Below are 144,179 nucleotides of genomic sequence, written 5' to 3' on the forward strand. Positions count from 1 at the left end.
AACAACTACACATGTAAGTAACATTAGTCTAATACTACTTTTATGTCATTAAATATTACAGTAATACTGATAATGTATTCATACTTGTATAGAAGAATAAACACTTTTTTTTGTTGAAAATGCATTTACGGATCCGATTTCTAGCCTATTAGCTTACTACCATAATTCCCCATGGAGGTTAATGAGTTAGCTAACATTAGCTTGCAGTTTACTGCATACAGCCTGTGGTAGCTCATTAGACGCCAGCATCTAGCTTTCCAACAAATGCTGTTCTAATAAACTTATGACGTGTGATCAGCAACTCACTATATAACTAAAATGCCATACAGTTTCCTTTTTCATTTCTCTGATTATTATCATTATTATTATTATTATTATTATTATTACATACTATTAGATATCTTGCAAGTTAGTATGACCATGCTCATTTAGTTATGCTATAGTTGGTCATGCTGGTGCATGTATTGCTATATCATATTCAGATATTAATGAATGAGAGATTTGTTTTTGTTTCATTCCACAGATGAGGTCTATCTCACATGGGATTACAAGACATTGTTAATATGCTGTATTTTGGAAATGTTACGAAGATGGAAAAAATATTAACCTGTTATGTAATGGTAGAATAAAGTTGTTTGGAACCAATAGCCTACCTACTGTGTTGTGAATGTTTTATCTTTTTCAAGGTGTGCTTGGACCCCTACAATCACTGCCTGCAGCTACACTGGAATTTGTAATATTTTAATCTGGGGTTTTATGTAACTTGAGTGACAATTATCAATGTAATGGAAGTTTGTGGAGCTTCAGAGTTCACACTTATCCCCTGTAGTCTGGAATAATTGAAAAGTCACTCATACATATTAATATATCAATGATATGAATACATAGGTATTTTGTTTTTGCGCGTCATTAATCGTTTAAATGACAAATATTGACGTGTTTTAATATTTTTAATATATATTACAGTATATATGGTCTTCATATATTCATAATTAGATTTCTAATATATAGTTTTCATTTAAACCTGTCAATTGACTTCTGTAAGAAAATACAATACATCCTCTGACCAGCAGGGGACTGTAATACCAGCAGGGGGTGATAATACCCACATGAGAGGAGCCTGAGGAGAGCGGTATGAGGGGCCTGAGGAGGTCTGAGGAAGGAGGTGCTGCAGTTGAACCCAAGCCCTCAGGAAAAGCACCAAGCTTTGAAGCCAATTTGACATAGTGACCACCATGATATTATGCGCATGGTGCCCATAGAGCGTGTGAAGTATGTTTTCATCCGGGTAATTTCTTTACAGGGGGAAGTGGCTTTTTTGGCTTCATGCGCCACTGAGCAACTTTCATAGGAATGAATAGGGCCCCACCTCCAACACTGTATCCAGTTCTCTTTATACATCCATGGTTGGACCCTCTTGGTCCTCTCTGCCATCTCTCTAGCTGAGCTACACATGTGCACTGAAACAACCACAGGATTAGATACCTTCCACTAGTACACAGCTACCTGCCAAGAAGTGAGAATAGGTGCATAAACAGAACAGAAACAGAGTAAATGTGTCAGGGATTTTCTTTGTGTGCATCCGTGTGTGTGCGGGAAATATGGTAATATTGTAGTGTGTTGGGGGTAGGTGGGCGGGACTTCCCAGCATCCTCTGAGGCAATGTGTTATGAACATAAGTTTAAGTTAAATTGTGTTCTAAATCATCACAGATGTTATTTGGTACACGGTCATTAGTGTTACTGAAAGAGTGCAGTTTACCATGAGTGAAGTTATGTGCACGGTTCGTACCTTCCCTTCAGTATGGTTGTGAGATCTAGCACCAACCATGATGCTATGTTACCAATAAAATCATGCTGTTTCTCATAAGATCATCTCTATGCTTATTCTTGCCATGGCCCCCAGCCTGCTATTATACTACAGTAACAGTAACGGATTGCTTATTTGAAAATATAACTAAATAACTGATTTATTGAATTGCAAAACTAATGTGTTATGTTACTCGTCACAACAAAAAAGTCATCTGAGTACTCTAAGCCCTGACACTGCATATTACACATTCAGTGAGGCTTCCATGGAAAGTAACAAGCCGTGTGCGGCCTCAAACTGCACCGTTGGGTATGATACTTAACACCTCAGAATCACAGATGAGGGAGGGAGGAGTACAGCAGTTTACATTGTAATTTAATCATTGCATTTAGATAGGAAATTACTTGAATATCATGGGAATATGTGATCTATTATGATTATTAGGGAGTATATCATTCCACAGTTATTGTAGAGGATGAGCTCATTACCATTACAAATAACATTTCCTCTTACAAGGCAGGTATCTTTTGGCCTGGAAAGACTTGCTAGACATCACATCAGCTTCACAACTGTTATTCACAATAAACACACTGGCTCCCTGTGGTGTGTGAAGTTGGTTAGGTGAGAATTTCAGTTTGCTTTGCTCTATATCCAGCGCAATAGGGACCTCTGTTGGATAATATCATCATTACATGTTAACTGTGCGTCAGTGCAACACATTGAGATGCAGTATGTAACATCTTTGTTGATTTTACACATGAAAATTCTGCTATTTTTATTTCCATTCAAATTTGAGAAGAAGAATGTTTTTACTCTTTTTGTTTGACTACTTTTCTTTGCAGCTATCTGGTTAAAAAGCTTCAGAAATACACGTTATGTTTGTTCCTGTTGCAATAGTTAAACCTTGTTGAAAACAATGAATTTTCTGATGTCTTGAAACATTACCAATTATTGCAAAAATCTCCTGCTGAAAGCTTTTTTTAGCGCCTGCTACTGAAAGATAAAGTTTTAAATCTTCATCTTCCCAAACATTTTTCTGGCAGAGGTCAAATATCATAGTGATCCTAAATTATGAAGCTCATTTTCTTGGTTAAAATAATATCTTCCTTTATTCCTACCAAACATTTCCTTTTAAAGACTAACATATGTTTTACAATTTTTTATGCTTTTCTTTTTACAGAATCTACATACGCTCTTGATATAATGAACATTCATCTTGACAATAAATCTGTGGCTTTTGGAAACAGCAGTTGACAAGAAATCTCAACTCAAGCTCCAGTAACTCACTTGACTTGGAGTTTTTGACCTTGCAGTCATTGTCAGCTGTTTAAATTTTCTCCATTGCCATGGAAATGTGCTCAAACTCTCAAGCTGTTTACGAGGTTAAGAGTGAATTGTCAAACTCAACTTTTACGTTAATGCGGAAAAGACTTATAGAGATGCTCAGAGTCATAGAAACACTGAAGAGCTACATTTCCATGGCAACTGGGCCAGCTCGATACACTAAGGAGGACCAAGGACACAGTTAAAAACCCCAGATTAAGTAAGTGGTCCCTGAGATGAGATTGTTTTATCAGTTGTCAGTAGAGGTAATGAATGAGCCATTTTGGAACTTTTTCCTTCACCTGTACATTACTTTTACCTGTTTTTTCCATTCCACACACATAAAACAACTCAACAACTCAAAGTTTGACTCTGTAGTTGGACTCTCAAGTTGATGTGGTGTCCCCTAAAATATGAAATTCTCTTGAATTGAACAGATTCATTGCCACAGCCTCATGCTGTCGCCCCTACATGCCCTTGCCCTCTCACCAGTGCACTTGCATATATATTATACACAGTCACACACACATATATAAAATTATCTACACACACAAATCCACAAACATTTTGGCAACCCTCCTCCATCCTGCCCATCTGAAGTGGCAGGGTCAGGAGGTCGGGGATGACAACATGGCAGCTGTGATAGCTTCCACGCACTCCCTCAGTCCAGAGCGGCATGAAGCAGAGGCTGTTTCCAAGGAGGAAGTGACCCGTGTCTGAAGGGGTTCTCTGTTGTCCAATCCAAGGACTGCTGAAGCCTGGCGGCGCTACCTGCTCGGGCCACGCTGTTCCTCTCCTCTGACAGACAACAGAGGAGGAAGGAGGCGTGACCACCCAACTCATCATCTGCATCTGAACGTGGAGTGTGTGAGGGAGAGAAACCCAGAGAGAGAGAGGAAGAGACAAATACAAAACAGAAAGGTAATGAATGAGAAAATCAATCTAGATTGGAAAAACAAACAGTGAAAAAATCAAAAGAACAAGAAATAAAGGAAGGATTCTTTATTAAAAACACTCTGACGGCAAGATGAAAACATTGGAAGGTAAAAAAAGATATATGGAAAAGGAAACCAAAGTGAACCTGTTTCTGTCTGTCTACGTGTTGTGTTAATTAGGCCTGTAGTCACCACTGGAATGTCTCTTCGGACTCACAGATGCCATTCCCCTCATTCCTGATCTCTGAGCCGTCCCTTTACATAGCAAAGCATCCCCACAGTGTTTCCTGTGGCTAATTACACTGTACTCAGGGTATCGCTACAGAAAATAGCTCTGCATCCTTTTGAAGCTCTGTAAATGCCTCTGTCTCATTTGAATCTCTCATTTGTTCCCTGACATTCCTCCCTTTGAATGACACCAATAACCAAGTGATAACAAATTCTGCGCCTTTTCACAAATCCACTCCTTATTCTGTTTCTTTGACACTTCTTTTACACATACACACACACGCACGTTATGTCTGTATAATGAAACACACTCAAACAATGTAAGAAAGATGTGTTTCCTATTAATGTTGTGAGAATAGCTGATGGAAAGAGGCACACGTGTGTCAGGTTTGATCATATAAATAACCTTATAACCTTGGATAGAAAGATGGGAGCTTAGGTAACTAAGTCTGCTACATTTGTGACTTATTCACATGTGTAGATAGACAAAAGGAAAATACATTCTGTCTTCTTCCTCTTAAGTATCTTCCTTCCTTAGACACTAGTTTGTGACTTGTTGACAGAATACTTTTACAACAGGCAAATGAGAGACATAGTGATCAAGCTGAAAAGACAAATATAAATGTGGTGTCTCTTCATGGCAATACAAATAAAATAATGCTTGTCTATGCAATGAATTCAAAAGTAAGTGTCAGAAAAGTGATAACGCTTAAATTCTCATTTTACATTTACAGTAGAATGCCAATTGTCAAAAAAAAGACTGTGGCTACAAAGATGCCTGAATGCCCAGTGAAACTATCTGGGGTTTTTTTACATTACATCAGGGCACATTTTCAGCAGAAAGCAACATTATTTTCCTAAATTCCCAGCTTACTTTTTATTGCAACTACTTTATATACTCAACAAACATGTTCATAAAAATCTGTAAGGCAAAACTGAAAAACCAGAGCTCCTAAAACTAAAGCAAGTCCTTTATTATTAAAAAAAGTAGTAAAACTAACTTGCAGTAATAAAGTAGGACTACATCAGAGATGCAAAATGTGCCAAATAATAAAATCAGTGTATGTAACCTGCTTACAAAACACCTGTATGAACAGAAAAAATGTCTGCACCTGTTCATTTTACATAAACTATTTGGTGTATTTTGCTATTATTTATATTCAGTTATTTAATTCCCTTTGCATATTAAGTAAATTCATCGCAATGCATTCTGTACACAGGCTTTGTAAGGTGACGTGAAGTTTACAAATGAACAATACCAGCATGTGTTAAAATTAAAATTCAAGTAAAGGTGTTATTGCTGCTTTGGATGACAAACAGTCATGTGAGCTGCAGCAGGTGATGAAACTGGGATGGGAGCAGCTTCGACCAGATGTCTCCCCTCAGATCTCCTGCAGCAGGTTGGCGGGGAAGAAGCCGAGTTTCCGTCCTGTACTGACCTTCAGGTAGCCATTAACTTCCTCACCCTTCTTCACCACAATCTGAGGACACACACAACACACACACACCTTTATCGGATAGTGGGCAGTAAAGAGGCAGACAGGAAACAAGAGGAGGGATGGGTTTGACATGCAACAAAGGTCTCTGGCTGTAATCAAACCAGTGACATTGCAGTTATGTGGTATGCGTAAACCATTCGGCTTCCGGGGCGCTTCCAAAAAACAACATTTTTGAGCAGAAACTAATCTGCAATTCAGCATTTGAGCGAATCCAGAGACAAATTGAGAATGCAGAACAACCTGGAATAGCAAGAAAGAACAGAAATGTGAGTGTAAAACATGTGAGATGAATTGCCCCCACTTTCTGAGTCACTTCATGATACTTGAAATGTGGCCCATTAGCGTTTGTATCTGTCTAAATGTGTCAAGTTGAGGTATTTTATGACTGTCTTTTCACAGTCTCATTGCTCAAAATCTGGAAAAAAAAACAACTGGAGAACATATGTGAGCAGATTTTAAAGAGTGTTTGTGAATGTCTTAAATTTTGATTTCAAGATTTATTAAATCCACTTATTTGAAAATTTCTATCTTTGGCACTAGTCAGTGGAAATGCACGCTGCTTTAGAGTCAGTGATCAACTTAATTTACAGAGAGAGTTACATCTAAACAGTCATATAGCTTCAGAATTTAACAGCAGGGTTTGATGTTAGTGAATGAATGTAAATCACTGATATTGCAAATGTAATTAGTCTCATCTTGTCAACATGATGTATACTTACATACTGTGTGCTTCGGTGTGTTTATGTGGTTGTGTCTATTTATGCGTATTCATGCACATAATGACTGTATTCATGTGTTCCACATTTAGTTTACTGCACTTTGACTTGACTTACTGAAACTTTATCAACATGTGGAAGCCAACGGATTAATTAAGACTTTAATTAAGCAAACAATCTAGAGATGTAACGTCAAACGCGATAGGTCGTAATTGCTTAAGGCTACATGTTTGTGTGTACTTTTCTTCCTTCTAATGGGTTGGTGATATAATCATGTGTGTGTACCTGGTCTTTCTTCAGAGTGATTTGGCCCATCTCTCTGTTGCCGACAAAGGAGCGCGTCACCTTGTAGACCCTCTCTCCTGATCGCACACGGATGATGTAGTTGGCAGGGATGAAGCCTGTTCTCTCTCTGATCTTCCCCTGGTGATTGAAAAGTTTTAACAGTGAAATGTTGGAGCCCCCAGCTTCTAATTTAGATTTCTTAGGCTTGATTTAAACATGAACGTATTGTCCAGTGTGGCTTTGAAACCTGAGTGACTGACAGAAATAGCTGTGTGGATGATGAGGATCAGGCAGCTATACAGTACATTAATCATTCACAGTAGAGAAACAATGCATCTGAAATGTTTTCATTCAGTCTCACAAAGCTAAACCACATCACATCAGCCCAGTTTTTTACTGCAAATCAAGGCTTAAGACTTACTTTTATTAAAGTAAAGTTGGGACTATTTACTCATATCTTGCACTGCACTGTAATTTTGTTATCTGATTCTATTTTAGCTTTTTTATTTTCCATTTTATTTAACTCTTTTAAATGTGTATTTTTATAATGCCTTGTGTTTCTTTTGTTAATGCCTTTTATGTTTTATGTAAAGCACTTTGGATTGCCTTTGTTGAAAGGTGCTGTACAAGTAAACCTGCCTTGCTTTGCAAGATTTACAAACCATTCAGTGAGATTTGATTAAACTCCACTAGATACATACCAGACAATTCAGCCAAAGATGGGGTTAGATACAGTAATTGCATGACATGCTCCCTATTAAAACATAAAAACATGAACTTCATACAAAACTGTTCGAGAAAACTGTACATATAAAATAAAGGAGGATTCTGTGACCACACAGGTCTTTTTCTTGTGTTAAATCTATTCAGAAACTGTTTTCTGGACTGTAGATAGTTTGGTTGAAATATGACAGAGTTTCCAAACAGCTACTATGTTTTTCCAGATTGAAAATTGCACAAACCGGCCAACAACCAAACATGAAATGGCATGTTCATTTAATCTTAAGTAGGAAGCACTTGTGAACTGAGAACTGTCAGTCATGGATTGTACCATGCCTATGGAGCGTTAGCAGACCACAATGAGAGAGAGAAGTTATTTTGTAGGCTGGTATTGCGATGCTATAAATGATTTATTTATTTTCTTAACCTGGAACTCATCACTGTGAACTACAAGCTCAACTCTGAACAATTATGCAACTTGCAAAGCAGCTGCTCATAGTCAGTAATAATTTATATTTGTTTATCATTTGTTCTCTGAGATTTAATTTTACAACAAAATAAATATTGGCCACGATGCTGATAAGCAGCAGACTTGGATGATACAGGAGTTGAACCTTGCCTCCAGCCTGAACGCACCGTAATTGTTCTGGCTGGAAAAAAGATCATCATCTCCTGAATGATAGTCATCGACTGACCAAAATCTAATTAATTAATTCAGGCCATCTGGCTGCCTGTCCGTAAAATTTCATAACTTCTGGAGAGCAGACAGGGTTGAAAACATCACCTTAATCATGGATACACAGACGAATATGGTGTGATATGAGAAAAATAGATAAAAATCTAGGACTCACCCTCCACCACTCCTCATTGGAGTCATCTATCACTGTGATGCGGTCACCAGGACTGAGTAACAAACAGGAAATGGGTATTTAAATATTTAGATAAGAAACAATGACACAAGCACAGTATGTTGAACGCAGGTGAGACAGTCAGGAAGAGAGACTGACAGAGAGATGTAATGACACGCTGAGAGAGAGATCAGGCAAAGTGGGGGGAGAGTTGCTTACTGCACATCCAGGTCATCTTTCTCTATGGCCTTGAAGCGGTAGAGAGCCAGATAATAGTGAGACTGGCTGAACACACCGATCTTCCCTGGCTGGAGCTTTTTACTCTGAAGAACACACAGCACACACATCATCATCAATAATTCATGACAGCCTTTAAAAAGTATCTTCATCATAGTTAGTCTTTCACGTATATTCAACATTTTATCATCACTCATTATCATCCCAGTTATCTTTACATCAGCACCATTATTGTCTTATTTTCTCTTATCATCATCATCATCATCATCATCATGACACCTTCATCTCCACATTCTCTGACCTTGTCATCTGCAGGAGTCTTGTCTCCCCTCTTGTCTCCTTCTGGGTTTGCTAGTTCACAAAACAAGAAACAGAGGAAAACACACTAAATTATTTACTTTACTAGCATGAAAACCGAACTTTCACATGCTGTTCAGCAGGGACTCACCTCCTTCACCTCCTTCCTCCTCCTGTTTGGGCTGAGACTCTTCTTCTTCCATCATCATCATCTGAACAAATTAGGAATTGAGAGTTAAGAGTCTGGTAATACCAAACACAAAAATAGATTTGAAGGCTAATAAAAACAACTCAATAGCAAAATAATTTGATTTTTTCAGTAAAATAAAGAAAATACTGATTCTTTTAACCAACCTAAAGACCTAAAGTCCATTACCAAACTTCAAAATCTGCGCTCTGGCTCATAGGGGCTGAAATAGTTCAACATGTATATAACAGGCCACTGCAGAGATTAACAATGCTTTAAAATGTTAAATGATTTTCCTGCGTGCACAAGTGGCTATATGCTGTGCTGTGTGGCAGCTGGAGCTACAAATCTTATCGGTTCATCCAAACTCACATTCTTCTTGTCCTCTGACCCTTTTTTACGCTCCTTGTTGGCCATGATCACACCAATACGCAGTGTCTCAAACACAGGGTCAGTGCGGTTTGACTGTGCTGCCAATCAAACATCATCAGTCAGTACAGAGAGAAAACATGAGCGCAGGAAAGAAAAAACTTTCTAACAACAGTTCTAACAACAGGTATTTAAAATTTAACTGTACAAAAACAGAAATGAAGGAGTCCAAAGCAGAATTACTATTGGTTATTCCTACATTTTTGGATGGCTACATTTAGATTTGATTTAATAAACCACTTTTTCTTGAGATTAAACAAGTTTTTTTATTTGTGACTGTTCTATTACTAATGAAAAGCACACTGGAGACTTTTTTTTACTGCAGGACCAGTCATCCGCTTACAGCTTTTAACTCTGACATTAAATAAGGTTAGAGCTTTGGTAGATGTCTAGGTGAGTTTATAAAGTGAAAATAGGCAAAAAAATTCTTTTGACCAACATTACTACAAAAAAAAAAGCTTACCTGAGTTTCTATGATGCTAAAATTACATGCTGACAAACTGAAATGTTACATTATTCTTGATTTATTAAGGTGGAATTGCTCTTTATGTAGAAATGTTCATAAGTTGGACTCACAAAAGGGCAGCAGCTGTGAGACTGTGGCATTCTGCTGACTGCTGTACAGAGGAGAGCTGTAGGCTCTTCTGAATCCAGGAGGCTAAAAGAGGAGAGGAGAGGAGAGGAGAGGAGAGGAGAGGAGAGGAGAGGAGAGGAGATCAATGTACACAAGACATCTAAAAAGAAAAGATCTGCGGTGTATTTTTGAATTACAGTCAAAGTACTAAGAAGAACATGAAACTCACAATTTTGCCAAAACACCTCTGGAACTCTACGTAGGACTGACACTGGTGGTGGATGCTGGTTTTGCAGTTCTTACATCGCAATGCAAACTTATTGTTCACTAAAGAGAAAAACAAAACAAAACCAAATCACATCAAGAAAAATGTAAAAACTGCGACGCACTAACATCCACTTGTTTTGACCTGCAGGAGACAAAAACAGGACATACAAACTATCATGCGTGCGCAGACGTCACAAAACTTTGGTTTCTTGCAGTAATGGTCCTTGAACTTGTGAGGTCTGTCGTTGACTGGTTTGACTGGTTCCGGAGGAGGTGGTTCGTCTTTCTCTTCTTCTTCAACCTCCTCATCGTAGATGAAATACACCTGGAGATGGACAGTTCAAAATCACAACAGAGAAGAATAAATACGGCTCATACACCCAACCCCTAGAAGACAAAACTCATGAAATTAATTCAACATGAAATATGATGGTTTTAGATTACAGACATATAAAAGTTTTAATTGAATCCAACAGTTTTATTTCCCTATATATCTCCTTATTTAACCCAAGCAATCCTAATATCCTACACCACCCACAGCCTGACAGATTCATATGAGAAATTTTCTATTAATACAGATTCCCCATGCGGTCGGAGTCATATTGAGTCTGTCCGCTCTTCATGTAAACTGTATCATATCAGCCACAGCCAGATCCATAAATAATGACTTAAAATGTCAAAGAATCTTGAGTCAAGATTCTTTGATATTTGAAGTCATTAGTAAAATAAAAATGTGAAAAGACATGGTGTATGTTACTGGGAGACTTCTTTGGGGATCTTTTTGTAACACACACACACATACGCTCAGACACACACATATGCAAACCACAGGTGTGACAGATTGAAAAGGCTTAGATCTCAAAATAGCCTTCAGGGGCGATCGACAGAATTCCCAACTGAATGTAACGAAGCTGGACGTCGCTGCTCCTAAATATACTACAGTCTAGTCAAACCAGAGCCATAAAGATGACACAGAGACACACACATGCACACTCAGAGGGACGCCTGACAGACTGAACTGGCTCCAACTCTCCATCACTGGCAGGATTAGAGGTGTCCTGTGGTCGTCGGGCTCTGGATTTACGCCACAATAACTGATAATACCGGAGACAGTTCACACATTACAGCATCATCACTCTGCAACTCTATTTAGCTGTCAGGATTCCTAAACAAACCAACCACAATTCCTTGGTACATTTGTTGGCTTAGAAGTGACTTATTCAAATCTGCTTTGGCAATCTTTTACAAGTCAAGAGAGCAGAAAAACAGGTGATGTGATATCTGTACATACTGTATCAAGTATTAAAATGAAATTAGGCTTGAGGAATGCAAATCAATATGTGTTAAAGGGTACATTCATTTATTCCAAAAATAGATATTTCCTCCAGTTATTTCTAGTGTTATCTGGCCATTCAAATATATATAATATATAATTTGTTTGTGGCACTCACAGTGTTTAAAAAATGACTCCACAGAACATACTGACACCAGTTTTTAGTGGAGTTACTACTGGGGATTATCCAGAGTATCAGGGGACACTGTTTTAGAGAGACAAATTGCTGCAGACTTCTTAAAAGCCCCCCTCCACTCAAAAATGTGTTTTGCTTCTTGTTCCTGCAGTTGGATCTTTAGCTTCACTGCAGAATGATGTATGTGCAGAGTTTGACACTAAGAGGCTGTTTTCACATTCATCTGCTGAAAGAGGAAAGTTTGTCTTTGGTTACTGAAAATCAGAGTTTTAACCTGCAGTGTGGAACTTTTACATATAAATGAATGTCTATTACGTTCAAGCCCTTGCCAAACGAGTTCACACAATGCTGATGAAGCCTATCACAGCCAGATAAATCTCTCAGTATCTCACAGTATACAGAGTTTTTAAATCTCATGTCACAAGGGACAGCTAACTTCAGGTTAGCCCTCTGCTAACTTGAATTGGGATAAAATAATTGAATCATGCGGCTCTTCTCAACTTTCCAAATGTTATCAGACTGAATCGATCAAATTCTGATAGTGAAACAAGTCGTTTCACAGGCGTTGTGTGACGCTCACAGCAATTCATCCACCGCTTTACAGCCGCAAAAGTAGCAACGGAGTAGGCTACAGCATGGCCTATGATGTAAGCATGTGTTGACAGTGTTTTTGTAATTACTCTCACTGCAACAAGGGGGAGACAAAAATCCCACACTCCAGCTTTAAGCTGTGTATCTGTAAACATGATTTATGACACATCAACTAGTTTGGAGCCAATCGTGGTCCAGTATTCATCTTACTTTATATTTAAAATTGAAGCCTCATTAGACAGAAATGATTACTCAAAGTAGAGTATTTTATGGACATCTTAAAACATGTCTGGAGGGGATCTTTAAATTATATTTTTCTTTGGTGGGAGGGGGGCACCACAAATGAAATTGGGAGCAGAAATTTCAGAGATGAAAACTCAAACCTTCTGCATGGCTAGATACCACTAGGGATACAAAAATATGTTTTTTGTTATTTGGGTGAACCAAGCCTTTAAGTGATTGATTCATGTGATCTTTATTATACCTATAATATGATACAATGTTGATCACAGTCAGACATAAATAATTCCTTGTGCCACGTAACATTTTTTTCATGCCAGTTATTTGGTATGAATAAATCTTTTTTTCTGGATGTCTGGCTCTTGATGCATGTGTAGCCACGTGGTAAGTGTTGGATATTGGATGTCTCACCGTGTTGTCCTCCTCTTTCACCACGTTATCAGGGAGAGGGGGGTTGTCATGAATATCCACAGAGTCCTTGTCATCCAACCTGTCATCATTGGGTAGCAAATGTCACATTGAGCAGCAAATGTTGCAACGCAAAACACAAACTGTGAATGAGATTTGCTTGTGGTGGTCTTACTGTGTCAGTGCCTGCCTCAGACACAGACTGTCATTTTAAATTTTCATAGTATGTGTTTTTTCTGTCTTCCTCTGGTATATGATATCAAAAGATTATTTTCTTTTTTTCCTTTATGTGGCAAATCAATAATTTCTGTGTGTTGCTGTTCAGTTTTGTTCCTTTGTTTGATATTAAGACCTCTCACACACAGGCAACCTGACCTAAAACTCAATCTCACAATTACTTTTTAATCTGTGCATCAGTTATCTACATATGTGGAAATTCTATGAATAAATAAGAGTCAAGATACAATTATTCCTTTGCTGCCCCCATCTGCAGACTGAACTCACGAGTCATAATTAGCCATGGTGTAGTTTGGTCAGTCGAGGTTTAGTCCCTCCAGATTTTTAGCATTTGGACCAGAAGATGGTGCTGTAAACAGAAAACACATCAGCATCATTGCCGTTGCTGCAAAGGGAATCCCATAAAGTGTCCTCGGAAGTCCCTGTACATGCATAATGATCTGTTTGGCTTCTGGTCACAATTAATGATCAACCTATAACCTGAGAATTGTCAGAAATTCACACGTTCTCCCTCACCATGTTTGGTATTACTGTAGTTATCGGAGAACAAAGTGGTTATTTTCAAGATGCAGTGGACACTGAAGTCTCTTCTGCTGAGGCAACGTGATCTTAGCGAAGTTAAAACAGGACTCACTTGTAACCTGGTACAAGACATTATGGCCAACACATCTACAGAGGGTTTCCCCCCCCTCCTCAAGTTGCTCTAGATGTTGAAATACATGTTAAGGACATGAACAAGAAAACATTCAGCAATGCGACACTTTAGAAGGGCCTGGAACGTATTAAAAAGGGGTTAAAAATGATGAGTGGAGGTCAGATTATTCTTCTGGTTGCACAAACATACATAAATAATCTCAACTGACCGTGAAATTTGAATTCCACTTCTTCCCAAAGTGATGTGGTTCTCTCACATTCGGTGTCGTCAGAAGGGGTCCCTGATGTTTAAACCTTCTCGGGACTCTTTCTAGCTTTTTCTTCCAGCCCCTGTGGTTCTGTCTTTTACATGCTCAGCTTTCCAAATGAGGCTCCAACAGGTGGGAGATTCGGATGAGTAATGCCAGCAGGCCAGCCCGGCCCAGCCCTAACTCTGTATGTAACTGTGTGTGTGTTTACGGTTGTGTGTGTGGCTCCATGTGACTGTTTGGGACAGCTGAGCACTTTAAAAGCTGAGAAGCTCTCTCTCAGCTGGGTGGTTAAAAACTAGAGTGCTCTGCTTCTGGTTGCTCACTCGGTATAGAGTAATGTTACGATATAATTACACTCAGAAAATTTGTGGAATCTTTGCCACAAGAAGAGGAAAATTAATTTCAACCAATCAACATTAATAACATATTTAGCAACATCAACCTGTATGAATCAAAAAAAGTTCAGTGTTTTGTATGCAACAGTTTTATCTATTGAATATAATAGATAGAGAGTAATAATTACTGTCATGTTCAAAAAAAATCTACATGCTCAGAGTCTGGCCAATAAAATGATCATCACTGATTGGCTTAAACACAATCCATCAATAAAGGCCAGAGGTAAACTAAATGGAGACTATTGCTGTAATAATGTATTTAACTTTACATTTTAATATACAAGTCTGGATATAAAGTAGTTGGGTTTAATATATGTTTATGTCGAACCTTGAAATAAAGAATATATGGGTCCAACTTCTTCCAGAGTATAGCTTGATTCTTATGGGAACTGAAATGCTGAATGTAAATATTTAAAGAATAGGTTCACAATTTCGGCCCTAAAACAATTATCAGGTGCCCAAATGAACAATGATACATGTTTTTCTTGCTTTAATTGTTCCTCCTGTTCGTACTGGCCATTAAGAGACCCCTTCATCATGCATTTTCAATGTAAGTGATTGGGGACAGCATCCACAGGCCTCCTTCTGTACAAAAATGTATTTAAAGGTTTAATTGAAGCTATTACGAAACCTCAGCCATCCAAATTGGTTAAATCAAGTCAATATCTTTCAAAGTTACTGTCTTTTTAGTGCCAAATTCCCTCTTTTTGTTACTATACTTCCACTGCAGCTCCACAGGAAAACACTGTCCATCAAGACACAATGAGGATTTTTTTTTAACCAAGACTGTAAACATGAAAGATATCCACTGAAAAAAATGTGTCCCTATGGCCTGTTACTGTTAAATCCCACAGCCCAGGATATTTTGACTGGTTGTTATGTGGGTCATACAGTTTCTTTCAGCATGTGTAAAGGGCTCATTGAAAGAGATAGAGGGGTGGAAAGTAAGGTCCCTAATTTATTGTTAATACTTTTTCTTAAATGACATTATCATTGCAGAACTTTTACTTGGAGTGTTTTATAGATTGGCATTACTATTTTTACGTAAAGTCTCCTTCCACTCAAAATTGTGTTTTTCTCCTTGTTTCTACAGTTGAATGTTTGAGCTTCACGGTGCAGAAGGATGTATGTGCGGAGTTTGACACTGGAAGGTTTTTTACACATTCATCTGCTGAAAGTGGAAAGTTTCCATATGCTCATTGAAGCTGGCCCTGGTCCAATATTCAATTTATATAAGTGTGATGTGGAAACTTGAAACTCCAGTGCACAAACACCAAGAATGGACTTTACACTGAAGTAGGAGACATCTTGTGTCCAGCAGTTAAACTTATGAAATGAAATATATTTTCATATTTATAGATTCCAGCATTTTTATGAGGGACAAGGAGTAGATGCCATTTTAAGGATTTAAACAAGATAATTGAACTTTTTTTGTGGAAAAAAAACATATCAGACACACATTATTCAAAGTAGTCTTTTATATGCATGTTAAAACATGTCTGGCGAGGATCTTTAAGTAAATGATCTGAATACTCCCCCAGATGTAAGATTATTTTTGAATCTAAGATAGGACTGGAAGATTTTACTTCACTTAGTCAAACAAGTTACTGACATATGTGAGCAGGTGGAGGTATAATGACTGCGAGATGAAGATGTCACATCAGAGGAGACTGGAAACGTCTCATCTCCACACTGCACTGGCTGCTTTCCACCTATTTATCTGGTGGATGAGGTCCCCGCTGATGAAGAGAGCCCATCCCTGACCGAGGTAAGAAGTTCTTTTTGTCATCAGTGCAGTGTCTCTGGTGGACGGAGGAGGTTTTCATAGCTGCTGTGGACACAGATGTCAATGAGACTCACAAAGAAATTGAAAATGATCAGGTCAGACTGAAACAAAAAAAAACAAACAAACAAAAAATAGAGTAATAAGACAAGATAAGAAACAATAAAATCTCAGGGTTTACAGTTCAGTTACACCGAATAGACTTTACTTGTCTCTCTTTAACTTGTCTTTTTCTTTAACTTAATATTTTTGAACACTGCATTTACCTTTTTTGAAATAGCCAAAAAGAATAAAGATAAGAAGACTTCCTCTTAAGATCAGGCTGTCTTGACTAAAAGACCTTCTCCGTTGAAGAGAATCTGGTTGTGCTGTTGTCCCAATGATGTTGAAGAATGTTTGCCCCCCTCCCCAGACTAACCCCAAACACCTCTCTATCCCCCCTTTTCTACATTTTCCTACCCATGCCTTCGCCTCTCTCTCCTCTCTATAAATTTGCTGCATATTAATAGTTTTTTTAGTAGCGTTTTTATCTGTCTAGTCATGGTAAATGAAGTCTTGCACAGTGATGATTATTTCTATGTGCTGGAAAGAAGTGTGTTTTTTTTTAAAAAACAAGACAAGCAGTCTAAACTTCATCAGCAGGTGCAGTTATCATTGAATTGTAATACCATTTCCACTCTGAGCATTTTAATGACTTCTCACTCGATAGCTTAAACAAAAAAAAAAAAAAACGAATAAAATCAGAAAAACATGTGAATTTGAACACATAGAAGTACATGACAACTGGGCAAACTCCATCTGCTGATGAAGATCATGTGTTATGATTGAAAGCTACAAACAGCTATTTAATGGACTTGAGTCTGGTTAGATTGTTTTCTCAACTGCCGTTTCCAAGGTCTGTAATGAACTTAAAACCTTAACACACTGATGATTTTTAGCTTTACCAGTAACAGTGCTAAACATGTCAAATTTGACCTGAGGGTGGCGTTGGAGGAAAGTTCATGGCATCAAAATCAGATGGGTTCTTCCTCCAGAGATGGTGAATGTGCTCAGTATATACAGACAGCTGAACAAAGGAAAACCCTGAATAAATGGGTGGAGAAACAGAGCGCAGATGCTTCCATGCAGTGTTCACAAATACCTGATCTGAACCCAACTTAACATCTCTAAGCACTGAACGGGGGAATATCTTTGTTCATCCCTCCAGCAGTGTTCAGAGACTTGGATAATCTATAACGAAAGAGCAATGAAGTTGTTCTGGAGGCCAAACATCGTACTAAAGACACATTATGATTCATATAGCCAACTTACATTCAACTATACCGCCACTAACATCAAATAATGAACCACATGACACAGAAGATGTTTTGATAGATTTTTTCTCGACTTTTATATTTTTAAAAACAAACAAAAAATAACAGATTAAATAAAATTTACAGTAGACATATGCAATCATTGTGCACTTTAACTACTTCTTCTGATACTTTCTGCACAGCTGTCAACGAAAAACGCAAACACAATGGGGGGCGTCAGGATGGAGCGAGGGAGGAGGGGGAGGATGAGGGACAGTTGTGGGAGAGAGGAGAGGACAGAAGAAGTGAGGTAGAGGGCAGTAAGGAGGAAACAAATGTGGGGAAGAGGAGAAGGGATGAAGAGGGAAGGAGTAAAGGATAAAGAAAGGCCTAAACTTTTTCACTCGGGGGAGAGGGGGGGAAGAAAGAAAAATCACTGAATATATAGATTTCTTTTATTCCTTACATCACTTATATAAATATATTGAACCCCAAAAAACAAAAAAAACTTCTGAGAAAAATAACAGCGCAATACAGAAACCCACAACAGCAGTAAGGCAAACAGAAAGCAAGAGAGGAGAGAGCAGTGAGAGCATACATGAGAGGGACAGAGGAGCAGAGAAAGATAGGAGGCAGTATGAGACATGGCAAGAAAAGGGGGTAAGAGGAGGGCTTTGGGAAAGCAGAGAGAGTGCGCAACTGTGCGTATGAAAATTTATAAATATGTGATATTAAGAGATGACTGGGTGACGGAGAGTTGAGGAAGGAGAAAAAGCGTCGGCAGAAAAAGGAGGAAGGGTTGGAGAGCGGAGGACGAAGAGGAGGAGGAAAGGTTTGACTGAGGTCGACTGTCCAGTGTGTTTTTGTTATGTGCTACGTGATCCTGTTGCCTGCGTTTGTGTGTGTGTGTGTGTGTGTGTGTTTGTCTCTCCTGGTTTGTGTGTGTGTGTGTGTGTGTGTGAGTGTTTTTGTATGACGGCAGCACACATTCCACGGCAACAGTGAAACACATGCTCGCGTGTCTTGTGTGCTCTTCTGCTATATAAATACAAAACAAAAACAATGAATAAAAACAAACAACAAAATCATATTTGCAACCAAACACCAGCCACCTCATGATTCACACCTTCTTCCCTTTTATACATTTGACACATCATTTAACTCATCAAGTTTTTTTGTTTTTTTTTTGTTTTGTTTTTAAATTGTACACTAAGAGCAGTCCCCCTCAGTCCTCCTTCCTTTTCCGCCACTCCACTAAGAGTCTCTCTTTCTTTCTGTCTCTTTCTTTCTTTCCTCCCCCTCTCTTTTCCTTTCACTGAGAACTGGCTCTCTCCAGCACGCGCAGGTCATAGTTCTTTTTTGCGGCCCTCAGTTTGAAGAGGCTGGCCGCGCTGTTGTTAAGTTTGAAGGAAGCACTCTGGGCAGCCATGGTGCTGGGGAACACTGCCACTACTGTGTAGAGGTGAGCTGGGTCGTTACCGTCACCCTTCATTCCCCCAGCTCCCATGCTGACCCCGAGCCCAGCTGTGGCTCCTGGCCCAGAAGGCCCTGCACCAGGGCAGGGGCCACAGCCTCCTGCTCCTCCTCGGCCTCCCTGGGGCTCCTTCAGCCATTGGATCTTGGCACCGCACAGTGACAGCTGGTTGAAGAGCTTTTCAGCTTCTGGACGTGAAATCCCTTCTGGCAGGTCCGTTACCTCGAGTACTCGACTCACCACTGGACAAAGAAGAAACAAGGAGAGTCAGAGACATAAGATGTTAGCAGGCTTGACTGCTCAAGCTGCATCTTTAGAGACTTGAGGCACCTGTTTCATTGACAGGCTCTGTGTGTTTGCTTGTCTGTGCAGTGCTTGGGGGGAATTATTGTTTTTACAGAATCTGATCCGAAATATGAAATATTGGAACTCTGACCTTGTTTAACATAGATATCTGACAACATAACAGTATATAAATAACAGAAAACCAGAAAAAGCGTGATAAGTCCCCTTTAAATGCGTTTATAACAGATAAAGGAGTTTGTGAAGGAAAGAAAAAATAAAAAAAATATATATAGGTGGAAAAAGACTGACTAGCCTGATAAAGTGAAGGCACGCGTTTCTGCTGCCCTTCAGTATCTATTCTTGTCACACAGCTGGGCAGCTGTGGCTCAGGAGGTAGAGCGGGTCGTCCACTAACCGCAGGGTTGGCGGTTTGATCCCCGGCTCTTCCTGTCCATGTGTTGAAGTGTCCTTGAGCAAGACACTGAATCCCAAGTTGCTCCTGATGGTCAGGCCAGAGCGCTGCATGGCAGCTCCGCCACCATCAGTGTGTGAGTGTGTGTGTGTGTGTGTGTGTGTGAACGAAAGGCAAAAAACTGTGAAACGCTTTGTCCGTTAAGGCGCTATATAAGTGCAGTCTATGTTCGTCACACTTTGCCAGCCTTGTGATTCTAAGGTGAGACAAGTAACGACCAGAAATAATAATAACAACACTGGTAGATGTCATGCAGCTCTTTGATGATGCATCTCTAACTTACCAACATCAGTGGTGCCGAGATCTGTTGATGCAGATTTGAGTGTTTGTTTCTTCCCTCGTGCCCCGTGTTTCATAACTCCTTGACCCTGAACACGACAACACAGATCATATGTGGCTTATTATTAGACTGCAACAATATGTTAGGACACTAGATGGGGGTATAAGCAGACTTTGTAGTAACTGGAAACACAAACGGTTGAAACATACTGTACAATACTGGGCACAAGAGACGTGATGACTAGTTCACTGTGTATTAATGTCTGTTACATTATCACCTTTTGGTTACACAACATACAGCAAAAAAAAGATTCCAAACATTTTCACACATCCCACATTTTATAACTGTTATATAGGAATATTATGACAAGTCCCCAACTTCACAAAATATCTTTATTCACGATACATTCTCTCAGTAAATTAAAAACAGGCTTTTCACCCATTTCAGTGCCTACTTTCATCATTAAACAACAAATAAATGTTTGGTTTTTTTTGCCATTGCTCTTCAAAAGAACAATGCAGTGTAGTTTTATGTTTTCACTTTTGAAAAACCGGTCTGTTAAGAAAACACGATTGTAAGTACATTTACTCTAGTACTGTACTTCAGTACAATTTTGAGGTACTCTGACTTTACTTGAGTATTTCCATTTTATACTGCTTTGTACTTCCACTCCACTACATTTCAGAAGGAAATATTGTACTTTCTACTCCACAATATTTATTTTACAGCTTTAGTTACTTAACAGATGATGATTTGACACAATAGATAACATAACAAGCTTTTAAAGTACAACACATTGTTAAAGATTAAACCAGTGGTTTCCAACCTTTTTGGCTTTTGACGTCTTAAAAAACCAGTGTGTAGTCAGGGTCACATTCAGATGTCTATGAGTTGTTAACAGCTCCACCAAATAGTGATTTTTCCCTTTAAACTTCTCACATGGTTTCATTTCAATAAATCTTCAAATGATCCAATATTTCACCAAAAATCAAATATTAGAGAAAGTCCAAAAACTGAAAACAGATTTGTGTATCAGAACTTTGTTTTTATGACTTTCCTCTCCCATTAATCACCTCACGACCCTTCAGGTTTATCTAGTGACCCTTTAGAGGGGCTCAACCCCTGCCAATACTACTACGTTAAGTACATTTTGCAGCTAATACTTATGTACTTTCACTTAAGTAGGATTTTTCATGCAGGACTTTTACTTGTAATGCAGTATTTTTACATTGCTGTATTGGTACTTTTACTTGAAGGGAAACTGCAGATTTTCAACCAGCATTTTATTATTACAATGTGGGTAGTATATGCAAATAACCCATGTTTAACTTCCCTCCATGTTAGAGGGAAAAGTCTTCCAGGTGACTCAAAACCTGTCATCCAGCGGACTTGGAGATCTGCATTTGATTACAAACTACGTTTCCTCATTTTCTCTCTCAAAACACTCCCATCTACCATGTTATGCTAGCAATAGGCGAAAAGCAGACACTAAAATATCCTACTACTAAATACTCTAAAATATCAATCTATTTGGAAGAAAACTAGTTTCATGATACAAGGCCGAATATCGCGCTGTTGAATCCGTCTGGAAGAGGAAGCGACCACCAGACTTGAGCAACGTTATAGCCGCAGCTAAGCTAAGCTTCAAAGTTTCACCATGATTAATCCAGAAGAGCTGAATCTAACACAAAAAACCAACTAGCTGAACAATATGTCCGAGCAGAGATGTGATGTTACTGGTGCTCATTTATGAGGCCGAATATAGTGTTGTGTAATCTGACAAAAAGTATGGAGGAGGAAGCGACCACGGGAGCTCTAACAGCATCAGCCGAGAGAGAGGCGCCTGCAGCCGGGGAAGCAGCTGCACCACCAGAGCCCGGTAATGATCATCAGAGAGAATGAAGACAGACTGAAAACTCTGCACTGCAACAAACTTTGTGGTGCTTTGGTAAACCTGACTTTGTTTTCTGATGGAATATTATATCAGACTTTGCCAGCTCTGAATATAGAACAGCATATCAGCAACTATGTTACCTCAAACTTGCGGCTGCAACCAACTTTGAGCTGGTTCGGCTCATCTTCGTCCAAAATAGGTAAAAGAAACAGCGGTTTGGGTTAGAAACACCCGTACGATATATCCAGACTCAATGAGGAAAAACGTTTAATAAATAAGCCTCAGTAAAGATATACAACGCTGTTCATTTTGTCTTTGCTAAACGGCTGGTCTTAAACACACCATAAGTAGCTCACTGGTAGCTCATTGGATGAGACACATGCAATGCATTCTGGTTGTTGTAGGATTCCTCAACAACCAGAATGCATTGAGAGCAGTATGTCGAATCTTTTTCTCAGTTTTCTCTTGTCATAGGGCACCAATTTCAAAAATAGTTGCACATTTCTACTACATAGGTGACCTAGAGTTTTAAGAAATCATCATATTCACAGTGGTGAATTTTTCCTTTATGTAAAGGATCTGAGTACCTCTTCCACCACTGGTGCCTGGTGGTATATTTCATTGAAGTCGAGTCTGGAATTCATCAGAGCTCAATTTAAGAAATTGAATTACTGAATTACAGAGGCAACACATGCTTGAAAAGCCTTGCCAATAAGACCACAATAAATGATCAAAAACTGTCAATTTCTTAATGTACTTTGCCGAACTAGAAGTTTCATATTTAAAAAATATCCAGACCAGTCAGTATGACAACCTTCATAGGTAGAAAGGTTTCAGTACTAAGGCCCACCAGTACTGACCTGATGGGAGCTGTAGGAGGACTGGCCATGCATGAGGGGAGGAGGACACAGGCTGTACTGGAGAGGCTGCCCCAACAAAGAGTAGCGACCATCACCTAAACAACATACATCATGGGTTAAAGTTAAAATTATAAATGCTGGAAATACTTGTGTGTATAATTGTCCCAGTAGTAAATAGTTGAATAAAATGTGTAAAACAGGAGATGGTTGATGATTTAATGAGATGGTGATGGAATTGAAAAAAACGTCCTGCTTGCCGTCTAGACGACTTGGGTTTAAAAAAACTGCAAAGCAACCAAAGTCATTCAGATATGGGTCAGGGGCACAATGCACCTCACTTTTTAAATATTTTGGTGTTGTGAAGAAAACCTGTGTCACACTGATCGTAGATCGTAGACTGATGCAAGACTGTATTTGTATGTGTGATCGTACATTCCAAACCGCATGTTTATTTGTCAGTAGAGGTATTGTGACTCCATGTGTAAATATAGGTCAAAGGACAGGGATGAGGTAAAGCCATGTGTTGGTGCAGAAGGTTTGACCGGGTGGCTCTGTGACAGTCATGTGAATCACGTGAATCTGCTGAGGTGAGGTGAGGTAAGGTAGGCTAAGGTGATATGATGGCCTGTTGGCTCAGGGCCAAAAAAAACACCTGACAAAGTTTAGATAGTTGCTCTAGAAAATGGGTCAAAGAGCAAGAGTCTGTGCGGGGATTTTAACATGTAGTTTTGGCCAGCATTTCTAATGACAACATTTTACTTATATTATTCTGAACTAGGTATTTGGAGGTGAAATTCAAAGTAAGCACACCTAAAAGGCTTGTTGTAATTCCTTCACTTCAAGAAAACCTGAGCTATTGTAGCTGGTTGCACACAAAAACATATCTAATGGAGAAAGAAAATCGATAAAACTAATAATAATAGAGTGTTTGTGTTCGGTTTCTCATCTAAATACAGTAAGTTTGGTAAAACTAGCAATGTGTTTATAATCTGTCTGATTGTCTGACTGTTAGTGTCCCTATTTGAAGCACAAAGGTGGTAATAATAATGTTAAATCATAAGTTTGAGGGGTGAGGGCCAAAACAATGAAAATAATTGTACTCTTTCAGCAGCAAGAGTCATCGCTAATGTTCAATGAATGAGCAAATACAGTATCTACACAAGTGTGTAGTGTATTTAACTGTGTGTATATATCTGAATGTACATGCTATATGTGCATCTCCTCCCGTGTCATTGGTTGTAAACAATTAAATGCATTTTACTCATTCTTGTCCTGTGGTGAATATCTGTACATATGTTTACTGCAAGTAACATATCTGTGTACGTACTTGCACCTTCACCCTTCTTATTTATCCATACCTTGAGCTGGTCCGCCCTGCCGGGGAAACTGGGAAATGAGGGGCAATGGTCCCAAGCCTGGACAGACACTGCTGACGCTGCCGGAGGGAGATGGGGTGGGAGACTGAGTGGGGGAGGCCAGTGGACTCGTCAGCTGGGTACTGGCCTGGACATGAGGAGAAGAGAGGAAAAAAAAAAAAGAGGAAAAATATTAAATATAAGACCCTCATGTTCCTGATCACATGATAATCTTTCCAGCCCTAGTTTACTGGACTCAAACACAGAATACCTTTTGATTCAAAGGGCAGGTCCATTATGTTTTGTTTTTTTGAGGTTTTTATATTATTCTGTTTCTCAGTAGTCTTCCATATGTATTCTAATATGAAAATTCAAATTTTGGTAGAAGTGCATATGTTTCAGCATCAAAATGCCATTTTCCCAAGCCCTTCCAAAAACTTTTTTCCACATGACCTGACGTAGGTTTCTACATGATGACAATGCTACATAAAACCAATATAAACCCCCTAGCCCGCCCAGCCAGTCGCCACAGAGACAGACTGAGCACTCACTGTTGCTGCTACTCTGCAAAACATGCTAACTGAGTAGAGACACACAGATGGAGCACTCACTGTTGCTGCTGCTCTAAGTTTTAAAAAAAAATCATCAGCACTCTAACCCACGTCACTGCTTTTCGCTAACAGTAGAGTGGGTGTCTCCATTTAAACAACTCGGAAAAAACCCAGATGTAGTCATCCTGTAACAAACACACTTCATTGCATCAGCTTAGGACATTTACATACCTCCTCATGACCACCAGAGGGTGGACAGAATGAATGAATACATGAATGAATGAATGAATGAATGTGTGAGATTCATTGGATTTCGCCCACTGATGGCAGAGACCGTCATGTGTATGTGTGTGTACCTGTGGAGTGTTGTCAGGTTTGTAGAGCTCTCCTGGCTTGTTGGGTCTCTGCTCTATGCTGTAGTACTTGCATGGGTTCCACTGGACCAGAGGAGGATTCTGTGAAGGCTGTGGTCCATTGGGGACGCTGAGTTGCATGACCATCACTCCAGGCCCAGGAGGCGGTACTCCTGAGGGAGCGCACAGACAGACAAATGTGTAGATTAACAGCGAGTTTAATTTGTCACTATGGACTCAGAACAATATCAACAGACCTCTAGAGGAGGACTGAACCAGTAAAGTCCTCTTTTCCTTTTCATGTGTTGCCAAAAAAAAAAAAAAATCTCTATATAAATATATATATATTTGATTCAGTTCAAAGGTTAATAATAATGAAAATTGTAGATTGAAACTACAGTATATGATTCCACCAAAAGTTTCTTTTAGCTCTGATGTAGAGTTATTGAGTAATCTAGAGAGTATTGTGACAATGTGTTTTTTGCACTGGGCTTTGATAATAAGTGTTAGGATTTGCTTGGATTTTACTCTGTAGGTTAAGAATGACATGCAATTGTAAAAGCAGTTGATTTATCTAGTACAACAAGAGTAGTGTACAGTAAAGCGCATAAGTGTGTTAGGTTGGCTTTGCATTTAAAAGATTAGCAAACTTTTTGCAGGTTTTCCATTTTTGCGGTTGAAGCAACTGACTATTCTAACAAAAACACATTCAAATTCAAAACATTTTAATGATTTTCAGGTCAAGACCATATTTGTCAAGTTGACATTAAGACATTTTAATGACCTGCAGACGACCTGTAATATATAACTATCATGATGTCTGGTCTCCCAGGTCAAGATTACCATCTGGTGTGTCTGCTAGTGTAACTGCTTAAGGTATCAAATGCCAAGAGATGAACTACAAGTTCTTCTATTAATTCCCAACATGCAAGACAAGCTGCTGACAACATCTTGCAAAAATCAAGCAGACGACAGCTTAAGCCTATTGTTGAATTTAGTCCGTCAAAAGTTTGAAAATAGAACTAATTACAATCATGGATGGGTATCATCCATTTTTGGGGTGAGAAACTGACCAATCAAATTACTCTTAGAACAAATAACCATGCAGCTGAGTAAATCGCACAAACGGAGCAGAGGTTGAAAGGATAAAGTGATGACTATTTTGATCAACATTTACTCAAGGTCAAAAAGGTATACAAGGGCTTTGTGGGGGTTTAAGCTTTCCGTGATTTCTTCAAACATTAACCCTTTTTAAGGACACTGATTTACAAGTTCATCATGTGAACTCAGTGTACGTCTGTGAACTTTTCCCTGGAAACCTTTCACCTGATTTTGTAAAGGAGGGTTGCAAGTTACAACACAATTCTTAGTCATTGTAGGCCTTGAATTCACAGGTCAGTGTTGGCATATACTCTGACATACAATCTACTCAGACTGATCACAATGTTTAGCTGCAGTCCTTGGCAATGAACCTGAGATAAACACAGTAAAGAAGATGATGTAACTGGTCCTGGAAGGGCACCTTTGTCTCAGTGGTGAAAACATTTGGGAACAACATTACGGTCACCTTTAAATTTGCTCATGAGGAGACTTTTAAAGAACAAAATAAAAATTGTATTGTTGATGTCAATTAAATGTAAAATACTTCAGGTATTTGTTTTGGGAGGATTATGTCAACAATTTAATTAAAACAAAAATAAAAATGATGTTAATCTAGCAGTTACAAAAATGTTTTACTGCTGGCATCCTGGTGGAGTTCCTACAAAACCTCTTGACACCAAGTCTCACCTGAATATTGCTGCTGCAACTGTTGAGGGTTGCAGGGGGACGGCGACTGTGTGATTTGATACTGCTCAGAGCTGGGGGCCTGCAGGTAACCTACTGACGGGCTGCAGCATAGACACAAACAGGGAGAAAATTATATCATGGTGACAGTGAATTCACATACAAGAGAAAAACCCTACATGTTGCCTCAAAATAAGAAAAGATAAGAAACTACATGCGTACATATGTTCCAAGAAGTCGATGTTTTAGTGTTTAGCAATAACAATACGTGCAATAAATCAGATTCATACACAACTCTGCTAAATTTAAATTACAATTTGAATGGTTTTCATCAGCAGATGTGTTGGTGAGAGGAATGAAGATGCACTCAGAGAAAGCAAAAATATTTTCCACTCATGAGCATCTTTCTCTACAACTTAATCCCAGCCAAGTTCAACCATTTACAACCTTTTCATGGAGATGATAATAACAGCAGCGCATTCAGCTCGGCTTCTTACTGGTTTTAACAGATAACATCACGTTACCCCAATCCTGGCTTCCCTCCATCGGCTCCCTGTTCGTTTTAGAATTGATTTTAAGATTTTACTGATCACTTTTAAAGCACGTCTGGGTCTGGTTCCAAGCTACATAACAAAAACGCTGACCCCGTACAAGCCAGCCGCAAGATTTAGACCCTCTGGTGGAGCCCTTCTGGCTGTTCCAAAGTCAAGGCTTAAATCTAAAGGTGACTGTGCTTTTGCAATCAGGACCCCTTGGCTTTGGAGCGACCTGCCTGAGGATATACGGCTTGGAGAATCAGTAACTTCTTAAAACTAATTTCTACAGACTTGCTTTTATGTGATGTCGTCTTTTTATCGTCTTTTAATCTATCATCTCTTTGTTTTTCATCATCTTCTACTGTCGTCTTCTTAATGTCAGCTTTGTTATTGCCATCTGTGTCATGTGTTTTTGGTTTTGTATTGTACCGCCTTTACTTTGTCTGTCAAAGCATTTTGTAAACACTGTTTTTAAAGTGCTATATAAATGAAGTTATTATCATTATTATTATTTAAGTGAAAACAACTTCAATGAAAGCTTCACTGTGGCTTCTACTTAACTTTATGGTTATCACAATGCCTGTTTCGCAATGTATTTTTAACAGTTTCAGTGATGGTATCTTTTGATACTATTAGATTTGTATGAATGTGATGAACGTATACATACCTTGTGCTATTCTGCTGTGTGGGTGTGATAACACTGTAGTAAACAGGCATAGGGCCCTGGACAGACTGGCTGACTGGCACCATCACCTGCTGCTGGTACTGCTGCTGCACCACCTGCTGATTTTCATTTCCCACTGGCACCTGGAGAAGTGTTAAGGGTCAAGAGAAAGACACTATTTAGAAAAAAGTCAAATGAATTGGTGGTTCAGGTGACTTCTGCCAAAAAGTTTGGAGGCGAGAAGACAAGACTAACTGAGAAGGACAATCTCAAGAACTGAACTGTTATGACATCAGTTTTACATTTAAAACACTTGTTGCTTTATTTCAATAAAGACTGTATGTGTCCATTTTTATCTTGTTCTCTTCATGAGCATTTGGAAAAGATTTTTAAAGATATTTTTTTTTTTCCACACAAATATCACTACTGTTACAGAACAATAAACAATAAACATAGTTCAAGACAAAACTGGGTTTTTTATTCTTTTTTCAAAACAAGGCAGAAATGAATGTTGGTTCTTGTAAATTGAGTACACTGTCCTTTAACTTTGAAACTTCCTCCATCCAGTACTGCTACGCATTATCACCACAGAGCAGTTAATTCACTGAGTCTCTGTCACAGGTTTTGTGGTGGAGGAATTTCCCGTCTGTAAACACCAAAATGTCACTGCTGAGTGGCAAACATTTTAATGGACAACAAATAAATACACATCATCCCCATGACCATGTCCATGTTTGCTGATGATTTTAATGATGATGATTTTGACATGTTTTGTGAATATAATGCTCTTCGACCGACACACAAGGTTCAGATGTAAAGAGTTTCACATTACCCATAAACACACCACACACACACACAACCACACAGGCATAAAGCATTCAACTCCAAACACAATCACCAGGAACACGGTCTCCTCTCTAGAGCAGATTTGAATCAGACTGTGACAGTTGAGACACGTCTAATTAGACTTATTAGTTTCTCGAACTTATATCTGCAGTAAAAGCATCAGAAAAAATGCATTTTGCTTAGTGTGTTTTTGTTGTTGTTTTATGACTGGTGTAGGAATGTTTACACTTACTGAGTAACAATACATTTTATTTTGGGTCATTTAACATCATCTGGCTTTTTAGCATAAAATGTTTAAACTGTGCACCAGATGGAGCTGTTTATCCTGGTGAGATTAGCCACATGTATCACAACTACAGCTCAACAGGCAAGATGAAAAGGCTCATTGTTAATATCAATCTGGGAAGTTGAAGAACTCGTTACCTGATATGATGGCATCTGTGGGTACTGAACCATTATGCTTTGCATTTGTCCTCCCATGCCTGCCCTCTGGGAATTGAGCAGACCAGGGTTTTGGGGCTGCTGCACCCCCATCATGCCCTGGTAGCTCGGCTGCTGGCTGGGCATCATGGTCTGGAGACCTGATGACAACGGGCAAGAATTGGAGGAGTGAAATTTGAGATTAGAGTCGGGTTGAAAAGGAGTAAAGTACAGAGAGGAGAAAAGAAGACGGAGGTTGTAGAGGAAGGGCAGTTGGGGCCCAATGTCCAAAATTATGACTACTTAGGTGATGAAACAAAACAAATATTTTGTACAAATATCTTACTGTTGAGATACTCAAAAGCACCAGGCTTCATACCAATTATTTTTCAAAATCTACAACTCAAATAAATGGAGTGGATAGAGGCTAATTATTTCAATCCAGAAGGGTCTCAGATCACATTTTTGATATATTTTTTAATTTTTAATTTTTAATTTTTGATATTAATATATACTTATTATAAAAGTATAAATCTTCAACATTATAAAACTCATATTTCCAGGTAGCAGCCCTGGATTGATGCAAGGTCTCACTGACCATGACGGTTCATGATCCATGTGGATTTGGCAGGCCTCCACTATGAGCCAAAGTCCATTTTGGATGTCAACAGTGTCTATCTGTCACTTACTGTATAAACACACAGCCAACCTTCATAGATTACAAATGAAAGAGATTCAAGGATAAAGTGTTCAGGTTTTTCCATGAAAAACTGCAAAGAGCTCTATTTTGGTCTGCGTATATTTGACTTGGCAGAACAATAAAGGGCCAAGGTTGTTTACAATCAATCTTTCACCTAGAATACTGAAAAATTAAGCATGATTTAGCAGTTTTCTGCTGAGAGACAGTAAAATATGGTTATACAATTAAGTGGACTGTACACGTGTATTGACTCATACTAAATATATTTTGGAAAGTGTTAAAGAATGAGTGAAAAATTAATATTTTATTTTGTCTCAACTTTGCTCTGATTCTGATTTCCAGTGATAACACTATAGGTGGACATCAACTTAAGAGTTAACCACAAATAAGAAAGAAAACCTTGATCTGCAACATGTAATCGATACAGCATGTGTTTTATTAATCATTATATACAAAAATACAACAAAGTGTATCCTTGTAAAATATACTGACCTGACTGCTGTGTGGGCTGAGGCATGGGTTGTGTGCGCTGGGCAGGATAAGACACCTGGTGGGACATAGGCTGGGGAACACGGTACTGCTGGCCTGAGCTGGGATACTGACCAGGAGGGTAGTATGACACCTGTATCTGAGGAGAAACGACAGGAAAACATGATAAGTGAGTAATGAATACACAAAAAGGAGAGAAGAATAACTGCATGAATCACAGTGATTTAGATCAGCTGTCTTCAACCTTTTTCACCTGTGGCACAGGGACAATATTGGGGATTTCCCATATTTTCATGGCACAGAGAACACATTATTACTTTTGTATGTTTTATTTATGTTGTACATGATTTTGCCACCAATTTTCCAAGACCCAAGATGAAGACCCCAGCCTTAGATGGTCAGTAAGGCAATAAAACATGATATACTGTACAAAAAACCAAAAACAAAGCATCTAGTTCTTGAACCATTTTAGTGCAAATTTCAACTGTGCATTTCCACTGTCAAATGTTTGCATGAATATGTAGCCTTGCAACTAAGAACACTTTTTAAAAATCCTTTTAAGCAACTTGAAGCAATTGAAGTTGAGCAATCAATCCGATAAGATCTCACTACTATAGCTCAGTCCAAACACATTAAACCTGTAAGAACTGACTTTTTGACCACTTGGGGGCAACAGAAACAAGCTGTGAAAACAACTCTAACATATTATCATACCTTTTAAGTTAATATAGAAAACTTGTTAACAAACATTTTCCTATTTACGCAGCCAGCAGATACAGAGCAACATTATTATTCATTTGGAGTTGTTTCGGGCCACCTGATAAATGCAAGTCCAATATTCACTCTTGGACTTTAGGACTTTCTTGCTGAATACAGCTGCCTGTGATGACTGGAAACAACACTATGAGAGTGGTGAGGGTGAATAAAAACATTGAAGTTGCGGGCCGGAAAACCAAAACAATGAGCCGAAAGTCACTATTAAGGTCTGTAAAATTGAGGGTAACTGCAGAGAGTTCATCACTACAAGCGACCCATTTCTCATACAAGTTGTCTTGTGATTGTTAATACAAAAATATCTATTATAGCAGCTTTAAGACAATGCCTAAAGAACATCACTCTGTGCTTCCTCATCAATTGTTCAATAATGATGTAAGGTACAGGAGAAAAAATGTGTAACAGTACAAGAGTTATAGAGGTGTATGTGTTAAAGTTTGAACAACTTGTGCCTTATACAACCAAGCTAAATGTAGCATACACAATTTCCAAACGAGACATCAAACGGAGAAACAGAGAGAAAGTGAATGTTAGGAGGATCGATATGTTCTGCCTCCACCTTCATCTGCATACATGACAACATTCAGCCCATCTAGAGGCTGCAGCGGTGTCAATATTTGCACTCCTGTTACACTGTCGACCGCCCACAAGTTGAAGAACACAATGCATCTTCCCTTTCCAGCCAATACTGTTTATACAACTATAGAGATCAAAGAGTGAGGACAATATAGAAAGGTGTGTAGGGCGATAAAAGACAATGTCTGTATAGGTAAGAGCAGACAAAAAACAAGACATTGCAAAACACAGCTTTTACAGTATGGTAACATGTACAAACCTATTGTAAGATTGCAAATAGTGGGTACTCATACAGATATAATTTGATCACACAGCAATTACATGTAGAACAACATATAAAAGCACTACAATTATTTGTTTGCACTACTGTCTGAGTACTGTAAATGTGATTCCAGTAAACCCTCTATCCTCCATTAGATCAACTCTAAAATAGACACCCTGGCCTTTAGATAGTGTACTTTTCTATTCTTTTGCATGCTCTAAATGACAAGGCGCTTCAAGTAAATACTATTGACCCCAAGATTCCCTATAAACACAAAACTATTGCCATTTCTTTAAAAAAAAATGTGACTTCAGCAATTAAAACTCTACTAAACAGATCTTCTTTACAGCATAGCCCAAGAGCTGCATTACAGGGCCTAATGTCTCCCCACAGGGTGTTTAATGGCCAGGTCAATTTAGTTCTCTCTCCTCAAATGAATTATAATAACTACTTTATGGATTCAAGCGAAAGCCTGAGGGAGGGGAGGAAAAGTGTGAGTGAAGGAGGGTGAGAGAACTCATTATTGACACCGCCTCTGCATTTGGAAGAATGTGACAGGCTAGCTGACTGATTGAGACCGAGCTTCAGAAGGTGACGCACAGCGTTATGAGTGCGAGGGCCGAACTCCCCACTGGGTGAATCCTGCTAGTTCACAGGAATCACATCCCTGACATGTCACAAGCTTACAAAAGAAAGTTAATGTCTGAATGTTTCCACCTTTACTAGAACTTGATATTTTAATTTGTGATATTAATGAAATTTATGCAACGCTGGATAGTTTTTACAGTAACACTTTATTTTATGGGTCTGTAATTTCCTAATTATTTCCTAGGAAGTCTCCTTTAAGGGACTATACAATCTAAATTATAAAATAGATCTAAAACATAGACATGTTACATTGGTATACTTCCAATTAATTGATAAGTTAGGGTAACCTTGAGGCTTTTTAGTCAGTGCACAGCAGGTCAGCTGAGCATGCAAAAACATTTGTCTACAGGTAAATATGCAATTCCACATAAGTGTTTCCCACTATAATAGTACAGGCCTGGCGGGCCGCCAGGACAACTAGAACCCCCACCAGACCAAAAAATATTTTTTAAATGTCAAAAATAATGCCAAATATCCATTCATTCGCAAATCAATAGCGTTTGGGAGCCTCTGGGCAGCGCTGTCTCGAAACATGAGTTAACATCTGTGTCGTTGCCTGGGAAACTGCAGGTAGCGTAACTTCTTTTAAGGAGTAGGGCAGAGCGTAAGCCAGTGAGTGGTTAAGCCAAAGAGCGAGCGGCAGAAAAATAAAATGCGAGTGGAGCAGAGGAAAAGGTTAGCAGTAAGTTGTCAGTCTGGCAGTAAATTTACAGAACAGACTACAGTTTGTCAGTTAATAAATGCTGCAGCTTGTCAAGACTATGAAAAGTCACGTCTGTTGTTTCCCCAACTGCTGGAAAAGTGAAGGGGTTAGCTCCGAAGTTAGCAACAATGGGTTAGCCTAGCCTGACGACGCTAAACCGATAAATAGAAAACGGAGAAATGTGTAGCTGCCTGTTAAGGCCAAACCACTCAACCTAGGGGAAACACTGCACATTTATGGGGAAGTTTCCAATAATAAATAAATAATGAATCAATATTTTGTTGAGTTTAAATGGAGCAGTTCTTTCATAGGAATGCATTCCAAATAACATTATTCTTTCCAGGCAACTTCCTATTAAATTACTAAGAGATATTTCAGGAATTATAGACCAGTCTTCCTGTCTCCAGAAAGACTGGAGACAGAAGGGAATGATATGACACCTATCATGCCATTTTTATTGGCCTGCATTTGAATCAAGATTCAGGGGTTTCTATTTCTGTTATTTAGTGGCACTTGGTACAAAAGTACAGACGGTGATGACACATTTTTGGAAATTTTGTAGCCAGGGGTGTGTGGCGTACCTGTGCCACAATTGGAAATGGATAGAAACAATATATTTAACTGTCAGTAGAGCTGGCTTCGGAAATTGTTGGTTAAATCAGTTATTATTTCACTGTAGAAGGAAGATTATTATTCACTGAAACGCACTATGATGTCATTAAGCTGTAACAGCTGGTACTTCTATTGTCACAGAAACAGCACCAGAAAACTTAGTTCTGATGTTTAGCTGTGATGTGTATCTCAGGTCTCTTATTACTAGGACTAACACTAGTAACTTTCCTCTACACCTTTACCATAGAGCGAGATGATTGATGGTCTGTTGTGCAACCCCTGTTTAATCCCCTTTGTAGTTCCCTGACTACAAATTGTTAAGGGATAAATTTAAGAATGACTTCTGTTGTTTTGTCAAGGTCCTGTAATGTAAAACCATCACTGTCATATCAATCACTCAGTGTTGCATAAAGGAAAGCAATCAACTTTACTCTTTCTGTATCTATACGTTAACAAGGTGCAGTAACGATCACACTGTGTACCCTTCTCTTTGATCAGCAAATCTTTATATTAAACACTCATTAATATGAGGTGTAAGGAACATGATCCTCCTCAGTGGCATTCATCTGAAGGAAGCAGGAACAGCCTGATATGAACGAGGATTGTGTCAGGGTGTTTAAAATGAATCAAAATTTAAAAATGGAAAGTTAACCCTTTAACGCAGCAGCTCTTTCCCTAAAATTATGTTTATGTGACATGTCCGTTCAGACAATAACATCAATAATGCTCAAGTCCTTCAGTGCCAGATATTAGATGCATTATTTTATCAGTACCTCCCTTGAGTTGAGTTTGACCATGGCAGTAATTTAACTCTTCTATTCACAAAATACATTGAGGAAAATGCTCTACAGCAACAGAGCTGTTTTAAGTGATCAAGCAACAAGTTCTACTTCTTCACTTACCTACAGGATTTATGTATCAGCCTAAGTGAGTGTCTACCTAACAACAATTATACACAGTAAAAGTAATACTAATCATGAGAGATGTTTGTATCTAGTCAGAATTGTGAGTAGGTAGAGGTTTAACATGCGAATGTTCACCTGAGAAGACCTGTGTAATTATTGTGCTATATATACATATAGTAAATTGAGATTGTTGTTCACAGTTGTCATCTCTGAATAAATTAGTGAAATCTACGAACAGCTGATACTGTGTAAAATCTGAAAAACCTAGGTACATTCTTTAAAATGACGGATTTCATTTTAGGAAAACACTAAAAAACAGTCTTGTATTGTCAGTATTGTTATGATACTGAACAGAGATGTTGATTTTGTCTACATGGTGTACCCCTACACCTCAGACATATACTCTAAAATGGATGAATATTGGTACATCTCTTCGCATTTAGGTACTAACATACCGAATTACATGGCATTACTGCAATAAGTGCTCATATGTGCGCGCCTGAGAGCACTTCCAGAAGTCAAGACTGTTCTACAAATTGGTTCTAAGTAGGTTTGAAGAGGTCCACAAGCATTAACATTGATAATATTTAAATGAATAAGGCTCGCTCTAATTTCCCTTTGCACAAATTTGGATTTCTTCAATAAAATCCAGCCATTTGTCATGAGTAAGTCAAGCTCCCCAGCAATCATTTTAACTCATATTTTAACTATGGTGGAAGTGAGTGTGTCAACTCTTTCCTCTGATCTGTCTGTTCTGATGTTATTCATGCGTGTCACGTGTGAATATTTGATGCTCTAAATTATTTCTTAGACTTGTTAAGCATTTGTGATGTCTTACAAAACAGGCAACCCCTCCTCTGCTCATGTAGATTACCATTTTACCCCTTGCAAATACATTTTGTTGAGTAAAATAATGAGACACTGCAGTCATTTGGTTTAGTTAATGTGTTACTTCTAATGTACTCTATTAGTCCCTGGACATGATCCCTGTGAATTGCACAAGCTTGACTTACAAAACTAGAGTACAGTTTATAGTTTTCCTAGTTGACCTGGGAGCAAATACTGTTATAGTAAATATTCAAAATACATATATTTAAGTAAACTAAATGCCAAATAGGAGGGTGCCAGACAGGTGAGGTCACAAAATTATAGTAAAATATTTCACAGTACCATCGATTCTGAGATCAATCGACAAGATTAATATATGACAAACTAATCTCGTTGAGAGGTACCCATTCTATCGAGTAATCTAAAGGGGATTCAAACAAAACCTAAAAAAACATTTGAGAACTGGATGTTAAATGTTTGACACCTTCATCTCACGACGTGTGGAGAACGGCATACCTGTTGAGGCGGAGGGGGCTGCATGTAGCCCTGTGGGGGTGGTGGCGCCTGCATGACAGGCTGGGATGGAGGCGGCGGTGGAGGTGGAGGATGAGGGTGTCCGGTGGCAGGCTGGTATCCAGACGGAGGAGGCATAGGCTGACCCGTGGTAGCCATGATGTAGCCAGTTTGAGGAGGGGGGTGCTGCGACAGCACGGTGGGAGGAGCCTGATACATAGGGGGAGGCTCAGGGTTCTCACTGGAGCCCTGCCGACTCAGCGTCATCTGGCTGAACTGGGGTGCCAGCTCTTCTCCCTGGGAGGAATAGGAATGATGTTACTGGTGGGGTTTGTGCCTGCTATGTTTGAGACAGTACCTCTTCTGTATTTTGAAGCTGTGGTGTAAGGTCTAACTGAGGGCTGAGTGACTGAGATTGATCACCAAAACCACAATGCTACATTAACAATAGTGTAAGGGCTCTGGATAAATGAGCTTTAAAGGAACACCGTGACATTTTGGAAAATACGCCTGTCTGCCGTCTTTTAAGGAGTCAGATGAGAGGATTGATGTCAATCTCATCTCTTTCCATCCAGTGCAATGATGGACCCAGGTTGTGTTTGGCCATCCTGAACAAAACCCAGGTGACTCCTAGGTGTAATGGTGGTTAAGTTGTGAGCTAAAATATACAAATTGTAGTTGCTGGATCTTTCTTTGATGAAAAAAAAAGTGTGCACTCCAAATTATCAGTGCCTCTTAAAGGTGTGGGTCTATACTAACACTTATCCAGTTGCTGCTCATGTGGAAGAGCATGCTCACTTGGTTGATTAAGATCAGAGCACTATAATTTTCATGATTTTAGTGGATTAATTTTGAGAAGTGAACTCCAGATCCAAAATTTAACCACCTCAAATCAACTCTTATATTAACTTAAGTAGGATCAGGATCACCCAGTTTCACTCTTTTGGGGGTCAGTTTTCTAAGTTAACACACTTTAACACAATTCAAAGAATGCAAAGAAACACATTTTTAATAAAATACCAAAATGAAGTACCACAAAGCACAACTGCACTGCACAACATTTGTTTCTTGTCACTTTTTTAAATTATAGCAAATCACATGTGCTTGATGACGACACTCACTACCATTAACATCTCGGAAACTGATTTTCTTGTCCCAACTTCAGTCTCTCAGGCAGCCTGAGAGAAACTACTATCTGAATGGTTCAGAGCAGCAGACATAATTCTTCCATGATTGTGGTTAAATACCTAAGTAATGTAAATGAGAGCAGGGTATGAGAGGGTAAGAGTGTCTACTAGAATATAGCATTAGCTAACTGTGAAGTGTGAGGGTGTCAGTAATGCAGTCTTTCACCAAGTTAATATAAAAGAGATGAAGCTACAAGATGTGTCAGTACCATTGTGTACTGCTGGGGAGGAGAAACTGGCAGGAGAACCTGGGGGCAGGAAGGGCTGGAGTAGGAGACAGGCTGAGAGGGCTGCAGAGATGCCACCGGCTATACACGCCACCAGAAAGAGGGAGGAAATAAAGAGGCAGAGCACAGAGAGATAGAGAGTGGAGCAAGCCAGTCAGAAGGAGGGTGTCAGATGCAGGCGGATAGAAGGACATAAAGAGAAATGAAGACATAGGAAAGATGTGGGTAAGATTTCAGAGGAAAAGTTGTTAATGAACAGATGGATAGTAATGGAAATCACATTTAGTTTCCAAATATAGTCAAAAGCAGTTAAGCACTGACATAAAACTATATATATACAGAATGAAATGCAACTGCCACTATTCAGAGAGAAAAAGAGGAAATGGCTGCTATCAGACATGTTGTCATTGACTTTTTACGTTCATTACATTGAAACTACCTCTTTTTTACAGTACATATGACCAGATTCAACCACAGGCGCATTCATTTATTAATCATGTTAGAGAAGGAATGATGACATATGATCACTGTTGTATTGACCACCAGATTCAATTAAACCTCTGTAACTTGAAAGCATGTCTTCATTTTTGGTTGACATCAATGCCGGTTAATGGAAGTTCTTACCTGAGCAATCATGTGGTTGCCCATGGGGTGTTGCTGTGGAGTAGGCAGCAGGGCAGTCTGAGGTGGCGCCTGGGGCTGTGGCTGTTGTGGCTGTTGTGATGGGCAGGGAAGCAGGCTACGGCTGGACTGGGAGGCTGCGGGTGGGGGACATACATCAGGACTGACTAGGGGCAGGCCTAGTGATACAGAAAAAGACATCATAGATACAGGAAATTGTATTTTATATTAATTTCAGCTCTGAGTAAAATGCTGAACCCACAAAAACTTTTCTAGCAAAACAAGTTGGTCATTAAAAAAGGGGGTGATATTCACGTCGCTGTAATTGTTCTTGGATCATCCTCTATTTTACAACATAATTTTACATCATTTTCCTGGACCACTGGAGGGGAAACTTAAGTCACCATTTCAGCAAGAGGTGAAGTCTGTCTGTAGTTCAAATATTTTGGGTAAACGATAGTTCCAAAAGTCTCCTCGATGGTCTTAGAGCTTGATTCCACCAGGCGCGGCTGCATCACCTTCCGGCTGCGAAGTGGCCGCTGGAGCTGATCGCGGCCACTCTAGTTAATGCTTGTGATCCCACCAGACGCGCTGCGGTGCATTTCAGAAGCGTCTCAGAAATGTCTCTCTGCTCTGCACCGCTAAAAATACGTGCCTAGTCTATTTTGACGCAAGCAGCGTCAAGCTGCACAGAGCAGATCGAGCCAGACAGGAAGTCAGACACAGGAACGGCATAGAGCATCCGGTCAAAGTAAAACACCTGTGCAGACTCTGTATATCAAATCACTACATCAACATTACATTATAACCGGTGGCACCAGGCCAGAAGTCAACCTGTCAGAGGATATTTGTCACCATGGACAACGAGAGGTTCATCTCGAAAGTGGAAAATTACAAGATTTTATGACATCACTGCTGCCATGACTGCTCCAGTCCCTGGCTTCCCCTCGTATGACACTGTACGGAGGACAGAACAAAATCGCATCACAGTCGGAGAGCGATGCAGCCGTGGACAGTGGGATCAAGGCATTAACCTGCAGGGAATATTCAACAAGTTCTCAAACAGTTCAAAAATAAGTAAGACTATAAGTCTGCAGCTATGTCAGCAACTGTTCTTTGGCACAGTGGTGCTTTGAGCTAAACGCTAAGGACAGCAGGCTAACATGCTCATCATGACAACGCTAACATGATGATATTAAGCAGTTATGATGTGTACCATGTTCACCATCTTAGTTTAGTAAGTTAGTACAATAACATTTGCTAATTAGCAAAAAACAAAAAGTGCATTTGAGGCTGATGGGAATGTCATTAGTTTAGCAGGTAATAGGTCATAAACCTAAGTATTTGACAAATTTAAATTTTGACCTGATGGTGGTGCTTGTGAAAGAAATCAAGGGATCTCCAAAGTCATGTGGAATTTATCACTGACACAGGCTAGTTGTTTTCAGTTTCCAGTTTATGTGCTAAGCTAACTGGCTGCAGGCTGTAACTTCATATCTAATGATCTTCTCTTGGCAAGAAAGCGAGAATAAGCGTATTCCCCAAAATGTCAAACCATTGCTTAAGTAGCAATAATAAATTAAATGCACTAGAAAACAACTAGTTAGACCTAAATATCTCCTTTTCACACAAATTTTCTCTTCAATCCTTACCAGAGCGAGAGCCTTTACAGCTTCCCTGTGAGCCTTTGTTGCTGCCAAGGCTATCCCCTCTAGTGAGGATGGAGATGCCAGAGAAGCTGCTGGCCTTAGTGACGGGCGGCCGGAGGGTGCGGTTGGAGCTGTCTGAATCGGTGCTGCTCCAGGGCCGAGGCTCCAGGCACTTCATGTCACTGTCTGTGCTGCTTTGACGACTGCTGGATGCCCGGCTGGAGCTCTCACGGTTCCCTCTGAGAGAAGAATGGGGAGGAAGAGAAGGGAGACAAAAGGGTGGAATGAGGCGGATAAAAGAGGGATAGAGTCATAGAGCCAGGAGGGACAGTTTAAGATAAATAGGATGGGGGGGTGGGGGTGGGAGGTGGGAGAGAGAAAAGCACAGTAAGGTCATAAACAGGTAGAAAAAAACATATAGTTTTGACAGGATTTAGGGTGGGGCATTCAACACAGATGCATATTGACTTGTTCAGTGAAACCACGATACAAATCAGGCAACAAACCACCAAACAATATTATCTCCAGTTTTAAACATACAACCACACACACATTCACACAGACAAACACACATACAAACCCATCCACAGAGGAAAACACACATGCAGGGAGAAAAGATGCTCCAAACAATCAACACCGGGGTATCAGAGGATATTACATCGACACTGGATGAGACAAAATTCAATGACGTCGACGCACAAACCATCTAAGACTGGAGACAACATTCACAGAGAATTAGATACAGATAAACAATAACACATGCGTTTCAAATTTGTTGTATTATAGACAAGAGATGACACAGAAACAGACATACATACACCTGTAAATGAATACCAGACATACATAAACACTCAGACGTTTAAGAGCAGATGTACATCAACACTCAGACTCACACACACTATCTACAAAATAACCACTTGCTACCACTGGTTCACCACTATGTTTCTTTAAACTATATTGCTGTATACACACTCATCGCCTTTGTGGTTTGTTGTTGTGATGCTGTCACCCTGGATAAGGGTAGCTGCCAAGAAAACCAATGATCACACTGTAAGCGTAACCACCACTCTGGGAAACCCCTCCATCACAAGTGAATAGCTGAGTCTGCCATTGACATGTCAGCATTAAAAATATTATTGTTCCAGTTGAAGATGCAGAGAGTGGATGGCCTTACTGTGCTTGTGCATGATACAAATAACTTCTACATTGAAGAGAAGTTTAAATAACAATTAAACGCAGAAAAGAAAAATGTGTCAGCTCCAATATATGTGGTGTAGCATTCAATTTAATGTAGCTAGCAAGCCTTGCAGGTAAAGAGAAACCTATGACTGCATTGAGCACAGCAGAGGAAAAAAAAAAACAGGCAAGTCAGCTGTAAACACTTGCTTTTTTTGTTCCTCTTAGAGAGATATGAACAGAGTATGTCCATGTAGAGATAACAAGAGTCAAATAAAGTCAAAACATGTAAGGCTGATTGTGGGAATCTCGATGACGAGAACAGGGATGTGGTGAGGGTTGTAAAACCCTTGTGATAGTGAGTGGTGTTTGAAGGTGGCTGTGGCTGATAAATATTTCAGAGACTGTAATTAATGGAGGATCTATTTTGAGTCCTCTCTCTGCACAGCCTATTTTAAGGAAGGGTGGGTGCTCTGCCGTTCTCTGTAAAAGGCAGACACACACTTGTTCGCTCTGTTCTGCAGACAAAGATGAGAGCAGGATGAGCGGGAGGAGGGAATCTGCTGCTGATCACATGATATTTCATCTACACTCTCTCCTCACGACAGCATTCCCCCATCACACGGAAGCAGGGAAGCTGAGCTGTTATCGTTCTGAGCTTCCATCGCAATCAACTAATCTTTATTGGCACGAGTGTTGGTGTTACATTATTGCCAAAGCGCAGTTACATAGTATTGAATATTAGATCACTCTTAGTCTTAATTTGACTGCTCACTTAACCCACATCTCTCTTAAGAGCTTCTTGTTTTGGTTCATTTAAGTCAGTGGTTATATGGTGTTATTAGTTAAAAGCATGCATTCTATAAAAGGTTAACATATACTTATATACTTTTTATGAATGTATTTTTGCATCTATCTATACCTATCTATATTCTCCATATTGTAATTTTACTATTTTTATTTCTGTGTACTTTGTGCAAAGTTAAGATTTTGACATTGTTTGCATGTCTGTCGGTCCTGGAGGGGGGATCTCGCCTTTTTTGTTGTTCCTGAGGGTTCCTTTTTTCACCCATTTAAAAAAAAAAAAAGGGGCGGGCAGGGGTTCCTTTTCCAGAGGGTCTAAGGATAGAGGGTGTTGTCTGCTGTGCAGGTGCCCCTTTATGAGCACTGCTTGCACGCACATCACAAATGGTGGAAGTGCTCTGTTTCATAAATAACTGTCACTCTTTCATGGGTATATGTGTGGTGTTTCTTTAGATTAGTTAGACATGTCAAAATTAACACAAGAGAAAATGATCTAATGTTGCAAATTTGTTGAAAAAGGTCTTAGATTGTAAAGCCCTTTGATGCAAATTTGTGATTTTGGGCTATATAAACAAATTTGACTTGACTGGACTGGGATATCAAGCTCATTTTTGGGTGAAATGTAAAAAGACTGTTATTTTTTGTGATAAATTCTTTAGCAGTATTTTAAAGAAAAATGCCCAAAAAATAACTGGCTGCAGCTTCTAAAATGTAAATATTTGCTTGTTTTGTTTTTCTTTCTTCTTCTTCTACTACAGTAATAAAACATCTTTGGGTTTTGAGCCAACTTGGGCTCTGGAAAATTATGATGGACATTTTTCACTAATTTCTGATACTTTATAGTCCAAAAGATTAATCAAGAAAATAATAATCAGATTAATCAATAATAAAAAATAATCGTTTGCAGTAGCCCTAATGCACTGTAAGAGAAACATAATCTTTTCTTTACAGTCTCATGTTTCTTGTCAGTTCTCCAGAACATTTGCATGTATGTACTGCTTACATTTTTACGTGCTACTATGCAACAGGTGACATGTTAACAAAAACTACAAGACTAAGTCAACCACAAAACAAACAGGTTACTGTGGAAGAGATGCAGTTACTTTATATAAAAATGTAGTTGACGGTGGATGGGTGGAAGGGTAAGTAGGTCAATCAGTCCCCAGTGAAACCACAAAGCAGCCATGCATGGGCCATGAGAAGCCCCACGGTGCAGTGCTGGAATAGCCATCAATCAGCCGACTATGCCAAGCAAAGATATAAAAACCACCACAAGTCACCACTATCATCACCAAACCACTTTCAAATATGGGCATGGCAACACACAAGTCAAAGTCAACAGCACCCCAATACCTAAAGATCTGCCTCCTCTTTTGAGAGCTAGAGCAGTAGCCCTCAGTGGAAAGTCTGTTGGGGTTAACATTAGGAGAAAATGCCGGGGTTACAGGACTGGAGTGGAGAACAGGAGAGGGTTTTGGGGATAGTGAGATAAAGAGGGGTGGGAGGTAGAGGTTGGAACAATGTAGAACTTTTACCCCTGAGAAGAAAGAGGGAATAAGGAAAAAAAAATGCACACGAGGCAGAAACTTTGACTGTTGAACGGCCCACGCCTCCTCTTTCTCTCTCTCAGCATATTATGTTCTAATCTTTCAACCTCAACGGCCAGGGTGCTTAGGGATGGAGGCTGACTTTAACTGCTGTTTGAGCTAACTACTTTCAAAGAAGCCATCTTTCCCCTACCTACAAATCTTTTTCAAAGATAGTGTGTCCCTCCTAGTCGGGCAAAAAAATAAATAAATAAATAAAAAATAAGGGAGGGGGAAAAATGCAAATTGATCATTTGGCTGGCAATGAAGATAATAAAACAAATGTGAAAAATATGTTTTGTAAATTGTCTTTTTCCAGAAAATGTTGTATGAAGTCAACTTCACTGTTAGATCTCTGTAAGGAGCTATACTATGTGGAAAATTGTCAGATTTGTACAGAGAATCAATAATTATTCTGTTAAGTTTGCTATGTTTATGGGTCTACAGCACCCTACCTTTCATAACTAAAACCTGACAAACAAACTGTAACTTTAAGGGAAGAGGTGGCAAGGATAGTCTTACAAATTACACACATTAGTCGCCAGGTGGATGCATCATCTTACCTGTTGTCGTTGATGTATCCATTCTGAGAGGACTGTAAAAAAAAGGACACCTACACATTATGAAAAGCTTCATTCATCCAGGAGTACTTAGGCAAAGCTTTAATAGCTACAGATCAGTGTTTGAGAAGTTTTTAAGACATATCACTCAGATTGTAAAGATTACCTTGTTTTACTACACTGGTAATTAAACATATAGTTCTTACTCTTTTTTGATTAAGAAATACTGAAATCTGATTTAATGTTCTTAATGTGTAATCTGTCCTTCCCAGTGTTTGCTACTCTGTCCAGGTCCAATACTTACTTCTCGGGCAAAGATCCGGTCTCGTACCCGCTGATATTCTTCCTCTCGCTCTTCAATGGACTTGCTACGCCGCCCGTCCTGCAGCGGCACACGGATCTAACATTTGGATAAAAAAAATTATTAAGTTACTGTTAATGTTAATTAACAGTAGTCAGTTAATGTGCTAATAATAGTTAATAATATTAATTAGTGTTAATATTAGTTAATGTGCTCTATTGGCAAATATCACCACACTTTGTGCTGCTGCAAAGATAAATAGCAGTAAGTCACATGACAACATCAGTAGCATGCAAGAGAGAACAACTGCCTGCTATCAAAACAACATTATGGAAAATGTGTGTGCAAAATGAACGTTTTGAAGGCGGAAGCAGCGTGGGAAGTTTTGACACCACAACAGTGACAGAACGCTTGCAGATTCATACAATGGAATATGACAAATAGCATCAAACAAACATTTTAAGGAAAAAAGAAGTGTGACAAACTTGCTCCAGACAGCAACAGAGCAAAGCTGACTAAAAAAAAAATGCAGAACTTTATTTATCCTTGTGACCACATTTTGTGGATGAAATTATGAGGTTTCAGTGCTTCATTGAAATCCTCAGAAACAACTGTTCCATGTCTGTACATGAAAGTTAATACGTTCCTTTTGAAACATATAGAAAATATTGAAGCTATGAGTTTTACAGCTGACATACAGAGTTTAAATGTGTCTTGTCTGACAGCACACTGAATAGATTCAAGTTTTACACAGCAGACAGCGGTGCTCCAGGCTTAACAGTTTTGTGGCTCAGACACAGGGAATCAGCAGCGATGAAGAAGACATTAAATGCAAAAACTGCATGAAATTTTAAGAGATGACATAAGGAACATGCAAATGACTGTACTGAATACGGTTGACCTATTAATACTTTAATAGGCCACTCTTTATGTACTGATATTGGAAATAAATAAATAAATAAAAAAGCGTTATCAAGTCATCTCTTTTGCAGTCAAAAATAAGGTGTTATTTTAATTTATCGTCAGTGGGTTTTTTTATTGGTAAAATGCTGTGTCGGAGTTTATGATTGACAGAAGTTGGCAGGCTCTGCCCTGCTGGCAGGGAAACAAGACTGACGTTAGCAGTGCACTTTTCCCTGGTGCAACAAATGTTTGGTGGCTCGTTCAGCAAGCTACAGTACAGGATAAGACGTGCTCATGTTTGTAAGTTTGATAAGGAGACTTTAGCAGGTAAAAGTAATGTAGGTTGTTGTTCAAAGTGTGCTGTTCTTGTGTTGTGTAGCAGGCTGCTATCAGGATATGACAGAACTGTAACGTTACTGCTTTATGCAACAGTGGTTTAAAATGCAGAGATTTCACTGGATATATGGAAACAAGTTCTCCATTTACATAGACAGAGAACTAACGTCATTCTGAATAATGAATGCAGAGATTGAGACACCATCATGAAACCAAAAAATATAAAATATAAATTTCTCTCTCATGGTTTCTGATTTTGTCTCAGAGGAGAACACAGGGCATGTGATTCACAGAGCAGATATGTACGCTGTAGCAGACAAAAAACATGAAATTTAAAACATTCTACATACAGGAAACCTGAGATGTCTAATCAGCATAATGTCAGAAAATATATGTGGTTGGACCAGGGGTGAACAGAGAATTTAATGGTTTGCACTTAAACCATTGCGCCTAAAAGTGGACTTAAAGGGACTAAGCCTCCTCCATTATCTGTACCACCCCTTTCAGGTTGTTGAATCTCTTCTCATGCCAATTTTCATCTCTGCTGGGATGGATGCAATTTGCCACTCGCATGCCAACTGTATAACTACAATAATGTACAGGATTCACTGTTCAAACCCTGCATGCTCTTCAAATAGCAACCATTGATATAATAAAGGAAACGTCTAAAGTCTTATAAAAGTTATAAAGTTATATACCTCTATTTGAAATAATTAAGAGTTCAATTTAATGATTAAAACACAGCTGGGTCATAGTAGTACTTCTGTACTTGAAGCCATACTGCCCCACTTCTCCTACTTCCAGATACTCAGATACTCTGGAGGTTCACCACTATTAATCTGTGAGTATTTGATTCAAAGCTTAGTTGTCATCACAAATAGACCTTGCCTCCTTTCATCTGATCTGGAAAAGATAATCAACTGTCTTATTTCATCACATCCCGACAACTGTAAGTTCCTCTACTCCTATCAAAGAAACAACTATGGGATCCATCTTTAACTGATGCAACAAGCTGCAGCAAGACTTAACCAGAATAACAGGACCACTTGTTTCAAATATGTTGACTAAAAGTGTTGATTGTGGTGTAATAATAAAAAAAAAATTTTTTCCTTCTCCTAGTGAGACTTGCCTAAAGTTAAGTGTTTTGTAACAGAGAATTTTACCACTGAACTGCTTCTGTTTACAGCTACAGTATGAAGGTGAGGGAAGAAGTAGCACATGATTGGACCATTTGTACCATTTAGATACTTTGGCATTTGAATTAAAAACACATTTAATTGTAATAATTAAAAAATGGATGGTGAAAATGACAGTCAACAAATATTATAGTATACAGTGCATCCTACCTGATTATCATCCTTGTCCATGCTGGCATCATCTCTCTTAAGGATGAATTTCTTCTGGAAGTCCATGTTACGTTCATCCTTGATGTGTTCAGAGAACCTTTGCTCCGGGCTGTAAAAACAACAGAGGACAAACGGCATGCTTAACATACTAAACAACACAAAATTCGTTAAAAATTAAACAAGACAAAACATAACATATGGCTGCATTATAGATCTGCAAAAAATTTGTTTGCCCATTTCTGAGGTACACGATTTACTACTTTATGCCTTAGCACATCCTCACACATTAATTATAATTAATAATCATTAATTAATAATAATTTGAAAACTATAACTGTTAAGGTGCAGCTGGCTGCTGTTAACACCAGCAACACTTCACCTTAAGTCTATTCTACTGGCTAGTGGCTACTGACACAGTCACTGACTTTTCAACTTTTAATTTGTTTGTCTTGTCTTCTTGTGATCTTCCTCTGGCATCTGCAAAGAGTTGTTCTGCCACTGAAAAGTTGATCACCACTAGGGAGAGTTTCCCTCTGTTGGGTATGATTTTAGCTGTTGCTCAGAACTGTACAGTTATAAAATATTTAAGAATCTACTCTTGAGAATATTTAAGCCCTTTACTGTGTAATATTTTTGTAGATTTGGGAATGCTCCTTTTTATTACATGGTTTGTATGTTACAGTTGCTATTAGGAAACCTAATATCATGAATTTGTAACCAAACAAGTGCCATTTGTGTTGGTGTCCTTCCCATCAGCCCTTAGAAATTATATCAATGCTGTTTAATTGCTTTCTCTACGGTTTATTACAAATTTAATATCTTTATTTCCTGACAGTAGTAGTTATAAATTCACTTTGCAACAAATCTGAAAGTTCCCAAATATTGAATGCTTTACAAAATAACGTTTGTTAGTTTGTGACTGATATGTCATGTATTAGTCAGAGTTGAGAGAATGACGACAGAAAGCAAGGACTATAAAAAGAATAATCCATCCATTTGGCAGGATTTTTCAACATAAAAATTCCAAGTAATTTATTCCAGGCATGGAAGAAAAACAATATATTTGTATGGATCACACACTCCTCACCAAGGACAAACAAACTGGCCTTGGTTATGGCGTGCAGTGGGCAAACGGGTAAGTTTTTCCAAAATAACTGAATTACCAGTGATACCACATTTGCTACGTACACATATTTTACTGATTAGCTGTGGTTTTGGGCAAACTTTAAAGAGCTTGCTTGCATCACTATATTGATGAGTTCCTCTCTTACTGCCTCAAGTACACACACAATGTGAAATACACACATTTTTGCCATTCATTGAGTGGTTGTGTTGAATCAATTAGGTTCATTCAGAGCCTAAGATGGTCTCATTTCTGTATTCAGCAGAAACTAACTTTCCATTCAGTTACATGCTGCTGCTCTGTTTAATTTTTGGTTCAGGTATTTCTTCATCTCGTTCAAATGTTTATGACTGTGGAATTCTTGCGTTACCTTCATGATGTATGTTGTGTTTCCTGTGTTGCCACAGCAAACTCTATATCATGGATTTTGTTATTGTGTGGTTGTTTACAGTATTTATGTAGCTTTGTGATTTAATTTGCATATAAAAACTCTACCATAACCCCTATTAACAACCTGACATCTGGATTTTTACGAGAAAATATAAAGTCTGGTGTTTCTTTAACTGTTATTTTACTGTTTTGAGCACTTCAAGTGCATTGCAGACTACAACCTATGCATACCTATATATAGATTTGCAAAACACGTAATCCTAGATCAAATTTCTTGTAGCTTCAAGACTGCAGCTGCTGAGGCCTGGACCAAAGTCGGGAACTACACTTACATGCGTGTGTTGCCCGTCTTGTTGATGATGACAGCCTTGCCTGTCTGATCTACATTGTGGTCCATGCCGAAGTAGGCGGCCACACGGTGCAGCAGCATACGGTGATAAGAAGTCATCTGAGGAAACTTCTTATACTGGTTACTGCAGGGAACATAGAATACAAAGTTGTGAGTAAAATGTTATTTCAATGCTGTATTGCAAAGAATTGCCAACTACTAATCTTTTAAGTTTTGTCTTTTTGTTGAATGCTGTAAAGTCCATTTCCATAATGTGTAGATTCTTATTGTTAGCATTTAAAATAATGTGAGAAAAAGGGGCTCATGCTTGTTCTACATACAAAGAAACTTACTTAAACATATTTTAAAAAGGACTGTCTGACACAACATTCCTTTTTAGCAAAACTGTATTCTAGATATTTTCTAAAGTATAGTGGTAAATACTGAATTATGCCATTTTGTAACCCCTGCTATACCTTCTGTTGTCTTGTTACCCTCAAGATTTTTTTTTCTAAAAAATGTGAATTCTGAGCTTTTTGATTAGCAGGATCTTCCACTTTTGGGACAATCAATTTGGCTCTATTGTGTACAAGATGATTGAATGCTCAGATCATAATACTTCTGTTTAATAAAACTATTCATGTTAAGGGGAACACAGAGTCCTAGCTGTCAAGCCTAAACTTGCCTTATAATATGAACTATAACCTGCCATATTTATCTTATTACCTCAGCAGTCTATAAATAAAAAGGAATGGATGTAGAACAGCTAAATTTAAATGCAAGTGAGTGGTTATGAAGAACGTGGCTTACTTGTCGTCATTAATGAACTCCAGGATATCTTGTTCTAGTTTGAGCAGCATCATTCGATCCCTGCTGGGCCAAAGGGGGAGAGAGAGGGAGAGAGGGAGAGAGAGAGAGAGAGAGAGAGAGAGATCAGAGAAGAGAGTGGGTCACTAAGTTGGATGCAGAAAGCATACCAATCAAAGTGCTGCAATAAATACTTCCAATAATAATTGTATCAATGTCATTACAATGGTTAGTCTTTCTAGCCTGCAATTTCATCATCAACAAACTCATGCAAAGGATGAAGGACTTGGACTTTTCGGACAAGATTGTTACTTGGCAGCAAATGCACGGTACCCCTTGCCTATTGACTGCTAATGGAATATTAGCCCTTCAACAGTTATGCAAACTTTAAATTAAAATTATTGATCATTACTCTAACATTGTGCACTACATGGTGCTTCTTTTGGTTAATTAGGCAGGTAATTTAAACAATCATCCAGCAAACAGCTGTATCCTACTTAGTTCATTTTCAATTTTTTTTATTTAGATATCAGTCATTATTTTGTGACAATCTCATACCTGGGATTGTTTTTCAGTGTGTTGACCAGAAACTCGTGAACATCGATGCCCGTGGAGTCAGTGTATTCCTGACTGGAGTCTAAAAGAGAGAGGGGGAAAGTAAATATGCAGACAAAAGAGAAAGAAAAGGCTGAGAGACTGGGAAGGCAAAGAGAGAGAGAGACTGACACTTTTGTAAGGTGCAGGAGAGACAGAAAAAGTGAAGTCAGAATGCTGCTAAGCATAACTCCTAAAATGGCACCTCACCACACCAGAAACAACATTCCAGGTTGTTCAGGGAGGATAAACATAAGGAACAGATAGCATGAGATACCAGCTAACTGTTATTCTACGTTTTAACACACAAACACACTTTTCAGGGGATAATTTTTCACTACTTTCCACTACACTAGGCAGTTGCAGAGAGACAGAGAGGTAAGTAATTCAAGAAAGAGGAGGGAGGGATCCCATTATCTTTCAGAGAAATTAGCTTGACATCATATTAGCTTGGGTATTAATAATACAAGCGGACATATTTACAAGTAACAGTCATGAAGGATGTATAATATGTTAAATGAGCCTGCTGTTTAGCATTCATTATATTTGTGTAGGGGAAAGTATTTTTATTATTATTATCACATATTTGTACAGAACTTATAATCTTGTCTTGGGCAGGACTATACAGGGTGTCTAAAGAGTTGTAATCACAGGTTTGATTAGCACCTCCTATGTAAAAACTTACCACGTGACAACATCTTTCGTGGAGTCTTGTCCTTCTTCTCCTTCTCTTCATTTTCATACTCGTCCTTTGAGGACTTCTCCTCTTCCTTGTCTGATGGACAGCTGATGTGAAGCTGGATGATATCCTGGAAAATGACATTCCATTGCTATGAGAAAAGATGGTAAGATCTTGGATTCTATTTTTGTTATATTTTGTCTACTAAGCACAGTTGATCCTACACCGACTGCTTTTGCACACGAAATGTAGCAAACTAGGCTAAGTGCCCAGGTATGGACTGAGGTTAGTGTTGGGGATTAGGGGTGAGGGTTAGAGACATGAACGGTACCGATTCTGGAGGTCCATCATTGGAGAACGGACCAGAAGACTCCTCACACACTGCCAGACTCCGTACCAACTTCAGTTTAGCATTAGACTGAAACAGAATCAAACACATGTATTATCTATTAAAAATACAAACGACACAAATAATGAGCCTTGAGATAATCTTTTATATTTCTCAATACTGGGGGTTATAATATAAAATAGCAAAACCATACAGATCCTGTGTATGATGTGTAGCTATGTGTGTGTGTGTGTCATCAAGTGTTTCTTTCACCTGATGTTTGTGATAGGAAGAGAAAATCCTCAACTAACATGTTCTGCTGTTACTTTGTACTTTAGAACCATAAACCAGCTAAAATGTGCCTAAAAAGCGTAAAATCTTACATAAAGCCCCGAATTACGACTAATAATAAGAGTTCCCTGAGGAATGGAAGAGGGGCTGAGGTGAGACATGGAGAACACACAGCTTCAATACAACATAGCTGCTTAGGATGCTGTCCCTTGACAGATTATGTACTAAAACCTAGAGGGAAACTAAATGAGGGTGATCCAACTTCAAAAATGTTATCACTGTGTAACTGTACTACATTAATGAGCAGAGAGAACATGTTCTTATCTCTTTTACAGGAAGAGAATTAGTTAGGTAAGTTTTAGGTCAATATAAGTAGACAATGAGCTTATGCTAAGGCAGTGGTTCCCAAACGTTTTTGTACCACAACGCCCCTTTAAAAGGTTATTTTTTTGTCATGGTGCCACGAGCCACCCAACCCCCAAATGTAACTTGTGTAGCCTACATGTAGACAGAAGCTCATCTGTTTTAACTATTTCTATTATATTAGACTGTACTGTATCAATATTAAGTTAGATAATATCAGCTCATTCTCAATCACTCAGAATAAAAGCCAACAAGTGCTGTGCAGATTTACAGACAAATAATTTTAAAGAAACAATGAATACAATTAAATATGTATAGCAACACTTAGTATAAAGAACAACCTTCTTATGAGAAGTTGTTGTTTATTCTATTTCTTTCCTTCTCAATTGTCATTTCATTTAATTCATAATGTCTAATTATTGAGAATAATTAATAATTGTTATTATTTTATATTGATAATTCATATTTTTATTGCATTTACGGTCATATTTCTTTGTTTTCATAGGATGTTTGCTGACTGGTGAACTCTTCTGTTCACTGTGTGCTTCTTTATTGTCATTTATTTTCTTTGTATTTTTCTAAATCATGTTACATTTATTAGTTAAGTATTTTTTTTGGTGGTTTGTTTTTTTTCCTTAAGATGAGAGGGGGTCCAATGTATAAGCCTATTGCTTCTTGACCTCTCCTGTCACATCTGTTTTATTTCAATTATCTGGATTTTACACTGCTTCATATGTGTGCAAATTAAAAATGAAAATAAATGCACCTTGGAAGTAGGTGATGATGGACCAGCAATCCCTACACGGTTTTTTGTCTGACACAGGCAAAAAAACAGACTACGGCATTAATCAAGAGGTCTAAGCAAGACACAGAATCTCTTCACGTCGTATCTGAACGCAGCTTGCTCAGCAGGATAGAGTGGTATCTTGGAGTGAGACATAACACAGACAGTCTGGCTTTTTTTAAATTAGAAAACAATCGTCTTGTTATTAAATATTACTGGTATCAACTGTCTTAACTGTCTCATAGCCTCACTTAGGTCACTCTGACAACTACATTTAACTCTCTTGAGGATTATGATTTTAAACCAATAACAATAAGAAGGTGGTCCACCTTATTAGACTGTAGTTGAGAGGATTAGAGGGTTAATAATGGAAGGTCATCTTACACAACCAACTGGCAGGGGGTTATTTCAAGGAGCAGGATTATAAAGTTACTTTGGTGACTTTCAGACAGATGAGTATCTGATTATCTTTTGTGATTTAAAAAAAAAAAAAAAAAAAAATCAGTGACCATCAGTTCTCTTACCTTGGCCCTTTTCCTGCCATGGCTGTGGTTAGGAGCCCGTTTCTGCAAAACAAATTTGTCATTTTACTAATTTTAATAAGCTGCACAGTAACTCCACAACCTCAGAATAAATTTCCTGCCATAATACAGACTAGATAAAGATAAACAAAACTGCAAATAATTGAATAAATATTTGAGACTGTTACCAGCATACAATGAATATTCAAACATTTTATTTGTTGAATGACTTTAAACTGAAAGTGTATGACAAACAATTCAATGGATTCAAATTTATTAAACCTGGTAGTGCAAATTGGTTTTTTAGTTCTTGCTTGGACAGTCAAGTAAATTTTACAAATCCATATATTCATCCATACAAATCCATATATATTCCATATATTCAGTTTGATTGGCCCATCCACAAAGCCAAGTATATAATTGGTGAGACAATAAAGGCGAGATAAATTAAAAACACTTTTTAGTCAAACACTGTGTTTACAGTACATACCCAGTAACAGATCTTTGCTGAAGAAACCTGATTTCTTGACCATATATAGGCCTAAATGGATTTGTGAAAGAATTCTTATAAGACGCAAGTGCATTTTATAGACTTCTGGCAGCAGAAATATTAATGTGATGGCAGTGTGGTGGGCTGACGGGATTTTGTTCTAGGGGTCTTGTTCTCCAAAATAATTAAATCCAAAATCTGGCTAAAACTGAAACTCAAAAAAATCTAAATAAGTATGTTTCTGGCTGAACAATAGGTTGTGTGTAAAATTCAGACACGTGCGCTAAAAGCAAAAAATGGAGTGCATTTATCACTTAAGAGCACGTCTTCTCTAAAACACTTAAAATATAGCAGTATTGGCTCAAAATATGGTAGAGAGTAGGGGAGAAATACTATAGACCAGCTGAATATAAACACTTGTCATCGCAGAGCATGGAGATGTACTGTAATTTCCTGCCTTGAATTTGTTTTATTCGATTATTCAAATCCATTGCTGTAATATACAACAAATCCATTGCTGTAATATACAACATAATGGTCTGCATAATGGTCTTACTTTGTCATTTCCTCCCACCTGTGCATCCTGTGGGGAGCTATCTTCAGCCTCCAGGCCCTCTCCTGTCCCTTCCTTGGTGCCCTGTGGTTGAGGGGAGGTCTTGCCTCGACTGCAGGGCTCGATGAGTGGCCCACTCTCTCCCTCCTGCTGGATGTCTGTTGTCAGGCTCACTGACATCTTCTTCGGGGAGGGGGAGAGGGTGGGATATGGGGAGGGGGTTGGGTGGAGGACCCAGGAGTGGCTGAGAGTAAAAAGGAGCAATAGAAAAGAAAAGAGGGGGGCATTTTAGGCTCTAACAGTTTTAAACACCAAAACTCTGCAAATATTTGATGATGAAAGAGCCAAGAGAAAGACAAACAGACAGACTGAGCACATAAAGTATGTGTGAGAGTGTACAGCGATATTACCTACCTTTAGGTGGTATCCGATCTGTGCGGGACTCTGTAGAGTGAGTCTGGATGGGAACCACCACACACAGGAAGATGAGGGGAACCCACTAAGGTAGTATACTGGGCTGGGCTGCAGCAGGGGGCGAAGCGCAGTCCATAGCAAGCCTTAGCCTTCAGGGTGGGGCTATGAGGAAGAAACACAAAAAAAAGGAAAAAATGTTTAGAATTGTCTAAAAAATTACATATTTAATGAGTTAAATAATTGCTTTTCACAGCATAGTTATTAATATCCTAAACGGGTTTGTTATTAGGGTTACATGTTCACATTAAGCTGCCTCTTACAACTCATTTTGACGCAATATCTGCCCAAAATGTGTCAATATTCAAAATCAAACAGATTCTTCTGAAAAGATACTTTAACCACATTGATAATGTAATGGCGAACATCACCACTGACAACTTTGCTGCCCCTAGTGACTATTCAACTCAACAATGAATGAAACTGAAAATGACTGGCCCTTTTCAGACAGCTTGATAAATTAAGAGCAGGTTGATGCCAGTAAGGAAATATGAACTGAAAAATGACCTGAATTGGAAAAAAAAGAATACAAATCCAACAAAACTGTTACATCACCTTTACTTTTTTTTATGTGTGAAGACGTTTCACAGAAAACCAGAATTGTTTTGTTCTATTCACAAGATTCAGTTAGGAAATAAACTTTTTACAAATCAAACAAATATTAAACGTATTTTGAGGTCTATCTTTCCCTGTATGAGTACAGATTAGCTTCAAAAAACACTTATCTAGAAAAACAATGTTACAAGCAAATCAACATGCACATGTGAAAAACAAAAAAGGCAGCAATATTTACAGCAATCAGGTGAACTGGAGGGGCAACAGTAAGCCAGCCAAGGGGGAGGGGCACACCAACAGACCAGCCACCACCTCAGCGGTCCTCTGGGGCCTCTCTCTTTTCTCTCCCTCCAGCTCAGTGTAGCAGCATGGTCTGTCTTCCAGTCAGGAGTCCTGTACACCAAGAGCAGAAGAGGAAGACACGAATGACGTCATGTTTCACACACTGAGTGACTCATCGCTGCTGCTACTGCTGCCGCTGCTGCTGCTGCTGCTGCTGCTAGAAGGGAGGGGGACAAAGCAGCTGAAAGCTCGGAGCCTACTGGCACACAGGGCTTATAATCAAGCAAGATAAGTCAGGTTTATTCTCCCCAGATTTCCTAAATTGTTCATTATTTGACTTTGTCACTACTTAAAATGCAGGAACAGTATTGGCCTCACTCTTTATGAATGGGAATGTCTGTGTCCAATCAAAAATGTGTTGCCCAAATTTCTAACGAGCAGCAGCATGTAAGACATAAAGCATTCATTTGGAAAAGCTGAAAAATGCAATGAAGGTTATTTATAGCTTGAGGTCCTGTTTGTGCCAAATGTAGTTGCATTTCTTTTCTTTAGAAAATTACTACTGGTAGCTGACAATACAATAATGTAGATTTTAGGTCCTCCGGCTTACACAAAGAATCAATGAAATGAGTTTATAAAGTAAACTTAGTCATATTTTCAGGTCAACATGCAATTAAAGAATGCAACGAAAGACTACAAGTAAAATTTACTTATATGGTCAAAAATCAAAAATCAAAAATTTGCCTAGAAAGGCTTTTCCATCAACAGTCATGGTGAACACACAACATAAACACTCAGCAGCTTTTCCAATTTGAACCCTCTAAAATAACATTTGTGATGATCGTATGATAATCTTTCCATGACTAGTATTATTTATTGCTCACTCACTTACTTCCTCTCATTTACATCATTAAACTCATTTTCCCAGCAAGGGAAAACATGACACAGAATCACAAACACCCTTGGGGTAAATTCTGGCTCAGAAGCAGTAACTCTGATGTCTTAGGCATTACACCCATAAACATACACATAAAAACAACACAGATGAATAGCAATCCATCTGTCCTACAAGCCTATTTCCTCAGCTATCACCGGGTGAACAACAGCATTAGTTATGTGTGCTTATTGAAAGAAAAATGAAAAGTATGCATATAATCCCAAACACTTACATGCATGCAACAGTGAGATGGAGTGCAAGCGAGCACAAATCCAGGCAACAGTAACACACTTACTAGTATGTATGCATGCAGCACAGATGAGTGCCATTTACGCATGTCTCTGCCTGTACCGTTTTGCTGCACTGTGCTGCAGGACAGATGAAATGAGCGAACAAATGAGGCAGGGATTCCCAGTGTGGGGAAGACTCAGGCAATGCAACAGAAAAGGCGTCATCAGCAGCAGCAGCAGTATCAGCAGCATTATACCACATCATTGACCAGGACACCCACATGCCCCAACCCCACACTGCTTATACAAGCCTACCATGCCGCAGCACAGAATACAGCCACACTATCTAGGAAGATAGAAATGCCTGACTTGGTCTCTTCAACATTACCGCCTTCTTTTTCTCCCTCACACACATACAGTGTATTGGACAAAAAAAAAAAAAGAATGGATTTGGATTAGAAATCAACGACAATGCCTCATCTCGAGTGTCAATCTCCTGGCTGAGAGGACCGTCCTCTCCCGATGGCAGGGAGGGGCTGCAGGCCAAATTGTGAATCAGAGGCAGAAATGTTGTGCTTATGAATAAACCAGCTTTACCTATTCTCTCCTCCTCCACCCATTTCCCTCAGTTTTTTCCTCCTCAACACTCCCCGCTGCTTCCTTCAACACACTCACATAAACCGGCCCACAGGGTTGCCAAGGGGATGGTAACGTCATTCTCAACTGCTGCCATTTGTGTTGAGCGAGTACCAGTAAGAAGGGCAAGGGGAAGAATGATATTAAAAATAAATACGTGGATTGCAGTGTGTACACACTAACGGGGATGGAAAGACAGAAGCAGAGAGAACAGGGCAAGGTGAACAAGAAAATGAGACCACATATGCTATTGCTGTTGTTCCAGTTTCTCCAGAGTTCAAGCAATCGTTGTCTGTGATACAAATACTAATATGGGGTCTAAGTCATTCAGATCATGGGATATCAAGTAGTAAAAAGTCAGATTAGTGCTGCTTAACTCATAAAGCCTACCAGATGAGTAGTGAAGCATCTTAAAAAACAACACAGACTCCAACTGTGTTTGACCTACTATTATTAGACAAACACCAAAGACACTATGAAACAAATATACTGTACGTGCCCTTTCATGCTGCACAGAGCAAAGATGACTGAACATCTAAACACCCAGGGGATAATATCCTGAAATGAACACAATACAGTTACTATGTGTTCAAATTGAGCCACTCCGACAATGTATTGCAAGTCTATTTGTTCTGTATCACCTGATAAATGGTTACTGCAAACAATGTTGAATGAATGCTTACCCGGCGAATCCAATAACCCTAAAGACAGGGATGTTTGGGCAAACATCAAGCCTCGTGATAAAAGCATGACAATGATTGGGTGATAGAAAGGTTTAATTGTGAAGCAGCGACAAAATGTGTTATGTTTGTGTCAACAGAAACTTAACTGCAGAGCAGAGTGGATAAGGAAACAGAATTTGCTACTGGTAATGTTGTCTTATTGCTGATGGAGAAATAGTGTCAATGGTAATTTCCTCAACACATCTCTTTATGCATTATAGTACTACAGCATTGTGGTAAACATCAAAGCCCTACAACTAATACTGCTCAGTGCTTCTCCTAGGTTGAGTGCTTTGGAGCGGTGGGGGGGGGTGTCATATGTGGAGGCATATGAAAAGCTCAAGACAGACACTCATCAGCCAGACATTTCTCCGTTCTCTGTTAAAGAGCGGCTGAGATTGACACTAAAATGAGAATTGCTGGTCCACCTTAAGTGGGCCTGGTCAAGTTAAGCTAACGCGTCGTGGCTAACTTCGGGGCTAACCCCCTTCGATAGATGAGTATTTTCGTTGTCTTGAGGAGCTGCAGCATTTATGAAATGACACACTGTAGCCTGTACTGTACATTTACTGCCAGACTGACAACTTACTGCTGACCTTTTCCTCTGCCCCGCTTGCATTCACGTCATGTGTCTGCCCCTCGCTCTCTGCTCTCGCGCAACTACACACACACACATTTACACACACACGCACTGCCTTATTCCTTAACGGAGCTACGCTACTCTTGTACCTTTCACGTAGATGTCCTTTGAAGAACGAAGAGAGGGAGGATGATTAAAAAAATACACAATAACGTAGGATGTTACTGTGCTCACACAGTGTGTGAGTGAAAATCCTTATTAACTCATTGATATCAATGATTGTCTGAAATTTTAGCAGTGGTGCTCATAATTTTGTAGCTGCGGTGCGATGCTGCTGAATGAATACAGGGGAAACACTGCTGCTACAGTGCTCCTACTAATACTGCTACTACTTGTATTTGAACAACCTTATTTTTATGCTATCGCAACACATTAAAAGGCATCACTATGCTCCAATCAAAGTGCTTGTTGAATGGTTGAACAGCATCTGAAACCCCTGAACACCAACGTCAGAATGCAGGGGCTGCTTCCAACAATTACTGTCATTTCCTAAAAGTGACAAACCCACCCCCCCACCCACCTATAATGGAAGACTTTTCAGTCTGACATCGAGTGTGGCTGCTCAGAACAGCTGTAAACACTTAAGCCTTCGGATGTGGTAGGATGACACTTTATATGAACTAGTTCATTTCGAGCATACCCCCACCTTAAGTGTGATTCAAGCAAAAGTAGTAAACTATTATGTGTCAAAAGACAGACTGTACACTGCAGTCTCAACAACTACATAACCAGCAGCGGCACTGATCTTTGAGGTTATTGTGTCCCAGTTAAGTCAGTGTGTCGGTGTGTCTGATGTTGACATCTCTCCGCCAACTGTCTGCATCATCACATGTGGCTGTAGACATGCAGCAGGGTAGCTGATTCACATAGGACTCGGGCCAGTTACATCATAGTACAAGAGGTTATCCACAATATGCTGGCCTCATAAAACCACTTTTACAGAGTGCTCTAATTCAGTAGGACAGGGATGCCTCAATTGTGCCTATAAGGGCCAATTGATCACCTTTTCAAGCTCGACTCACTACTGTATGATATTCATTTATTCCTCTATACTACTAGTTGCTCATTTCAGAAGTACTGGATGTTTTTGTAGAAGCAACAATTCTATTTATCTTGTTATATTCTGCTACATTACCCAAATAAAACGCATCCTTCTTGCACTTCAAAATTCTGTACAGGTCTCTGCATACCACTCTGAATTATTACAAAGACTGCACGATCAATCACATTTGTATAAACACTGTGGAAATTTAACACTTTTTTAAAAGATTGCTTCCTACAAAATGATGAGATGATGATGTTTCACAAAACCCACTGACACCCACATGTAAGCACAATCGATAGGTCATTCAGGCAGACATACACCACTCACAGAAAGTCACTATCATCCTTATCAGCTGTCATAATGCAGTGCAGGACACTCTGACCCACTCTTACATGGGCCCTCCTGATGACAGGCAACCAGCTGAGACACACAGGTCAAACACTGCCCTGCCCACTGTGTCAAGTTACCACACCAAAGACCGCCAATGGCAGGGAGCCCTGAGTGAAACATTGGATTTATGTAAGTGAGCGCGTTTGTGTGTGTGTGTGCGTGCGTGTGTATGAGTGAGTGAAAGAGACAGAGAAAGCTATCTGTCTCGTCTACAGTATGCGCATGTGTTGAGGCACACAGATATGTATATAACTACTTCAGACAGTAGGATCGCCGGACTAAATATTTTGTGCAGGTATGAGCTCACTGTCAGATTTAGCCTCTCCAGGTCAAGCTAGGTCAGGGTCTCAGCAATAGTTAGCAGCGGGGCAAGCCAGAGAAATGAGAGGAATTCTACTGTATGGTAGCTGGTAAGAGCAGCGGCCTTGTCTATATCAGGTTTTTAAGTGATCAGCTAATCAAAGAACTAGGCTAGCTGATGTCTCATTAACTAACGGACATCATGCACAGGAGCCAAACAGGCATAGTTTAATGCAAACTGTTGCCAGGGCATCAATGTATAAATATGAAAAGAGTCTGATTTGTCAAACAGGATACATTTGTAAAATGTACAACTGTACATGTACACAAAAACTACTACTGTAAAACTACACTGTAATGCTGAAACTAAATTGACAACAATCAGGGCTGCAACTAACAATTATTTGGATTATCAATTTATCTATTGCTTATTTTTTATTAATCTATAATCTCTACAATACATAGTCTGCAATACATTTGAAAACACTGAAAAATCCAAATTTTTCCAGACCTCAAGGTAACATTTTCAAATTGTTAAGACTATTCAACATTTCAAATCCACTAGATATTTAATTTATAAAAGTATGAAAACCATGAGAAAGCAGCAGATCCTCATGTTTTAAAGAGTTGGAACTATTGAATGTTTGGCATTTAGGCTTGATAATTGACTTAAGCAATTAATCTATCATCAGAATTGTTGCAGATTTATTTTCTGCTAATTGATCGATCGATCAACTTGTCGTTTTAGCGCTAACAACAATATTACTAACCAATCAATAGCTTAAGAAATTTCTTAAATAAAATGCAAAACATATGTAAGTTCTATAATCTACAGTGTGACGTTTGGCAGATTTTCTTAATTAATGTTCTTAATTAAAAAGTAAATATTCAACTGTTGTTGAGACATTACCAACTGGAAGATGGCACCTTGGGCTCAACATTTTATAGATTAATCAATTACTTGATTAAATTATCATTGAGATAAAATCATAATTTTTTATTAAATTCAATCACTATTTGCAGCCCTACTACACTGGCAGTCAAGGTGTTCCATAATTTACCAATTCTAACACGCACAATGTAAGATAAAGAAAAAAGAAAAACACCAACCATAACACAATTATACAGAATTTAATTATTTTGCCAGCAGCACAATACTGCATTGTCTTAAGCGCATGCAGTGCACAAACATTTTTTACAGTGCAGATATAGTACAGTACAGCTGAATATAAAGTGGCTATGTATTCTGTTTCATTGACAGCTAGTGTGCATGTTAACTGGGAATGAGCACTATGTATTCCAACAATTGTGTGTCGGTAACGATTGAAAGCTGCTATTATTATCAGCTATTTATTTCCATTCATTACGCATTTCATGCATTATTTACATATTATGCATAATTTCAAATTTCATAATGGAGCAGCGTGCGTAGCAGACATGCCTCTCCATTTTCTCTGCAGAGGCTGAATGAAAGATGAAGGTGAATGGAAGCGCACTGCAAACAGGAGTGAGCAAGCGCGTACAAACCCACAGACAGCAGTGAGAGAGACATACACAGGCAGCTCGACCCAATTCAGCTCCTCTGTATTCATCCACGCACCTCGCCCATTTGACGTCAGAGAGAACCCATTTCACAAAAGGCAGCAAGGTTATGTCTTCAGAGTGGAGGCTGATGTGTGTGTGTAGTAATGGCAGAGTTTGTGCAAGCTCAATGCCTGCACATATTATACATCGGCAGCGCTTGGAGTGTGTGCATACCAGTGTTTGTTTGTGTCAGAGAGGATTCCCCTTTGCATCGGTTGCACAATCTCACACAAGGAGGGGGTGAGGGGGTTGGCAAAGCACTGGGGGCCGTAGAGGAACAGTTGATGAACATTCACGCTAAAACAGAGTCTGAGCGTCACACAGAAAATATCTACACATACATAACTGGACAATACACCTTTCAGAATGCAGACTTTGTGACTCTGTGGCTCAGATAAACAGAGCTGGGAAACATAGATGACAATAGAAACAAAGATGGAGAGAAAAACATCCTGAAGGCATAACAAGACAAAACACAGATGAGGGGGACATAAATGGTCAAATGTGGCGGAAGAGAGGGTTTCTCTTTTCCCATCTACGTCTCTCTCTCTCTCTCTGTCCTTTTCCCTGCCACCCCCTCTCTCCTTTCTCTCTCAGTGCAATGAGGATACCCCTTCCTGCCTTCCGCCCCCTCCACATCAACCCCTCCCATCGATATCGCTCTCTCCATCCACCCACTACTGAGTGTTAGCTCTCTGTCTCTTTCTCTCTCTCTCTCTCTTTTTCTTCTTCTTTTAATGTGTCTTCTTAAATTGTCAGGCCTGCTGCTGACGCCATCCTCCTCCACTCAGCTAGCCCACTCAGTCCTGTGGGACGAGCTATGACTCATTCTCTCCCTCCTTCACTCCCCTCCTTCCCTAGTTACCTACCTACCTACCTACCTTTCTGTAGTTCTCTCCAAGTCTCCCTCTCTATGTTGCTCTCACTAGTTATAACCCATGTATAGAGGTCTCCTGCATGCGTCGAAACATACAGAGAGTGTATAGACAGAAAAAATGAGAATGAAGAAGAAAAACAAGAAGAAATGGGTGATAGAAAGAAAGAAATGTTGGCCAAATGAACAACAGTCTCCCTTCTGCATAATGAACGAATGCCGGTGGAGAGAGAGAGGGGGGATCCTGGTCTTGCATGCATTATTAATGAAGGCAGGAGTGCTGGAATATGGTGAAGGAGAGAAATATGGAAATCCATGTGGGCAAAAATTAAAAAAGTAAATAAGAATTATGAAATAATCATTAATTAAAATAATGGACCAAGAAAAATGTGTATTAAATTAGAAAAAAACTTACATCACTATTAATCATTTAATAATTCTTCTTTTCTAAAATTCCCTCCTTTATAAGTATAAATATTTCATGGTGAACGGATCCAGAAATATTATTTGCCATTAACATGATGATCAAATAGTATCTTTACTTTAATGTGAGGCACTTCCTGTTGCAACAGGATGTTGGGGGAGAACATAGCAGCGCATTCTCAACTGTAAACTGTAAACCAATAGGATATCAGCTAGCGAGTCTCACATGACAATTTTGTCTTATTTGCATCAGCAGGGAGATCCATTGCATCTCACCATGCACTCCTAATTTCTCCCAAAGTTGCATCAATAAATGACAAGAATGCATTATACCATGTGACAAACTGTGCACAGTCAAGGACTGAGCAAACCTAATGTGTGAGCTAACAGCCAAAGGAAATGGTTCGGAGAAACAACAAAAGAAAATGAGTCAGAATCAAGAAAACCCCCATCAGTGATGGTGAAGACAAGAAACCATTCATCATCCAGGAACAGTTGTCTGATGCCAGAGCTGAATTAAAAACTGAGTGTATACCAAATGGAGGGTTGTACGATAATGACAGATAAGCAATTTTTTGTATGGTTACAGCATCACATGGTCACAGTGAAATTCATACAACCACTTGAAATGTCTCCACAAAACACAAAAACATGGAGGTATTCAGGGCCACAAAAATCGACACCTTTGGCAATTTTTAACCTAAGCCACTAAACTAACCGGGACATCCTGGCTTTCTGATGAAGTTCTATTTTGGCGAGTGGCCAGTGTGATGTCCAATACAAGGAGCATGCAGGGCCTAGAAGGCATCCTCTCATCAGTCCACGATCAAGAGTTATTCTTACGGAGCGTGTTAATAACACCACCAGAGCACATTACAGAGTTTCACCTTGCAAAATGAAGGATAACAGCACAGTAGTTTTAATAGCACATGGCCCATACCCACCCAACATCCAATATCATGTAACCTGGAGCAAGTACTTTATGTTTCTTAAGTACAACAAAATTTGCCTTCACAGCTAAGGCAGTTCCCGAGTTTTGTGCTGAATGACTTGCTTGAATTAAATGTCTTAACATTTAAATGTGTCTGACAGACACATTTATTTTTAACGTAAAAACATAGCCAATTCTGAACCATCAGCAATTAAGAAAAAAAGTCTGCCTGTCTAAAAGATGTTTTGGTGAGACTCTTATTGTCATACAGCATTTTCCGGTCTTTAAACCTGTCTGGCCAGTCAGAAACATGATTCAAACATTCCTAAGTGTCCAGTATGCATAAATGACTGGGTGTGCGATTATCTTGTCTTCTCAAGCACAGTAAGGAGATTCTGCCTGCTCAACTTGAGCTGCTGATGTAAAATGAAAAACTGTGTCAAAATGAAATTGGGTGGTAGCTCCTGCACTCATTATAAACCTTATGTAATTTATCTGCTTCTTTTACTGAAAGAAGGAGGGGATGGGGGGGTAGTGGAGGAGACTGTAAGAGAGATTGGAGGGAAGAAAAACAGAGAAGAGAGGAAGATGGAGGAGCAAGGGCTGACTAGTGAGACAGGAAGAGAGGAAAAACTTCTCAATGATGAAACAATCTGTGCTGTTAAGCGATTGGACCAGACCTCCACCAATGAGAGGACCAGCTCCATGGCAACAGGCTCTGTCACCAAGAGAAAAGCAGCCATATCCCTCAACTCCCCCATATTTTTCTCTCCCTTTCTCTCTCACGACCCCCCTCCTTTCCCCAATTACAAGGCCCGGTGTATATATCAGTGGGTACTCGCATAAGCACAAATAAAACAACACAGAGATGCACAAAAAAAAAAACAACACACACAGCATCACGGGTTACTTACAGCTTTAAGAACACAGCTCAATGGCACAGACACAACAAACATACACACATGCAACCAAACGAGGCTTGCAGATGTACACACAGGCACACAGACATAATGGGGCTTACAAAGCGATTAGAATTTGAGTCATTCACACACAGTTATTTAAATGTGCAGATTGGTGATGACTCCCCTTACACAATGTCTGACCGCAGACAGATCTGCTCCGCTCTGTCCTGATGAGAGCAGTGACTAACTATGAGGTCTGGTAGAACTAAACCTTGAACTACACAGATTGAGTTCATATACACAAGAACAGACCTCTAGAATAAGGAAGTGGGCCTCAGCAGATAGAACGCTTTCCCTCACATATGCACAAAGTGAACTTAGCATTCTTCACAGAATATCATCCCTAAGTACCGACCCGGCTTTTCTCGGCTCAACAAGCTTTACAGGCTATAGCTAGCCGATATGAGGGGATAAACATTTGAGGTTAACCCTTAAACTTTACTGGAACCATAGTAATAAAGGAATGGTGTTTAACCGCTGCCACATTAATGGACTGAAGATGCTACACCAGCAGTGCCTGCTGAGAGGTGAAGTGTCCCAGAAGCAGTGATACATGCACAAGTACACTCCAACCTTATTTTGTTGGTCACAGCATGACAGAAATACTCTGCTAAGCAGTCTTTATCATGTGGGATAAACATGAGCAGGGATGGGTATCGTTATCGATTCCAATATCAATACCGATGCTGCTTACTGATACTCTTATTGATACTACTCTCCATAATTTAGTGAAAAAAATAAACACAAGGCATGAAAAATGTGAAAAGAATCAACAGTTATTTATTTACGAACATAATAGTTAAATTAGAAGTGCTTAAAACCAGTCGTGTCCTGAGTTAATAACTACACATATTTTTTAACTATTAGGACTGTGGTCAACCAAAGAAAATCTTGGTCGAAATTCTGCCAACTCTTCAACCAAAGGGATTGGTTGATGGGGGAGGGGGGTAATATAGTAGGCTAAATAAAACAAGCAACAAAAAGTAAATAAAACAAGCAAAAAACAAGTTATCCCTTCGAGCTAATGCATGTTAACTACTTAGTGGGTGATATCTAGTGTCTGCAACATTTTTTGCTGACACTAGATATCAAACAAAAGCCAGAAACTATATCCTATTAAGTTCACCGCTTCTAAGCAGAAGGCAGAAGATAACGTTATCTCAGAGCCTGACAAGCCCAGGCAGGGCCTCTCTTCCTCCAGGCAGCTCGCCTGCTCCTGCCTCCGTCTCAGACTCACCCTGGTCGGCAGCTGTCTCCTCTGCCTGCCGCTGGCTGTGCAGCACTATCTTCTTCTTTTTTCCAGTTTATGGCGGGTGGCAACTAGCATTAAGGTGCATTACCGCCATCTATGCCAGCTATGTAAGAATGAATTAATGTTATAAATACCAATAGCAGCACTGTTTGTCCAGGAGCTTATCAATATTTCGGTACTGACCAGTCAGGAACCAATGTAGTAATGGTTTTCGATACTAAACATGAGTTTAACTTAAAAACATGTGGCTGTAAATACTTTAGTGAACATTATAAACATATTGTCAGAGATCATGTTGCAATATTAATTTTATCCATATTGAATACTAGTTTGCACTATTTTGTATTTCCTTGAAGTGTTGTTCTTTGTCATGATCAACAATATAATTTTATCTCCAAACATTTAAGCGCCAACACCCCATGAAAGTGCAACAGATGAAGTGCAAGGACGTTGATGGGTTTGTGTATTTCATCTGTCCATTTTTCAAGTGATTTGTAGGTGTGCACAAAAACCTAACAGCAACCGTCTGCAACCTCAACAGCAACAACCCAACCCATCTGTGCTCGTGTGCGACTCCCTGGGTGCCCACAAGTTAGAACTCTGACATACTTTCCCATATGACCACTCTCCATTGTTGATATATTAATAAGCCCCATCCACTCAGTCAGTGGGCTTTCCCGGAATGCCTCACCCAGCCAGGTACGCAGGGACTCCAGCCCTAGGGGGAAGCACCAATGACTGGTGGAGCATAAATCAAGCTTGAACCACCACGCAACTTTATTATCACTATCCCTCCTCTGCACTCAGTCTCTGGCTGTCTCGAGCTGTCTCTCTCTCTCAGTTTGTAACGGTCTCTCTGTTTAGCTGGTGGCTGACTGGCTCTGCCTCTAGCTTATGATGCATATTTTATCATGCCGTTAGGCAGCTTCCTCCAGGTCACACATTTGTAGGGCCAATGACTTGGCCTCAGGTATGGTACAGAAAATACCACTCACTGTACAACTTCCCCAGACCTCTCAGTCTAGTTTTTAAATGTTAATTTCAATCTTTTACCGGTTGGTACCAACTGTTACTGTGTCTTTCTGGTTGCCTCTCTCTCCTTATATCTATTATTTTCTGTCCTATCTGGTTTGTGAGCAAAGTGGAGCAGCAGTAGTTTCCGCTCCCCCTCAGAGCCTTTCGTAATCACTCCACTCCCAGTCTCCTGTTTGCTCTTTGCTTACACTAAGAGAGATACAACTTCATTGGCAATATGGTGAGTCGTGTCTTTCTGTTGCACACCAAAGAATGACTACAAAATCAGTAAAAATTATTTCCACCTGAACAGAAAACATGCAGTTATCCCAAGTTGTATGACTTCATTAATAAACATTGAATGGAGCAAAAATATGTCATCTGGAGGAAGATAAGAGAAGCAACTGGAGCTCCTGGTAAGTTTGAAATCAGTACATCTGATCTGCTATGCAAACTGCACACATACAGAGTCAGTGCATGTTTCCATACCTTCAATGAGGGAACATTTTTCTGACTGCAAAACCATTTCAGTGGTTAATTTCCCACAAATAAAGCTAAACCAAAAATTCACTTTGCTGGGCATCTGAATGCAGATGCTTCTGGGATGGATCAGTAGCTTGGAGTGAGGAAGATGTGAAACGTTCCAAGATGCTTTGCGTTCCAGGAAAAATAGTTCACCCCACTCCCACATCCTGGCCCTATAGTTCCTTGTGTCTTAATCTCTCTTCCACTGTTATGCAGCTTCATGTAAGGACTGAGAACTTTTGTACTTTGTCTGGTGGTAAGAATGATCTTTGATCCAGGAGAGGCACTATGAGATGTTTCCTTGAATAGTTTTTTCATTCATCTAATTAGTTGCTTAGTTTACCAAAGAGATTTCCTACCAATTTTTGTGGTTTTGGCAATGAACTCAAAAGGTCATCAGGTATTAGAGCTCGACCGATTAATTAGTGCCAAAACTATTGGAATGAGCTGAACTTGGCTCTGATAGTGGTCAATGGTCCACCGGTCATTCGGGGACATACATACTCATTTTGCATCCATACACAAAGTCAAGGTAATCAGGGTTCTCCCTACCATTATAAGACTCAGGCACAGCACCTAAGTGTTTTTTTTCCACAGTGCCTAAGCCGAATGAACAGAAGCGAAAATAACTCAAAGACTGCTCATGTTGATGACAACTGTGCCCATTTTACTGTAAGTGCAATAAAACCTTCACCAGTAAAAAGCCAATACGTATTTTGTCAAACCACCTGTTCAACAAGCATAAACATTTAGAAAAGAGATATTTCCACCTGCTTTGTCTACAGTCTCCCAGTATGTTTTACACAACAACAGTGCGCTTGTTAAGCTAATAGCAAATTGTTACGAATAAGCTAAAATGAAAGCTGTCTGTATGTAGTCTGACTATTTATCTTTGCCAGGAATCTTAAAATTGGCATTTGGCTAATTCTTGTAAACTTAGCTACAGGCTAAGACCAACCAGCCTCTCCTCTCTCTATCAGCAGCAGAGGGAGGAGGACAGAGGACAGGAGGAATGACTGATAGTGACTGATGTCTGTGTTCTTCATTCTCTCTAAACTTCACTAGGTATTTTGATGTCAGAAATATACTTATTTTACTGACATTTTAGATTTGCACTGAGTGCAAGTTGCTATTAAGTGCTGTATTTTTTAAAAGCAAAACCAGGGCCTTTTCCTTAAAGAATGGGACAATGATGCTGCAGGGTGTAAAATGCAAATTTTCATGTAATTTCAGCATACAATACATAACATATTATAGAGAAATGAACAGCACCATGATAATCAGGATTTCTGTGGTGAGGAATGGATATATATAGTGAATCTATAGAGTGTAGAACTTCCAACTTCCATCAACAGAAAAATCTGCATCTATCCTCTATCATGTCTGTAACATCTCCATATAGCTCATGTGGGCAACGACAACGTCTGCAAACAAAGAATGGAGAATATGAAGAAAGCATTTGAATACTGTAAACCGATTACAATTCTGGGTTTTATCAATTCACCAAATTATGAAACTTAAAACTCATAAGCAAGCTGTTGTACAAAAAATGTAAATTTCAAAGCTCTTAACGAAATGATTAGCCACACTAGAACACTGTTGTGAACTGCTCACTCTTCAATACTGTAAATTGTAGATCAATACAGGCTCAATCAATGCCCATGATTGACGCACATGCTGTGGTGTAATCAAGTGTGATGGATGACCTACCAGGGGTAACCAAAAAGAAAAAAAGAAAAGGAAATTACATGACGACAACACTTGAACAGACTGATGGCAGCCAGTCTGAGAACTGGATCAGTGGACTGTCAACCATCAAAATTCTAAAAATGCATGGAGCAAGGGGAAGTTACATAAACTATGATCATTTTGTCATCTCCACCTGACATGATACACTTTTACACTGACTGCAGTTTCTTTGTTGATGTTTCTGGGGAAGTAAGTGTCATCAAAACTAGCAATCACTCTTTTTTAGAACCATGTGTCATTTGTCATTTTTCAAGCACAAATGACCTAACATTACCTAGTTCAAGCTTCTCAATTGTGAGGATTGTCTCAGTCGACTCCAGTAAAATAAAGTCAGTTTCATTCTCTCCGCCGTGGCCTCTGCTCTGAAGTTACACACTGCTGTTCGCTGTGTGTGTGTGGGGGGAGCTCAACCCCACCCTCGTGTAAACAGGCACTGACTAAGAGCAGAGCAGAGCAAGACAGAGGTAAAAATACCCATTCAGAAGCAGGTTTCGAGAGGCTTCCCTAGTCCACAGCCAAGGGCCTAGGGGTGTAACAGTACACAAAATTCACGGTACGGTATGTACCTTGGTTTTGGGGTCACTGTTCAGTATGATTTCGGTACAGCAGAAAAAAGAGAAAGGTAGAAAAATAACATTTCTGGTCTTTCATTTTGAAAAATGTAAATATCCAACAATGGCTCACTGGCCAAAGTGATTACTGAAACAGTTTAGTTGTGCTGCAGTGGAAAAAGAAAACAACCTGTTTCTTGCAAGGAGTAAGGACACCTGCTGACAGCTGTTTTATGTTGATTTATAGGCTAACTGTATATAAAGTAGTTCAAACCAGCTCCACCTCCAGCAGCTACAACAGTAACATGCTGCTTACAAAGTGATGCTTCAGTATTGATAATCTAATGATATCATATAATAACATAGGATAAACAGAGTAACCAGGCTACCTTGGCTAAGCCAGCTAGCATACATCCATGACAACGCTACAGCTAAGTGGTGCACTGCCAAAAAGTTCCAGGTGGAACTTGCGCTCTAGAATTATTGTTCCGCACATTGGAGTGAGTGGATTATTAAACTACATTTACAGTAATTGTTTGTGTCACGGAGCATATTCTTCGTAAGACTTGCACCGAACTGAATAATCCATACCATAATGGTTCAGGATGAATACACATACTGTTACACCCCTACAAGGGCCCCATATAATCAGATGCAATCATCTTGCATTATCGGAACGATAACGTTAATTTAATTTTCTTATTAATAAACCAATAATATATTGGCCACCAATATATTGTGCACCCCTACTAAGTATGTTAAATAATACACTGGCCAACAGCTAGATGGGTCCAGATGGTGATCAATGTCCTCTACGATCTACACAAACACCTCCATTTGCCATAGCCACACTTAATAACAGCTGGCTGGCTGGCTGGGCTGCCATACTGAAACAGCGATGCAGGCTTGAGTGCTGCCAACCAGCCGGCCTAACCCAGAAGTCAGGCATCCAGCCAGTCAACCAGTCAGGCTGTCTCTGTTGGGCCAGCAGAAAGTGTGGTCTCTTACAATGTGGCTTGTGCACTCCAGAATAGCCAGCAGGAAGGCAACATGCCAGTCATTCAGACATCCATCCAGCTAACATACAGCTCAATATACCACTCAGCATCCCCCTTCAACTCCTCTTTAGTGTTTCTCCTCCCTCCTTTGTTCCCCTGGCACCTAGTCAGCTAAATATAGTTCCCTCAAATCTCACAGCCCAAAGACCCACAGGTCAAGGTCTGCAAACCAAACACACACCCCAAAGAAGATCTCTCTATCACACACACCAGACGAGACCTCTAGTGCCCATGAACACATGGTTTTAACAGCAAAAACAGCAGCAACCAAGTCAGCTCAGACAGATAAACATGGCCTGAACAATTTTGAAAAAAATATCTAATTGTGATTATTCCGACTGACACTGCAATTGTGATATGATTTGTGATATTACAGGGAATGAAAATTTTTACATCATTATTCTCATTTTCATTGAAAAACATAATAAAATGGTTATGTTGTGATTTTTGCAGGGATCAATACCAAACAAAGATGTTTAGAATATGACGTGGAGGCCAGGACATCTCTGCAGCATGACAATATTCAATTTAAAATGGTATTTTGACACACATTCGCCTTTTAACAAATATTGCGCCTCCTGCGATTTGAAAATTGCGGTAGGCCATATTGCGACTTTGATAAAATTTCAATTAATTGTTCAGCCCTTCCTCTGTCCTTTTTGCATTACTATTACACCCGGCATTGGGCTACTGTAATGTTCCAGCAATGATGACACTGTGCTAAAATAGAAAAATAGGGGCATGATGACAGGCCTGCTGTTGCCTGTACAAGTTGCAGACACAAAATGACATGCATACTGTGTAGACCATTTGATAGACGCGTGAGCTCAACTAAGTAGGGCTAAGACTATGTTTGAATACAGCTGTGCATATCATATTCTAGTCACCCTGAGATTTCGCCAACCTCCTACTTGAAATGTTTGGAACAACATTTCAAAAGCCTACATTACAACATACAAGAGAGGTTCGACTGAGTCTGTGAATCCCCATTTAATGAAACCCTCTTTCCTTCTCTATGATTATTCAGCTTCAGCAAATAAAGCTTCTTAAAACATACCCTATTCATGTTAAGTCAAGAAAGTCTTTCTACTTGAGGTTTGTTGCTATTGCTAAATTCATTTATTGCTTTGCTCTCTACTTATCCATTTCATGTGTGAAAGGGAACGAGTTTATATGGTACTGGCAACACTGCAGCCCCAGCACAGATTAGGAGGTAGTGTTAATTAGAGAAACTGCACACTGCAGCGAGTAGCTAGATCACGTAGCTGACCTGACAGCAGTGACAGGTCAGTGTCGCGCTGCGCTATGCCATCTGTTTACCTGTAAAAGCCAACCACTCCCAATACCTCCGTCTGCCTAAGGATAGCAATTTATCTGTCTCCACCTTCTTCCAGTTTTTCTTGCCTCTCTGTCCCTCAATCTTTTCAACCATAATCACAGCCTTATAATTATGTCAGAAACAACCACTCCTAAACTTGTTCTGTCCATCATGTACTCAGTCATTTCTGTTTGAAAAGGTGATCTATTGACTTTAGAAGACTCTTACTGGCATCTTTTTCTTTCTCTCAGTTGATCCCTCTGTCCGTCTCTCTAAAAACCTCAACAAGTGGGCGTGTCTCTCTGAGCATAAGGCAGATATTGGACTGGCCTATTTTGCACCACATTATCATTTGCCCTTTATTATGTCAGCCCACAAGTAGACTCTAAGGTTCAAATTTATTCTACTGATAATCGCCATCATGACTATATTCAAGTGAAAAAACAAACTGCGCAAGATAAACTTTAAAGAGTGAAACCTTTACTGGAATCAAAAGATTTCAGCAATTAATCATGTTGTAAAAAATATATCCAATCTCTTTCCTTTTATTGAAAAATAAATAAATAATACTTTTTTTTTTTTTTTTTTTTCTCAATGGCTTTGTTGGATAGTGTAAGAAGAGAGATGATAGGAAACATGGGGGAGAGATGGGGAACAGCATGCAACAAAATGAACAAATGTCTGCTGCCGGAATCAAACTGCAAAAGCTGTGGTTATGTGTCATGCGTCTTGACCCATAGGCTACTGGCCCAGTCTTTCAATCCTGGAGAAACTAAACTGACAGACCAACATTGACAAAATAAAGACATGAGAATATACAGGACAATTCAACACACACAAACATGAAAAAACAGCATAAAAGTAGATAGTGGAAACCAGTAGAGAAAAATTAAGAGGGAGGGAGGATAAGGAAGCACAAGGTGACATTTTCTAAAAAAGATTATGGAGGTTTTCAAGCACTTTCTTTTTTGTGATTGTTAATCAAAACAAAAAAAGTGTGAGGATCCAAAAGCTAAAGTGTGAACCTGACTTAAAGGCAATTACAGCAGTAGTTACTCCAGGGGTTTCTATTGATTTTTTTCCTCCCTTCCTCTCCCACTCGAGCATCCTCTCTTTCATACTCAGTCTTTTTCCCACGCATTGGCAATTAGTATGCAGGAGTGCGACTGCACGAGAACCAACCACCTGGGGAGCAGTAATCCAAAGTCACAAACAAACAAACAACAAAAGTAATGGTCACAAGACGATGTAATGGGCACAGACAAGGATGCATACACACAGATGTGTGAATGAGAGTTCAATAGAACCCGTCATGTAACCAGACAGCCCATTCCCTTTCAAACCCTGGCAGTCAATTAGTAATGTAGATGCACATTTTACAGAATTTGCTTCAACCAATAAATAATAATTACATTTACATTTTTTTTCTGGCCTAGGACACAAGAAATGTTGTTGCTGTAATGTTGTCATATTAATAGTTCATGTTTAACCTTGATCAATGTAAATATCAAGGACTAACGATAGCCTAATATAATAATAAAATAGCAAAGTCTGCTGAACTACTTTTGAACCAGACGCTGGTACAACCTCGTCTACTATCCAGTGAGCTTGACTCTTCGGCTGACAGTGCTGTCAGCAGCCAGGCAGGAGAAATGCTGCATGGTGCACTTAGATTTTATAACTGAATTAATACCAGGATGCACACTTTTTATTTCCCTAACTGTGTGAAAACCACAGTTTTTACATCACAGATGTTGAACAACAGCATTAAAGTCCAGTGAAAAGGAAGTCAGAGCGTCTTTAGCATCTGTGCTGTGTCAGTTTTACATGGACAAGTGACTTTTGTGCCTGGACAAGTGAAAGGTAAATTTACTTGTCTGAAGGACAAGTGCCTAAAACTGTTAACGTTGAGCCCTGATAGAATCATGGCATCATTGTTATTTTATGAGCCAACATCAAGCTAGTTGAATTAGGGTGCATCACTTAAGACACTGATGCATCTTGATTTATTATAATGTGCAAAGGTACCTACACACAAACAGGAAGAGACAGTCATTATATAAACAGCCATATCCAACACAAGACGGATCTGGGCTGTGTCAAAAAAAAAAGAATGAAAAGAAAGACGTGATGAGGAAGACTGCAAGTCCCGTTTTGCGAGGCCATAACCATCAGAACAGAGAAGGAGATGGAGAAGCCAGGTCTCGTAAACCTGAAAACAGTGCTGAGGCCATGAGGACGGCTTGCTATTTATAGCGACAGATTTTTTATTCAAGAGGGCTCTGCTGTTGTGCTTTCTCTCACTCTCTCGCGCTCTCTCTCGTGTTCAGCAAATAAAGGAGAAAACACTGACATAAATGCATATTGTCTTTAGACATCGGAGGAGACTTCCTATTTCTGATGCATTTATAAACTGTCATAATCACAATCCACTACTGCACCTTCAAGCAAAGATGATCATTGTGGATAAACTTCAGGGTCCTCTTAACACAGGACTTCCCACATGTAGCCTTATGTAAGTCCATAGGTTGTCCCTTTTCCCTGCATCTCTCCCTCCCCCCCTCGGTATGACAGTGTTGCAGAGTGACGCCTACTTCTCCGTGACTCTCCACCCCCACCAGGCCACCTCCACCCTCCTCCCACACAGGGACACAGTGGAAGGGAATTCCTCATTACCTCAGCATTTGCCTCCCTAAACAGGTTGTGTTGTGTATGTGTGTGTCTGTACACACACACACATATACATATATATATATATATATATATATATATACACACACACACACACACAAATGTTCATAAACTGACCACTAGATGCGCGCACACACACACAAAAACATGATTTAAGTCACCACCATTAGAAAGCATCTCCCAGCCTATAATGTGTAAAATCCATCTACTTAAAACCAATCATGGCTCTGCTTCCAGCTCTACCACACTTACAAAATGAGTTGCACTTACAAAAGTAGAAATGGTATGTACAGCATATGAAACTATCTTTCAGCAAGCCTCATTATAGGATTTTTTACGCTGTTACTAAGGCATAATTAAATAAATTGCTGCAGGAACTTTACAAAGAGCAACAATGAAAAGTGCCAAGATAAGAGGCAATTACACAGTGGCAATGGCTGCAGGTTGAACCACATTTCAAGAATTGGCATATGAACAGGCTCCATCTCAGCAACAAATTATTAACACCCACTGACAAAGACACAGAGACACACACGGCACATGCTTACTGTATTTAGAGTTCAGCTCTGTGGATCCCCAGCCAAGTCGGATCAGGTGTCTCACAGATAAAAGCACATTATCGCAGGAGAAGCAGCAGCAGCACTGGACCAATACAACGCTGACATTAGTTTAATCTTGCTAAATGGTACAGCTGAATAAATTCCATTTCCTGCAGCGTGTAAATCAGCTGAGTTTCAGGGGTGTTCATCTCTATCACTCATTTCAGCTCATTCTACTTTCTTCCTCCTCACGCTTCCCTTCCTGTCTGTAGGTACCAAAGCCTCTGTTTTGTTAATGGGTTTCATGAAAATGGACAGAAAACTCAATTTTGACTGCCCCCTTTCTTTTTCTGAATGAAGCACAAGCACTACAGGGAACAGAAAGCCTTGCTTTCTGGCTGGCTCCCTCTCTCCCTACTGCTCTTATGCTATCATGCGCACAGTTTGCACCGCTCCCTTCTCCTCCAACCCTCCCTTTCATGTGGATTCTCTCTCTCTCTATCTCTCTCTCTCACTCTTACATATCTTGTTTTCTCTCTGCCTCTCTGTGTAACAATTGCAATGACAGCCAACTCAGGGCTTGCAAGAAGCCCAGCTGTTCAAAGGGCTGCTTGAATCAGCCAGTATGTCACTTGATACAACAGCAAGATGCTTATAAGAGAGATAAATTGAATAAATTTATTCTTTCACAACTACAGTTTAAAGTTTGGTACTTTTTTGCATTAAGGACATAAGTCTACGCCTGCAGGCAGAGAGTAGACACCCTCTAGTCACCATTCATCACTCTCCATTTCATGGGAATGTATGAAGTCGATATCTGTAGTCTGTGAATGGACTGAATGGGCTTTAAGTACTGACAGCTGCTGGTGAAATGGAGCACTGCTGCAATGGTCAAAAATAAATAATAAAACAAGGGGTTTTGAAGGGAAGATAGTGGGGGGAAAAATAATGAAAACTGCCTCATTAGCTAGGAAAAACCTTAATCCCACAAGGCGACATATTTGCATCTTCTCCCTGCAGCCCCCTCACTGCAAAGTATGGCTGAAAGACGCAGTGAAAAAGCGGCAGTCAAAAGTTCAGCATCAAAGGAAACGTCAGCAGGGAACTCTCAATAAGGTGGCATAGGTCCAGGGATGCCTGCCTTATAGATGGTTGAGTTCTTGAGTTGTCAGCACGTGACCAGGCATCATTGGGCTTAGCTTAGGTAGGTTAGGTTAGGTTAGGGCAAGTCAGGCAGTGAGCCAGCACTGAATTAAATTCAAGTAGCAGTGAACAAGCTGGTCTCTAATTGTTCAATCAAAATCAAGATGATCAATAACCCATGCCAACAGCACAGTTGGACAAACCACAACAAAATACAACAAAGAAATAACGAGAATAATAAAATAAAATAAAATAATAACAAGCCACAACAGGTGCTTACTGTAGTCTGGGCAAACATTAAAAACACTTCAACAAGGTAAGCAATACACTTGAGTGTTTCTGTTGCATGGAAGGACTACTTGTGCTGTGAAGTTTTAACTGCGTGCAATATAATGTAAACATGTGTAAACATACAGTTCATGAAATGTCGACACAGAACAAGGAAGAAGAATATGTCCAAACTTCACTTTTAGGAACCGCTAAGAAGAGAGAAGCATCTTTTTACAACAATGTCCCAGGTCTTGCATGTTTAGAACTGGTTATCAAAATCCGACCCCGATTGTGGCGCATGTTGGTGGCTCACCCAGCACCCAGGGCTGTCACTGCTTGTGCTTTCAGACTTACCAATCCAAACCATTTATTAATCATGCTTTACTTTAGCCTTATTGTTTTTATTCACTGTTTTAAATCCATTTTACATGATAGCATATACCACATCAAAAAATACTTTCACCCTTTCTTGTAGAATCCAGTTAGCGGTTTCATTTTTGGACTCACTATTAACACTAGATAGTTGAGAACATCAATCTGCCAATCTTCTGGTTTGCACTAAACTGTTCTAAAGCACTACATCCCTGTGAAATAATTTTGGGTGCTGTCAGTCTCCCACTAACATTACATGGAGCAAATTTTAAACCTGAGTCTTGACAATAAGCAAGGTAATGTTTTCCATCAGCTTTGGGATAGAGTTGTTTATATTTACATATCTGTCCAGGCTCATATGAATGGAACATTATCAACATTAATTCTGTTTTTGAACATACTGTATACTTCAGTTTTGGGACGTGGTGGTGACAAGATGATCTTTGATTCAAATCAACAGTCAAAATTAGTGGACCCTGCACATGATGAGGAGGTATTAAAAAAATGAATGGATGGATGGGCATTTAGCATAGCATTGGTCTTCTTTCCTTACTTAACCAAATTAAGACAAGAATCTAACCAATAACTGTAATCCTAGCACAAGCCTGGGAAAAAACTTTGTCTCAGGTTGACCACATGACTGGGATAAAGGGGATGGCACTAATGCCATCTAATGCCTCAAACCAAATCAAGCAGCTTCTTCTGCATCTGGGCAGCCAGGTAACCTCTTTCACCGGACTGTAAGAAAGGCAGCGAAGGGCTTAGAAAGAAGGAAGGAGAACGGGGTGGAGCTGAGCAAGGATCAGTAGCCAAAGATACAACAGATAAACCGTTCAGAACTGTGGATACGATCACCTAACAAGGTGTTGCAGTCTCTGCACACAGTGTGTGACGGAAGTAAAACTATAAAGAAACACTGTGAAAATAGTTACTATTTACACTGTACACATACAAACGGACCAACACAAGCTTTACTAAATACAACTTTGTGGGGACACAACCAGTTTTTTAATTGACTTATGCATGAGTTGAATGAAGCCCTTTTTTTCCACAAAACCTTAAACTAAAGCTAACCTTACATTAAGTCAATAGATATTCATTCTACAAGTCTTTTTTTCAATCAGTTTTACTAGCAAAACAGACACTTAACGCACTGCTTGGATCCTACAATCCAATGTTGAATTTCAACATGTGACAAATTTTCTTTCCCTTTGAACTATCATGTGAAAACCCTCCAGCTTCGCAGCAACGACACTGAAGTCAGTCAGGCAGCTATACCCAATCTGAGGCCCGACTTACAGCCATGCAACCAGTCACCTCCCTTCCTGCTTCGATCAATAATTTACATCAAAGCAAGCAATGAGGGATAGGTATGGAAACAGAGGGTCGAGAATCAGTGAGACAGGAAGACATCAAGAGAAAAGGAGCACAGAAAACAAAAAGAAATAGAACAGGAAAAGGAGAGGGAACAAATAAAGATGGAGAGAGACAGAGAAACAGAAGCAGGAGTGGTTAAGAGAAGAGAGAGAGATAGGAGCAGCAGCAACAGCACCACGCATGGTGCTCTGGCAGAGATCTATAAATAGCTCTTCAAATCTCTCTAGAAAAAGCCACTCTTCTGCTTCTGCAAACAGAGATTCAGAGACAGAAGCAGATATGGATACCAAGCTGTCAAATAAACACGGCGATCATGTGCTATTGGATAACAGCTGCCTACTTCAATTAAATCAGCCTTTAAATACAGTATTAAAAGCACTTCTATGTCAACCATAACAAATGTTTGATTATAGGAAGTAAATACAATAAAACCAAGTAGGTTCAACACATAAAATCACACATTTTACTTGTGTATGAATAAAGAATTGTTTATGGTCATGCATTCTGCAAACCATAAAAATAAATCAGCACACTTATGAAACCTATTCATTATTGAAATCTCAATTCCCACAAACCACCAAACAACTACCAAACAATTAATCATTTTCAATGTGATAAGTAATGCAACTGCCAGATGTGCAACTTGCAGGATATAAGGGGGAAACATGTTGACAGGCAGGCAGGATACTCCATCTTTCTCAAAGCTGGCCTTAGCAACAGCAGACTGTTGATTCAATGACTCACCTCCATCAGCTTCTACTATGGATAAGTCCTTTCTCAATGATACTACAATCACACTCACTATTTTTCAGGAAAGACAGATGTAGAATGTACAAATGAAGAGGCAAAAGTGGCAATGTGGTCACATTTAGTGCATGGAAGAACCACTAAGCTCACCACAGAAATACTGAAATTGTTCAGTAAGGTACCTCTTTAATCTGTCCTTGATCTCATTCAGAATAGTCTACAAAGGAACAGACAAATTGTGGTATTTTCAAGACACTCTGAACATCAAATGTGACTATTCTGGCAGTCCCTGCCTACTGCTTGCCAATTCTCAACATCACATGGCTGTCCAATGCCAACTGATATGAATATATATGTTTTCAGACACACATGCTGTTTTCCCAGAGCAGATGTTTGAATCACAGCTCAGGCAGTCTGTGCTGTGATCCCACCTTGTTTGACACAACGGTCTTGCTATCTATTTCCGGCTCAAGTGTCAAAACGTAAAGCTAAAGCCAAGGCACAGACAGCGATGGCCATTTGTCAAGTATTTCTTGATTAGCTGCATTTCTTGTTTGAATCCTCCTTAACCAATGTGTTTTACAAAATTAAGGCTTTGAGCACAAAAAGAACGAGAGGTTTGTTTCTGATCCATCCCAAAAAGAGTGTGGCAAAAAAATGCTTGGAAAAGCCTTGATCCAACATACACTTCCATGCCATGGTGCTATAGACACCGACTCATAACTTCTAAATCAGCTCACTTCTGCTTCAGATGCTACTAACACTCACGCACATTATTACAGACTATGGGTTTGTAACTTCCAACAAATTTCTCATTACACCTTTTTTTCTTTAGTTTCTGACCATCTATGAGTGCGTGTGTGTGTGTGTGTGTGTGTGTGTGTGTATTTATATACACACACACACACACACACATATATATATATATATACACACATATACATTATATATATATATATATATAGTGTGTGTGTGTGTGTGTCTCAGGGTACACTGGTATAAATAACACCTTGTTGTCAACAGCTAAGGTGGAACTGTTGCAATGAACAGCAACTAACCAGTCCCACCAGTTCCATTCAATCAAAGAATTAATCACTTCATTAACAAGTCTCTTCCACGGAGTTTCACAATCGTCTCTCAACTAAGACGAGAAAGATAAAATGTTAACATGGCAATCTCGTATCAAGCATGGAGGACCCCGTACCTTTAAGAGGTGCTTAACGTTAATATATCTGGCTGAAGATCATGGACAACATCGATTTTTAACTTATCAAGTCATCTTGAACTGTTCAGCTCACCGTTTTGCTGGTTGTATGTCTCTAGTCCGTGTGGAGAATCCTTCAAGTTGTGTCTGCAGAGAACAGATGGCAGTATGGTCAGAGCCAAAGGCTATGTAGTTGACTGAAAATATTAGCTTGCCCACACGCTAACAATAGCTAGCACACGGCTTTAGCTTGCGAGTATAATTAGCCACCTAGCTAATGTTAGCCTGCTAGCTAGCCTTTTCTTTTCAGTGTACGCTGCGTTAACGATACCTTGTGTTAATATCACAGCTGGTTAACCAAACAAGTAGCAGATGTTTACAACGAGGCGAACATTGTTATAAAACTGCACCAGCACTGTCAGTTCTCAAAATAGTAGCCAGCTTTCCGAATGACTTACCAGTGCTAATATAATGGTGCTACTAGCTTGAGTTGGTTCACTGCGATCCCGACTGTCAAAATAGCGCCGCGTGAGGGAAGAGCGGCATGAACGCTAACGATAACAGCCAGCAAGCGCTGAGGAGCGAGGCAGTCGACTCCGTTACAGGAATACAGCTAAATGACAACAAAACGCCAAAGAATAAAAGGACACAAATTAAAGAAAAAAGAAACAAAACGCTATTCCCCCTCTTGGCTCAGGCTTGTGTGTATGTGTGTGTCAGCGTCACTTCCCCCACCCCCCCCTCTCTTCACCGACAGTTTACGTCAGCGGCGTACTTCTCAATCACAGAGAGACGTTTCAGTTGTAGTAATTTTGTTTATGCACCATTAACTTTGGTGGCCACAAAATGTTAAAATTGCCAGAATGTTTTTTTTTTGTTTGTTTGTTCGTTTGTTTTTGTCTATGGATATATTCATTAAGCTACATTTTTGTCATCTGTTTTAAGTCATTTTTTGGTTAGATGCTTAGCTGTTATACTATTGCAGCATTTCATGAAGGCACATAATTTTTCACTTACATATGAGGTCTAATAATAAATATATGTCAGAATATGAATACCTTATAGTGACCATTATCAGTCTGACTGAGACTTTGTTTTTACCACTTTCCTAAGTGGGATGCAAATTAAAACGTAGGAATTCATGGGCTATTCATTGGATAGGAATAAAACTATTATAAATGTTTATTTACTTTTAATTTACATGTTATTCATATAGAGCCCTGTACCTAAAAAAAAAGTTTGTTGTAATGGCTCAATTTCCCCACAGGTTGGCAGGCAAGTACTGCAATGCTGTGGTAAGGCCCCCTGCTCAACCTCATATTCATCCTTAAGGCAAAAAAGAAACAAAAGGGGGGAAACATGCGCATTCACAATAAGTACCACTGGTGTAACTTATTTATGATACACTCATACAATTCAGGAAAACTTCTGAGATGACTTTATTTGATTGTCAGTGCAGCTTGTCTGAAATGTGTCCTGCTGAACCCAAAACGTGTCCTATTTTAGGACAACACATGATGTGCTTTAAATACTTAAAGTCATCCCTTTTTCCTTGGGTGCATAGCCGTATTGAACCTTTTACCCAAGTCCATAAAGTGTAGTCTAGTGTAGTTGTTAATAGCTTTCTTGTCACTCTAAAGGTCATTAACCTTTAAAGATAACTTACCTGCTCATACGCTACTACTGTAGCCTATTACCTTGATCACCCTACTCAATTAAAAATGAAATGATCGTATCTCATAGGAAATGTATGTAAATCTTAAGTAAACCTGCTAATGAGGATGAAGAATTGATTTTTGTATCTGTGTGTTGGTGTTATTATATCAATTAGGACATTGTATGTTAGCGTCTTCTGTGGGCCTCATTCATTTGCCTCATATGTGTCATCTCAGCAAACCTCACAGTGCAATAATATTTAAAAAGCCTATCAAGAACTGTGAAACAATCATGACAGCATGAGATGAAATGAACTATGTCTTCCATTACAGTTTTGGTGGACTGGTGTAGGCTATTTTATTCCAGTACTGTGAGAACCCATATACAGAAAAGACAAGCTTATACGGGCAATAACATGACAGAAAAACACAGTCATTACACACACACACACACACACACACACACACACACACACACACACACACATACACACACACACACACACACACACACATACACACACACACACACACACACACACACACACACGATGCATCATTTTGCAGTCTTATATTATGACACCTTGCTGCAAACATGACAGAACGTGTTTGAAATACCGCGCTGCAGTCCCCGCCTCATAGCCTCGAGCATTTGCACATTTTAAACTACAATTCAATTGTTTGGTGGCTACGAGCTTGTGTAGGCATTTCTGTAACTGGGTTAAAGGGCAGTGAATTTCAACTTTGATCGGCTGGACTGATGGCTGCTCAGTCACCCTGAAGAGGGCAACGTGGCACGGTGTACTGTTGTGAAAGCCTACATGTAGGTTACGACCTTATTATATCAAATGTATCCCATAATGTTACAACATATCAGGCTGATGTCATTATGACAAATCCATAGAGTGAGTGAGATTCTGTCTCAGGTGTGTCCTTGACCGTAGTGTTACTGTTGTGCCACTAGTCGTCACTTTCCTGTGTTGGAGATTGTGAGTCAATAGTCTACGTGTGAATGCGTGTCTTGTGTGTGTTGTGTGAGTGTGTGTGTTGTGTGAGAGAGCAGGACAGACAGATGCTTTCCAGTAATTTCCTACGTGCCCCGATGCGCTCATTGGTGCGTCCCTCCAACGTGTCACCAGTTTTGGTGGATTACCCCAGATATCTTCACCATCAGGAGGGTGAAACACCACTCCTTTCTCTCATCTCCTACCTGCACGGTGTCCAGCTGCCAACAAGAGCCTCTGACAACACTTGAGAAATTTGTGACTTCCAAAGACCAACTCGGGGGAGAGGATTCAAAGACTTTTTATTAGTTCTTTTACGCACGCCGAGCACAAAAATGCATCTATTTACTTCAGAGTCAAGAATGATTTCATCTTTCCCATACCCAGCGTTTCTCTTTCTGGCACCCTTGCTGTTGAAGGGTCTCTGCGTTAGTGGCTCCCCAGGCTGCGCGTCCTGTGGCTTGCCGGCGACGGAGAAAGACGCAGAAGAACGGCTGATGATAGAGCTCGCCAAACAGCAACTTTTGGAGAAGCTGCACCTGAAAGAAAGACCAAACATCACTCAAACGGTGCCCCGGGCGGCGCTCCTCACCGCGCTTCGCAAACTGCATTCGGGGCGAGTCAGACAGGATGGTACTCTTGAACTAGAAAACACCATACCTGTCAAAGATCAAGGCTATGAAATAGTGAGCTTTGCAGATATAAGTAAGTGTGGTATTAATCGTTTACATTGTCAAGCTGTTTTTTTTCCCGTTTTATGGCACTAAAACGCCACATGAGCGCATTTTCACGGAAACCCTGATCTCATTTGGTGTGCCTTTTACGCAGCGTAAAAGACACACCAAATGAGATCAGGGTTTCCATGTGCCTTGTTAAATACTACAGGTTGTTGTACTGTTCCAAAATATGTGGTGAAAGTTTAGGATTACAGTATCTGTCGTCAGGTTTAAAGCGTGTCTAAGGCTTGTGCCGAGCTAATATTAAAGGTCATTAATACATAGTTATAGGGTGAAATGGATGGAAGAAACTGACATTTCCTTTATTTTTACATTAATCTGCAGCTTTACATTACAAGCATGGTTATACATTATTTCCCCATTTGCTTGTGTGGAACACCTCACAATCTCTAAAATAACCAAAATATTAAACCAAAATCTGTTTTGTTTTTAAACTCTCATTGATTCATAGGTGCGACAGAGAGCAGTGATAAGGCCAGCCTCAGCCTTACATTCCAGTTTCTGCAGGAACATGGCCAGAGTATCCAGGTCCTCGAGTCTTCTCTCTGGATTTATGTCCGCTCCTCTGAGGACCCTCAACGGGACTCCCGCCTCCCTGCCCGCGTCTTCCTTTCGGCAGTTGGCGGGGTATCACCCTCTAACCGCACCTTGGTGATAGAAAAGATGCTCGAGGTCCGGGACAGTAACTGGCACACCTTCCCCATCAAACGCACCCTGCAGTCCTTCCTGGATGGTGGCCAACGCCTGCTGCGTCTGGAGGTTAGTTGTGACGAGGATGGAAAGAACCTTTGTTCCCTTGATGACTCTGCTGATACACCGTACCAACCCTTTCTGGTGGCCCAGGTGCGTCTCCGTGATAACCACTCCAAACACACTCTCAGAAAGCGCTCTCTGCGTTGTGGTGATGATGTGACTGTGTGCTGCAAGAAAGACTTCTACATCAAGTTCAAGGATATCCAGTGGCATGACTGGATCATTGCACCTGAAGGCTACCATATGAACTACTGCATGGGTCAGTGCCTCCAACATCTGTCTGGTTCCCCAGGTATAGCATCCTCATTCCACGCCACTGTCTTCAGCCAGCTGAAAGTCAACGGCATTAACACAGGTGCCTCTTCATGCTGTGTTCCCACTGAGCGCCAGCCACTTTCCATGGTCTACTTCAACTCTCAGCACAGCATTGTCAAAACGGACGTCCCTGATATGATAGTTGAGTCCTGTGGATGTACATAAAAGACAGTATAAGAGAAATGGTGTGATTAATGAGGATTTGCTCTCATGCAGTTAATCTAAAACAAGTGTGTAATGTAGACAGACATAAAGAAAGACACAAACACACGTGCACAGGAAATGAAAATGTAAGTATTTCTCTGTGTTTAGTTGGGGACAAATAGCATTTGTGTTCATTTTCTACACAAGAAATAGTAAGTCATTTTGAGGCAACAAAATTAGAAATGCCCACCATAAAAGTAACATTCTTCTTCTTTTTCTTTCTGACAAGACTTAATAATTTTGACACATAACGTGTTGAAATCAGCACATCACTTTAGTATTTTAAGTGACATAAAAGATGACAATAATGTCAGAAACATTTTTTTTCAAACTCAAGATTATTTTAAGGAAATAATATGCACAAAAAATAAGAAATGATAAGCTATTATCAGGGCACTCAGGCTATTCTAATGCACAGACTAATTCCTTCATCAATAAGTCAGGGGCGTAAATTAAACAGAAGAAATAAACTATGCATTAATGTAAATCAGAGGTCACAATAAAAACACAAAGAGATTAACATGAAGCCTTCACTGTAGAGTAAAATTTATAGCTTCAAACTGTCTTTTTATATATATGGTATTTATTTTGTGGTACACAATTGCTGCTGGGATTCAGTTCAAAGATGCGGTAAAATGTTCTCAGGAAACTGGGAGCAGAACTGACACCGCCCAAACTCTTTCACTGCACCTCAGCTATGTTTCCAGTATGGTTTATGATATAGTAATATATATGTCCACATACAATATGTAAAATATAAATACTTTTTTATTTTTTACATTTACAGAACTGTTATAAATACATGGCTAATATGCGCCTTTTCTTGATCTACTTAAATGCTGCCATTTTAAAGCAAGGCAAGAGATCCTTGATTTAAAGTATGCCTTCTTTATTATCTTGTGATGACAAAGTGCAACTTGTACATTGAGTATCAAGTCATCTTGGGTAAAAGGGGTCTAAATACCAAAGAGAATCAGTTATGCCCCTCTGCTTGACCCTTGATTTGTGTATACAGTATCATTTTTACTTTTCCCATTGGTAACGAATGTGGACACAATGTTCATATGGACAATTCTTTGTAATTAGTAATTTGACTTTTTCTTGTATTACATCCAACAGCCATTTTCATTTAAGTGTGAAGTTGTGATGAGAATAATCTTGTGCAGTGCAAGAAAACACTGGAAACTGAAAGGGTTTGAAAAGGAAAAATCTGGTCTGAATTCTGCACCCGAAGATGCAGCCTGAAATATGTTTGATCAGCATCTCCACTGTATTATTTACACAGGACGGCTAATCAGTTGGGCAACTGTGGTTCTGACAGCATTTGAACTCAAGGTCATTCCTCAGCAGCGTGAGCAAACATTTAGTTATTGCTTCAGTGTCAGGTAATGTGAAGGTCTGTGCAGTAGGTGGGTCAATGGGCATGTACTGTTGCACGTTGGCATTTAAAGCTCTCAAAGTCTAAAGTTTTCTGAGATGATGTAAAATTAGGAGCTTTCAGCTAAAGGCAATCTGTAAATCATTTGGGGAGCTCTGAAATCATCTTCCTCATATCCCGATTGTACAATGCATAGTCCTAAAATTTATCATTCTAAATTTGTTTTATGTACACACATCCATACCTGGGAAATGACCGAGTGAAATATACTTAAAATATGCCAGTATCCATACTGAAATCCTTTGATTTAAAGTGTGGTGTTGATGGACACTATTGCCTCACAATACAATAAATAAAACAAATGAAGGACCGACTTACAGCTGAACACTTTAAGCCACTTTTTGAGATGTTTTTGCATTTAAAATTGGCAGAAGTTTTACAAAGCTGGTATATGTCATTTCATTTCATGTTAGTGAAAATTATATAGTACAGTACTTATATACCAACAAGTATTACACTGCCAGCATTAGTAGATGTTAGTCTATGGTATGGAAATGGGACAAATCCTTGTTTACTTCTTTTCTTAGCCTACCTATGTTTACACTAAGCAGTGTAGAAGTCTAAGATCTTTTCTGCTTTCTGGATGGTGTCTCAAGGGTGGTAATTTTCCTTACTGGATTGGTAAATTGCATGGTTTAAGGACCTGTATTGTACAGCCATGAGGCAACAAGTAAAACTTTGAGCAAATGAAGATGGAGCATTTTAATCATTAATATATTTTGTCACATTTTTGTTCAAATATCTCATAAACATGTTCACATTGTTTTGATCTTTTTTGCCACTCTTCATCCACAATGAATATCTCTCTCTGTTGCCTCTAAAAGCTGCACTTGTATTATTACTTTATTGTTTAATGCTGAAGTTTATTGTTTGTTTTATTTTGCAAGCACTTCCTGTCCCAGGACTCAATGTGACATTGAGGTGCCATCATAACATAACTTACTAGGCACTTTATAATCATATACTGTATTTTTAGAGCAAATTTTGCTTGAAGGGTATACTACTTATAACTCAGGAGGGCACTATACTAGAAATGTAAATAGACCTTACAGAAAGCAAATGTCAATCAGTTTATTTTCTTAAGCTCTAGTTGTTTTAAGTGTGTGGTTTTGTATATGGTTACAAAGCACACTGTTGATGCAAGAATGTCTTTACACTTTAAGTGGTGGATTTGAATACTGTTTTAATTTAATGTTATACTGTAATTCTATCTTTATTTTTGTATCATACTATATTTTATGTATAAAATGATTTATAAAAGCAATTCATTGTTAAAGGTTTGTCATAATGTGCTGAGATGACGTTTTGTGATTTCAGTGAAAGCATATTTTTAATAAATAAATATTTTAAATCAACCTATTTGTTTCTATCATATTTTTTAAATCTTATCTCTTCTCTTAAGTCATAATGAGAACATACAGTCAATGAGAACAGAAAGATTAATGGTCATTAGAAAAATGTATAAAACTGAACCAACCACAGTAAAAAAAATTAGGGATAAGGACAAATAGTTCTTACTCTCCTTTTTCTCTATTCTGTGAGATGTATTGGGTACTACCTTTTGGTTTATCAGTGGGAATATATTTTGATTCAGAAAATGTTAGAAATTACCCTGCTTTTAACAGTAGAATGAGGTTTTTTTCAAAGCAATACATTTTACTACCAAGTACAGAAAAATAAAAATCAGTAAAAGTCAGAGGTATTCCTCTTAAAGCAGTTGTATGGTGATGGCTGAGATTCAAAATAACTCAAAATAAGTTGAAAAAAGTTTTTCCATGTGAAAGGACAGCCATTACATTTCCATTTTTAACCACCATGAGAAACAAGGATTCAGTTATGTAATCACAGTGGTACTGTCTGTAAGGCTGTTACGTGGGGGCAGAGCAGGTGAACCAAAGTGCAGACACACAGAGGCAAGGAGACAGGGACACAATAGGACAAGGTATTTATTAAAGCAGGCCGGGGGAAACTAGTAATAGTAGCTGGGAATCTGGGACTCAGGCTGGTAGCTCAGAATTTGGGGTGGAGGCTAGGGCTCAGAACCTGGGGCTAAGATTTGGGCTACTAGCTGGGAACCTGGGGCTGAGGGTTCGGCTAGCAGCTGGGAACCTGAGGCTGAGGCCAGGGCTGGAAGCTGGAACCAGGAGTTCAGGCAGGCTGGGGCAACAGGAGCAGGTCTGAAGTGGAACCCATGGAAGCTGGGTAGAGCAGAGGTTGGTACGGTAGCAGGGCTGATAAAACAAGGGACAGGAGACAGGGGCTGGAGACAGAGCAGACGGAACTGCAGTCAACAGGAGACAGGGACGAGAGCCAGAGCAGACAGGACTGCAGGGAACAGGAAACAAGCATGGGGGCCAGAACCAAGGCAATGGATGACTTGGACACTGGAGATGACCAGGGCAGGGGAGTTCAAGTAGACGGCCCAAGGACAGAACAGGGGCAGAGCAAGAACTCTCAGGGAGACGGCCTGAGGGCTCGAAACCATGACCAGAAGGCAAGACAGACAGGCAGGACCGCTCAGGAGGGTGATTGGACAGCAGGACAGATGGGTGGAGTCACTCTGGAGGGTGACCAGGTGGCAGGACAGATGAGCAGAGCCTCTCTAGAGGTTGACCTGGCAGCAGGATAGATGGGCAGAGCTGCTCTGGGGGTCGAACAAACAGCAGGACAGATGGGCAGAGTCGCTCTGGAGGTTGACAAAGCCACTTAGAAGGGTGGTCAAGTGGTTGGTGGTTGGCGGAGAAGGCTGACTGCTTGAGGTCTGGTAGGACGTTGGTGGAGAGGGCTGACTGCCTGGGAACGGGCTGGGTGTTGGTGAGGGCAGCCAATGGCTGGGGATCCGGCAGGGCGTTGGCAAGGGTGAACGATGGCTGGAGATCCATCTGGGTGGCAAGGGCGGCCGAAGGCCAGGGAACAGGCTAGGCTTCAGCAAGAGCAGTTGATGGCTGGGGATCCAGCTGGGTGTTAGCAAGGGCGGCTGATAGCTGGGGATCCAGCTGGGTGTTGGCAAAAGCAGAAGATGGCTCTGAAATGGGCTGGGCATTGGCAGAGATGGGAGATGGCTCGGGAACTAAAACAGGCTGTGTGTCGGCAGCAGCGGCCAATGGCTCGAGAACCAGAACAGGCTGAGCGTTAGCAGGAGTGGCTAACATCTCAGGAACTGTTGGCAGAGACAGCCAACAGCTCAGGAACAAGCCTAGCTTCAGTAGTGGTGCTCGGCAGTGGTGACTCTGTAGCGCTGGGCAGCAGGGAGGCGCTGGGCAGTGTGGAGGCACTGGGCAGCGGAGAAGTCTATGGCACTGAGCAGCAGAGACTCTATGGCACTGGGCAGTGGACAGGAGCTGGGCAACAGAGAAAGCTGACAGCCTCAGGAACCATCATGACGACACTTTCTTCTGGAGGCTCCTAAATGAGGGTACCCCAGGAAAGCAGCATGGTGAGACCTGTAGAAAGGGGACTGCTGGGGTTCTTCAGGGTCAGGATCAGCCAGGAGGCTAGCTGTCTCAGGGGCAGAGGTTGACTGGAGGCTAGCAGACTTGACAACCTGGAGACTAGCGGGGCCAAAGCTAACAGACTGGGTGGTAAACGTGTAGCTAGCAGGCCCAAAAATAGTAGACTAAGAGACAGGTTGATGGCAAACAAGCTGGATACCCCCAAGCCAGAGGATCACTGCATTGGACACAGGCTTGTAGCTGGGTGGCCAATTGCTGGACTGCTCCATGAAGGAGTTGGGAGACTCCCGGGAAACACAGGAGAATGAACAATTCCGGCTCTTCATCAAGGGGAATGCCTCTCAGTATACCAAAAGCTTCCCAAGTATTCAGCAGGTTGAGCAGGTGAGTGTCTGCTGGGTTCATGTCTCTGACCAGAGCGTACTGTTACAAGGAGGCAGGGACATTGTAGAACAAAATATTTATTAAAGCAGGCCAGAGGAAACTAGTACTAGTAGCTGGGATACTGAGGCTTGGGCTAGTAGCTGGGGACCTGGGGTTGAGGCTTGGACTTGAAGCTGGGAACAGGAGACAGGGGACAGGAGAGGAACAGGAGACAGGGATGGGGGCCAGAGCAGACAGGACTGCAGGGAACAGGAGACAGGGACAGGAGCCATGAGCAGATGGGGCTGCAGAAAACAGGAGACAGTGTCAGGCTAGGAACAAAGTCAATAACAAAAAAAACTGATAAATGCAGGAGAAATGGCTTGAAGCGTAGACTGACTAAGCAGAGGCTACGATCTGGCAGTGTGTATCTGGCAGGGCTGGGAGCTCTTGATTATGGAACAGGTTGCATCTGGTGGGGCTCTGCTCTGACTCTAGGACACCTGTCCTTACTCACACAATTACACACACAGGGAAAAAGAGGGAGAGAGGGGAAATGGCAACACAGGACTGAGGCAGGAATCGTGACAAAGGCAAAGGGCGTGTTTGCTTATACAAATAGTGGAAGTGGCTTTATGGACTGTCTCTGTTTGGTGTGTAAACAGTTTCCCTTGGCATGTTATCATTTTCACATCATGCATGTGCATCTGGAATTGATCACAATCTAAAGCTGAGACTATAGTGTAGAGGTAAATAATTAGTTTTACAAAGAAACAATCTAGAAAGCCACAACCTAAGAAACAATCTAGTATATATTTCATTTTGGCAAGTTTATGTGCTATAAAATAGCACATAAGAAATAAAAAATAAATAATAAATAAATATATAAAATAAAATATAAATTACAAAACAACTTATTGGCACATCATAGAGCATGTGTGCCATGCTACATTCATTTATTTATACTGTAGCACACAAACACAACTCATTATATGGTGCACCATGACTGTATACTGATCTATAAACAATTCTATGAGCTATTCTTATTTGTGACAATATGACACTGAATTCTGAATTTGTAGATAATAAATAAGACAAATAACCAGTGTTCCATTTTTTAAATCCATCACACGGTTAATGTCCTTAAGATCAAAATCCCTGACCAGCACCGTAGATGATAACATATTATCCTTTCCTGCCAACATTTGACAACTCCCCCTGTACAGCCAACAGTGGTGCTGATGTTACACCACCCAAAATGGACTATAATCTGTATCTGAGGGTAGGCTGGCACAAAAAATGTTTTTCCAGATTATACAAGTTGTTTATGCTTATTACTAATATACAGAATATTTCTGATATGTGATATGTTGGAGTAATTTCCACATTAGATGGTGGTCCTTGACTCTGGGAATTTTTTGTATTTTATTTCACTTGAGTCTCTATAATGCTACTTGTCCAGGTTACTGATGGTTTCATTTGTTAACTTCATTAGTGTTAAGTCTGCAGTTATATGCTACAATATTTGTGGCCTGATATCATCATCATCAGCGATGCTAATAACTAGAAGAACAATACATAGACTCTGGGTTAATGCTGTTGCTGTGAATCACATGGTGCAAAACATGGACTCTAGAACTTGGATTAAAACCCTGCATAGATAGTTATGTGTGTCCCCAAAAGGATATGGACATGCTTGGTTTGATATCAAACTGCAATGATGTTCCTGTAAAGTAAGCTGAGAACTTGTGTAACGCCTTCATCACACCTACTTAACATTACAGGGCAATAATGTGAGGGTGCATACCTCTACCCCCTGCATTACAGCTGTACTCCACCTACATTAGACATAGTAATCTCTCTGGACAGTATCTCCATTCTAAGTCACAATTCCTTGTTGCCTACTCTCAATTGAAAGTCCAAGAGTTTGAAAACAAATGCTGGACAGAAACATGAGTAACACACATCAAAACTTCACAATCTTAGCTCTACTTAACTTTGGATACTTGGAAGTTACAGCCATTCATCCAAATAAATTTATCATTCATCAGTACAATACATTTTGCAGACTTACATTCACCAACACCAGTCATACCTACCAAACAAACAAATAGGAAAACAACTTTTTTAGAGGTTATTATCATTGGGTTCCTTTAGAATTTGGGTTTTCTTAAACCTAAGATTATTGTTTAATAGGGATTCTGTAAATGTTAGATATGGCACCACCAAATCATCCATTACTGGTCAGAAGGCTAACTTTACTGATGCCTGCAGGTTTGATGTAATCAAGGTACTGGGCACCCCCTTCTGGAGTGACAATGAACTGTTCTTGAAATGTGAATTGGTATTAATACATTTTTTTTAATGGAATAAGCTGAGTAGCAAACAAAGGGAATGGTAAAACTTCTCTTTTGAGTTACCAAGGAACAAGTACAAATTAAGTACAAAAGTTAATTAACGAATAGCTTATAAGTAGTTCCCGAATAACTGAATCAAGAACAGTACTGAGGGTAGTCTAGCATTAAAAATGTTCTGTATCCAAATTCAGGGGACACCTCCTTTAAAGGATAAGGCTAGCAATTTTTTTATATTTTTCTTAGTGTCAACAAATATCATGTGGAGAGCCAAACCAGCAACGAACTGATCCTACTTACAAGTATTGTGTGTGTATCCGAAGCCTGATATATCGTATCCCTCTGTGCCGTAGACCTCTGTCGTTGTCCAAAACCTATTTAAAACAGGTAAATGAGCCAAACCGTTGCACTGGGGGACATGTTCCTTTGCCCTTGAAGAGTGTGATTACAAGTGTGATTAAGAGTTTAGTTTATTTGGAAATGGCTCCAAAGAACAGCAGTCACATTTTCATCTCTCTCAGAGAGCATTTCCTGTGGCAGATGCCACTGTACAAGTGTGGGAATGCTAGCTTTTTGTGCTACTTATCACAACCTCATGACTTTGTGCTACATAACGTAACTGTAGTGCAAAGTCAAGAGGTTGTGATATGTTGCACAACCATCTAGCGAAGCACCGTAAACGGAACCGTGCAGCGGCGTCTGCCTTACAGGAAATGCTCTCTGAGAGATGAAACTGTGACCACTGTTATTACTCTTTGGAGCTGTTTTAAACAAACTACCATAATCACACTCTTTGGGGACAAAGGAACGTGTCACCCAGTGCAACGGTGCGGCTCATTGACATGTTTTTAATAGTTTTTGGACAACAACGCAGGTGGTACAGAGGAATAAGATATATCAGGCTTTGGATACACACACAATACTTGTCAGTAGGATCAGTTCATTGTTGGCTTGATTCTGCATGAGATTTGTTGACAATAAGAAAAATTATAGAAAATCACCAGCCTTATCCTTTAATGGACTCAGCCTAGTAAGGTGTGGTGTTTGACAGACTGAAAGCTAGTGAGCCAAACAACAAATGGCCAACAATAAGATACACTTTGACAAATTCCATGATAGCTGCTTATATAGTGTAGGTTGTAAGGGGGGACACTGACAGCTGCTAAGGAGAAAAAAAGGTCACATTTGCAGTCGCAATTTGAAAGAGAAGAGGGTATTCCCTGCATTGGGAAAGACCACAATTTTAAAGGGTCACTTTCCTGTCATCACCTCAATTCAATGGAGGTGAATGGAATTTGTTTGTGGTGCACAAATTACTGAAAAATCACATTTGAAAAACTGCGCAAAACTCAACATTTCTCAACACAGTGTCCTGGTCTCTCATAACCCACAGACCTCTATGTGAAATTATCCAAATGGTTTATATTGGGAAGTATTAATAGTGAAAGAAATAGTGCTGTAAATAGTAATAAAACTCTACATAGTGAGGTCTGTGAATTATCCAGAGTAATCAATTAATTGTTTCTGCAAAGTAACACTGCTGTTGACTTTTAAGATGAATTTTATAATGCTTTGAGTGGCGCAAGCAAATTCCCATTCACCTCTATTGTATTTGGGTGGTGGCAAATGCTTCTGCAGGATATATCTTAAAAGTTGGTATCTGCCTAGTTCAATATCACAAGTGTGAAATCATACATAAACTGTATATTTTTTGTAATTTGATTGAACTGACCTTTTAAACCACCTCTGCTTGACTGGTTCCTGCTGGCATCATCTCTGGTTTTGCTTTTCTAGCCAGATTGATCTGGCTAGATTTGCAGACACTGGATAATAAATAGATAGATAATAGATAAAATAGATAATAAATGTGTTTGTTAACAGTTGTGGTGACTCCAGATGTCTAAGTCAGATATTGATTGATAACATAATGTCCATTGCTCGTCAGGATGTACAGCACCTGTGGCAAGCCATAGGATCTGGTCAAAAACAAGTAAATAAATGAACAAATAAATAAATAATGGTGTGGCCAATGAGAATGCACATTGCCTGCACAAAACACCAAGGACCATCATGTTTATGTTGGTGGAGAACGTGGGAAAAGTCTGAGTCTGTGGCTGCACGTTTGATGGTTTTAGAGCATGAGCATGAGGACAGTTCGATGTTTATCATGTGCGAAGGTGAGTACTCTTTGACACCAGGAAGTAATTACGTTGGAAAGCAAATAGCTGACCTACTGTTGGAAAAATAAAAGCCTACTGACTCACTGATTTACTGACACACTGACCCACAGACCCACTGTTTGCTGTGTGCCACTAATGCCCTAATCCTTCACTCTACACAATCCCACAAATCCCCTGGGGAGGGTTAAGGTGTCAGTCAGACGCGTCCCCCGCAATGTCATGACAGGACAACCTGGAAAGGAACCGCTCTCATACCCTCTCCTTTCAGTCCTCAGGTAAACATTAAACAACTGTATTATGCATCATGTAGTATGTAGCTATATGCAGAAACAGTTATCATATATTATTCATGCTATGACATATGTTAAAGGGTTTGCAGTATTCAAATGTAAGGTATATCGAAGAAATGTGTGAAAAGTGAGCTTTTATCTGTCAATGCATCGTCAGACTCGCTGTCAACTTGGTCGAATCAAATCCCCAACAAGATCACAGATAAATTATTCAATTAAGTAATCTAAGATTAAGGTTAGCCAACTCTGTGAACTAGTAGAATGCACTCAATACAAACAAATGTCAACTATACTGTAGCTGACTGTGACAGTCTCCTATAAGCGACATTTAATGGTGTTATTTAGTTTTTTTAGTTAGTTTAGTTTTTTGTATATTTTCTTCCTTTTCTTCCCCAATACTCATCGAGTATTCATCAGTGTAATGCTAAAGTTATATATCCTATAATTGCATACAGGTATCCAACTTAAAATGGTAGAATTAACAGAATCCACATTATGAAAAAGTGTTATTAACTCGTCATAATTAAAGTACGCCTACATTACAAACAAGCATTTACTAATCAGTTAAGTGTCACAATATGCTTTTGTCATCTGAAAACGACATCTACTGATATGAAGTTTAACCTCCCTCATATGCTGAGAACGGTTTTAAGAAGGGACTTGATTGTAATGTTGTCTGCATTCTTGCTCCAATGTACACAGTACTTCAAATACCCTTTAAATCCACAGGATCCCATTACGACAGACCCAATTACCTGTTTTATCTCTGTGTTACATCAGACCTGCCTTGTTATAGAACAATATCCTGCATCCTCAATGTGAACTCAGCTAAAGCTTTGACTTGGTGTCCACTGTAAAAGAGGTCATTTGATTTCAGTAGCCTTCCCTGGATAAATTAGCTGGTAACATTTTAATTTAAGTCCTTTCATTTAGCATTTATAAACAGTATATAAACAGTTTATAAATGGTTTATAGCGAGGGTTCTCAACCTATTGTAACTTAAGGCCCACTTCTGATTGTTAAAAAATTTCTGAGGACCACCTTCCCAAATAAATGAAAAAACAAAAAAAAACTGGGCTATAAATATGTGTTATGCCACCTGTCACCTGTAATGACCAAAATAAATATTCTGTTTACCCTCAGTGAGACACCTGGGCTTCCTTCTGGTAAAAATTAGATCAAGTCGTGGTAGAATTTGCTCCTTGCCTTTGATTTTGTGACACAAAGTGTCACAATGGAAAACACTCACTCACATAAATAGGTGGTGGTGAAAGGCAACAGAAATTTGATTGCTTATTTTGACAGAGAGAGATATTGACTGGCAGACAGTCTCCAGAATGAAGCAAAGTCAACAACCATGTCCTCTGAAGCAGAATCCACAGAGAAAGCTAGCAGGCTAACAGTGGCAAAACAAGTTTGTCTCTACCTAATGATGAGTCGTGATTGGCATGGCGATATTAAAATGTAACTGGTCATTTAAATTATGCATTTTAATTTGATGTTTATATTAATTTAGATTTTAAAAAATGACTAGCTTTGTAAACTTTGTAAATTATCAGAAAAAATCATTTTAACCATTTGGCAGTACCACTGCCTCCGTGGTCCACTAGATGGCGCTCTGAGGCCCACCTGTGGGCTATGGGCCACTGGTTGAGAATGACTGGTTTATAGCACATTATAATGTAGTTGTAAGCAGATAAAGTGTTTACTTATGTATTTGTCAACAACTATAACTCCTTCTTTCGGTATCCATGAGTGGATACTGGTCTGTAAACAGATAATGAATGACAATAAAGTAAGACACAGTTGTAATAATATAAAATATGTTTTTATGGGAGAAGTTGTAATTGCTGACAAATACTGTACATTGGTAAACACTTAAAAAGGTTCTTATATCTGTTTATAACTACATTATAAGGTTTCATAAACTTTTATTAATTGTTCATAAACTGCTTATGAATGCTAAATAGGGGGACTTGTGTTAGTGTTATCAATTAAGTTGAGTAATAACAGTAACAATAATAGTAAAAATCATAATAATAGTAATAATATACTATACTAATAATTATACACTGGAACATGTCACATATATAGGCTACAAACAGGTAACAAATTCAAGGAAAAACCGGTACAGGTCTGAATGCTTGACCCCTACAGTGAGGGGATCTGGTGGCTCTGTTATGCTGTGGGGGGCATTTTGCTGGCATGGTTTGGGTCCACTTGTCCCCTTAGAGGGAAGGGTCACTGCAAATCATTACAAAGTTGTTCTGAGTGATCATCTTTATCCCATGATGAAACATTTCTATCCTAATGGGAGTGGTCTATTCCAGGATGACAATCCATAGGGCATAAGGGGTCACTGAATGGTTTAATGAGTATGAAAATGATGTGAATCATGTGCTATGGCCTTCACAGTCACCAGATCTCAACCCGATTGAACATCTAAGGGAGATTTTGGACTGACGTGTTAGACAGCGCTCTGCACCATCATCATCAAAACACCAAATGAGGGAATATCTTTTGTAAGAATGGTGTTCATCCCTCCAGTAGAGTTCCAGAGACTTGTGGAATCAATGCCAAGGAACGCTAAAGCTGTTCTGGTGACACGCAGTAGCCAAACACCTTGCTAAGACAATGTTGGTTTTTTATGATGACCCTGATGAAAGCCACAAGCCGAAATGTGTCGGCTAATAAAGTTGTAGTATGAAGAACAACTAATAAAGTTGTTCTTCATACTACAAGTGTTGCTGGAGTTCTCTTCTCTGTAGATCACATTGTCAAATTAAGATTAAGATTGTAGCAGCTACTGGAAAAACCTCTCAAATCTAATCATAGAGCACGATTTGCATGGCAAATCCAATTGCACTGTCAAATATAAAATATAAAACATAACTCTTGAAAATATTCAAAATACTTCAAATAAATATACCTTCAAATGAAATGTAAAAATAACACATTCATGATTTCACCTTTGGTAATATCCTTAAATCGAATTTCAGTCAGTCATTAGCTGACAAAGAGAAAACTACGCATTTTAAATGAACTGGTGTTACTGTGGTATTTATTAAACATGAAATTATTGCTAAATGTCAGAAAGATTATTAATACTTTTCATATTTTATGAAATGTATTAGTTTGCCTGCCATTCAATTCTTATCATGCTATTAGCAATACATTTGCTGGTACACTGCAAATATTTACAAAGCTAATCAGCATCAGACCTTTCACTTTTTGCCACTTGGTGGCGTTGTCTAAGTAATAAGCTTGAGGGTCACTCATTCAGATTTACTACAAGGCAAAAATCCAATTAAATCGACTCCTGCTTTACTGTGATCATGTTGTTTACTCCGTCGTGTTTACCTCCAAGAATTTCAAAATCCAACTACTTGAGACCAGCAGAGCAATGATTTGAGTTGAGGGGCTGAAGAACTGTACAGTAAAGGTAATGCGTATGAGAAATTAATATGAAGGGAAGAAAACTTGCCCATGGTATTCTCTCTTGAATCTTGGGGGAGTAGTCAGACCATGTCATAACTGGGCAACCATTTGTCTGAGATGGCATGAAAGCCAGTCCATTACAGCTTCTTGCTAAGCACAGTTCTAAGATGACCAGCACAGACAGGGGGGAATATAGTAATAATGAATGTTGTTATGGTTATTTACAGTTTGGTCAGCAGATGGCACTAGGCTTGGATTGGATGCTTGGATTTATGCATCAGTGAAAACCGTTTGTGATGAAGCTGAAGATCACAGCTATAGTTGCGGACATGAAGTTCCACATGACATCTAGCATCTCTCACATAGTGTATATGATTAGTAATGTTGACTGAACTGTTAATTGGTGACACTGACAGCTCAGACCATTTAAAACCACAAACCTGAAGACTACAATAACCATGTCACAGGTGGTCAAACAGCTCTGTTAATCACGATCTATATTTCATAGGCAGTCCCACCTACTTCTGAACAGAGTGATATTTGGGTCATATACTGATCATACTGAATATCAGCACTACCCATACAGCAGACAGGCCTTTGTGAATTCTTCACTTCTGTGTATGCAATAGCAAATGAACCACCACTTTGTTTTGTTGGTTGTCTAAAACAATATTGTGTGTGTAAAACACAATGAAAGACAAACTGAATTCAGCATGACTTGGCTATACTTCTGGCTCATTGACTTGTTTCTGCAGATGTGATGAGTAAATCACTGGGAGAATATTCTGTCTGGGCATGCCAAACTGGGATTTTCTATAAAAACCTGTTGACTTTGTTCTACTTCTGATTCAGCAGTAGCATCTGACTTCCAAGCCTCTGCTTGTTGCTACTAAGTTTAATTGGACTGTGTTTCTGCTGTGATATGTGGTTATAATAAAAAAAGAGAGAAGTTTGTTAGAACATTAATCAAGAGATCCTGACGGTATCAAAATCCTGCTGTTCTGCGAAGAGGCCTTGCAAATATGTCTACATTGATGTCCACAAAATCTTGCAGGAAAAGGCATTGTCCTTTCTACCTTTTCTATTTGGGGCTATTTAGTTGCCACTGTGGTGTAGGACCTGGTAACAAGTGAGCCCTTTTGTGAAACTGACAAAAACACTACTTTTGCCTTGTTAGAAAGGTCCCAACCATCCAGCTTCCAATTTGCACAGTTTGATGAAACAAGTGGATTCCTACAAGTGAGTGGATTTGGGAATACTTGTGTAAGAATAAGCACCCAACTTCTATCCAGCCTGGAAAAATACAGGATACTAGGAGTCCTTGGTAAGCCCTCAGCCTGAGGCAAGCCAGAGTTGGCACTTGTATCTCTTGTGCAAACATGAAAACATGCAGATTTTAAATGCCAAACATCATATCATATAGCAATATTTTGTTACTTGGAGCCAACAGCCCTTATAGCTTAGGCTTTTGATTGCAAAAGGACACCAGATTTCCAAGGACAGTACCACACTGAAGATTGTATTTGGCAACATATGGGTGTATTAAATATGAAATGAAAATATATACATTGCTGATAACAAGCTACACAGACATATGAATAAAAAGCAACAGATTTACAGTTTATTTCCCCAAACAATTCATGGCTGCCACTTGGAGACACAATAAGAGGAAGATACAGCATGGATAAGGTGTCTGAAGAATGCAGTATGTTTGATGAGTTGGACTGATGTACCAATGGGATGTGTTGGGAAGTGTTACGATCGTACTTGGTGCTAGCTTGCAAACTCTCTTAACGATTAAAATTTTCAGTGCTTCTGGTATACATGTTGTTTACAATTTGTCGACAAGGTTACAAATATTACAACACAATAAGCAATAAAACATTGGACATTGTCTTGTTTTATGTGTTTCTTCAGTTTAGAAACAGCTATGAATCTTGGACATGTCCGCCAAAGAATACTTTTACTATAGCAACTATATATGTTAGGTTTGCTCATCAGAGGTTTGTTTCTGTGAAATGTTGACCACCTCTCTCTATTTGATGGACTCACAGAACATACCTTATTTGAGTGTCTCTCCAAGAAGCTCCAACTTGTCTTGTAAACATGTTGGTAGTTCCTGGACAAGGGCTCCAGAAACATCCACTGAGATGTTCTTGATTTAGTTGGAGGCACTGCGACAATCAAAAACAAGAAAGACACAAACATGCATTTTCAAAACAAAAATCAGATGTGTACAACAACCCAGAGCGCCAGAATGGCTTGGTCCAACAATGGCTGAGTAATGACATGCCCAAATCATCCCAAGTACACTGGTCTGTTTCCGGCATTGCTAGGCCAAAGCTAGCCCAAGTGCTTAAACTATCCCTAGCCTGCACCCCAAAAATCTTGCCAAATCTGGCAGCCATATCATTTATATGTCTGAATTGGCTGGGTTGAGTTCTGGCACTGTGGAACTCAACCCAAGTCAAATATACCAGCGACCAGCCTGAGTCGACTACCTTGTTGCGAACACATTCTGTTAGTCAAAAAATCTTTAATGAAGAGGCACGTCGGGTGTCAAAAACCATTTTTTGTACTTTCCACACAGGGCACATGTCAAGCTAACACAGGGTTAGTTGTTGAGATTTGCTGTGGCCATCTGGCTCACATTGCATCAGTGGTCAAGCATCTGATTGAATGTACAACATGCTCAACTTCAAATGCCTTATCTAGACAGATGATGTCCAATGCTACAATACCATTATCTCAGTGTCATTTGCATTTGTAAATGAAACACTGATTCTCACTATTTTGACTTCAAAAGTAGAGCCAATGACATGTTAGAGTATAAATTTGAATTACATTAAACACAGGAAAGTTTAGACAATGTGCCTCCTCTAATGCAGATGAAGTTGTCTGCTGCTTCTCCTAGCCAAACAGCAAGGAGCAGTAAAAAAACAGCATTAACACCCACACATATAGACACCCTCACCAACATGCAGAGGTCAGTGATGGACATGATTCCTCACTAGCTTCCTGCCAGTGAACACCACCATTTGTGTTTACTGGAGCACCTGGCCAAGCTAAAGGCACCGCTGCCCAGGACTAAACCGCTGTAGTGGTGAGCAAATGTTTGGTGTCTATGTCAACTGAGTGCCTCCCCTACTCAGACTGACTATGACCAACATCTTGTCAACTGGATCACTACAGAGCTGCATACAGTATGCAATTCCAGGATGGGAAGTTCACAGGTCAGAACACAGGTAAGGCACAATCTAAACGTATTTATGAGTCACTGTGGAATGATTAATTTGTTGAAAAAATTACAGGCTTTGTGGAAAGTAGAAGGGGAACAACAGGTTAAGGAGAGTCCCTTGGGAGCATTTCAGGTGTGTCAGTAGCTCAGTTTTATCTCTGGGGAAATGTCCAAATTAGGAAATGTGCGTCATGTAGTAGGTGGATGTGACTCCCCTCATTGAGACTTGCTGATAGACGTAACAGTGGAGCAGAGGAGAGAGACTGAGATAGTGATGTAACCAACCTGTTCGCTGGTATTTGACATGGGCCCATTTAACCAAATGCTTGCTTGGGTGCACGTCCCTTGTGCAACTACGGTTGAAAAAAAAGACACTTTTTTTTTAGCTACAGTTTTAGCTACAGCCAACAGGTATTGTGACAAGGTTAAGTTAATTGTTTGGGGATCTTCTTGGTAGGTGTGGGGAGGGTTTAGTCACCACCAGGGAGGGAGTGGGGGGTATGGGTCTAATGATATGGTTTATATAAGCAGTAATTAAGAATTGATCACTAAAAAAAAATGTTCAGCTACAGGTGAGTTGGATGTCCAGCTCACTAAGCTATTGATATAACAGAGAATTATGGAAAAATCCACTGACATTAAACAGTTAACAGTTTTATAGGATGTAAACCAAAAATATATACATCTGCACAAAAAATGCAATACGCAATTCACCAAAATCTCAGAATTTAGAAATGAGCAAAAATTAACATGAAAATTTCATAATGTAATTATAGCATCCATCAGATTATTCTCATGAACGTTTTCATTGTAGAAAAACACGACAGTCCTTGCAAAAAAAATTGTGTTGTTTTCAGCTGATTTATTTCAACATGCCTAGGTTGGATCTGTGGGTGGGGTAAGGTGGGTATTGGTGTTTTTTTGCTGTGGACCACTGTTTTTTTTTTTTGTTAAATTCTGTGAAACTCTGATCCGAAAAACTAATCCCCAAAATGTACATTGTGGAATTCAACTCTTCAAATAGTCCTTGACCATATAATAAGTGTTTTTTGAGATGAAGAATCTTCCTGTTGGGCACTTTTTCGTTTAGGTGGTACATGAGGAAGTGTTCCAATGAGGACAGGGGCTGCTGGATTTAAATAGTTCATGATCCAGCAGGAGCTTGCATCAGCACAGCTCAGGGAATTAATGTCACAGTCCTTGCTGTTCCTCTTTAACCCTCACTCAGGTCTTACAACACAATTTCCTGTGAGGACCTAATTCTGTCAAAGAAGACTAAACAGAATCCATCCAATCAGGTTGTTGTATGCCAACCTCTAATTTGGCAGCTCACAGATGTAACAGCCAAAACATGTTTTTATAGTAATTCAAACTGTGTATGCCTGATAAGATTAAATAAGTAAAGTTTATTATTTACTTAGTGATGGATGCTGCTTTAGCCTGCGTGACCCAATTAGCATTATCAATCATCATAATTAATAATGACAGTAATTTCTGATGGAAAAGATTCTGATGTAAAAAAACAAAACTATTATAGCGTTTATAGGCATTAGTTATCTTATGTATAGTTAAATTAGGTCATGAATTTTCACTTTTTGGTTTAAAATACTGTTTAGAATAGATTTTTATTTTCAACTAAACAGGATATAGAATTAAGGAGGGTTCTTCTTATTCATTGACTTTTATTGATTAAACTGATGTGTAGTATATGATGCAGCCACTCATATTCTGACTATAGTTAACACAAAGATATGTTTATGTTTATGTCAACATTTTTGACCAAAAAATGACAAAAAATTCAATTTTAGTGGAAGTTTACACTTCACATTTTATTGCATACATACTGTGTATATACATACATATGCCTCTCCTGGCTCGCAGAACAGTATTTGCTGAGATGATGTGGAATCTGCCCAACTGATGGAAGTTGCAGGTCTGTAATGGACACATGACAGACATGATAGAAAAATATATTATATTATATTTACATATACATTCCCATTCACTTGAATGAGGAAGTGTGTCCAAACTTTTGACTGGTACTGTATGTACAAAAGAGTGAAAAAAAAATAAAGACATGACTCTCAAACAATGGAATACAGGTCATGTCTGAGCAGTATATGTTTTATATTAAAATATAGGTCCAAAATAAGTCTGTCTTAAGACAATAGTCAGGTGCCCAAGTGAAACAGGTTTCTGTAATCATACCTCCTGTTCATACTGGCCATTAAAAGATGTCTTATTGTACTTTCAGGGTAAGTGGTGGGGGACAAAATCACAGTATTTGTTTTGTGCAAAAATGAATTTAAAAGTTTATATGAAGCTAATATGAGGCTTAGTCTTAGTTATAGTCTTTTTAGTATAAAGTTCAGTAATAAAAAAACATCCTTTGGATGGTTGAAGCTTAATATTTGCTTCAGATAAATTTTCAAATAAAATTGCACAGGAGGACTGTGGATTTTGTCCCCCATCACTTATACTGAAAGTACATAATGAAGAGATCTCTTAATGTCCAGTATGAACAGGAGGAATGATTACAGCAAGAAAAGCCTGTTTCGATGCTCATTTGGGAACCTCACTACCATTTTAAGACAGACTTAAAAAATTGTGAACCTATCTTGTAATTTATCATTTTGACCACTTTCTTTAATAAATTGTGTCTTTTGCATTTACATTTGTGTTTCTTTTCGAGTCAAACATCATCAAGCTGTTGGGGAAAGAAACAGAACAAAACCATATGAGTGCGTCAGCAGGCCACAAAAGAAATTTCTAAACAAGCATATATTTTCTATCACAGATCATACATAGAATATAAATATAAACAGTGGATATTTAGACACATAGTTGTACTTAGTACTTTAAATAGTTATATCATCCTATATTTGTATGAACTAGCTCTCTAACGGTGAATACATTGGACTGTACCTCATGGTGTTTTGGTTTGCCCTGTTCTTAGGCTTGGATGTGCTGCCATCTGGTGACGGTGACTCAGATAAAAATATTTCCCTCATTTTCTATAATATGGTTAAATAAACCAAATGGAACTATCTTCATGGTCAAATGTACTGACAAGTAGGATGAAGTGTAATTAAGTGTTGTATTATTGTATACTAAATTTCTATTGTATTTACTTAATATGTTTGTAACTGCTTTGGGTCATAATCACAAGAATCCACATTGTATTTTCTCTAGAGTGTGCTGAAATATTTAGGCATGCAAAATATTTGCATTTACAGCTGCATGCACTCTGGTGATGTTGATAAATTGCATTTTAATTTTAAGATGCATTGACATTATTTTACATTTTGAAAGATTGAAAAATATGGCACACATACACAACAAGATAGAAATGGCTGTTTATCATACAGGGAATTGAATACATACCTGTACAATCATATGACATGAATATATAATAAGTTGTCTTTATTTTACCCATACTCAACTGTGCGGTACTTTATCAAATATCACATTTTTCCAATGGAAGATTTCTCAAAATTGCAATGAAAGTGTATAATTAAAAACCTGTAAAAATTATTAAAATGCTGACATTTTCCAGAGTTTTAAACATTCTGAAGATATATTTCTATCACAGTTGTATTTTTGTCTTTAATCCATCAATAAATCATTACAGAGAAAAAAACATGTAAATAGTAAAATGTCCTTACTTAGCCTATCTCTTGTTTAAATTGTCTTACGGCCCAGTGTACATAATCCATTCAAAACAGTACAGTGGATTACAATGACTCCTGAATGGCCAGCATGTAATACTACTATCAGATAGTGCTGTAAAAATATTTAACATATCGTGAAATTTTTCCTGGATTCAAGAAAATCACTGTAACATCCATGATTATAAATCCAGGCCATTAAACACACTGTGTAAGTCTATTATAATAAACTCATATTCAATTAAAGGCAAAGGGACATTTGTAAAAGTAAACTGGTGTGGAGCTGAAAATAGCTCTAACTTAAATAACACATTAGGGAGTATCTTCTTGAGATGGACATGGTTAACTTTTAGTTGCAGTATGTATTCTAATTACTATTCCACAAACCAAATTTTATATTTGTACTATATATTTGTATAAATTCTTATTCTATATTTGTCTGACATTCTTTACTTATATAGTACTATAGTGGTAATAGTACATACTATAAATATATAGTATGTTAAATGCATTCCCAATAAAATAAAAAGTCACAAAAATGTCTCACTTCTCTTATTGATTTACCTGTGTTGTGTCATTTTATGGTATTTACATTAAGCACATGGCTTGATATATAACCATAAAGTTAAAATACGAGGAGTTATGACGCATTTGTCTACCAGGTAACAAACAGGTAATGTCTTTTGTATGGGTTGGAATTTTGTTTTGGTGCAAAAATCTTCAAATGCAATACTGTCATAGTTCTGCTGAACAAATTTGCATGGTAGAAATTTTACAAAACTGACTGTGGCAGCATGCTGAAATAACCCTGTGTAACCCTACTATACTAGATAGACTTCATCAACCCATGCTACAAATTTCTATCTATGCAAACATAATACATTAAAATTAGTGCATGCATTGCAAAAACAGTTGCACAAAATGCACAGTGCATTCAATTCCTTGATGAACTAAAACAATATCTCTGTGCAACTCTTACCCGTAGACCCAGCAGTGACCGAAGGTACACAGCGCTCATGCAGACCTGCGTCTCTTCTTGCACGGTTTATCCCCTGCAGTCTCTCCTCTCCAGTTTCCTTTCTGCAGTGTGCGAGGGCCTGAGGTGAAACCTAGTGCAGGCAGAGAGCACCCTTATATGTAGTACCTGCAAAGCTACACCACTGTCAGTCTAGGACCCCGGACCAATGGGAAGAAAACATGTGCAAAGGACCATCTGCAATGGAAAAACAAATCCTGTAAAAGATTTTGTGGATTTTGCTGCACGGGGGAATGGTGTCCAGCTGCCCCGAGTCTTAGTAACAGATGCTTTCTCTCCCTGTCACTGGGCTAACATGCATGTTCCTCTGTATCCTCCAGTGGCCTTAAACGTGGATGCTCCTTCATTCTTCATCCATACAACACGTTCTTTAACTTCCAGTAGACAACAAATAATATTTCTAACACAAAAAATGACTTATTCTCAGTTTATGCGTCACTGTTGCGTGAATATTCCAGCTACATAATTTCAGTAATACCACTATATTGGCTTTTCATATCAGTGTATAAAGCACACCATAAAATACAATACATTGGCTTTTCATATCAGTGTATAAAGCACAGCAGAATATACAATATAACCGACATACTGTACATGTACCACTAATGGTGTTTATAGATTAAGAACAGTGAAAGCTTTTGTGATAACATGCTTAGGCAAGGTTTCAAGAAAAAAAAGTGACAAGCAGTGAAACAGTATCTCATTTACAGCTCTCAGCTTTCATGTTCACTTGAACTGAATAGCTTGGCAAAAGCTGTTGCTCTGACTGACAAACAACATTACCTACCTTGTCTCTAATCCGTCTAGCGCTGTAAGCTCTCAATGAGCTTTGGAGGTAGACATCTGAAAATTCTATTTCTGTCCCATTCACCTTTCCTCTCACTGAGACACACGTTTTAATCTTTTTTAAATAATACCTTTTCTCAAAATATAAAACATATCTAAAACATAAATACTTCTGGGTACCTTTGTACAAGAGCATTGTTTAAGTTGCTTTTTGATTGTTGCTTCTGCATTCAATTGGAAGAGGCCACTTCCTTCTGCAGCACTTTAGAGCTGCACTAATCAATATATATTAAAAATTTAACTAAACTGCATAAGTGTAATATAAAAAGGAGTTACTCATTGTGATGAACCCACTGAGAATTCTCACCTGACTCTGCAGTTCCCTTCAGTGATACAAAACCTTTTTGTCTGTTTTGGATCATTACTGTGGTTTTCCTGTGTTACACCAAACTCTGTGACCCACCAGATTCTGTGACCTGAGCAGGAATTTCAGCTATATTGCTAATGCAAGTGTTTTATTAAAATATATCACATGCCTTGTGAAATTTTAAATCATGATAAAAATGTTTGCAGTGGCAGTATACCTGAAATTCAACTAGGTGCACACAGATCCACTTTCATAAATCTTTTTTTTTTTTTTTTTTGCTGAAAACAATCAAGCTGTTTTCAGCAACAACAAGAAAAGAAAAAAGAAAAACAAACAAACAAACACAAAAATCTGGTAAATTTACTGTACACAACCTGCCCAACACCAAATGGAAGATAAAAAATTAAAACTTAGTGGAAAAGTTAGCAGCTAAAAGTCAGATATTTTCCCCTGGAGTTGGTGATGATCAACATAGAGCTAAAAGGAGAGTGAATACTTACATTTCTCAGGTTTCCAAAAACACAACTTCAAATGACAGCTAATGTTTCTCTGTATCTGCTGGATATATTCAGGTACTTGTTTGCTAGGGTTTGTAACTGAGGTAATAAAACTATATGTCAAATGTGTGTTTTCAGCTTGTTCTGCTTTCCCCAAGTGGTCGAAGAAATCAATTAATGCAACTTTAAGAAATCATCACCTGTCAAAGAACAGATTCCATGTGTGAATCATCTGGTCAAAATGACTCTCTGCATTACTGTTAAAGAGATTTAACTATTTTTTTCTGTCACACTAAGTTACTTTATACACTGTTATATCTATCATGGTATTACTTAAAAATACTCTCAGTAGAGGATGAAAAATTTAGCGTGTATTTCGTGTTTATTCAATGTTGAGATATAATTATTTAATAAATGTAATTCCAGGCAAATTCAAATGAATATATGGGAATAGCAAAAATTCCTGTCTGACATGATCCAGTGAGACCAGTGAGACCATCTATACTTGTACTCACAGGGATTTGCTTCTTCACCTTTAATCTCCTTCCATTGATAATCTAAAGTGAAGCCTGTGTTGGATTCTCTCTGCAGTCAGATGAAGCATATGGCCCCGGCATCTGTGGGCCGATTTACATCCAAGAATTCTCCGCTTGGCAGCCACAGTGGTAGCTAGGGACTAAAGCCCACGACTCTCATTGACAAAATCTGATTTAACCACTGGCTGTATCCTCTCAATGGACTCCTGCCCTGGTTCAGGTCACCAACTGTTCATGCTTTTACTCAGCTTTCATTGTTGCTTTAAAGGGAAACTGCTTTATGCTTGTAGATTTACATTATTTTAAAAAAAAACAAATGGCCTGTGCTTTATCATTTGCTTTATCAGCCTAATTGCTTACTTTCGTGGTGCATCTTGTGTATAAATTGAAGATACACCCTCAAAGGGATAGTTCACACAAATTACAAAATAAGATATTTTCTACTTTTAATAAATGTGAAAAAATTTGAGATATCTGTCAGAACTTTCTACTTAAGTAATTGTCTTGTGGCCAGTGAAGTCTGTGGATTAACCTGAGAAAACAGAAAAGTTGTTGTTGTTGTTTTTGATTGTTTCACATTTAATTTTTAGTGCTCTTAGGAGCACAAATATAATTCAGAATAAGAGTCAGAAACAGGTTTATTGCCAAGTAGGTTTGCACATACAAGGAATTTGGCTTAACGGTTTTGGATAACAATCAAAAAATAGAAGGTGAGAGAAAATACAAGTACCACAAAAGTCAGGTGAAATACAATATACAATTTTACAATAAAAAATAAGCAAAAATACATTCTAAATGAAAAGAGTTGTTAGCTGTTAATTCCATGTACCTCCATTGCACTGGGGTGATGGCAAGTGTTTCAGAGGCAGATATGTCAGAATTTCAACACATAAAACAAAACTATCTCTGCATGACCAGATACTGTAGGGTAAGCATTCTTTGTAATATGGACAAAACATTTTAGAGAAACACAGAGAAGCATCCTGGTAGTTATAGAGAGTGCAGCTTACATCATTTACAATGGTTCATTTTCACAGCTGACTCAGGCTACTCTGTCCTGGCATCAGTCCATGTCAAGGTTACGTGATAGCCTCAACCAAGAGTATGTGCCTAATAAAATGTCAAACCCTACAAATAGTAAATAGCAGAGTGGGACTTCATAAACAGCAACCAGAACTCCTCAAGAGACCTTCATATTTAATTGTGACTATTTGCCTGATTACATCCATATTACTAGATATGCTTTAATGTTACAAAGACAACAGCAACATAAATGCCAATTACCAAATACAGAGAATCAGTGATGAATAACAGAGACCGAGGCAATAATATTGGAGCCTGCTAATGTCTTATAAACAACAACCAACCCTGGTTTGGAAAAAAAAATTACACATGAGCCTAAAACTATATGAAGGAACATGCCATATTACCCTACCTATTGCCTTACCTCAAGATGAACTTGAATGCATGCCATCCAACCACAGGCAGTTAATCACTGAAGGTGTACAAGTCATTTAAGAAGGCATTAATTCACTGATCCATTAACATCCAGTAGTAACAGAAGTGCCTGACACATGCCACCATTTGGAAAGGAGCTTCAGCAAATCTACTGTATATAACATGAAACAACAAATGACAGAAACAGGAAACTACTTCAGATAGACAGTACTGATCTCCACTGTTCAACAAGGATCTAAAATAACATCCTGGGGGTCACAAGCAGTTTAAAAGTGAAGTCACAGTTTCCCAGCAGAAATGAAAGAATCAGCCAATCAAAACCAAGATCCAAACGGTATCACTTTGTAAGGGAGTGCTATGCCATGATTGTGCCTTAGTGTAAAAAAATAAATAAATAAAATAATTTTTCATTTACTCTTTTGTGGCTTATCACCATCTCAAGCGATGGAGTTAATGGGTGAAAAGACACTTGTAGTTCAGAAAAGTATAATGTTTAGGGACCAGCACCTGGTGAGGTCATAATTCAGTGAAAGATACTGAATGGAACATGTGGGTACCTTTAATCATAAAATTCAGTGAAATACCTGCCAAATGCCACTCCTTTCTGTGAACTGTGCACCTAAACAAGACATTACACAATACATCTTTTTACAAAAATACCATGTTGGACCGATTTCTTTGTGCAGTTGTTATGAATAGTAGGTGGGCCTCTTCTGACCCAGGTGGAAAACTAGATTTTGAAACAGGGCCAAATTCCCTAAGAAATTTGTAATTAATCAAAGTACTTCAAACCTCCTGATAAACAGTGATTGGGGGCCCCTGGGGGTCTGGGGCAGTTGCCAGCAGCATTGACTCCGAGGTTTAACTTTTGACATATGTTTTTCAATAATTAATTGGCTGTGGTGCCACAATTAGAAACATAAAAAGGAGGAAATATGTGAAAATGTATCCTAGTTGTTAAATTTGTTAAAAGCTTGGACACACTTTACCATTGGTATGTCCAAACTTTTTACTGATACTCTCTATGATTCCCAAACTTTTTTGTATATTCCTGTCATAATCAGTTTTGTTTGTGCGTATAAATTGAATGCATGTTGGGTATGTTGCAGACCTCTATCACTGGTCCTGGTCCTGAGCTGCAGACTGAACTCCAGTCCAGGTTTTGTGGTCGATTTTACTGGCAAGTCGCAGCAATCTGCAGCATCCCCACACGTAGCCAGCCACACACGCTGTCCGAGAAGCTGCTATGAAGTTACACCATTAGAGTAAACAAAAACATTTATAGATAGATTATCCCAATTACTAGAGAGGAACGCACTCTATATAGCCGCAGCCATGTCCATACAAACATTTTTACAAACATGCATACTGTAATGTCTTTATATATAGTCTAACTGACTATAATGTATAAATGTAGGATATTTGTGTTCACACACGAATGAAAAAGGCTCAGAGAATGAAAATCTATCAGTTTGGGTGGTTGATCTGTGGTGCATGCTAACTTTGTGGGGAAAACTGAAGCAGCATGGTCCTTTTTTAAGAAAAACAAAAAGTGAACTTCCTGTTTCGGGGTGGTCCACAGACTGTGGAGAAAGGGAGGGAGGAGGGAGGAAGAGAAGGGGGTGCGCATTCCCGCATTGGCTGTGCAACCAACTTCAGGGCGCTTTACGGGACTCCATAGCCGAACATGGGGTTCAACTTTGTAACCGTTTGCGTAAAGTGACTGTGAAGGAAAACGCGATGGAAAAGCACTTCTGAAACTGGATAAAGTCTCGGTTTCTGTGAAGAATTCAGTCATCTCCATCCGAGTGCGTCCGCCAGAAAGTAAGAGAGAGAAAAGAGAGAGAAGGGAGGCTTTACTGGGAACTCAGACTTTCGCAGTCCTTGGACCCTCTGAGCTCTTCCAAGGACTCTGGGAATCAAGTCAAAAAGTTTCATGCTGAATATTCCTGCATTGACCTGAGGTACGTAGCGCTGATCATTTATCGATCGCTTTTGAAATCACAGCCGATATATGATAAACAAGACGTTTTACATGGTGGGAAAGTTGTGTTTTATTATTCAACATTATAGTAAATAGTTTTGTAGTTAGTTAGATGGGAAAAAATATTGCAAATGTGGTGCAAAAGTAATGTCATTGAGTCATTTCTCTTTTGGCGTCATCTCTTCAGGTGATGGTGCGTGACTTTTACGCATTAGGAGCATTGCCATAAATTATTTTGGTTACTTCCCATTTCCTGTAACTGAGTTGCATGTTATTTCTACTAACCGACCAATAAGTCTTATATTCCTTTCACTGTGATACGCCGGTTTTTTGTGGATTCACTCGTTTCTCATCAGCGCAAAGCTCTAGCTCTGCTCCGGTCTTTTCTATCCATTTGTGGTGATGTGGATACTCTACGAACTGAAGTTTTTCGGAGTTAAGATCTCAGCAAATATGTGTTTCCCTACCTTCATACCTTCGTCTCTTTGGGAAGAGCTTCTTTTAGGGTTTTGACTGCCTGCACAGCTTAAAATCATCTGACACAGTGAGGGTCGCAGGGCCACCCGGGAACAGCTGTTTCTTGTAACCTGAGGTGTCAATATCTTTTCCAAATGTGAGTTTCTATCAGGACACCCACAAAACAACATCATCGCTGAACACTGTGCAAAGCTTCAGGCAGCAGAAAGCTCCTGTAAATGCAACTGTTTTCTGTAACTCGTGGGCTTCTTGAATGTGCAGCCTGATTATTTTTGTTGTAAGTCAGAAAGTCTCTCAGTTTTTAGACTAAAAACATGCATTCAAGCCTTTAATGATTTATCTCTAATCTGTGAGAGATTGTGGAATCTGATCTAATTATCTCTAAAAAGAGTTGACTGTAGCTGCTAATGTGGGAAGATTAGGCTGCTGGTCTTCATGTAGTGGCCCTGGACTGAAGAGCGTCAACACTGGACTCAATAGAACAGCCAAACACTTATTTATTCCAAAGTGACAGTGAGAAGTGCTAAGCACACAAACTCACAACCTCCCTAAACAGTATTTGCACAGACACACACTCACATACAGAGAAAGAGAGCGTTTATGTCACAAAGGGTCTAAAGTAGATCGCCAAAAATCATGAGAGGGATAGACATGGATTTAAAATTTGAAGGAACTTGGTATGGTATTTTATTTATTGTTTTAATTGATTACACTGGACCTGAGGTGATGAACTGTGGCCAGATTTTTTGTGAACTTGCGGAAATTGTTTCAAGTTGTAAAATCAGATTTTTGGATATATACCACAGGCCACATAATCCATTACAGGGAAGCGCTTTGGTCCTTCTCAAGGTTGAGACGGGGGAGAGTTTCGAGGGAGGAAAGTGCACTTGTCCTTTAGCCACGTGTGAAAAGCTCTGCAGGGGAGCTTCCTCACCCTCCCTGGTCTTTATCAAGTGTGTTAAGGCCAAAAGGCTCCTTAATGGGAATGCTCTTAAACAAATAGACCATACAGGAAGGAACTGTCCTCCGACAGCCAGTCACAGCAGAGGACTGATCTGGTTCATCACAGTCATATCAGAGCAGTGATAAGCCTTTATCAAACTGAATACAATCTTGATGAATTCCTTCTCATTTAAGGCCAGTAAAAACAACGGAAGTTTGATGATTTTAAGGTAGATTTGTATGTTCAATCTTGTGTGCATCTAGGCAAAATGTAAAGCAGGGGCAATTTGAGCAATGACAGTTGTGTCATTAAGAGGTGTGTGACTGTGAGAGCAATTTGAAATATAAAAAATCTCAACATGGATTCTCTCACTGGCATTAATGATGTGGACAACATGTTTAATTTCTGTGTTGGCACTATCGGCCGCCGGTCACGTGATACACACGTACCCAGAGGCAGGCAGCAACAAGTGGTGTGTTTTTGTCCAGATCCCATTTTGGTCCGCTCAGCAAGAAACATGTGTCACGTGATGCCTGCAATCCCCCACCCCACCCCCCCACCCCCACCTCACACACACACACACACACACACACACACACACTCCTCCTCCTCCTCCTCTTCCCAACCACCCTCCTCCCACCTTCCAGAAAGAGAGAGGGAGGGGGGGGAGGGGGGGAAAGACCACCCTCACTGGGATCACAGCCCCTCAATCAGACCCTTTCACACCCTGTGAACCTGAAACAATCAGGGTTTAATAGCAGCTGTCTGTCTGTGCCGGCCCCAGCTAAAACCATGTACGCCCTCAGTGCAGAGCTGATCGGCTTCGGGCCGCAGAAAGAACAGAGTAGACAGGCCTGGGGATGCTCCAAAGGACACATAAGCAAAGACACACTCACACACTCCCTTTTCCGTCTTTATCCCTTGCTACTCTTTTCTCTTCTCATCCTCTACTTTTCCTCCCGTACTTCAAGGCTCAGAAAGAGATCCCGAAGATCTCTGATGTCAGGGTCTGGTATTTGAAGGTTATGTTGGTTCATCGGACTGAGTTTGTGTTGTTTTCAAACTGCTGAAAGTCTTTATTCACTTTGTCTGTCGCCATTCATGGACACGGTCATTGTTCATTGAGATCAAAGGGAATAGATTTTGGTTGTGGTTGTTATTTTGGTTATTATTGAGCCAAACTTTACTCCATTTGAGCCGCCTGACTATAACAAGAAGAAGCCACATTAATCGTGTATGCCTGTCTGCATTTGCTGTTGATTTTTGTCACACATGAACAACTTGCACAAATGATTTCACTAAGTTTCCTGTGGAGAATCCCTCTTCCTAGAAAAATATAACATTGAATACATCAAATGATGCTGAAATGAGTCAGAGGAATGAAGAGGGGAGGGAGGGGGGGGGTTGTTACTAAGTAGTGGGCTGACACCAGAGGGCAAAGGCATTAGACACTTAGAAAGCTTGAATTGCATTAGCCAAAGGGCACACATAATAGAAAAGGGGAAATGTTGCAGTCATGGGAAATATTCTGAAAATCATTGTTCATGGTCACTTAGAGCATTCTCACCCATTAGAAGGCCTATCAGACAAATTGCAGCCGTGGAGATTAAGAAAAATGATCTACAGAGACAATCAGTTCAAAGCAAAAGAAAAAAAGAGACCAAGGCCAGCTGGATTTAAGGTAATCATTTTAGTGAATAGATGATGAGATATGTGAATCGTAGTGTTTTATTCCAAACACCAAGATCCACACTGTGGACTGAACATTCCTGCTAATGTTTTATTACATAACTTTAAACAATTTTCTGCAATTTTGTAGACAAAACAATGAATTGAATAAATTGCAAGTTGCAGCCTGAAACTAATTTTTGAAATACATATTTTTCACTTAGCGCATCAGCATCAGAAATCGGAATAGGAATCGGAATCTAGGAATCAAAAATAGATCAAACACTTACTAGAAGTTGATTAATCAAAGTGACTGACTGAGCCTTAGTGAGAACTGACAATCAGAACATCCCATATTACCAACTTATTGCTAGAGAAAGCATTGATATTCAACGATTCTGCCAAAACTCAGATTAAAAACCAGATTATGTTAAATGACATTGTCCGGCAAGTACAGTGTGGTTAAGGTCAGTCAAAGTTTGTGGTTTTGGCAAATACACTATGGTTATTATATTGTGAGGGTAAGGCAACTAAAACACTTGGTTAAGGTTAACAAAAGATGCTAGTTACGGTTTCATACAAAGCTCGCATTAATTGTTAGTCGGTGACAGGATGTGAACTCTATGAACATGCCCATCTACCATCTCCACAGTGTTTCTTTCCTCCTTGCTACATAAAGAGCAAACTATTTCCTACAGTGGCACTGAACGTTTGCATTGAATGTAAATTTTGAGCTGTGGAATCGTCCAGTAATTTCCAGCATGCTGGGCTGCGTATGAGGTTGTGAAGCTATGAAATGGAACCAACTTAACTAAGCCAAGCCAATGTCTTGATCCCAAAAAAGCTCATTTTGGATGGACAAATTGGTCGTCCCGTACTTTAAAGTGAGCCTGGCTCTACTGCGGAAATATTCCTGTCTAGCCATTGCCTAGCCCATGGCTCTAACGCCTTCATCTAATGCCTGCGTCAAGTCACACATGTGGCAGCAGGCAGCGTTAAGAGTGATGTTGGTTGTATCTTACAGTAAATGTAGTGCTTTTGTTCAAATGTGTGCCTGAAGGAAAGTGTGCATGTGTGCATATGTGATATAGATTTGAGCACAATGCTGACAGTAAAAGGCAGAGTCAATCTCTTCCCATTCGTCCCTCCTCCTTCTTTGAATGAGGGTGGCAGTTTTTGATACATTTGTGTGTGTGTGTGTGTGTCTGTGTGTGTAAAGGCAAGTAGGCATGCGGACTGCTAACTATCATCTCATGTGGTCGATATTAGAAATCAAACTGGTGCTAATGGGATCCAGGTGAGGTTGTGAATAGCTTTCGCGTGCACAAACAGGCCACAGTGATACTTACTCATTTCTCACTGTTACATTAGTTTGTAACAATGGGCTCGTGGTTTTGGTTTCTCTGAGGGATGGTGGTCGGCTGTGGATGACAAAGGGAAACATAAGCAGCGTCTGATGAGGAGGCAAAGAAAATGGATCTTGTATTTCAGATCTAAGTGCTGCAGGTTTAAACTGAGAGCAAGTAACAACTGAATGAATTTGTTGCAATAGTTTGAAATCTGATCTAATTACAAGCGTGTGAGTGTTTGCGTGTTTGTGCACGCGGGTTCATTCAGAGTATTTATATTCTTGCATGATTCTGCACTTGTATGTACAGTATGTGTGTGTCTTCGGCCGCGTGTGTGTTTCAATGTGTGTGTTCTCAGCCACTGATGACTCACGACGAGCTGTCCTGTCGGCAGGCAGAAAGTGAAGAGGAGGCGGTGTTTATTATTTCATCAGGTTGCCATAGCCACAGTGCATTTGGGTGCTGGCATCATCGGTGTAATTACAATGAAGTGTCTGACGGTCACCCTCCTCACTGCCTGCGTCTCTCTGACGTCCACCAATCAGAAAAAAAACGGTCAGACCAGTGTTTCCAGCAGAGTTTTAATGGGATAGGATGAGTTTTTGAATGCTGTTGACTTCTCCAGTAGAAGACAAAGGAACCAAAAACACTTCTCTAGATTAAAAATGCTTTCTTGTCTTTTCTTCCCTCTCCAAAAAAAATGCAGTCTCTCATTTTAACCAAGTAGAGAAGTTAGATTACTCCTCCCTAGCAGTTTGTATGTAAGTGACTAAATTTACAGCACCGTTTTATGTGATAAGCTATTACATTTTACTGCTGGAATAATTATTTCCGACTTCCACGAAGTGAGAGAGAGAGAGAGAGAGAGAGACAGAGGGAGATAGTCTGTGAGAGACGAAATTGCGAAAGAGTGCAGAGGCATATTGCGTGTGTTTATGATGAGCCTTCTGGACAACAACTCTGCTATCTGAGATGAGATAACATCCCAAGATCCTCGGGTTGGCAGATTTCCCGGGCAACTCGCAGTTCCACATACCGCGCACTCTCCTTAATGAGTGCAGCAAGTATCTACATATTAATCTATAAAGCACTGTGGACGTTTCTGATTACTCAATCAGTGTGTTAAACATATTTAGATGTTAGATATGCACATAAAGATGTACACATGAGGGCTGATAGCTGTGTAGATTGTGTTTTTTTATTCAACAGATTCATATTTTTTATATTGGTGCCAACATGACACCTGACTTTCCGTATTGATTTACCAAAACAATACTTTTTTTCAATACACTTGTCTGGACATGTGAAAATATTTTTAAGAAAAACTTTTAAAAAAAACAACTTACTATCATGCCACACTGCTGGATGCATCCGTCTTAAATAAAGAATTTTGACATAACAAAATATTGGCTAAAGTTAGAAATGTTTGTTTGAATCAAATCAGTTTGATTCAAATCAGGAAATATCTGGTCATAGAAAAGTTATACAGGTGTTTGAATCCAACTTTGGATATTTACATTTATTTCTGGCTGGTTGGTGCTTTTTCCTAATATCAGTGTAGAAGGGTACCTTTGTTTCTACATCCACTTTGTTTAATGGCTGCTCAGTGATCATTTAAAGATCTGGTGATGGACAAAATGAGCAGAAAGTGATTTTTCAAGAAAGTGTATTTTCTACAACTCTTTACAAACCTACTCAAATGCTAGTTAGAATTTTCAAAATTGAGTAAATTGAGCTTATGTGCATAACCTTAAACTGCACTCACTTCTATGTATTTTTATGTAAAGTGGAGGACATCTCCATTTGTTCCAGGTTTATAGAGCCACAAAACAAAATTTTAAACAATGGATGACCCAAACCACACTGACATTGAATAGTGTGGTCAGCCTTCCAGAGCCACAAACATTTTTTTCTCATTGTATGTTTTCTTCTCTTCTTTTTGTTTTTTCTCTCACAAATGTCTCCAGTTCTGTATAAATGTCCTGCTTTGCCTCGTCTTTTTTTTTTTTTTTTTTTACTTTCTCATTCCCTCTCACTCTTCCTCTGCCGCTCGCTCAGCCTCTTACGTCTTTTTCTATTCCTGTTTTCTTACTCTGTAAGTAAGTGACAGTGTGAGAAGCTACCGTGGTTTGCTGATGCCACGTTAACCAGATCAGATGCCATAACAGGAAGTCAGTCCACATGCATGGAGGTAGCACAGTGACACACACACATGACTTACTACCGTTGCAAGCCAAATGCAGGCAGAGCCGTCACTGATACACTGACATGAATCTGCTGTGGGTCAAAGGTAGCTGCACCTCAGTCAAACAGCCTCATATTTACTACAACACATCTGACATGACAGTCAGTCTGCAGAGCGCTTTGATCAGACTTCAGCCTCCATGTGGAAATTCACAGACTCTCACTGATGATTCAGAGACAACTCTGCACCTTCATTTTAATTTATAAGTCACATCTGCTGATTGTTTCCGTAGCAGAAACAAGATGATAAATCCTCCTTTCAAAGAGAAGCATCTGCAACCAAACCAAACCCATTTAAGCTAAATAGCACATGATTATCAAAAGTGATGTGGTGTCCTTGTTTTGTTGGTTTTGTGAACTGACTGGATGTTTTCTTCTGTAGCATCAAATATTGTTTATAGTTGTGTTCCCTGTGGTCCAGTGTCATAAAACGTAAATGGAAACTAGCGGTCAACTTTCTGTTGAAGTTGTTATTGAGAAAATAATTCTCTTCAGGAAACAACAAACTATTGGAAGGTTGTGTTTTGTGAGATGTAATTAACTTTATTTCAACAAAGCTTTGGTGTCGTCTTCTTTACAGTAGAGAAGAAGAATAAAAATCTCTTGTGAACATTGTATAGTAACACACAAAAATACAGTTCATGTGCATTTGCAAACTTAATCAAGCCTTTAGAAAAATAATATTATTGGCACGAGCTGAGAAAGAGCTTTCCATTTTCATTAACAGTGGAATTTGTTTGAAAGGAAAGAAGGGCAAAAGAGAGTAAAGGGTGAACGGGAGAAACATTTCATAGTGAGTGCAGGGAAGGAGAGTGGAGGAGTGAGAGAGAGAGAGAGAGAAAGAGAGAGAGAGGGAGGGAGAGAGAGAGATGCAGATTGTTTTAAATCCGCAGCGAGTCAGGCTCTCAAATTTATGCCCATGGGCTGCTTCTTGGGTGGGCTGCAGGGAGGGCGGTGCGCTAGCTGGAGCAGGGGAAAGTTGCCGACTCCAGACTGCTCGCCTTGCTCTGAAGCTTGGCTTTTCCTGCTGGAACACATTTACAACTCAACCGTCCTGACTGGCTGGCCCTGCCCTGCCTGAGTTAACTACACTGACTGACTTTCCTGCCGCTTATTGAGCAACAACAGTTTTCAATGTGTTAGATGGTATTTTTTATTTTTAATGACACGATTTTATCGCTGGAACATTGCTGGAAGCTACAACATAACTGTTGTCAGTAGGGAGCACACAAAAGTTTGCACAAACAAAAACTGCTGTGTGGTTTTGTAGTTTATACTCTTTTTCCAATAAGGACACTTAATATCAATTTCAAACTTTTTCAGAGTGAAACTCATTTCCTATTGGAACACACAAAAAGTAGTTTGTACTTGTGAAACAGCAGAGACAATTCACGTCTCAACCCAAGAACTTGGATCAGATAAGGCATAATTCTGGCTCCTCTGTATTTCGTGCCAGCAATGACTGTTTGTTTTGCTCAGCATGAGAAAGATCCGGGCCCACATCTAGCCTTCGAATAGATTCCCTGATGTTTAGGATGAAGGAGAGTAGTTCACTCAACAACCAGCTATCAAGCAGTGATTTTCACAATGGAGGCTCAGGGCTCAAGAAACATTACATCTACTGTAAGATAAAATGTATAAAGAATCCTTTAGTAAAAAAATCCAATGATTTCTAGCTTTTAGTTCTTCCTCATGTTGTGTCCTACTTTAACACTGAAAGGCCTGTTTAGTGTTGAGTTTCTTTAACTTTTGAAAGCACTGAGTTAGCAGCGCACAGTGGAATGAATACACAGCAAGGGATGACATCAGCAGCATGTAAATCAGCTCGCAGCTGAGCAAGAATCTTAACTTTAAATTTAGAGTTTGGTTGGCTGTTTCACCATGATAATGTGCTGACACACACACACACACACACAGAAGGAAGTAAACCAGTAGTTACTGTGGTATGACCAGCAGATTTTAATATATATATATATAAATATTTTATTTTATATAAATATTTTACCAAGATGTTATGTCACAAAAAAGTGTATCTTTAAACAAACTGTAAAGTCAGTAAAACACACATTATCCTTGAAGTTACAACATAAAAACTGTATTTTTACCTGACAAAGACAATCTGATTTTGAATAAAAATGCATGTGGATGTGTTTTTTCTTCCCAGCAGTTATTCCAGCCTGTGTGTCTGGCTGCTTTGCAAGCTAATTCACTCTGAAGGTATTACGGTTATTGGAAGGCTTGTAAACCATTAAGTCTTTATTTACAAGAGAAAGAAAAGAGGGTCTGGGTAGCTGCACGGGGGCGAGCTAGGTCTTGGTACAGGCGCTGACCCCACTGTAAGTGATCAGAACAACTGAAAATTCTCAGTAAGCATGCTCAGGGGACATCTGGTCCTATTTGCAGCAAACTGCAGACCACTCCTCAATTACATAATTGTGCCCATTAATTACATGAGGAGGGCCTTCATTTCCTGGTAGCCAATAACTAACAAAAAGAGAGCTAGTAAAGAAGGACTCTAAGAGACACATGATTATAGTGTGTGTGGTGAAACATGAAGCATGGCCTCCCATGTGTAAGAGCAGTCCAAGGTTAAAAAGCCACGCAGTATATTGCATTACCAGCTTTATGTTGAGGAGAGTATGTGTGATGGTGCATGAAGCTGACATTCATCTACATCTTCATGTTAGAGTGGAATTTAAGAGTGAAGCAGGAGAGAGATGACGTGGCAACAGCTGCTAGTTTGCACTGTTCTTCATGTTAAAATCTTCAGTTTGTTGTTTCTTCAGCGTCAGTAGTCACTGTTTTTGGCTACACGCAAAGCTCCCTGCAGGTCATTTCTCCAGGATTCACCTACATGTTGTGACTGGATGGGTGCAGGTGTGATGACTGTGGTGGGTTTCACACCATTACTGTGCTACTGACAGCTACTGTGTGAGTGGAATGTAACGTTAGCACGTACTATAGTTGATTGGATAGAATGTAAAAACAGATTTTAAAATGTCTCATGAACCTGTGATGCTGGCTAGTGTCCTTTTTTTGTAGTGCCACACACCCAAAGCTCCCTTTTTAATTTTCAGAATTCATTCAGCTTTCTTCAGCTGAGGATGCAAAATGGTGTGAGTGAAGATGGACAACAGCGTTAGTTGTGTGGTTCTCATGCCGGGAACTGACCTGCTGCTGCACTCAGCATGAAACAAATGTTGGAATGACAATGCGGCTGTCGCAGCTGTTGTTTTTTCAGGTCCAGAGCTGTTGTCCTCTCCTCCTCCTCCTCCTCCTCCTCCTCCTCCCGTACTCCTGATGCTTCTCTGTCTCATCACTGTCTTTATGCCAGGGGGTGCAGAGCGAGGTGAGACACAGTAATAGAATAGAATAGAATAGAATAGAATAGAATAGAATTCCTTTATTGTCATTGCACAGAGTACAACGAAATTGAGTAGTAATCCTGATGATGCAAACTAGCTAAATATATATATTTGCTGTAACCTATAAAACAATAAGATATAAAACAATATTAGCAGCTGAAATATTGCACTTCAGGATATTGCACATTTGCTAAATTGCAGTATACAAGTATTGCAGTCAGGAATATGTACATACAAAGGTGCAGTTGGAACCTAATGCACCTGCTTGCAGAAGTTTGAGGAGAGCGTGAGACAACGGAAGAGGAACCGGTGGGGGAGAGACACTGTCTTTCTGTGAGTGTCGGAGAGAGAGAGAGAGGGCAGGGTACAGTGAAAGGAAGAGGCTGTGAGAGTGAGTTTCTTGGTCTTTGGATCGAGGTACCATGCTGGGCATTTATGCCGGGCTTATGGGACCAGACTCAGCTGAATACACAGAGGGTCAACAGGGATCCACGCTCACTTTTCTTTTCACACAGAGTGCAGTGCTGTGTGTTCGCACTGTGATAGACTGGCGACCTGTGCAGGGTGGTTCCCTGCCTTTCGCCCAGTGCATGCTGGGAAAATCTCCAGCCTCCTTGAACTGAAGGAGAGAATAGAAGGATGAATGGATGAAAAGCGCTGCCAGGCTGTATAATAGTATCTTTATACATCATATGACATTCTCTATACATCACACAATCCTTGGCAAAAATAGGTTTGATCATTTTATACTTTTACAAATTTTACAAAGTTTATTTTCATTATCGATTAATCTTGTTTGGTGTATAAAATATCAGAAAATTATGAGAAATCTCGATCTCTTCCCAAAGCCCAAGATGGAACCTAAAATGTCTTGTTTTGTCCCGAGCAACAGTGCACAATTCAGTTTACTGCCATAGAAGACTAAAGAAACCAGAAAAAATGTGTAACCAGATCATTTTGGCTTCTTTTTTTCTTAAAAAATGACTCAAAACGATTACTCAGTTTTAAAAGAAATTGGCAATTAACTTTCTGTCGATCGACTAATCGAGAAACTAATTGTTACGGCTCTAGTATGTTTTAGAGTTTACACAGGTGTTATCTATCCTTAGAAACCAAATTTAAGATGGTTGTTGTTTCATGTGCTTTAAGGCTGCTGGTTGGAGTATGTCAAGTTTTAAAATACTAAACCTGGAGAACACAAGTGTTTCTATAGAATAATCAGGAAGTTAAATTGTGATCAAGATGTGTGTGATGTTGACAGAGTGCAGGTTGTTTGTTCAGGGCTGCCAAGACATGAAAAGACAATGCGCAAAAAACTGATAGCACTGTTTTCTTTTTACATTACTCAGAATTTGCATATTCATAAATTCAACATCTATTTGACTTGTTTTGTTTTTAAGTGTTAGTTTTTTGCTAGTTCATCATTTTGAGTACAGAAAGAGCAACTTGTTTTGGGAAAGGTTAGCATAAGGTGTTTATCATGTTTCCATTTAGTTTATATTTAGTTTATATTTACATACATTGCAGATCCTAATAATACTATTTCTTTCAACTCTCTTCTGTCTCCATAACATCTATCTAGTCCCACGTCAGCCTGTCCTAATCTGATGACTCCGCAGCAGGTTGTGACTTTGTTGGACTTTCCCGACTGCTGATTATTTCCACAGCAGTTAAACCCCCTTGTCCACTACTGTGTTCTCGTTATTTCTATTCAGGACAGGACAGGCAGTTGCTCTGCTGTGGCACATTTATTGGCCCTTATTAGCTGGCACCTGTAGTCCATTAAAAGCCCTGGTCTGCTGACATACTGACAGATAGATGCTGTCTTTGAGTTCTCAGTGCGGTGAGAGGAACACTTCGGGATATGAGCGGAAAATTGTTATCCTGTAGAGAACAATCACTGGATGTTCAAAGTTTCAAACACTGAAACCCACAGGATCCCATTCAAAGAGGTTATTTATCGAGTCTTGTCTTCTCGCGCAGCTGTGGAGCAGAAATGTGGTGAGCACTTGTGCATTCGGTGCGTGTCAATGTGTTCTGTGTGAATGTTGAGTGTTGTGTGCATGTGCTTGGGCGTACAGTGGGCGAAGGGTCCCAGATGTTGTGGATGTTGTGTAGAGGGAAGTTGTTGGTGATTAGCTGAACTTTTGGATCTGTTTTAGCCAAGCGATGTGATACTGTGATTAGACTGGTACAAACATTGAGTAGCTCTACTTAAAGAACTTTGTATTGTAAGTGACAGACTGGGATACTGATGTACTATATAGTATAAGATAATAATACTGCTTTGTCATTTGCTGGCTTGAGAATGATGTGCATAGTACTTGCTTGTACTGTGATCTTTTTTGGTTGAAAATCCAATTAGATGGGAGTGAAGGAACCATTTAGCAAAACACAACCTTTGTCGACCCCTGTACATATATTATGATAATTTTGATACAACAAAGTAGTGTAACAGGGATCAACTTCAAAAGTATCTTCAAATGAGTTCATAAATAATTGACCAGCAACTTTGGGAGACATTTATTTTCTGTGTGTTTGATGCATGCATTTTTGAATTTAATGAAGAAAATGGGGTCTAAAGAGTCGTCCTTTTTTTTTTTTTACATAGAAGAAGGCAATCCTTTTCCCTTGAATGATTATTGTTCATTGAGGGAGTGAAAAAGCTGAACAGATGTCTTGAAAGTTTAGTCAAACCAATGTAATGTTTTTTTAGATGAGTTGAAATACAAAATCAACTGATCACAAAAGGAGGAGTTCCTTGATAGTTCAGTCAGTGTTTTCTTCCTCATCTCAAATCAGTTTTGTTCTTCCCTTGAATCTCTGCTGCAAAGTGACACAGCACTGAGGTCAGGGAGCAATACAGAATAATGTCAGAGGGGTCCTGATGGTTAAGTGGACTACCTACACCTGATATGTGGGCATTGGACCTTTGACCTGTATGTCAGATTACTTTCTATGCCAATATTTAAGCATCTTTTCATTTTAGTATGTTAAGTAGCTTCAGTAGTGCTCATAAATCGATGCTATAACATTATAATTACAAATAAACTGATCAGAAAGTGATCAGATTCCTTTGCATGCAGTTCCAGTTGATATTGAGCTGAGTCCTTGTGGCTGCTCCCCCCCCCCCTCTCCTTCTCCCTCTCATTCCCTCCCTCCCTCCCTCGTCTTGTGTGTCCCAGCTCACACTCCGGCTTCCTGTGGGATAGAGCCGAGCCTCAGGGCAGAGGGATGTCTGTTTCCAACCAGCTAGCTCTGTCACACATGCTCCAGCTTGTCAGACTGAGTTTGTGAGAGGGTGATTGGGTGTCAGAGTGAGAATGCATGTAAGTGCCTATACGTCTGTGTGTCTCCGTCTCCTCGTTCAAGTGTGTGTGTTTAGATGCTCAGAGATAGGGCTGTTTTCGCTGTGGGTGGAGGTGACTGTCTAGGACATGATGAAAAATTCAATTAGTAGGAGTTCACCGCGGTCCAGGTTCATTTCAGGTTGCCTAAACACAACTTTGTCTTTGTGAGTTTTATGTCTGGGACAACAGCGGAAGATCTATGAAATTTAAAAGACTCTGTAAAACATTTGCTGTCTCTTGTTGCAATGGAAAATAAACAGTATGTATATTTGATACTTCAGTGGACAACTATTAATTCAGCTAACTCAGATAAACAAAGGAAAAGTTAGCGTGCACTCACAAAATCTGCTCTCATATTGTAAAAGCTCATAGGTTAGAGATCAGAATGGCAGTTTTTATTTGCAATCAAATGAATTTAGTACAATTTGCAGCTAACTTGCTAAATTAGTTTTTACAGATTGAGATGTAGCCTGTGAAAATCTGGATTTTTAGGTGCTTGTTGCACAGCAAAAACTTTGCAGTCTGAAGATAATTTCTACACATTTTTGCAGTTTTCTGCTGCAACTAACAATTATTTTCATTATTTATTAATCTGCAATCATTTTCTCAATTAATTGTTTTATTCAGTTTGGTCTATAAAATGCCTGTTTACAGTTGATGTCTTCAAATTGTTTATTTTGTCCAAACAACCCCCCAAATTATCAATTTACCAACAGACAAAGAAAAACGGCAACATCGGCTGCAGCTTATTTGTTTTTCATATTTTTTAAAAAGTGAACCTGATGTTAATGATAAACCTTATTTCACAAGAATGACATACAATGGTGCTCTCTTCATTAACAAATGTCCTCAATCATATTTCATGCACTTTTCTTTAAACTCCAGGAACTAATTTTGAGTCTTTTCTTGAAACCGAGCTGCTCACTACTATAATTTTACACAGTCAGGGTTTTGGCATGTTTTTGTGGTTTCATGCCTGATCACTCACAGGCAGTATATTGGGAAACAGTCTGCGGTATACAAACATCAACAGGATTTGTGTGTATTTCTGTGTAAGCGATGCTATGTGTCTTTAAGTTGAACCTTCACACACAAGTGGCTTGCTTTACCTCAGTACTTCTTTCCCTGCTGGTTAGCCATCAGAGCAGACTGGTGGTGTGTCTGAGGTGTGTGGCTTACCACCATGTCATTGCCTGGAGTGCTCTTGCTGTCTGTTGTCACCTATGCACACACACACGCACACACACACATACAGACACATACGCACATGGATGTAGTGTTTTCCCTCTCTGATTGATCCAAAATGAAGGAAACCCCACCATTGATATGAACATGTAAAATTACAGGTGCACCCTTTTCACAAACAGTCCCTATATATGTAAAAACATCCTAGTAACCCTAATGAAATATCTTTTTGTCACATAATGTGACGATGTGCAAAATGTGGACTAAACTGAGGCAGATTTTTGTATTAAAATAAGAGAAATCACAACTAAGGGTGGGCAGATCAAGACCTAAAGTAAGGATAACACCTATTCAGCATTTTATTTTGATAACAGTGTCAATAGGATCGATACCAAACAATGGATCTGTCTCAAATTAGATCACATTCTGGGCACATGAATAGCATAAAATGATCATGTTTTATTTATCTTTAATACAGTCTTGTGTTTAAACATGTATGGGATTAAGTGATTAACAGATAATAGTTAAATAAATGCTTAATGCTAGCGGAAATGCATTCTGAAGTAGTTCATTCACCTCACAAATCATGACACATGGCTCTCCAGTACATAATAGTACATTAGCAGTTTTTACTAATAAAAAGTATTAGTATTGATAATGGAGATTCTTATTCTGGTATTACATGACATTGGATCAAAACCAAATTTTGTGGTGTCACCCACCCCTATCCATAAAAATAACTATTACCCGAACTTTACCAGAATGATACAACACCAAAAAAACCTGAGCATAAACGAGGTGTAGCAGCAATTTGACAAAATATTACTTAAAATAAATATGAATTTGTATTAATGTTACAAAATTCAGAGCTGTGTAGGATTGCGCAAATGTGTTGTTTTTGTAGGATTTGTAAGACCCACACTTAGTGGCAACAAGAAAATATATATACATCCACACATTCACATTCATACTCACCTTTTCTAATACAACTTCTAACACATCAACAGGTCAACAAGCAGGTTGTTTTAACCTCAACCAAGTGGCGTTTGGAAGTTAAGGGGAAGTGAAATTAGCGAGTAGAAGATAATTCACTGAACTATCTCTCCTCTCCTCTCCTCTCCTCTCAGTAAACACGTTGAAGAGCAAACGTTTTTAACTTGGAGTGTTAGCGCCAGAGCTCTTCTGCTAACTGACCCAGGGCTCTGAAGAGCTGCACATAACAGGCGACCACATTGGCTTTTGTGTGCAGGAGGGTCTTTACATAACCCACATAACCAAGCACATTGTCTAGCAACCAGCCAGCTACTGAAGGGCCTTGTAAATGGAGGAGGGGGTCTGCTTGAGTGGAGGCCAGTAGCCGGGTTGAGAGGCTAGTGGAGCTAAGCTAGGTCATGACTGAAGGGTAGTTTGTTCGCCTGATAATGCGCCAGGGATACTGATGCAATGAGCTACCGCAGCAGCACAAGTGGCAAATAAAAAGAGAATTCTTGTTGTGAATGAGTTTGAGCATAAATTAGGAAAAATATTACATTTAAAGATACATTTTGTCTGCTTGCATACATCCTTATGTAAAATAAGACCCATTTTTGCCAAAGTAAATCATTTTTCAGTTACCCAACGCCCCTCACTGTGCTCCCTACCCGTTTACTCCACAAAGCCCGGCCTTCTTCACCCTGTTTCCAGTGTTTGGGTCTGAGCCAGAATTCCCTTGGAACTGCCCAGGATGTTGAGGTATATTTTTCCTCCCCGCTCCCAACGATTAGTTTTTTTCAAGATGTTTTCTTTTGGCAGAAGAGAAATGTTTGCATGTCTCTCTCATTACACCGTCCAGATCACACCCAAAAGACTTTGAGATCTTTAATAAATACAGTCTGAAGTCATTTATAAAATATTTTAGTAGTGGGATCTTGTTGACGGAAAAGGAATGTAACAACATTTTGATTATCATTGTAAAGTATGTCTTGTTTCATGTTTTAGTAGGTATCAATGGATAAATGGATACTGAAGCAATATTTTACTGTAATTCTACATATTTCTTTCCATTATTCAGATATTACAATGTTAAAAACTTCCTTTTACCTCTGAGAAAACTTCAATTTGTCTAACACCAATTGTCCTCAAACAATTGCAACAGTCATTTGAGTGGCAGCACAACAGGCCCTCACTGGTTACTGTGATTTTGACACAGAGGCTCATTATCAGCTCCACACTTCACCTCAGACCAGATGATAATGACCCATTTATCACTGACACTTGATGCCCCTGTAATTCTTAACAGCTCCCTGCCAGGACAGAGGAAGCTTTTACTACTGTTCCTGAGATGTCACCATTGTTTTCCAATACACAAAGACAAGGTGTCCTGATGGCCCCTGATGGCCCCTGCGTGAGTCCCTGGATGGCCCCTAGTTGCTACACGTAGACTTTCTCGCTATTGTCACTTGGCTGCAATCACAGGGCACAGCCAGAGCATCGAGGCGGGGGTGGGGGTGGATTGGGGTTGTATGGGTGCTTTGAAAAGATGTGTGAAATAGGAGTATGGGTATTAAGGGTCTCGGCTCAGTTGGGGGTCTATTGTGCTGAAGGCTGAGCCCCCTACTGGCATCCATGATCTCCTCCATTGACACAGAAGCTCTGCTCCGCTCCCTGTGTGTGTTTTTTGTCAACTTTCTTTCTCACTACTCTTTCTCACTCACACCCGGTGTCTCTTTACCTCCCTTCTTCTTCTTCAGCTCTCTCTTTGCTGTGAGCCAAGGAATCTGGAGAGTCTTCCTCTCTCCTGTTTGAGGTAACTGGATTCAGAATAATGCATTTTATGGGCGATGATGACACGTGATGTGACTATCGCTGTGTTTCACCAGTGTCAACTGCTACTGTATGTATGTAATTGTGACATATATGGTAGCCAGGATCTTAGACACACTGAAATTCGCCCAAATTTTTCCAGTAGAATCCCACCCATCAAAGACATCTTTGACTAGCTACCAAAAAATATATATCTAAATATTTAAATAAAATCTCAAAATTTCACGTTTTATTTTTCACTTAACTGTTCAGTTATATTTTTATCTTCCTACATTATAGTCTCAATGTTGTTTCAAGCCCTCTCTGCTTGTTTTTTTTTTTACATGCATGTCATTTTGGTATATAATGTTAAATACCTTTTTATACTTTTTGTCTAAAAACTGTTTTTTATCTGAAAATATCAGAATCAGTCTTAAATAAATCCAACATTTATAATTAGTGCGTAATCAGTGAATGTACAGTCTTCTTAATGCCATTAACCCACCAGATTTCCAGAAAATCCCTAGTTCCACTTAAGTGAAATCTTAATGCTGCAGCATACAATTATATTTTAGACAATAGTGTTCTTTCAACTTTGTGGAAGTTGTTCTGTGTCAACTCATTCTGTTTCGACACGAAAATGCCCCCATGCTCAAAACGAGATCCATAAAGAAATGCTTTCATAAGTTTGGTATGGAAAACTTGACAGATTCCTGACCTTAACCCCATCCAGCAACGTTGAGATGAATTGGAACATGAACTGTGAGTCAGGCCGTAACATAATGTTCTTGTGGGAGTACCTGCAGCCAGGTACCAAAATCTTGTGGAAAATCTTCCCAGAGGAGTGGAGGCTGTTACAGCAGCAGATTAATACCTGTGGTTTTGGAACGAGATGCTAAACAAAATGGATGTGATGTTCAGGTGTCCACATACTTTTGTTAATGTAGTGTATGCAATTTAGATACTCTTGAGACATGTGTTTCAGTATTTGCAATGCAAGCTTGAGGATTTTTCCACCTGACCCATGTATGTACATTAATATTTTAGCTTTTTAGTCATTCGCATTTATATAAAGTATCTATTTCACTATCTGACTTATCTTTTCTCTCGTCCCCCCGTCTGTGCGCTCTGGGTGATTCGGACGCAGGTTGTGAGTGTATTTCGGACAGATTGTGAATGTGTGTGTACATACACCTATTTGCTCAGTGTTATCCAGCTTGTGTGAGGCCAACAGGAGTCGCGCGATTGTCAATAGTAGAAGTCTATAAAAACCCGTCATTGACAAAGAGAGAACAAACAGCTGCGGTTTGTTCAGGATTTCCTAACAAACACTCCACGAGGAGGGCTGGAGGGAGGGAGAGAGAGAGAGAGAGAGAGAGGTAGACAGAGAGAGAGAGGCAGTTAAGATTTGACTCTCCCTGCATACCATCAGATGAAACATTATTTTAAGCTTTAGGTTATGCTACAGGAGGTAAATCGGATGCTGATATCTAACCAAGCACATAAACACACCATACAGTGGTGGAGGAAGTGTTCAGATTCTTTACATGAACAAAAGTAGAAATACCACAATAAAAAAGTACTTAATTATAAACAAAAGTTCAGCCTTCAACATAATATCTGCTCTAAGAGATTGATTTTGAACATCACATAAAGGAAGTGGAGTGAAAAGTATAATATTTCCTTCTGAAATGTAGCGAAGCATAAGTATAAAGTAGCATAAAATGGAAATAATCAAGTACTTTAAATGGTACATTTATATAGTTACTCTGCACTTCTGCAAACATGCATGCAATCGTATCACCACAAGGATCAAGAGAGTCATCAGTCATTTTAGTTTAATGAACGTGTGTCATAAGTTACTGCACTCATGGCTGACATCACCATAGAATCAAGGAGTTGTCTAAACCTCTCATGTCTCTTGTAAATGTCTTCAGCTGGTGCAGGCTAGTCGGACAAATGTGTAGGCTGACCGCTTGTGGCCTGTGGAGAGGAAATGAGGAAAGACTGTGGGACCTTGTAAAAAAAAAAAAAAAAAAACCTATCATAAGTGTCACCGTTTGGCTTGTTGTTGACTGTGGTGGCCCTGAGCTTTTATTCTTGGCACTTGTTCTGTGATTACTTCCTGTGTTTTCTTCTACTTGCTGATTTTAGTGGATATTACACTTGTTCTTATGATAATGTACCTTCGCTCTCACTTTTTACACTTACATTAATGCATTTGTGTTTAGAGCACCTGCTATTTTGTAAATGTGTGAGATGTGAATGACAACAGTGTCCCTGGCTTGCACTGTCCCTCGGGATAAGCCGCCACAATAGGAGCACAACACTAGAGCCCTTGTGCAAACAAAGTGTTCTCGAATGAAGGAGGCATTTAAAAATGATCGCTCTCCACAAACAGAATGTGACCCTCCTCTCTCTGTCCTGCTGTCCCCCCTCCTCCTAACCCTCCTCCTCCATACTCTTTTCTCCCTCTTTTTTGCCATTCTCGCCTTCTTTCTCCCTCTCCCAATTCTCGTCTATCCTCGTGCCTGTTAGAGACATTTGGCCTGTGCTAAACCTGGAGTGACAAATACTCCCTTCCTCTCGTCATCAAAGGGCTATATCTGTGTCCTTGTTTTCTCAGATCCTTTGAGGGGGGCGATCAGTGCAGGAGTGGTAAGGAGAGAAGGTGCTGGATATAAGTTGGAAACAGGGAATGAGTGGCCAGTTTGGGGGAAAAGAGAGGGAAAAAAATGAGGGGGGGGGACTGAGATCGGAGGTGGAGAGAGGAGTGATTAAAATTCATCCCACGGTGCAAACAAAAGGAGGAATGAAAAAGGGGGAGAATGCAGGAGAGTGGAGAGAGTGAGAGTTGGGAGGGGGTAAGAAAGATTTGGGGTGAAAAGAAGATTGTAAGCCTCAGCAGATCCCTGAACAGCACCCCCCCTCCCGCCTCCTCCCCAAATGACTGCCTTTGACTCACAGCACAATTATCCTCTGAGACAACGGAAAACAAGTAAAGGAGAGGGGGAAAGTGAAGAGGAGTAGGAGATGGATAGATGAAGAGCATGAGGGAGAGAAGGAGAGAGAACATTAATTATTCGGCAGGCTTTTCCTCCCAAGATTTGCCGAGGCAGGCTGAACAAGGGGTCAACAATTGACTCAATTACAAGACAAACTCTCCAAGGGCCCTACACCACCACTCACCGTGGACCCTGCAGCTCTTCGGCAGGCTGTTAATTTTTTTTCTCCCCCTCTTTTCTTTGCCGGTAAATGTTTGCCCCTCTTCAGGTGCCCCTGGCAGACGCAGGAACTCCAGCCCTCGGCTAGACTTTAACCTTTTCAGCCACTGAATGATTCCCCTTCTCTGTTCTCCATGAAGAGCCGGAGGGAGAGAAGGAGAGAGGAAGTGAAGAGGCAGATGAAGGGCATGAAGCCTTCTCTTTGTCAGGCTTTATAGCTGGTAATGAATAAGAAACGTCTGGTGACCCAAAAGGAGAGACGTTTTTTTTGTTTTTTTGTTGTTGTTTTTTTTTTTACAACGCACAGGTGGAATTTTCTTTTACATTTGATGATGAGTAGTCAGTCTGGAGTAAAAAGGAAGTTCTTACAGAGGATGAGGGAATTATGAATTCAACATACTGCATCTGTCTAAAATTCATGAGGGATTTAAAAAAAAAACATATTATTACACTTTTTTACTCTTACTTGAGGCATTGTACAGTATTATTAGGACAGTAGGTAGTAGGTTGTTTTTACTGTGGTGGTTCTGTTCTTGCAGTCGAGGAGGTCGTTATTCTGCTATGAAAAATTAGATTGCAGTGACCTTTTATCAACAGTTTTACCATTTTGTAATTTGTTCCTCTGTAATGGAATAATTATAAACTTTATAAGTGTTTTTTAGTTGATTATAATTGATTGCTTGACACATTTTGAAAATGACTTATTTAGAGATATTATAAAGGATTCTTGTAAAATATTTTAAAAGTTACAATGAAATAAAATTATACATTTTTTATTTTTCTATTGATAACATGCAGGTAAATGCACTTGAATTAGCATTATAGTAAAACAAGTTATTGTCAAATTAAAGAAGATAGTAGAAAATTATACTTTAAAGAGGAACTACAGCAATGTTGCATTGCACCTAAATAATATTGGGGAACTCATGTGAGACAGATTAAAAATCATCCATTTAAGCTACAGAGGCCGAATTATCCTAACTTTTGGTCCCTGATAAAGCTCCAAGAATACTGGATACTACATTTCCCAAGATGCAATCTCGTAACATATTTCATTATACCCTTCCTCTCATCCATGACATCATCAGGGTTATTTTTTCAAACTTTGGAAAGCTCCTCCAGAAACACAGAAGACATTATACAAGTGTTTTCACAGACTTGGTAGCTCATCTCCTGACGAGAGAAAATCTTTGCTAATCCTGGAACTGAGCTGAAAAGATTCATGGTAATATGATCGTTAATGTGTAAGTGCCAATATACCTTTTCTTGACTCTTGAAAAGTTTTAAAGATTTTTTTTAAAGACGGTTTCAGCTGATCATCAACACCTGCATTTTCTGTTGGCCACAGGCAGCGACACTGTGAACGAACGGGAACTTATGTGAGCGTTCGCTATTGTTCCTGGTGACCCTGCATTGATAAGGTCGGACAATACAGTGAGGAATGGGATTTCAACAATAGGTCTCCAGTCCTTCTCTTGTCAGTCAAAAGGACTGCTCAAGCATAGTGCCGCTCAACGCTGCTCTCTCTCTCTCTCTTTCTGTGTTTCTCTCCTTCCATCAACTCGCTTTTTCTTCGGTTGTTTCTCTTTGTCACTCTCATTTTCTCTACCTCGCTGTCTTTCTCTCTCTTTCGATCCCTTCTGATTCCCTCGCTTCCTCCTTTGTAAAAGAGAAAAGGAGGGCATGAATACCACACACAGACTTTGAGTCACTCACTGCACAGTAAGATTACTGCCGCCAGATTTTTTCCATCTCAAGTGAATCACTCTACCTCGTTTTTTTTTTTTCTTCTCTTTCTTTACAGGAAACGGTGGTAAAAGTGTACTCTCCTTGCCCTCCTTTTATCTTTAATTTCCCCTACGCTGAGTCCAAAAGCCTTGTTTTTTATTGAGTTTATGTAATGAGTTTTTTATTCATTGAGAATTGTTTCTCAGGATATTATGGATACACGGGTCCTTAGGCAGGGTATGTGTGTGTGTAAGCATTTCTTCAAATTAATTTCTTATGTGTCTACTTACAGTATGAGAAGAGTAATAAGCTGTTTTTAATTACCTTGGATCTTGAGATGGACTCATAAAGAAAAAGATTTTGACTTTTGACTGAGGATGATTCCAAAGTTACGTAGGGACACCATAAAGTCATGAGCAGAATCGTTTTATGAGGAGTTGAGGAGTTATTCTCTCACAAAGCCATTACACCCAAAGTTTTCTATTTAGTTTAATCTCCAGATTTAGTTTAGGAAGATGTGAGCTGGAGTAGATCAGCAGTGAATGTGGTTCCATGTGTGATAGTTATGAGGATGTATTTTCCTAATGAAAAGCATGCCTTTCTATGAGTGCTCACCTTGGCTTATTGTACATTCTGTGCATTGATTGGTATAGTTTCGTCAACCAGGGAGCGATGCCATGTTTTAAGCACAACTTTTGAATCTACATACAATATAATGCACCTCAATTCAAGCGTTCGAGTGTAACTCTGTCAAGTATGATCACTGGCCATGGCTAAATTTAGCTATTATTATTACTATTACAGATATTAATGCGTAACTGATTTTCCAGAGTCAGTTACAGCATCTTATTTCAGGGGTTTTGCTACTGTTAACGTTACTTTTTCACACGCAAAAGGTCTTAGAAATCTTCATACTGTTTGTTTGCAATTTGTGTAACTTTGTACAAAAAATTTAATTTTTCCAAATGGCCACACTCAAAGGTGAAAGGGCAAAAAGCTGGCGGTCATAGTCTCCTCCTGGCTGCATCACACTGCCTCCCTGATCTCTCGCTAACAACTCTGAGTATTTGAGTATCTTTGTAGTCTCCCACCAAAAGCATTCATATTGTTGGTTGTTCAAAATGACAGAAGTAGTTGTGTTAAGAATAGAAAAAAAGAATAGAATAAAAACACTGTTCCTTGCTAATAATCCTTATGATGAGGTCCATAAAGTGATTCAAGAGAATCTTTGAAAATAAAGGGAAATTCAGTGCACCTCTTGTGGCCACAGTGGCTGCTGTTCAGCAACTTACATAGGGTTACTTTAATTAAATTTTCTGCTGTCTAGTCCTTACTTACACAAATAATGATAAATGTCCTGTGTTTTCTATGTGCTTGCAGTTCTGTTGCTCCAGCTCCTACAAAGATTGTTTTAGATTTGCCAATACTAGAGCAGGACAGACACAAAATGTGTGTTTGTGTGTGGGCTGTGTGGGCTGTGTCTTTAGAGACCCATTCACAAGCTGCTAAACTATGCCCTTCTTATTGTGTGTGTCCCATCAGCTCCCTGGGTCATCAGCCTCTCAGTTCCCTGTACGTGTGTGCGTGTGTTTGTATACTTGTTTGTATATCTGTGCCTGTGTACGCACGTTCTCTCTCTTTTCAGTGTGTATATGACAGTTCATGTGTAAATAAGTGTGCACTGTGTACAGTATTCTGTTGCTCAGAGAGAGCGAGTGTTTATGTGCGTGTCTGTTTTACGTGAGCATGCGTGCATGTGCTCCCTGCGCATCACCGAGAACTGCACCGACTGGAATTTAGGGCTGAGATGTGGTGAAAGGGAGCCCCTTCCTCATGCATGAGATAGGATCAGTGTTTACATGCACAAATAGCAGAATGCTCCTGTGATTGCAAAACATCTCCTCAGTTATTCTGAGGCAAACTGCAGCATTCGACAGCTTCAGACAGACAGTGCAACAACTTTATCTGGACAATCTTTGACCAAATGTGAATGGAGGCCTACAACACTGCTTCACATTGATTATGTGATGACAGTGATGGTGAGAAAACAGGTCATGTTTAGTAGTCAGTCCAAGGGTCAGTAGTTTGCTTGTTTATCCACCGTTCTGCGGACAATAAATGACAAAATACAGCAGGATATAATTCATAAATAACAAGTCTACACTCTGGTGTGTATTTCTACAGTCTAATGAGCGTGTTCCCTTGTAAAAATCATAAGCCTGTAACCAAGTAACGCCCATGTGAAGAATGGCGTGAATTTAACAAAATCGTCTATGTTGTTGTCTCACCAAGCCCTCCGACAGAAGATTCACTGAGTTTAATGTCCCAGTGAGTTCATTTGTTGGTCTGTGTTTGAGCTTTCGGCAAGTCAGAATTCACTCCATTCACTGTATTGTATTGTATTGTCTAATATGCCACTATTTGTAGTCCCTGTCATATGAGGTTTTACTTTTGACCTGCCTTGTTGGCAGTGGGCACCAGTGGGCATTTTCAGTGGGCACCTTTGCTTTTCTCTGTCACTCCTCCTCACTGGGTCTATGGCTTTCACAAACATCTGTACCAGTTGAGAAATAGTTGTTTAGCAGGAGAAATGCTTTAAATCATTAAAGATCTGATGTGGGAACCAGCACTGGTCCCAGCTGAACAGCCTTCTTTGTAATAGTAGATAACTTTGTCTGGCACTCATTCTTACACTCCACATACAGTGTAAATGTACCCTGTGGACTTTCATTATAAACAAACACTGTTTTGTTTACATTCTACGTTTCTCAGCAGAACACATCGTGTGTATCCTTTAGGCCTATAGAAAACATGTTGAATTCATTTCATGAAACATTTGCAAAGACATTTTAATGCATTCAAACCTTCTTGTTTACTGCAGATCGGGTTATTTTCCTCTTTTTGTTGTTGTTTTGCTACCTTTTACAACACGTTACGTCCACCAGCTATCGATATGCCTGATTTTTGATTCTTTGTGTGTACAGCTTGTGAAGTCACTGATAAAGAAATGATAAGTTGTGGAGTTTTTGGAATAAAAATCAGGTCAAGGCATCCTACCATTTGGAAGAAGCATGTTTTATATTATCACCACGTGTCCAGTAGTGTGTGTGAGCCAACGATTGATTGAAGTTAGCTCCTCGACCTGCTGCAATGACAGCATGATAAAAGTTAAACTATTATTTCTCTCAATCTTTTTGTTTTTCTTGAATGACTAACAATCCATACAAAACAAGTAGTGGGTGTAAATATAAAAACAGTCTGGTCAAAAGAATCACAGGAATGTGAGTTTGAGTGATAGCTCTGAGATTTTCTGAACTCTTTGTATTGTGTAATGCGTGGTGGCCATACTTTGTCACAACATGTAGTGCGTCAGCTTCAACGACATAAAGAGACGTGATGAAATTCTTTACGTGTGGGGTCTCTCACAGCTTTGAATCGGAAAATCTTGAGTTATGTCTTCCCAGCTTAATGATTGATTTCAGTTTAAATGAGCTGCAGTCCTGATTATTGAAATTAGTGAATTCCTCATATGTTTTTGAGAAGAGCTCACAAGTTTGTGCATGTGTTTATTTGAAATCTAAAAACTTAAAACATGGCTACAATAATGGCATATTACATTGTCAAAGTTAATGTGTGTGAGCATCAGTATGTGCGTGTGTGTGTGTGTGTGTGTGTGTGTGTGTGTGTGTGTGTGTGTGTGTGTGTGTTTTAAGCTCCTCACCCCCCCCTCCAATTCACAGCCAGCTGATTAGCTGATTTGTTGGCTTTTAGTTATGCTAATGCCACTTAATTACAGCCCTGGTGGGAACTCAAGGCTCTCTCTCTCTCCCTCTCTCGCTCTCTCGCTCTCTCTCTCACACACACACACACACACACACACACACAGCAACAATCAGTTTGCCTGTGTGGACTTAAAATTTGTGCCCCAAAACATAATGTAGCAGGATCTTGCTCTCAATCCTCACCCTCTCTCTCTCTCCCTTTCTCCGACATGCGTCTTTCTTCCACGCTGTAATAATCTGCTTGGCAGATATCATGGCTGCTGTTTGGCGCAACCATCAGCAGCGTGGCGTCACTCAGTCCTGGGATCTCTGCATGTGTGTGTGCTGTCTGCATTTGTTTAGTTTGTAGAGTCCTCTGGACAGCCATGACTCGTCTCTTCCTGACAGCAAATGAGACTGCCGCCCTGTCAGAGCCCAGCCAAGCCTTTCATTCGCTCAGGGAAAGTGTGTGTATGTATGTGTGTGTGGGCGCTTTTTGCCTGTGTGTGTCTCCCTGAGTCACATGCTAAGCCCCAAAAATCAGCTCAAGGATCCCAGCCAATTAAAAGCTAACGCGGGCCTGCATGCCTTGCTCCTACCAACATCTGGGTATTAAACTAAACGCCTGCGATATATTAGTTATGAAGTCAGCAGCTCTGAGGAGGACCACACAGGAGGAGTGCACATTTTACTGTATGTGTGTATGATCCAAATAGTCGCTCTGTAATTTGTTCACTGCGTAAATTGATGAGGTTTGTTTAAGTAAATGGTGAGGAGAATGAAAAAGGAGACCATCATTTTCATCCCTACTGTTTTGCATCAACTAATTTGTCATCAGATCGCAGCAGGCATCAGTTCTCATTTGATTTATAGTTTACTGCAGATTCCCCCTGAGACACAAGGGAGATGAGTTGCGGACTGAGACAAATTTGAGGATGTTCTCTGTGGAGAGTATGTTGATGTTTGTACATTCTTTTCACAAAAACAGGGACAAGACAGTCATCAAAAATGAAGCGTCAACTGAGGGAAAATGGAAACAGATACAGGGGAAAAAGAAGGGGGTAAGAGGGAGAGGAGGCAGGTTGAGGAAAAGCGCAAGCGTGAAAGTGATGATGTAACACTGTATAATACAATGACCCTTATCAAGGGTGCACACACAAACACACCCATAGGTTGCACAGGTGTACAAGTTTAGTCATACAACTGTGAACTGATGAAGACAAGTCTCCACATGTGTGTTCAGCTGCTCGGACAAATTTAAGTTTACATGCTGAGAGAGAAAGAGAGAGAGAGAGAGACTGAGAGTGGGGTATGAGGACCAACTTAATTTGTCCATGATGTTTATGATTTGCAGTTAAAAGCGATACCTCTATCTATATATCAGGGATTCTTATGAAGCACCCTGACAGAAGTTAATACCTGAACTTTCAGCTCTTTATGGCTGACATCTGCTCTTACAGCAAGTTGACAGTTTGACATGAGCTTCTGACAGCTCAGCTTTTGCACATGTAGCATGTAACATGATGTCTGCAAACTGCAAAGACATGTTTATGAGTGTTTTATATCAAGGGATTCTAAAAGGAGTGATGACAGTAAAAGATTTAAGGCCAGTGGGTTCAGGTTTGTCTGGCTGCTGAGCTTGATTGCTGTTGAATATTGTTCTGTTTTAAGTAGAGTAAGTTATCAAATCTAAATAAGTTTCTGATTAAAATATGTCCATAGCGTTAAGCACTGAAAACTGTAAATTATTGAAACAACTTCAGGTCAGATTCTTAGTCTTGTTTAATTAGTCTTTGATTAGATTTGTCCTGTTTCAAAATTTAGAAAGATTCTTGTACAGCTGCGTGTGTTAAGACAACATTAAACACTGAAAAATTGAAAAAAATAATTTTTGCGACCAAAACTCAAGTAAATTTCTGTCCTAATCCTTTGATTTGTGTGGTACTGTTGATACAGAAGATCTTTTAACTGTGACCATGCTTCAAACCATTTTTAACTTAAAAATCTTGGCTACTTCAAATTTATGTTATAAATACGAGCAGGAGAATTCACTAAGATGACAATGATTAATACTGCGTCTATTGAAATGTTATCATCGACCTAATCGAGCTTTATCTTCTCTAGCAGGTGATCGATCTGCCTCTTTGTTGGTCGCACCTCTTACCTGCCAGTCATTAAATTTACAGTATCTCTCTGTCTCTCTGTGTTTCACCCGTCCTTTAAATCTAAACATTAGTGTCACTCTTCCTGTTCATCCAAAGACCTTTCAGACTGTGAAGCAAAAGTCTAGTAATAAAAAGTTATTGTGGTCAATAAATTCCACATGAAACCAGAGAGGAGTTTTCTCTTGATTAATCCTGCCCTTTCATTTTGATGGATGTCTAGTCTGTGTCGTATTTCTCCTCGTTTCCCCTCTGTGAGAGGCTCTCAGAGCTGTGGTCACTGTGTTCGTCTGGTGGCCTGCAGGCCTCGTCTCTTGCTGTCGTCGTTCGGAGGGGCTGTGCCGCGGTTTCACCCACACACACCGAACACAAACACACGCACACATAAACACACAAACGCACGCTCACGTAGTGTACTCTCTCTGTCTCTGTTTATGACTCTGTCTCTCTTTTTCTGCCTTTCTTTGTCTGTCTTGCTCTTAGCTACACACATGCACCGGGTATCCGCCCCCACACGCACACACTCCCATCCCGCTCCCATCGCCTGGAGCCCCTCTGTCTCTCTTTCCTCTCTCTCTTTTTCCTCACAAGTTTTCCACCTCCTCTCTTCTCCTCCCTCGCTTCCAGCTGTGTTATACAGCTAAGGAATATAAGTAGCAACAGGCCGGCTATAAATATCGTCTGCCCACCCAAGACTGTTAGGATTATTATTTTTCTTATAATCACTGCGGTCTTTCTATAAACCGAACAGATTATTATCTGGTTTTTGTTCCTCGGTGCGGGTCTCTGTTTCAGAGGTTAGCAGCCAGCTCTAGTGAATTTCTGCACAGGGCATTTTCTTTTCAAGGATTGACTGGTATAAACCTTGATTTCTACTGTAGCAGCCACAGTGACAGTAAAGCCTCAGCACTGATTAGTAGAGTGGACAAAAACCAGGAGGGAAAATAAAGTAGAGAAGTAGAGCTACAGAAAGGATGGGAGGAAAAGAGCAGCAATTAGTTGGATGACGTTCACAAGCGCTGGTGAAGGTGAAGAGGAGTGCTTAGCTGGATTTACGAGGACAAAGCTCTGTTCTTTTTTTTCTTGAAAATGGGGGTTGGGCTCTTAGTTGTTTATAGATAGTTCATTTCTGCGAGCTGCCTCGGTCTACAGCTGGGAGCCAGCTGTGTGAATCAACCTCTCCTCATCTGCTTTATCCATCCATCCTTCTCTAACTCTTTTTTCCTCCCCCTGTTTCCTCCGGTTCTCCTCCTTAAAAGGAGTTCAAAGAAATATTTGTGGTTAGGGCATTACCTACCTGATACGCAGCGGCGCTGACACACAGACGTGGAGAAGTAGTACAAGGGAAGAAGAAGAAGAAGAGGGGAAGACAAGACAACAGTTCAGTATTACATAGTAGACACAGAGGAGGAGAAGGTGTGTGGGGGGAGGAAAAGGGGTGGAAAAAAGGCTGGAGGTAAAGAGAGAGGAGGGAGGGGAGAAGAGGAGAGGAGCGGGGTACAGGAAACCACAGGTATGTGCAGGATGGCGGGTGGGTGGCCTAGAGAGAGGACAGGGAGAGAAAAAGTGGGATTGCGGAGTGAAGGAACAGCGAGTTATGGGGAGACTGAAGACGAAGGAAACACTCTCACATGTGTTGCTGGCATTACATCTGTCCTTTTGAAAGAGTTGCTGGTTGAAATCCCTGCATGGACAGAGTGAATGTCAAACATCTAACTGCCTTTGAGAAAGTGAAGCGACTCAGTGGCCAGCACTACAAAACTCTGCTTGTACAGACAAATGAAAACAAGAAGAGGTGAACCACTCCTAATCCTAAAACAAACACTATCAAGTCTCTGACTGATAAAGCCAACAGTTACAAAGGTGGTAAAATAGTAATCATGACTGTGCAGCTAAAGCAGTGTTTTACTATAGACGTGACGACAATGCAGCACGAGTAAATTACGGTACTTTTTGCATGAAAATTGGTTGTCTGTCATTGTATTTGTCTAGTATTTTGCCTTCTTTTCTCTCTCCAACCTTCAGGGTGTTATAGACAGCAGTACATACCCCTAACAAAGCTTAACTTCTCTTCATGTTTCAGCTAACATAAACTTCAAAAAAAAGTTCACTAAAGGCTCATCAGTGTCATTTGTGTAGCTGTTTTTTGCCTTGTTTGCTCTACTCCTTTCTACTGTGCTTAGTTTAGCTCAGCTCCCACTTCGACTGTTTGTAGTCATGTTGAGGTGCCGCGAACAAGCCCTCTAGTGCCCCGATGTCTGTCATCAGTCACTCTGGCTGTGTAGCAACAAGGGATCAACATTTCATTCTACCATTTCGACAAGGTGAGAACCCCAGCAGTGAGAAATCAGCACCACAGCTTCCCCAGCCCACAGTTTACAGTACAGGGAATCAGTAGGGTTGAAATCCATGTTATGGTGTTGACTGTATTAAACCACAGTGTCAGTCTAGTAAACATTAGTTTAGGGCTTCAGGGAGGCTTCTTTCTCAACACATGACACGTTTGAAGTCTTCCCCTCTTAAACCTAAGATTATTAGTTTTATTTTTGTCATGTGAGGCACCGTCACTGATTTCAGGTCTTTAACTTTGAAGCCAAACTGATTGTGACATAACAACTTATCTGCCACGTTAGTACTGAAAGAAAAAGTTATATTCTATTCTGACTAAGTAATTCCAGCACTTGCTCTTTTTTCATTATCTTATTGTGTCCGTAACATGGCGCAGAATGTTTCTTTGATGAATTTCTATCCTTTCCATTTGAATCTATCTGCATTATATCTATATTGTATGTAGTGCTACATAGTGATATAGTTGGAATCAATGTCATGATAATAATAGTAATTGTTTGTCCAACATCAGTATATATCACAGTGTGGCAACAATCACATACAGTATGTTTGAAAAATCACCTATAAAAAACCTGGCTTTGCAGTAGACAGTACTAAATTAGTACACTAAATTAGTTTTAGTTTGGTTTATTGACAACATTT

The 144,179-nt window shown here is 39.5% G+C and overlaps 4 protein-coding genes across 14 annotated transcripts in view; 2 read left to right on the plus strand and 2 right to left on the minus strand.

The window, feature by feature from the left end:
* Positions 1–4,142: 4,142 nt before the first annotated feature.
* LOC137182254 (SH3 and cysteine-rich domain-containing protein 3-like) lies at positions 4,143–14,413 on the minus strand. Its single transcript, XM_067588581.1, has 13 exons — positions 14,163–14,413; positions 13,567–13,648; positions 13,066–13,144; positions 10,523–10,679; positions 10,317–10,414; positions 10,090–10,171; positions 9,457–9,554; positions 9,049–9,109; positions 8,902–8,951; positions 8,583–8,686; positions 8,367–8,418; positions 6,796–6,933; positions 4,143–5,776 (listed from the first exon to the last, which is right to left on the minus strand). Exons 2-13 carry the CDS (start codon positions 13,581–13,583, stop codon positions 5,678–5,680), a joined length of 1,035 nt encoding a protein of 344 aa, XP_067444682.1. The 5' UTR covers positions 13,584–13,648; positions 14,163–14,413; the 3' UTR covers positions 4,143–5,677.
* A 3,332-nt stretch (positions 14,414–17,745) lies between these two features.
* On the minus strand, positions 17,746–81,944 carry LOC137181270 (R3H domain-containing protein 2). 11 transcript variants are annotated; one of them, XM_067586847.1, is made up of 28 exons: positions 81,657–81,944; positions 81,293–81,345; positions 55,671–55,825; positions 54,821–54,982; positions 54,410–54,650; positions 53,367–53,408; positions 51,408–51,494; positions 51,083–51,206; positions 50,362–50,440; positions 49,807–49,866; positions 49,001–49,141; positions 47,156–47,264; positions 44,574–44,669; positions 44,273–44,322; positions 43,477–43,530; positions 40,147–40,382; positions 38,498–38,631; positions 37,856–37,954; positions 36,463–36,756; positions 30,642–30,777; positions 29,453–29,610; positions 28,187–28,326; positions 26,987–27,087; positions 25,202–25,371; positions 24,298–24,442; positions 22,940–23,034; positions 20,189–20,273; positions 17,746–19,390 (listed from the first exon to the last, which is right to left on the minus strand). In XM_067586847.1, exons 5-28 carry the CDS (start codon positions 54,584–54,586, stop codon positions 18,987–18,989), a joined length of 3,216 nt encoding a protein of 1,071 aa, XP_067442948.1. In that variant the 5' UTR covers positions 54,587–54,650; positions 54,821–54,982; positions 55,671–55,825; positions 81,293–81,345; positions 81,657–81,944; the 3' UTR covers positions 17,746–18,986. The 11 variants fall into 11 exon arrangements, with proteins under 11 accessions (XP_067442948.1, XP_067442945.1, XP_067442946.1 ...); XM_067586844.1 differs by having other exon boundaries at positions 38,498–38,673; XM_067586845.1 differs by having other exon boundaries at positions 38,498–38,673; positions 54,428–54,650; positions 81,657–81,943.
* A 1,783-nt stretch (positions 81,945–83,727) lies between these two features.
* On the plus strand, positions 83,728–88,364 carry LOC137181273 (inhibin beta B chain). Its single transcript, XM_067586856.1, has 2 exons — positions 83,728–84,562; positions 85,046–88,364. The coding sequence occupies exons 1-2, from the start codon at positions 84,193–84,195 to the stop codon at positions 85,825–85,827; spliced, it is 1,152 nt and encodes a 383-aa protein (XP_067442957.1). The 5' UTR covers positions 83,728–84,192; the 3' UTR covers positions 85,828–88,364.
* Positions 88,365–112,567: 24,203 nt separating this feature from the next.
* The window catches only part of gli1 (GLI family zinc finger 1), a 52,773-nt gene continuing 21,161 nt past the window's right edge, over positions 112,568–144,179 (plus strand). The window contains exon 1 of the mRNA XM_067586857.1: positions 112,568–112,931. The gene's annotated coding sequence lies outside the window, so the exon portion shown is untranslated. The remainder of the gene's footprint in view (positions 112,932–144,179) is intronic.

The sequence above is a fragment of the Thunnus thynnus genome, chromosome 4 (assembly GCF_963924715.1).
Source record: "Thunnus thynnus chromosome 4, fThuThy2.1, whole genome shotgun sequence".
Taxonomy (NCBI): domain Eukaryota; kingdom Metazoa; phylum Chordata; class Actinopteri; order Scombriformes; family Scombridae; genus Thunnus; species Thunnus thynnus.

Excerpts from the sequence above, each read along its gene's own strand:
- LOC137182254 (XM_067588581.1), bottom strand. Across the intron at positions 9,555-10,089 it reads CTCACAGCTGCTGCCCTTTT|CACAGTCAAACCGCACTGAC; the intron begins GTGAGTCCAACT and ends TTTGATTGGCAG. Across the intron at positions 6,934-8,366 it reads CCAATGAGGAGTGGTGGAGG|GGGAAGATCAGAGAGAGAAC; the intron begins GTGAGTCCTAGA and ends TTCAATCACCAG.
- LOC137181270 (XM_067586844.1), bottom strand. The coding sequence starts at position 54,586 with ATGTCAGTGAGCCTGACAACAGACATCCAGCAGGAGGGAGAGAGTGGG. Across the intron at positions 25,372-26,986 it reads GTTGCAGCAGCAATATTCAG|GAGTACCGCCTCCTGGGCCT; the intron begins GTGAGACTTGGT and ends GCGCTCCCTCAG. Across the intron at positions 24,443-25,201 it reads AACCTGACAACACTCCACAG|GCCAGTACCCAGCTGACGAG; the intron begins GTACACACACAT and ends CCTCATGTCCAG.
- LOC137181273 (XM_067586856.1), top strand. The coding sequence starts at position 84,193 with ATGCATCTATTTACTTCAGAGTCAAGAATGATTTCATCTTTCCCATAC. Across the intron at positions 84,563-85,045 it reads AGTGAGCTTTGCAGATATAA|GTGCGACAGAGAGCAGTGAT; the intron begins GTAAGTGTGGTA and ends ATTGATTCATAG.